Below are 142,799 nucleotides of genomic sequence, written 5' to 3'. Positions count from 1 at the left end.
TTCATTAGTACGTGGTACTGTAAATTTTAATTTAAAAACACATTTCTAATACTCCTGTTTTTAAGAGAGAAACCATGATCTAAATACTCTAGAATCTCAAAAACTGAAGAACAATAAAAACTAGAAAGCCATTTTATAAATATGATCATTTTGCCATTGGGGTTTTTCAGAGCTGACTTTAATTTTGAGGTCAGCAGTTTGGGAAAGGATTACATAATTCGATCTTATTTCCTCCTCTCATCCAAGAAAAGGATTTTCTTAGAGGAAGCAGGCAAAAATAAAAGTTTAGTCTTTTTTTTTTCAAGATATTAGTATGTCTGAGAGCTCCTCACATGCTCAGAAATCTCTGGTGAGCCTAGAGTCCTTCATATACTGCTTTTATGGTCAGCTGGGCACCTCTGTTCAGTCATCTCATTCTCAGTGCCAAAATTAAAGGCACTAATAAAACAAAAATGCTTCACAGATACTGATCTTTGCTGGACTCCTACTGGGAGGTGCTGACCTTGCAGAGTGAATTATTATTTCCCATTTAATGGCACATTTTACACTTCCTCTGAAAGAAGCTGATGACTCTCCAACTGACCTGTGTTATAAACCTCCGTGCTGCTAACCTTGACTGCTTGCCTTCAGCACTGTTTCATATTTTATTTTTATATGAAAAAGGTTGGAAAAAATTCTCTCCACTCAGTGTCATCCTGTGTGGTTTTTCTTTAAGCGAAAGGCAATGTTTCACTAGGGAAAAGGGGTTCTTTTCTTTGAGAATATGAAAATTTTTTTCCCACAGTGCTGCTGGACTGAGTTTTTACCTCAATTTTAACAACACATTCTGAAATCTTCCTACTAAAGAAGCACAATATCCAGTAAGGTGCTGGGGAGGGGACAGAGAGGGGGTACACACAGGTCAAAATGTATGTAGTTTCACTTAATTCTCATTCTGTTCATTTTTAAAACCACCTGGGTTTCAGTTGCCATTGGTACTGTTGAGCAGTCATTTACACACAATTCTGAGGGATTGCTTAGACTGGGATGGGAATTTGCAATGACTTGCCTAAGAAATAAAAATGTTGGTCCCTGGAGAAATTGCAGAGGAAAAAAAACCCGAAGAATGGCACAATTATAGGGAAAAGCATATTTCTTTTGTAGAAATTTCATTATGTCTCCTTAGGAGAAAAGTAAAGCAACCGTGTCTAAACTCAGTGCCATAAAATGATAGAACACCTTGCCCAAAAATCAATGCAGTAGCAACACCTGGGTTATTAGTTGCTTGCATCTGAATTGTGCAGTGAGGACCTGGATGGAAAATCCAGACAACTTTCTACTGTTCATCAAAAAGAGTGCCTCTGGCAGTAGCAAAAGAGCCCCTGTGACATTGAGTATCCTGGCAGCCTGCCTTGGAAATGAGAGCTCAGCTTGCAGTGAAAATGAATGAGGAGACTGGTGGATGGAAGAATGATTCACCCATTGTTCCATATTCAACAGCAAATTGTATGTTGTTTGTCGCTGATCGATAGTTATTTTGTTAATTTGCTCAGCTACTTTGAAAATAGGTGATATCTTCAGCTGTAGGTCGGCAGACCAGGGGGGTGGGGTTTAGAAACATCCATTTTCCCTCTTCCCACCCCAGCTTCATGACTGTAATAATGATTATTGTTCACCTGGGAAACTCTGTAGTGACAACTGCTACTAATGAATGTTTTGTGAGGAAGCTGTTACACATGTGAAATTATAACTCGTTCAGTTCATTTCTTGTGGGGCTTTTATGTAACTTTTCCTTCAAGAAGTTGAAAACAAAGACTTATCAGGCAGGAAGCTCACCGCAGTGATAACACCCGTCCTGTCCTTGCTTTATTGAGTCCGGTGACACACCTTTTTAGAGGCTGTTTGAGAGAAATGGGTAAGTCTTTCCTGGTGCCTGCTCGACTTGGAGAGGTCCAGAGGTGCACGTGCCAGGGAGCTTCAAACCAACTACTTCCAAAATGAGACATAAATACTGACTCAGATCATCTACCTGGGGCAGGAATTAAAACCCTGGGGCTTTAGTTTATCGGTCCTTAGGCATCAGACCAATGCAGTAATAACTCAAACAATCTCAGGCAGAACTTCAGTGCAGTGCAATGGGTTGGTTTTGTTTTTAAACTGAGATTAAAGTGTATTTTTGCTTTTTAAAGGTAGGTCAGTTCCAGAAGCCAGGTTGTAGCCTAGTCCCACAGACAGTTGTATCAGCCCATTAGTTAAAAGAGCAGCAATACCTTAAGCTGATATTGCAGACGCTTTCTACAGAGAAACCATGGCCTCTGGCTGCTTCAGAGACCTTGGGGCTGTCTTTTCCCTTTTCTGCTGCAGTGCTGTTGCTCAGTCCAATGCACACTCACATGGCCAGCACCCAGCAAACCAAAGGAAGCTGCTGCAACACTCCCAGCTAAACTCCAGGTGTAGAGTATCATAGGAGAGTCTCCTCCTTTCATTGCAACAAAGAATCAAAAAAACACATGGGGATGGGAGCATGTCTTTCTCTAAGGAAATGGTGAACACTCACAGAAAAAAGTTGTTGAGACCAGTGAGGTCTTGCTCCATGGAAAGGACTCCAAGGCACTACAGCACTGTAATGATAATTGTAAAGAGAATTTGACTGCCACAGAGTGTCTGTAATTGTCTCTTTTGGCAGCAACTTGAACAATTTACTCCTCTCCAATTTTCACCCCACAATTCTTTAAATTGCTTTTTCTTTATTTTACAGTACTGTGTTAAGAGGGAAGGGTAATTTCATATCCAATTCTTGTCTCAGCCCTTGACCCAGAAATAGCTGTAAGTACTGTCTGAGTAATGTGCCTGACATCCCAAGCCACTGTCTTTGTCACTGTTCCTGACAGCAAACCCTCTAAGGAGTGTAACACTACCAGCTTGTCTGGTCGTTCGCCTTATTTTCAAGCACAAATGCCCCTCCAGGCCCCTGTTACTGCGAACACACGGGCAACACCAAGCAAGCATATCTTCACGCATATGTCATGGTGTTGGATACCACCACGTCGGAAAAGAGATCATACAGTGGGAGGATCTTGGACCTCTTTTAGTGTGTGCTTTGGCCTCTTCTGTCCTAGGAGTTTCAGGGTGGGAAAGACCAAACATAATATCTTTTGTAGTCAAGATCCACTTGATATTTTTCTGTGATGTGGTTTCAGGCTCTCACCTTGGCTGTCAGATGCATCCTAGAGAGCTGCTGACACAGACAGAGATAGACACATCACTGCAGGTATGCGTTCCTGCATTACTGTGCCCCCTGCTCTAGGTGTGCCTGCTCAAGCGGGGGGATTTGACAAGATGATCTCCAGAGGTCCCTTCCAACTCCTACCATTCTGTGATTCTGTGATGGTGGATTCAGAAAGGAATGGGTCACACAGGAATAATACCTTATAAGAAAGCCTTTATGCCTTTATAAGGCCAAGCACACAATAGACAGGGTATCATAGACTTATAGAATCATAGAATGGTTTGGGTTGGAAGGGACCTTTAGAGGTCATCTAGTCCAACCCCCCTGCAGTAAGCAGGGACATCTTCAACTAGATCAGGTTGCTCAGAGCCCCGTCCAACCTGACCTTGAATGTTTCCAGGGATGGGGCATCTACCACCTCTCTGGACAACCTGTGTTTCACCACCCTCAGAGTAAACCGTTTTTTCCTTATATCCCATCTAAATCTACCCTCCTTTAGTTTAAAACCATTACCCCTTGTCCTGTCACAAGAGGCCTTGCTGAAGAGGTTGCCCCCATCCTTCCTATAGCCCCCCTTTAAGTACTGGAAGGCCACAATAAGGTCTCCCCACAGCCACCTTTTCTGCAGGTTGAACAACCCCAACTCTCTCAGCCTGTCCTCACAGGAGAGGTGCTCCAGCCCTCTGATCTTTTTTGTGGCCCTCCTCTGGACCTGCTCCAACAGGTCCATGTCCTTCTTGTGCTCGGGGCTCCAGAGCTGGATGCAGCACTCCAGGTGGGGTTTGGGGCTGCTCACCAGAACAGAGCAGAGGGGCAGAATCACCTCCCTCAGCCTGCTGGCCACACTTCTTTTCATGCAGCCCAGGATATGTTTGGCCTTCGGGGCTGCAAGCGCACATTGTTGGCTCATGTCCAGCTTTTCATCCACCAGTACCTACCCCCAAGTCCTTCTCTGCAGGACTGCTCTCAATCTCTTCGTCCCCCAGCCTGTATTGATACCGGGGGTTGCCCCGACCCAGGTGCAGGACCTTGCACTTGGCCTTGTTGAACCTCATGAAGTTCTCACAGGCCCACCTCTCCAGCTTGTCCAGGTCACTCTGGGTGACATCCCGTCCCTCAGGTGTGCCAGCTGCACCACTCAGCTTGGTGTCATCTGCAAACTTACTAAGGGTGCACTCGATCTCACTATGTCATTGATAAAGATATTAAATAGTACCAGTCCCAACACAGACCCCTGAGGGACACCACTCATCACCGGTCTCCATCTGGATGTTGAGCCATTGACCACTACCCTCTGGATGCGACCATCCTGCCAGTTCCTTATCCACCAAACAGTCCACCCATCAGAGCTGTATCTCTCCAGTTGAGAGAGAAGATGCTGTGGGGGACCATGTCAAAGGCCTTAGAGAAGTCCAGATAGATGACATCCATAGCTCTTCCCTTGTCCTCTGATGTAGTCACTCCATCATAGAAGGCCACTAGGTTGGTCAGGCAGGATTTGCCCTTGGTGAAGCCATGCTGGCTGCCTCAGATCACCTCCCTACCCTCCTTATGCCTTAGCAGAGCTTCTAGGAAGATCTGTTCCGTGATCTTCCCAGGCACAGAGGTGAGGCTGGCAGGACGGTGGTTCCCTGGGTCCTTTCTACCCTTTTTTATGATGGGCACAATGTTTCCCTTCTTCCACTCCCCAGGGACTTCACCTGACTGCCAAACTTTTGAAATATCTTGGAGAGTAGGGTGAGAAATTATTTCTGCCCCTGTATTTTCTCCTGCCTGTTCCTCCAGGAGCCTACCTGGCATGCCAGCCTGGCCAAGTAATTGATTCAACTGAGAGGATTGTTTAAGAAGAGCAGAGGTGAGGCAAGAGCTCTGGCCACCCTAACAACACTCCTACTAGGGATCCTGGTATGATAAATGTACCTGTGGCCTGCAAGCTGGCTCCATGTCTTTCAGGTTTTATACATAAAATGAGAGAGAACAGGAATAGTGCCATAGATTGCCAGGCTTTGTGTTTATTTAATCTGTGAGATGTCAGCAGAAAGAGACAGACTAATCACAGTGATTCCTCTAACTCAAAACCCACAAATAAGCCAAATCGTCATGATCAGTGTTGCTTCATTAAAAGGAATCGGTACAAATAAGTTTTACTGCAGATCGCCTTCTCATTTACATCCTTGCCACATACAGCCCGAGACCCAAGAAAAGTGCACAATAAATAAACATGGGGTTTTTTACTACCTTCTTAATAGCACTACCTCAGAAAGAAGGGTTAGAGATCTTTTTTAGTGAAAACAAGAAACAAAACTTAAGCCCATGTTCAAAAATGTGCCTTCTATACACTGACAGAAGAACCATTCATGGGAGGAAAGGTCCAGTTTTAACGCTTGGCGTGGTATATCACTGCTTTCACTGAACGTTTGCAATGCAGAATAAGGTGATGTGGGCTAGAGATGTCTTAGTATGCATTTCAGCCTCTTTTCGATTAATTTTAATTGAGTACAGACAATGTCATATTCTGACTCCCTTAGAAACTTTGTTTCTTTGTCTGATGCTTATGTTAATCCAGATGAGAAAGAGACCGTGTTACTTTGTGAGGAAGCAGAGGGGAAAGTACAGTGACAGAAGTTTTCCTCAGGTCTACATAACCATGAAGCGCAGTCGAACCCAGGGGCAGGATTCCTGCACCCCTCTCCAATCTTAGGCACCACCAGGTCCACCTGGAACTGGAAGTGCTGTGTGCACTTAGCCAGAAGCAGTAACCATTTGCTCTCTGACAGGAATATCACACAGTGACCAGGCTTCCTCTGGCCTCCCCCATGGAGGCTTGAAATAGGCATGGCCTTAAGGCCCACATACAGTGTTAAATGTTGCAGGTGACCACCCTCTCTTGCCAGTGCCATGGAAGGTCTGAAACCAAACCACCTACCAGAACCAGATGCCTTTTAATACCCCATCAGAGGCTCTCTTTGCAAATCCCAGTTCACAAAGTCCAGAGTAGAGAGCTCTGATACTAAAGGAGAGTAAAATTAATCTCTCTTTAATTAAAAATTTTTAGGCTGGTTGGAGAACTCAGAAATATTTCTTATGCTCTGAATATGGATGCTAGTTTCCAGTGTCTTTGCAGTAATTTTAACTTCAAGGCAATTTGAGAAGAAGCCATATGAAGGAAGATGGGGAACCAAAGAATTGGGCCAAATGAAATATATCCTCTCATTCTGGTGGCCTGGTGAGAGGTGTGAGGGACTGAAAGAGTTAATGTGTCAGGTATTGTTGTAAAGTGGGATGTAGTGAACTGCAGGCAGGGAATTGATGGACACAGGGCATGGTGGGCAGATTGCAGGATGCGCAGTCCCAGGTTCTGCCGAGGTCATACAAAGTTTATTTGAGGCTTACGACTGCCTGAAAGATGCCTCATGACCAACCCTCACAATGGCGCCTGCACAGAAGATCATGAAACTTCTGGAACAAGAACCATATAAACTCACGGGAGGCATAACTGAAGGCGGGGCTTCGACCATAAAAGAAACTACAAGGAGACTGGTGCACACCCACCACTAGAGGATCAACACATATGTCATCATCAGTGCTGGATGCAGGGGTTTCCTATCTTTCCCTCTCTCGCTTTTTCCTCCCTCTCTCATCTCTCTTTTCCTCTTCTTCTTCTTTTACAAATATTGTTAATAAGAAACCCCACCGTCAACACTTTTTCTTGTTTTAAAGTTCAAGTTGCCTTTTCAAGTTCAAGTTACTTCTGTGTTGAAATAAAATGTTTAGTTGATTGTTTGGTGTTGTTTCACCTTAATTTAGTCCGAGGGGATTATTAGATCCATGGTCGCTCTACCTCCTCCTCTCAGGTTGGGATGTGACAAGAGGCAGTGTTGAACTCTAAATAAAACAACCTCTGATCCTTCCTCAGAATATGGGATGCACAGTGAGGAAAGTGAGATATGAAGTGAATGCACTTAGCAGAAATCATTCGAGTAGCAATAAAATAAAATAAAATAAAGAGATAGGAAACATTCCTCAAAGAAACCGTGTTCTCTTGAAGGGCATAACACTTCAAGAAAACAATCATGCTAGAAACTGCTAGAAACTAGTTCTTATGGTAAATTAAAAACAGCATCAGGCTAGTTACAAAACAGCCTATTTACTAAAGGGCTTTATGTCAAAATTTCCCAGCCTGAGATGCTTAAAAAGAATCTATTTCTAAGGACCAAAAATTGCTCTCAGAAAATGAATGTAGACTTAAAGCTTAATTGTTAAATTCTAAGAGTAATTCCTTTAAGCTCTGTCAGGTCTTTGGTCATGCTTGCTCCTTTGTGGATACCTGAGAGAGCGAGAGAGAGCAGGTTCAAGGACTCACCCAAAAAGTGAACAGCATTTGGCCAGTGTCGATGCTTGTGAGTAATCCAGTCCTTGGAGGAGTGCAGACTGGATGATGAGACAGTCTGTTCTCTGCTGCTCAAGTTCACATAATTCCTTCACATGGAGCCCTCCCCAGGATGCCCAATATCCTTTTAAAAGCCAGCACTTGTTTAAAAAAGATCCATAAAAGGAGATGGTTAGAAGTAAAAAAAATGCAGATATGCAAAAGATTGCATAATGTCCTGCAGTAAGGAGCAAATAATCTGAGGAGAGTACTTGAATGGGAAATATAAAATATTAGTATTTTCAAGGCCATGAGGCATGGCATTACTTGTGAGTCAAGGGACTATTTCAGTATTGATGTATTAGGAAATCTGATGTGGGTGAGATTTTAAAGGCCATGAGGCCAGAGAGAGGAAACATGTACATTAATGTAGGTGAAAAGATCGACAGCACACACAAACAAGGCCTCAGAAAGGGATGTTGTGCGCAGAAGATTGATTTGGAAAGGAAGAAAAGCAGATTTGTGTTGCTAGATTTAGAGAGAACAAAAGAATGTATCAAGACTACATACTGTGCAAATCACTTTTGGAAACTAAGCAAGAGGCAAGGGGGAAAAAAGGAATGAACAACCTCTTCTCTGTTTCTCATCCTTACCATCTCTAACTAGAAGAATAAGGCAGTGTGAAAAGCTGGGGAGCTTTGAACATGGAAGACTGAAAGCAGGATTTGCCTTCCAATAGCAGGAGTGCAGGATTCACTGTAATAGTCCTAACAGAGCTTTAGATATTGTCAGATTGCAACTTGAATGATGGCTGAAGAGAGCTACAGCATACTGCAGAGGACTCGGCCTCCTCAAGATAAATGCTTTAACAGTTCCTTGGTTGAAAGTTTATACTTTGAACTCATCCAAGGGTATGCAAAGTCTGACATTAAGGACTGATGTGTGTGGGAGCAGTTGAATGTGATGAGAAATGTGCTTCTCCATCTTCTGCTCTGCACAAGGCATCAAAGATGAACTAGCTGAGGATGGCTCAGCAAGAGACTATGAGCTATTTTTAATGTTAATAATTCCTAAACTCTGTCTAGCCCTTGGAATCACTATTTCAGTTTTGATCTAGATTCTGCACAAGACCTCACATGAAGAAGCACAACATCATTTACAAAAATATATATTTCACACTAATTTATTCTACTGTCTTATGCTTTGGTTCCGTAGTTTTCCTTCTAATTAAATTTCACAGTAGTAATATAAGACAAAGACATAGCTAAGAATAAATACATTGATATCATTGATTGTTCTGAAAGAAGATTGATTGTCTTTTTATTTTTTAGTTAAAGGACATTACTTTTACAACAAAGTTAAGCTTCCCATCATGAAGATGTGATAATACAGAGCATTTCTGCATTGGAAGGAGAAATTTAATTACTAATATCGCAATGACACATCTCTCCACCTTATTTGCTTGCTCACTGGAAATTTCTTGCCTTTGCTTTTGTAAAATCAAAGGAAAAACTACTTCTGTCGATTGGGGTCGCTGGTTTCTAAAGGTAAAGGATAGGTATAGCCTGCTTAAGGGGGAGGGACAAGTTTCATATCAGAGAGCTGTCTCTGTCCAGTCAGTGCCCAGACATATCTCCATAAAGCTGCCTGTATGGAGGGGCTGCCTACAGTGCAGTCCTGATGCCCTCAGACCTACAAACACTTCCTCAGAGCCTGATCCAGAGCTTGCAGAAGTCAGAGGGCCAAATCGCCATCAAGTCCCAGGAGGCTTTAGATAAAGTCTTAAATAAAATGCGTAGACCACCTTATTAACTGGAAGCAAAGGGAAGAAGAAACAGCCAGGACAAGAAATCCCACCTGATTGTCTCTAGCTTCCTTCTTGTATTATCCTCAGAACTTCAAAGTCACAGCTATGGTTGACAGGAAAAATATCTAGTTTTGAAAGTCAACTCACAGAATATCAGATATCTGATATTATGACAGTCACAGGTTAGACTGATTTAAACAAGGCTACCTCTAAAAAAGCTTAAAATCATTGCAAAGTTTCTAACAATTTTACAGTATTTACACCCCAGTAGTGGCTTGCTGCAAGTGCTTAAGTACAACAGGAACCTTAAACACCCCCTTCCTTTGAACAAGTATAAAACAAATGATATTTTCTGAAAGGTGTTAAATTTTCCTTGCAGCCCATGATTTTACTTAGGACTTTTATCACTGCAGCAACCCATCTGCATGCAAAAATTTTCCATAAAATAAAAGCAAACAACAAATCCAGGGTTTCAGTGACTACATGCATTGGCATGAATGACTATAATCTGTGCAACTCGCTGGAGTAAGACAACTGGGGTAGGAGGACACACATTAGTTAATGCAGGGCAAGTTATTTGCATAATAAATTAGGGTCCAAATGCTATTGTTGTCAGTGTAATCACTTCATATAAAGCGCATTAACACACATAAAAGATATTTGCAATGATGAATGAAATGTCTTTCCCTCTTTTCTCCTCAATAAATTACAGAAAACCATAGTGACACACAGAAAGTGATAATGACAAGAAATTCTTAATTGTGGCAGCAAGATAAATACACAAACCAAAGCACACTGGAGACAATAACTATTAATCATCTTTAGTATTTCTAGACAAATCTTTACCATCTTCCCTTTGCAAATGGAAACTGTTTCAGTGATACTTACTGGTATAACATATCTGAACTGAAATTCGGAGATTGAAACTCATCCAGATTCTGGTAAACCTGAAAATCTTGTAATGTATGGAAAATGTTATCATTCTAAATCTCTCATAACATAAGGGTTGGGGCAGCTCCCCATCCACCCAGAATTTCCCATACTGTCAGGGGAATACTTTGTACAATTCAGAACATTTGCTGTATGCAGCAACAGCTGCATGACATTAATTTCTGGCACCCAGTTCCCCAAACATGCTTATTGCCATCTACTTTATATGGAGCATGTCTGAGCTCTGCTCAGGAGAGACTTACCTACATAGATGACTTTCCATATCATTTTCAGAAGTTCTCTTCATCCTGTATGCACACCAGCAGCTTGCTATCACTCAGAGTGATTGCTGTTTTCTGTTTTTCTAGCCTATATTTAATATCTCTGATAGACATTTACTTTAATTACTCCCACAGGCATCACACCATTTAACTGATCGCTATTAGTCTCCACTCTCTGCTGTCATCCTCTATTGATATTAAATTGTATTTTCTATTCACCAAGCCCTTCCCTATACCTGTTGTTATAGTCTTTCTGCTTTTCCATCTTAGTATGTTAAGGCAACTTCCTGATTTCCTACACTGCCTTACACCTCTTAAAGACTGAAATGAGAGTTAGGTACCTTATATCCAGTATCAACACGGATGTGATGGAAATCAACTCTCTCAGTCAAAAGCCAGTAGCAAGGTGCACACTTTAATCTTACCTGTACATATACATGGGGCAGGGATATGGGAGAGTTCAGAGGGTTAGGCTGCACATTTGCATTACCAAAACTCCTGCTAACTAGCACAATTTAGCACTGACTCCCCCCATCTTTGCAGGCAGAACAGGCTGGCCAGAGGATCGTGCAGAACAGCTTGCAGACACAAACCCCCACGGTCCCTGCAGTCCAATCTGGACTAGGAAGAACAGCAAAGCACAATATTGCCTGCAACAAATTACTTATTAATTTTTCCAGCCCATAAGACAGTGACATTTGGAGACCTTGACTTTGTGGCAACCTTGTGATTGACTAAAACAGGCCTTTAAGAACAAGGAAAAGGTGGTGGAGAGGGCAGAAGAGTAATATGGCATAAAACCATCTTCTTTTTCCTCTTTTACCCTCAATTTGCAGCAACACAATCCTCTACTGCATTTCAGAAACTAAAACTGTCAGACTAGCAGAGTCTTTGCCCATTTCTTACTCTCCCAGTCCCTATTCAAATATGTCTTTAAAAAATAAAACATCCCCCCAGTGACAATTACGACAAGAAAGTGAGCAGCAGCAGCCTGAAGAATTTTTAAAAAGGATCTACAGCCATGCTTAAGTCAAAACCTAAGCACGTAGTTGAGCTATTTCATTCCTTTTCTGGATCTCTCTGACACTGCACTGAGACCCAGGGCACTGGTAGTAGTGGCAGCAAGTAGCTGCAATGCAAAATGCTAAATCTAGTTCAGCTGACACCATCCAGATGTGGCAGTAACTTCTAACATACCATCTTGTAAACACATATGGTAAGAGTTGCCAGGGATGTTTTCGCTAACCACTTAAGAAAAAGATATGCACACAAATGTCCACTGAAAGTTCATTTTTACCTTAGTCTGTATTAGACGAGGTAAACAAGTTCTTTGCTGTCTCCTCATTTGTTCTGGTAATAGCAGGGAGGGTCTGGGGAACATGACACTATATGGATTCCAATCTCTCTTTCTGAGCTGGTTGTATGTTCAACCACTGTCCTGGTGGCTTTACTTTTTATGCGAAGGAGCACCACTGTGTCTGTTTAAAAAGGAGGCAGTAACTCATGGCCATTAGCTGGCACACAGACCAGACCTGGACAAACGGGATGAAATGGGGGGGAAAGCACTTTTGTTCCAGCTTGCCTGCAGTGGGACAGCAATACTAGAGTTGCCTCAGGAGCAAAACAAGGAATCAGGTCATAATGGGAGAATTTGTAATGATAGAAAGGTTTGGGTTAGAAGGAACCTTCAAAGATCATCTAGTCTAACCCCCTGCCATGGGCAGGAACATCTTTCACTAGATCAGGTTGCTCAAAGCCCCATCCAACCTGACTTCGAACACAATTCAGTCTCAGATCAGGAATAGGCAGAGAGATGTGTTTGTCCAGCACAACAGGCTGGTTCTATCTGCTCTACATTTTTCTGTAGAGCGGAAAACCACACAAACTCTTCCTACCAGAGGACATTTCAGAGGATGTTGCCTAAATTCTGAAAATATGCTATAGCACTGAAAGGATCTGTTGCCAAGAAAAAAAGATTGTATTTTGCCTTCTGCCTCTCACATAATTCAATATAATATGGGTGTCAAGAAACCTTTGCAAAGTCTGTAGCCCTATTATCTGAACTACCACATGCCTCTGCAAAAGACAAACTGTGAAGACCAGGTCCTCAACCAGCCACCCCCAGAGATGCAGCACAAGCCTGGTGGCCCATGGCAAATGGCCACACTTCCTAAAGGGACTTCAGATGGTGTCTTGACCCTGTGCTTGGGAGATACAGACATCTAACTTAATGCCATATGGGACATTTCTCTCCCTGTGGGATTTTCAGCCATTTTCCCTCTCCTGGGGTTAAATCGGGCAGAAGGGATCTGGCATCCCACTGTGGATGGCAGTCTTGGGCAGAAGGCAGTGCCAGGCTGGGTCTCAAATCTACCTGCCTGATTCAGCCCAAGGGTAAGCGTGGCAGCTTCCCAGCTGAGGGAGATCCTGCGTTTTCCCAGGAAGCAGGTCCACCTCATGTACATGCTGGTTGTGCTAACACAGCGCTGCTTCATGGCTTGGCACTTTTAAGGCCAGTGGAGGTCTTGCTTACAGCCCCACAAAGGCAGTCTGCTCAGCCTAGGAGGAACTTGAAGGCACACAAGTCCAGCCCGGTGGTATCCAAGCCAACCCTAAGCACAAAGTACCAGGTGAAATTCCCTGCACCAAGGGCCATCACAGGTATTTACACCCACAGGAAATTAGAAAGATCCAGGTAAAACTGCAAGTTGCTGTCTTTATCCTTGTGAATTAATTTCAGAGAAAGATGCATTTAGAAATATTAGAGGTGGCCATTTCTTTGCAGTTTTTAAGTCTGGATACCTTTTCACATAAGAAAGTGCAAAGACAAGGGACAGAATGAAAGCGCATTAAGTACTCACGGTATGTGCCACCCATGCCCACCTGTTCCAGAAGCTTGGGATGTGACAGCAGGTGACAATAAGGGGAGAGAAGCAGACAGAGAAGGCATCACCTCTTCCCTCCCACTGCTCCATAATATTTCTCTTTCTCTCCCTTTACTTCAACAATGCCCTTCAAACCCTGGTCCTGTGCCAGACTGCCAGCACCTGTCCCCTGCAGCAGGGAAGGACCTTTGCAGGGCATCATACCATGAACAGCATGGGAAGCTCTTGGCCCCCTTCTGCTGCTCCCAGTGCTGTCCCCTCCCTGCTGCAGCAAACTGCTGGCGTTGCCATGCCAGCAGTAGACATGGGAAGAGCATCAGTCTGAAATACGGGAAATAGAGACACAGAGGGAGCAGTGAGGGAACCATGCTGGTGAGCAATTTGCTGACAACAGCCAGGGGAAAAATAAGAAAAAGTTGGAGGTTAGTTGTGGTCACAGAACAATTTGGGTTGGAAGGGACCTTGGGAGCTCACATAGTCCAACTACACTCAAAGTGGAACAAATTTCAAAATCCAACCAAGTGGCTCAGGCCTTTGCACAACTGAATTTTCAAAATCTCCAAGGCCAGGGACTGCACAAGCTCTCTGGTCCACGTCCCAGGGCTGATATGTCAGCTGTTGTCAAACAGGAACCCAACTTTTCTGCAGAAATACCACCTAGCCAGTCAGTCCCTCGCCTGTGCCAATGCATGTTATTTTCTGCCCCAGGAGCGGGACTTTGCATTTGTCGTTGCTAAACTTGACCAGTTGCTGTTGGGCATATCTGCTCATGACCCCCTAACACCAGGGAACAAAGCAACTCAAGTAATGAAGTCAGGCAACCTAGCAGTAGCAAACGTTGTCTTTCCAAATTCGACTACTCTAAAAGTAATTTTCCTTCGACACCTGAAGGTAAGTCCTCCCCCTCCGAAAACATGAAAAGGATTCCTTCCCACTGATAGCATCACACCACTTCCCTGACCATCTCTCTTGGACACCTAGGCTGTGAGCTCAGTCTTTACCATATTCCAGGAAAATCAAAGATGCAATCCTGCAGGCAAGTCCCTCTGTCTCAGAGTCACTCTCAGACCACTGAGCTAACAGACCCAGCTGGGAGCCCCTCTCTACAAGCTGCTTCATTTCACAGCTAGAAAGAGAGCAAACATCCTTCTCAACCACCTGACTCCAAGCAGAGACAGAAGCATCACAAGAAAAACTACATTTCTGCATTTCTGTCTACACACACACCAGTACAGTGATCTTCCCCACAACACTATGCAGACCAGGAAGCTCCCCGGTGAGCTCAGAAGAGCGCAAGTCCCCATGCACATTGCTGCAGGTCCTCCCCCTCATCAGTGCTTAAACAGAAAACATCAAAACAAAGCAACTCCACAGAGCCCTCATGCCCATGCCCTTTCCTTCTGTCAGTTTTGAAATATGATGTGCTCTTTCTTCTAAAGCCTTTATTTCACAGCCACTCCAGAGCTCAAATGTGCTTCCTGGGGCCTCTTACTTGACCACCTCTGACTCTGATACAAAACAAAAGCTGGTTCAAGTACACCTGACCCTGAAAGGAACGAGCTGTCCAGTTAGCAAGTGTGTGTTGCACCTTGATTCTTAGCAACATGGAAATAGGGAAGATGGATATAGATCCAAAATAATGCACATATAAAATTGCAATGAGAAAACTTCCCATGCAATAGCCCTGTAGGCCTGAGCGTTTGCACAAGGTCCTCACAGTTCTGCTTTGTGTATTCCCATCACTAAGCAGCTCTTCATCTACCCCCTATCTACATTTCAAACCTGTGCCCAAGCCTCAGGAGGCAGCCCTTTCTCAAGGCAACCCTATCACAGCTCCACGGGACTAAGCCCTCCCTGCAAAGCATGGTCCACTTCTGTTTTCACCATATGCTATACTGTAGAAATACATAACAGGAGACGGGAGACCAAGCCCTTATGTCAAGAGCTTCTCAGAGCTCTTGACCCCAAATATTAATCATCTTATAGAAGTACACTCCGCCTATTTACTGCCCCTTGTATTGAAACCATGCCTCTGTCTCTGAGGGAGCACAGAAGAATACGCAGGACTGTAAATCCAGTTCTTGAGCTTAGTGACTACGAGTTGGGCACAGAAGAGTTTTAGGGGAATCTGACTTTCTGTGATTTGCCTGAGCCACAGAGAGCTGAGGCCATGGCTGTTGCCGGAAGAACAAATAACCCAACTCGAAAGCAGGTGTCTTCAGCCTTCTTGAAGCTCAGAGATACCTTGAGCTTTCCTGGATCAAATCATGCATCAGTCATAGCATGGACGGATGTGAGAGACCTGTGTTCAGGCTAGAGAAATGCACCCTGTATCAACAGCCAGGCCTGATTTGGACCCATCATGCAGGTGCAGTATAAATAGTGTCATTCTGCCCGGGAGATCCTTTATTTTCAACACGAACTACTGCTGGTTTCTCTTTGCATTGGCGTCAGCCTACCATTCTGTTTGTCAATCCATCACTAAAATACTGCCCCTTTGAACAAGTCTGCAATATGTCTGAGACAAGGATGAATTATCCTCAGCTCCAGACATTTTGTTCCTGTACCTCTCAAACCACTCTGAGTACATAAATTGGGAGAAAAGACCTTGACTAAATATCTGCACCTCTTGCATAGATAAATTGCTTTGTCTATTAAGAGCAGACTGCAGGATTAAAGGCTGAATACCTGGCAGATTCTTCCGAACTGCACATCTTCCTAAGTCCTCATCCTGCTTTGACATTTCCTACCATGCAATAGCTTTTCCAGAAGAGAGTAACTGGAATGCTGTTTGCTAACACAGCAATGTGTGTGTTGATGGTTTGTAATTCAGCTGTCACTACTTTAAAAAAGTGTATTATAAACATGTCAATACACTTGTAAAAACTAAGCAGAGATTAGGCAAAGCAAAAGCTTGGGAGGGGGTCAAATACCATCTTGTGCCATCCGGACCCTCAGTACACAGATCTGCAGTACACATCCATGGAAGAACCTTAAGCTGGGACAATCTCATCTCTCTCAGACATATTTCCTCCTACAAATCACATCGCTCATACAACATTTCTCCACGCAGCCAACTCACACGGAGTTTTCAGCATAGCTGAGGGATGGGACCTGCAGCTTAAGAGAGGACACATCTCAGTTTGCCTTTGCTGGTGAGGAACACACCTGTAGAACCAAACCCTATGTGAAAAACAGCTGCAGAGAAGGAGCCAGCTGCACTCGCACTACACAAACACAAAGAGCACATGCCTCAGAGAATGTACAAAACAAGGCAGAAGGAAACAGGGATACAGATGAGGGGAGCAAGCAGTCACCCAGCAGTGGGACAGGCACGCTGCTCCAGTATTTTCTAGGCAGCCCTGCAAAGGAAAGAAATAAGGGGGCAAGATAGTACATCCTATTAACCATACAGAAGATGAGGCAGAGAAGTTAACCAAACTCCATTTTCTGCAATTTGCAGAAATACAGACCCCAGTAACAAGGGAAATTTGTGGGCTGCACATTGAGACTCCTCCCAGATTGACATATAATGGGAAAAAACAGACTAAACAGCCAGTCCAAAAGCTTAAGCATAGCTTGTCACAGGGGAGAGTACTTGGGATTTTTCTGTATCAGCTTTTTATTTTCATGTTTGATAAACTAAGAATTTACTTAAAATGAAAGTGTAAAGTTTTTTTGTATTGTCTTTTGCACAGGGAAATGGCATTTTTTCCCCACATGCAGAATGTCTCTAAACACATCCACAATTTTTTTGTCACAGATTTCAGTAAAATCATGTTGGAAATTGTTGTGCACATAAAAATAAAGATCTTGACAAACTCCACTGAAGAGAGAGAAACAGTTCTGAAAAAACAAACACCAAACAGAAAATCAAAAAATCAGGCAAGCAGCAAACTTGAGACCTCTATTGCTCAGTAGAGAACTAAATATTCTCTTAGAATGACCATTTGGAAGCTTCACCAGAAATAGGTTCTCAAGTAGATTTTGATGCTTTGATCAAGGACTGACGTATTCAATCTATCAAGAATTGCTCCATCATATTAAAATTGTTGGAGAAGTTCCAAAACAGGGGAAATTGCCTTTCCCACTGCACTCTCCCCTATGCTGAGTTCATACAGCCTTAAGGAGCAGTGTATGAGCTCACCTTCTGCTCACTCTGCCAAGGCCAGTCCTTCAAGGTCTCTGAAGAGAAGCTGTGGTCCCCACACAGCTTTTCAGGGCTCTCAGTAAGCAAAGCAACTGAGTCGGTGCGTTGTCCCTTGCCATCTGCTGTCCTAAGTCCCTCCCTTAAGTTGAGCACTCCCAGGGAAATCCAGCCTCTCTGAGGTCTCGGGGAGTATTGCCATTGGCATCGCTGCACCAGGACATCAGTCTGAAGGACCTCTATGAAGTCAAGAGAAGTCCTCAGTGCTTTGCAGGTTTTCTTTTTTTGTCTGCCACTGGGAAAACAAATCACAAATTGTATGCCTAGCTTTAAGCACACAAATGCTCTGATGCATTTGTTTTGTCAAAGCAGGACAGTGCAACACATCAACAGACAGGCCTGTGATGCAGGATAAGGTGGGGTGGCCTGGTGGTTCCTGGAACATGAGGCTGGGAGCAAGAGGGACAGTGACCCCCAGAACAAACAGCCACCTCTGGTCACACCACCAGACATTTGCCTGCTAAGACCAGAGCTAAACTAAGAGTTGGATTTGGGCCAGATGAGGATTTGCCACCTCCCCACTCCCGGGTGCAATGGGGCATTCTGAGGATGACTGGGACATGGGGGAGGACTGCCGCGGGAGAGGCATTGGCATTCCCAGCACAGGTCATACCTGCATGGAGCTCTGCTTTCCCTTTATCTTCTGCACTGCAAATGAATAACCATTTAAGCACATTTGTTATTTAAATAAGGCCAAAAAAGGAACATTAGTATTATGAAAACCACTGCACCGTGAAACCTGTAACATTTAAATCCAACTCTTGACCTTAAAGAGTTTCAGCTCGTTACACTTCCAGGAGGTAAAATGGGGCAAGTGAGTACTGCGGAGGGCACCTGTGGTGGCACGTAATTCTGTGTTGTAATGAGCTCCTTGATAAACCTCTGCAATACATTTTATTAACATCTACCTGATGTCCTCCCTTGTCATTTTCTCCTTCACCATTTCATTCCTCTCTGAGCATCTGAACAGACTGCCTGACTTTAATCAAAGAAATATTTCATAATGTTTCCAGGCCTCGGAGGATGTCAGAATTCTTTTAACTCTTCTAATGTCTTTGAAGAGCTGACGTGCTCCTGGGCCCAGCCTCAGGCTCACAACCCTCAGAAACACTGGGAAAACCCTCTTTGGTAACAAGTTATGTACTGCATGCTCAACCCACACATCAGCGTTGCCCAGGCCAGCATTCCCCATGCCCAGAACCCCCTTCCAGAACCAGGACCAGCTAAGACCCACCACCTCTGGCCTGCCCGGGACAGGGAGAGCAACACTTTCTACTCTGGGTCAGGGTGAAACAGATGGGAAATGCTGCTGTGACTTAGCTAAAAGCAGCTGGCTGAAAGGACTACCTCACAGCAGGAATACCGATGGTATTGGAAGGCTGATAGCGAAGTATAACCCTTCCTCAGGCATCCCAGGTGCTTCACCATAGAACTGGTGAAAGAGGGAACCCGACCTCTTCATTTATGCAGCAGTCAAGAAATTATGTTAATCAGCCTCGGCAGTCAAGGAGTGCTTAATGCCATACCAGCCACTGCCTCGTGCTGCCTCCACTAGGGAAGCTGAAGGAAGCAGCAGAGCTTTGGGGGAGCCACAGGGCCTGAGAAAAGTAGTTCACTTTGTTACATGAAGTCCACATTCGACAGTTCAGGGTATATGTCCACTTGGTGCATTCGAGCCCTAGGTTAGAACACCACTTAACCCCATGCCCAGCTCAGAGCCAGCAGTTAATTCAGAAGCAGCACCTCTGTGCTCTCCCCAGTCAGAACAAGAGTATGTTCAGTAATTGAGCACTACCACATACCCGATTCCTAATTTGTCACACAAGATGTGACAGCAGCACTTTGGACTGTTTCAAGCAGTGTCCATGTTTCTTGCCAGCACATTGTATATCCTTACGGAAAATGCACCTACAGGCAAATGGAACAGCAGCTGCTCAGCAGGAATCTGGGCACCAACAAACGCGGAGCCATGCACATAAAGAGCTTAAGAAATGCTGTCCTCCTACACGAATGTGATCCATGGTAATCAGAAATAATAGGCAGCCCAATCTAGTGAGTTAATCACTGCACAGACACCCAACACAGGCTGTCCCTACCCTCTGTCACCAGTGACACACTGACACAGGGAGCCATTGGGCTAGCTCCAGTGCCACAGTCCACTGGGAATTGGGTGCGCTGCTGCACACAAACACAGCGTCCCGGTACTGAAGCTAGCTCAGGGGCCTCGATGCAAAACTGTGTCATGCAGGGTCCTTCTGAACACCAGGCCCCAGTGGGAAATGCAACTTCCTGGGAAGCATCCCAGGGGGAAGAGAGCACACTGGGGCACCCCTGCAGAACACAATGCACTTGTAATAACTAGTAGGCAGGTTTCTCGGCAGTATGTAACGCCAAGTAAAATAACAACTTGGGTCTCACAGCTGATATGCCATATTTCCTTAAGTTTTCTTAGCTTGAGTATATATTACTCAGTGTTGCCATTTACTCACGGTAACCATCATGAATAGCGCACTCCTGCATGTCTTCCAAGGGCCACCCCCTGCCCGTAGCATGTCCGCTGGCAGCAGAAGCAAGGACAAGCAAGCTCCCCTCTAGGTCAAAGGAGGAGGAGGAAAACAGGAAACAGCAAAACCAACGATTGGTAAGAGACAAAGGGGCAAAGGAGGAGCAAACAGCAGAGCCAGAGAACAGGTGGCAGCCCTACTGAATATCAAACACATGCAATCACTGCCCATGGGCTACGCTTTAGTGAATGGGAGCCTCCACACTCACCGCAAGAGCCACGGTTAGCCCCTCTTGCTCTGACAGTGTGGGGAAGCCCTGCTCCAAGCAAGGGCAGGGAGGAGGCAGTTGACTGGAGATGGGAAAAGAGCAGTTTGCTACTCTATAAATGTTTTAAGATTAAGCGGGTAGCCTGGTCCTGCAGTGCAGCTGGGGAATGGATCACATTGCCATCTCTGCCTAATAGTGAAGTTCACTTTACTCTTTGGACTCAGTTTCTGCTTCCCATCTTGGACTTGTGTGAATGAAGGCTTGGAGTGACAACTGCCTTCTCCTGCATACCTGCACACCCAGAGCGCTGTGTCAGTGAGTTGCTCCTGTGATAGAAACTGCACGATCGATAGTGAGTGTTAGTTCTTCACTTTCCAGCACCCTGCCTCCCCTGACGATACCAGGGCCTGCTCATATCACGAGGTCTTGATGGGCAAGATGTTATCAAGGAGAAAGGAAGGCTCCTCCTGCATACACTCACTACCTGTGCGGCATACCCAAAGAGCCAGAGTGCACATGCAGGGGAAGTCCAATGCTTCCCAGGTATGTGGTATTTACTGAACGTGTGCAAACCAACTCCTGAACATGCCCAAGAAGGCTCATCTGCCATGGACATGCCCCTCTGCCTCCCTGTGTCCCAAAGACATCAGCTAGGACAGGGCTGCTGCTACACGGACAACAAGTAGCTGAGGAATGAGATCTCCTTCCCCAAAGGCTCTTTGGAAGCAGATAGCGAGCAAGGCATAGGCCAGATGAATTGTGGCGGCAGCAAGCTCCTCTCTTACCACTGTTGTTCCCCTCAGATTTTCTCCATTATATGCCGGGGAGGGGGCATGGGGAGGGGATGGCAGACCCTGGGAGAAATGGTGAATGGTGACTAGAAACAGGCTGCAAGCACAGCAACCCCTTTAATCTGCAAGTCTGAGGTTGGCAGGAGTAGGCCAAGGACACACAGCTGTCCTCTGAGTCCCCATGATTCAGGATGGGCACCTCAGTTCAGATGCCATTAGTTACGGCAGCAGTGACCTGCCTATACCATAGATCTTGCTACAACTACAGGTGATGAATCAATGAAAAGTGCAGTGAAGGCACAGCCTAGCAGTACTGGTTTTCAGAGGCGGCAGCAGCCACCCACTGTGCAAAAGCCAGTCCATTATATTTTAATTCTAGAAATGCACTGCAGGTGGCATGCTCTTTTGATGGCACAGAGCTATTAAATAAATTGTGCTAGTCATTGCAGGCAGCAGCAGCAATGGCTGCTGTGAGTCAGCTAGCCCAGCATCAGTTCCCCTCTACTCCACTTCTTTGTTCTTCTGAAGTACAGTAAATAAAAATTGTTCCACCGCCAATATTTAGGGATTGAAACCACCCTGCAGAAAATTTGCATCAATGTTGCCCTCACGTTAATCTTTTTCCTGGTTTCTTCTTTTTTTTCCCAGGGGCAACTGAGCTGGCACCACACCATGGGCCTCAGTGCTGCAGGCACACAGCCCTGCGCTCACAGGAAGGCAGGTGATCAGCAGAGCTGGTCAGGGTATGGCAGCTGGGCAACCTCACATCTCAGAGGAGCTTCAAGCAACACTAGACCAATCTGGGGAGTGACAGCATGAATTGTGGGTGCTTGAGGGTTAAGGAAGAGAAAAAGGGCTGTGGTCCCACTGGCTTTCCAGTTCCCCTTGAAGAAATCATTAGTACCATGACCAAGAAAAGAGAGTAAATTCCAAGCTGAAAGAGATCTGTTACCCCGACAGACACACACAGAGAAAAAAAAAAAACAACCAAAAAAACAACTTTAGGCAGTTTTGACTTTTCAGATAAACTGCTCCGTGTGCCATTCATTCCCTCCTCCCTTACCCACAGTTTTATACAGCAAACAGCTTTACCCTTTCTGCCCAGAGCTCCATTCCAATTAGCTGTGGGCTGAAGGGAGGCCACTACTGCTACACCATCATAAACTGGTGTAAGAGAAGAAGGATCCAGGACCTTTGTCATTAAAAGCTCAACACTGGCCTTACTGATTTCCATGGCCAGTGTTTTCCCACTGAATCTTCTTTGCTGTAACTCACAAAAGTAAAATAAACGCTCTGCAGAGGTAGTATCTGAGTTTGGCAATTTTGTTGTTAATATATGCACACAGTGATAGTTACTGTTATTAACTAAATAAACGAGCTTTATTCTGCTATTTTAAAAGAGGTAATAGCCGCAACCTGCATTAAAAATAGCTTTCACACTGCAAAAAAACCAACCAAACAAAACACCACAGGTAGTGGAGGAAACACCACAGCCTACAACTTTTCTAGAACCACACACCAGTTTCCCTGATCATAATAACTCTTTTGAACCCTCACACAGTCCAGGGATCTGCATGCTGCTTCCAGCTCCCCTTCACAGAACACATGATAGTAACGGTGGAAAACAGGGCTGAGTTCTTGTGATTCCTTAGAGCCAGCTGGAAACACCACTGTATCAACACTTTCCCGTTTCTTTTTAGTGCCACCTTTCAGGTGCCAGGGAACCAGCAAATCCTGAGAGTGAAAGGAGGTTCGGTTAGTGTGAACAGGCAGTCTGGAGTCTGCGACTGGTTTTGCATCACAGCCTTCATCCTTCAAGTCATTAAGGAGTCGGTCAGAACATGCTGAGTTTTGTTTGTTGCTATCAGGCATTTGATCACTAAGCGGTCTCTGGGCCGAGCCAGTATTGATTTCCTCCTCGTCTTTACTACCATTCTTTTCCTTAAGGTATTTAGACTTCTGGTTTTTGTATTCTTGTTCCATTGCCCAGACATAAATGAGTGCCATTCCACCAGGTCTTAGAAGCCGAGCTAGTTCACGGATAGTAGCCAGTCTCCTCTCCTATAAAGGAAAAACAAAGTGCAAAGCTAGTACATAAACAGAAAGACAGGACAATGGAATGGCAGCAATTCCTCCTTACTGGCCCCTCCCCCAAAAAAGATACTATAAAAATCAGAGGAATTTTTCCCACTATTCATTTTCATTCCTAATATAGCCCATCACTATGTGCAAGCCAAGACATTTTCCTGAACACAATTCTCTGTCCATTTGAAAACAGCGCTGTGCTGACCAGGATTTCTTGGACATATCAGCCCAGCTGGAAATGACACACACCTCTTCAAGAAGGTTGTTCAATATCTAAAATCCCAGATTCAGATCTACCATACCTGAGGATACATACCCTAAGTTTTCAGCTGAAGCAATCAGATTTATAGCTTAAACACAGGTCCTCTGACCACCCGAACAAAGATCTGTCAGCCTCCTCCAAAACAGACTTCTTCCTACTTTTTATATTGCATTTGGAAACATTCCCTTAGGCCCCACCTCAGATTATGGCTCCATTGTCTAGGAGCTTGATAGAATCGCAGAGTTCCTGCCAGGAGAACCTTACACAGCCCAGAGATACAGCAGACTAGCAAGTACTTCCCTGTTGTTCTTTGCAGATGGACAATGAAGGCATAAAGAAAAAAAACCCTGAGATCTGCTGAATATCTGAGTCAATCTCTCTTGACTCCCAAAGCAGAGCCCCCTTCTTCAGTGTCATTAATTGTAAGCAGACAGAAATGAAACACAAACACCTAGATCAAAGTGCCAGGAGAAGCTACGGCATCTGACAAGCAGAGGCAGAATATGAAGAGAAAGTTTAAGAAACAGCAGCAGCACAACAGCTTAACTCTGCTCTGACAACTGTTTACACTAAGTGCAAACCTTCTGTTCCCCCCCTCCCGCCGGGTTCTATTCTCCCCTTTCGCTTCCATGAGCCCAAACTAGCAGTTTTTTCTCATATTAGTAGCTCTGCACAGCAATACAACAGTACAGTGTAGCACAGAGAGGGGTGACTTACCGCTGTTGAGAAATGGTGGATTACAGCAATAGAGATGCAGGCGTCACAAGAACCACTGCGGATTGGCACCGACAGAGCATCACAGACAAAAGCCTGGAAATTTTTTTCCCCACAAATATCCACCAGGTTTTTGCTGCGATCACAGCCAACCTATAACAGAAAGTGTACAGTAGTAGAGCCATCACAGTCTCCTACTGAGGTAACACATTTTATTTTAAAATAAAAATGAGAGCGAATGTGAGCAAATAGCCTTAAGTAAGAGGAATATATGGTTCCCAGGTATAGACAAAAAATGAAAAACAAAAAACAAACAAAACCACAAAAAAAAGGTGCTTACTTAAAACAAGATGGCAGACTGGATATCAGGCAGTTCATTATAGCACCCTGATTTTGAACCAGCTTAAGGCAGAACAGGTTTCAACCTAACTGTTCCTCAGACTGGCTATTAAGGTATCTTTAAACCAGTAAAATGAGAGATGACCTATCCTCAGTATTTTCTTTTCCTTTTGCCATTTGTTGCCTGAATTTTCAAGCAGCCAAATACTGAACTCATGAAAGCTGAATGTACAAGTGTAAACGACAAACTGGTGCCCTTGGTGGCATCACTGAAGTATTTTGCACAGCTTCACTAATCACCCAGGTTTCGTCATTTCAGCAAGTGCTCAGGTACAGTCCTCTTCAACCTCAGTATCACAAGCCACAAAAATTTAAGCGCAACATCATTTTCCAAGGTTCTGGACAGTCCAAATGAAGTGACCCCTAGGAACCATTTTAGAACACCTCATAAAAAGTTTCTTCCCCCACCTGGAACTTTGCCCAGTGTCCAGGTCAATGAAGGTAAGAAAAAGCATCTAAAAGAGGTTTTACACATGCTTGCATAAAAACAATAAATCCAAACTGATCAAGACCCTTCTAAAAGAACAGAGTGAGGCATGCATCACCCTCATTTCATGTCTGCCCCACACATTGAATACTCAAAGCAAAGCCCTGCTATCAAGTCGTATCTCATACTCAGCCTGCATGAGAATATTGAATTTATTTTGTTTTCAGTGATCAGCAACAAGTAGGTAGCAGAGAACAGATTCAGAATCCCAAATAATTACTGCTGACAGTGTTTATTGCATTTGACACAGAAAGAATACTTAACCATCCTTGATGCAAGAGTAGCAAACAACTTGCTCTAGTTAATCAACCCAGCAGAGACAACAGTACTGCTAAAGTTAAAAATCTCTTTTGCAATAAAGGAAAATCAAAGAAAATACATTTATTTGCCATCATAACTTTTCATTTTACCCGTTCAAATCATTTCAGCTTTCAGTCTACCATCACAGTTTTGCAGAAAACTAGGACTCTGTTCCAGTCATATGTCCTGAAAGCTTCCAGGTGAGCTGCTTGCTTAGTCAGATCCCTGACTTCTGATTCAAAGTAAATGAAACAGTTGTGAAAATGCCAACCTGACAACCCAAGATAATCCTCCACAAAACTAGTGCTATGAATAGGTACATATTGTCCTGCCAATTAGCTCTAAACAGACCTGAAGAGATCAGGCCTAGCGTTACTTTCTTCCCATTTATTCCTTGGCCTCATCTCCACATTTACTGAAGCACTGAGTGAACACTGTTATTTATGAATAAAAAAAGGAAACTCTTGTTTTCTCGAGAGTAAACATAAATCCCCATCATTTCACAATGGAAGCCGACTGAAGTGTCTTTAAATTACTCTCATCGTGGAATGGATTTAGCTGACAACCTGCATGTTAGAGATTCCACGCCTCATTACTGGGGCCTTCAACTATTTTTGCAATTAAGACATTAGCATGTGGTATTTAATAAAACTCAAAGAATGAAATTCACTGCTGGCAGAAGGAAGGGGGAAGAATACTTGCAGCTTCCACTGACAACAAGCTTTCCCAGAAAGAATTGTTTTGGCCTTGCATGGCTATAGTAAAAACGGGCTGGATAATGGAACTCAATCCTCCCCTCCCAAAATGACCTTGAAAAGGACACATTATATGTTGATGAAATCCACTGAACTGAGAATGAGAACAAAGGCATGACTGCCAGAATGTGAAGTCCTCATTTGCATCTAAATTATGTCAAATAATTATGAAGTCACGCTTACTTGTATTGCCATACTTTTTAAAGTGAATCTCCATCCAAAGCAAAAAGATTCTGTTTTGCAATGAAAACTGAGACCTTGAACCGGATCACTTTGAATGCACAGCTGCTCTAAAACAGGTATGTTAGGCTACAACTTTCAGTTGTCTTAAATGTAAACATTGTAATAAGTGCTACATATATATGCGTAAATGCTGAACACAGGGAGTCGCTACAGATATGCCTGGTGCTGGAGCTAAGCAAATTTAGCATCCTTACTAGAATTATCTCTACAAGATATTTTAGAAGAATTACAATCACCACATTCCTGCATTTGCTACTTTACAGGAAATATGCATTCATTAAAAAACAAAATACATTTGTTTCAGTCTCTTAGAAAACAATAAGCTAGCAAAAGGCAGCTAGCTTCCGTGGTGCAATGCCAGCTTACAGGAGAAAATGAGCCTATCTGTGATTTTTATGAGCAAAGAAAACATTTACCGCAAGGGGCAGAGACCCCAAACTCAACTTTTCCCAATTCTTTTACTAACTTATTTTTACATTCTGAAGCATGAGGAAGCTTTGATGCAATGAAGCTTCATTTATAGGAAACGGTTCAAAGGAATGCTTTAATTTAGAACAGGTTTATTTTTCTCTCTCTATTAAAGATGTAATCAAAACATTTAAAAAAATTTCAAAATACCTGGAATGCTTTAATTTTTGCCAGTTTATATCTCTAATTCTGATGCTTAGCACATGATACTGTCTTTGCTGACAGCTCTTCTAGAAGAGTGGAGAAAGGCAGACAAATTGCTATTAATTCAGCATCCAAAACCAAGAGAATCTAGTACATGTCTGGGTGAGACACGTTGTATACATTTTTAAGATTTCCTAATTTCTTACTATCTGGGATTCTTCTCAATCATTTCTTATAGGTATTTTCCCAGTTTTCCAAAGCAAATTCCTTGCTCAAACCTCCCGATTTCTCATATACATCTCAAATAGCATGGCTGACTATTCAGCTGAATCCACCTCTTAGAAAGTTGCTCCACACCTTTTAGTATTTCCCCAAAGGAGGTCGGCTTCTCAGGTTTCTCAGACTTTATTCCAGGCAGCCATTCATTTCCGCAGCCATTCCACATCCCTGCCTTTTCAGCAGGTACCTCCACCCCTCTCTTCACTGCTTTTTGTGATGTGGACAATGGCTCACAGGAGCGCCAGAGTAGCCACTGATACCTATGTACTGCGCCTCAGAGTTCACTTAATTTTTAACAGGACTTCAGGCACTGATTTTCATTGTATCTGAATAAACACTAACTGCATCCAACTCTTGTTTTAAGCCAGGAAATCTGTGTTAGTATGGGGGCCTCTAACTCCACAACTAGAACCCCAAACACAAAACTTATGAAAGAGGCAAAAGCACATTGTCATTCTTGCTTACAGCACCCTCTCTTTAGGGTGCAATGGGTAATGCAAACTTTTAGACTAACTGAAGTATCAAAAAAGACTAAGATGAAAGAGGATAAGGGAAGGGAGAAACAAATTTAACAGCTGTGATTTGTCTGAGTTTGCAGCAGCTCTGGAGCAGCTTCCTGGGAATGGGATAACACAGGCAGATATCCCATCCCACTCCTTTGCATTCCCAGGCACCTCCACCGTTTCAGCCAGGAGTAGCTAAACTAAGTTTTATAAAATCCATTTAATGCAGTGGTTTAGAATAGATCATTCGCGGGCAAAAGACACTGAATAAATAGCTTGCTTTGTAATGGTGCTGCAAATCTGCAAGAGATAAATCCTCTTGCAAACTTAACTAAAGATAGGTAAAGACAGGTCAATGTTGCTCACCATTATATATTTTCTTTCTATGTTATCTCATTATAACTAACACTGCTTGGTAGAATTAGTTCATTTAAGTATGTGGAAACCTGATTGATTTGGCACATTAGAAACTGATGAAGAAAACGACATTTAATTCTGAAAACCAGCCACCAAATGGAATTATGTGACTCCCTGGAGAAACACCTCAGCTATAACTGATAGCATGAGAGCCTCAAGGAACAAAATTACATTCCAGCAAATACACACATACATAGGAAAAGAGACACCAGCACAGCCACAGCAAGACAAGTCTCCCTGCTCTGGTTGGTCTGAATCAGGCCTTTAGCATTCCTTTCACGTAGTGTTTTGGTTTTCCATTGCGTACAGTCAGGGTGTCTGTGGAAACAAAGTGCTACGTCTAAAATGTGAAGTTCATTTCTCAATGACAAAGCATCAGAATCAGCATTCACTCTTGTTTTGTGTTGCTGTTGCCCAATTCCCTCTCAGCTCTTCTCACCCCCTATCTCCCATCATTTTAATCATTCCTACTTATTGAGTGAAAAGGGCAGGAAAGGTTTCTCTGCCTCACCCTCCCATCACTAAAATACAGTGAACTGGCTCCAAATACACTTCTACAAGTTACTTTTGTCCTTACTGCTTTTACCCACTACTAAGTCCTTCAGACAGGAATCTGTTCCTAACCAACATGGACCCAGTGTAACTAAAACCCACCTACCATTATACAATGATACCACAGTAAATCTTCACCCTCTCTCTTCCCCACACCCTGGCAAAAATCAAACTTTTACACAGTTCCAGCAGATCCTCGTTTGGGACTGTAATGCAGAACACAGAGATGCACATCTCGAAGCAAAATGCTGTCTGTCTCACAAAGTCACGCAAAATACAAGCAACATTACCGATTACCTTTGAATGACAAGCACTACAGAAATAGGAACGTCTCCGTAAGAGCAAAAGCATTTGGGCTCCTACATTGCCATAATTTTTCTTCCTACTATCAGTATTCTGGCAAGGAGAGTAATTTCTTTACATATAAAGGAAAAATATCTACCCAATGGCATTTTTCAGTTGTTGGTTACTGGACTTCCCACCAGTTTAAGTTCAATTAAAACTGTACACCACAAAATTGAAAGGCTTCAGTGTGTTTCACTCACACCCTAGCTCTGCGAGGATGCTGAACATTCCTGTGGGGATCTGGGAGACAGAGCTACAGCTAATACAAATTGATAAGATACATTGCAATAGTATCAACTGGCTCTGGAATGAAACCCTTGTGGTGATGGGGGAATGGGTAAGGCTGAAACATAGCACTCTGTAAAAATAAAAGCCCTGCTTACAGGTATGAATATTAAGCTTGAAAGCACTTAAATATAAATTGTTAAAATAAGTCCCCCAAAAAAGGCTGGGTGGGGAGGGGATTGTGGAAGAAAATAAAGAAAAACCCAAGCAAAAAAAAAAAAGGCAAAAAACCACCGCACACCTAAAACCACTTCTCTCTTTTGCATTCATTCGAACAATAAAAAAGCTGGGCAAGACAGAAAATGTAATCTGAAATTTTATTAAATTCAATCTTTCTCCAGTCTTTGTCTTAACTACATCAGATTTGGATTCCATCTCTCGCTCAAACATTCTTAATCTGAATTTGTTTGTCATGAAATTGCTGCTCTCTCACTGTGTCAGAATAATGCAGCCATTACAGCACTGTCATTTTCATTGAGTGTAGCTGGACTCGTGCATTTCATTGTCACACAACCATAATGAAGTAGATAAGGCTATATGTAATCATCCAAAGAAACTGAAGTAAATAAAATAGCACAGGCTACAGTTGAGACATTTTCAGACAGTGCCTGAAGATTAAAACCATCAACAGAGCTACCTTAGCTTTGATCTCTCATTAGTGCTGCTACTTAAAGCACATCTAAAAATGTACGGTAACCTTTACAGCACATCACTTCAGAAAGTGTTTTCCTCAGGTTTTCAGTATTTCTGAGTCAAAACACACCAAGCTACATGGCTGTACTGACAGTACTCTGCTCAATCCTTAAATAACTCCTAATTTCACAGCATTGCTTTACTGCTTCTTTCCCAACAGTACTAGGCTAAGAGCTCCAGTGCACTGTCCATAAAAACTTACTGAGAGACACAGCAACTGCTGTGAAGGAAAGGCTGCAGCAATTTATTAAGTTTCTGCCTGGATTTTATGCCCCCAAGTCAAAAGGAGTAAATGAGGGAGGAAAGGAAACTTATGCCCTGCATCTAGAGGGCACTCTCCTTATCCCAATAATATACCTGACACACAAAGCATATTCTTTAACCCTTCGCCCTTGGATCCATGGCCAACCTGAGGTAAATGGAAGTAACCCAATATGAGAAACAGCCTTGTATAATCAGATCTTTCTGTTGAGTCCAAATAAGAACCCAGAAGGACAACAAAAAGTGGACTGCTCCTTTCTCCCTCAGATAAAAGGAATGGTTGAACAGGCTGATTCATCCAACACAGTCACCATACCAAGGAGATGGGCTACCGGTAATAATACTGATACATCCCTTACACTTGCTCTACAGTACTTCCTGTAGAACAGTACTGCAAGGGAATAGAGGTAAAAACCCCATTAAGGAATATACGAGTACTGACTTCCCATTAAGGGATACACAAGTACTGATTTCCCACAAATCAGAATCCATAAAATAAAGAACTGACCTCAGTCACTCCCACAGTCACAAAAATAGCGAGTATTTAAAGTAGTACCTTGCTTCAAATAATAGCCATTACCAGTTGCTTTAGAGGAAGATGTACAAAAAGTCATCAGGACAGTTAGCCCTCTAAAAAGCTGACCATAAGAAAAATGTCTTGCTAAGTCCTGTCTGCTGGCACTTTCCTTCAGGTCCAAGAAGGGTTTGTATGAACTACAAACTAACTGACCTTATGTCTCTTAGAAGAATTTAACCCAATCGCTCACTATGACTGCTCCTCAACGCTTGGCTTTCTGGCATTTTGTGACAGGAAGGTCCATCCAATAAATGGCACCAAATGTGCCCGAAGTATTTTGTCTCCTCAGCAGAAAACATATTGCTGAAGTTTAACATGCTCTCAAACCATCATGTCCCCTTGGATCATCTCACTGTCCTCGCTAGCAGCAACTACTCATATCCGTGCTAGGTGATCTAAGTGACACGCACTGATAACCCTTCATCAGTACTACTGAATGACATCCAGCAGTCCTACCTTCCTTTCCTTCATCTCCAAACCAGTGCAACACCACAGCATTCCTCTCACCTACGATAATTTAGTTCTCTTAGTCTTTTTGAGATACCTTGTAAAAAGTTGGTGGTTTTTTTAATATTTTAAAAAATATTTTTTTTCTTTAGTTTTAATTAAACAAAAAAAAAGAAAACAAACCACCACCGTATACACCAGTTTTTCTTTAACCACAATTTGGCTGACATATAAAAATAAATACAGTAGAAAGAAGGAGTCACATCCATCCTCCTGAGACTCTGTGCTAGCTTGCAGATGAAAATAAGCAAAGACAAAGTCTAGAGTTTAGCTCCAACCAAGAAGAACTAGTTGTCACCAGTAGAAAATAAAACGTCAAGGGAAACCAGCTGCATGAAGCAATTCGCAGATTCTGTTTTTCAACTGTCTCAACTGTTTCATTAAAAGCTTCCTCCCTTTCACTGTCATTTTTCACATTTTGTGTTTCTCCTGCAGGCAACATATGAAATGAGGTAATGCCTGAAGTAACAGGAGAGGGACTGGCTTTCATTTGACTGCCAGTAGATAGGTGAGATAGGTGATCTTTCTTTCCCTTCGTTGGTTAACTGTGGGCTAGAGAAAACAGGCTGGTGCTGGCAATTTCTCAACATGGCATCCTGCAGAGTTTTTGCCTTAGAAGCCTTCCACAACCCTACAGAACGGCAATTTACCAAATTCATTCTAGGACCCAGTGACCTGCACGGTACCCTCAAACTTTTCTCCTCTCTGGTTACGTTTGCTGACTTTTCCTACAGGAGTCAGGAGTGAAAGACTGAAATATACTGATCATTAATAATTATTTTCAGGCTACTGCAGTCAGGCATAAACATGCCTACTTATAAATCATTTGATTTTGTTCTAGCTTATAAGAACAGTAATGGTAATAAATCCATTACAAATACAGACAAGGCTGTAAATAACAACTTATGTTTTATAGCTGAATATAAATAGCAGGACAGAAACTCCTGAAACAGACAAACAATTCTGACTTTCATTATTAATAATTAATGTTTTGCCTTACATAGAAGTTTTCAAGTCTGATGGATTTCAAAGTGTTTCACAGTACAAACACATGAAAGAATCAGACAATTCTGGAACAGGGGAGAGCAGATAGCATAATGCACACCTCTCAGAGATTTCTTTTGAGTAAAAACAACTGGAAGTTTCACCCTTGCAAACAAGTCTTTGAAATATTTGAAAAAAAAAACCAACAACAAAAAAAACAACAAAACCACCTAACTCTTGGTTCATGTTTGTATGGGCTTCATGTCTCCCTGGTAGGAAGAGGAAGCAGTAAAACTGGCCTAAGTACAGAGTGTGAGATAGGGAAGGTGATGAAAACACCAGCAAGAATGATGTCAGAACCATCTAAAAGTAAAGAGAAGGGAGTGAGAGACCAGAAACCTGTGCTGAAGTTGAGACTCCCCCATGAATTTTATGTTGGCATATTTACTGGGCCTATGCACAGAGCCAGAGGTGAGACAGCCAAACATGACATCATTCACAAATGAGCCATGCCACCAGGCCAAAAGGGAAGTGAAAAGAATATGAAGATTTCAGGGACATTGCATCCCCCAGCCAAGTGAAAAACTTGTTGGAAGCATTCAATCTGCCCAACTATTTTCCCTTTTACTAAGCTTATGCAACAAAAAAAAAGGCTAAAGTATCCATTACAATTTTTCAAGCCACTGCACCCAGTACTTGGGTTTTTTTATTAATATATTTTGACTTGCAAAGCAAAAGTGGCTTTGAAAAAAGAAAAGGGTAATAACGCACATAGCGAATGGATGTACAAACCTAACACAATTGGTAATTGATCTTGGATCAGGAAATAGCTTTCTGTTCTTGGCACTCTTCCCACAGCTGAAGCTCCAACATGCTACAACTGCCTGATGGAATAAACACTAGTACCAGTGAAAACAAATTACAGTAGCTACTACTTACCATGTACAAATCCTCGTTAATGCCTAGATATTTCCCATTACCACAACCAACATCAGCCACTATTGACCCTTTTGGTAGTGACCTGAGAAACTCCACAATTCGGGGCCATGGGCTATGCCTGGTACTGCTGAAATGTGTGGCAATTTCTTCATACACCTTGTGTACATATTCCTGCTCCAGCACTGAGGCCTCCATCTCATTGTGGGGAAATGAAGGTTGTACCTGTCTTTGCTGTCCTTTCTGGCTGTCACAGACAGATGGGTAAACTAGATACAGCAACAGATACACAAAGAATAAGATTTTTTTAAAAGTCATTCCTTGTTGGTTACACTTATTTAGCAAAATAAAATTAAAAGTGAAATATTAAAATGCAAAAAATGCTTCATCCCTCCTTTACCTTTTAAAAACTTAAATGAAGGTCAAACTGCAGAAGTGTTTGATGACCTTAAAACAAGCAACCTGCCCACATGTACCAGAGACTGCTTGCAGTGATCACTCACCCTGCTATGTTAACGAGGTTTACGTTTTCAAAATTGAGACAGTGCCCCTAATATCAAAGATCATGACATCACTGCAATTCAGCCTCCGAAATTCTGTTCTGAGGGCACAAATGGTCTTCAATTCCATGTAATTGTTGAGCCACATACCTATTATTACTTGTACTGCCTTAAGGTACTTACACAGTTCTGTCACTGCACATCTCACTGCTTCTCCTTCCCTAATGTACTTATTTTCACAAAATTACAGTCCCCTTCAAATAAATAAATCAACAAAAACTGATGGGAGCCTGAAGAATAGTAGCTACTTCTATTCTGGTACATTATTCCAGCACCTGATGTCCCAATGAAATGCAAGATTCCAGATTACTTGCCTGGCTCTAGAGCAATCCAGATGCCTTCCTGTACAGAGAAACTACAGCAGCCAAATGGATGCAACCAATTCAAGCCCTACAGTATGCCTAACCCAGAGGACTACGAGGCTACCAGGTTGGCTACCGGGACTGCCAAAACTACCCAAAGGGATAAACGCGTTTGATAAAAAAAAATGCTTACATATTGGTGATAAATAACAATTTTGACTTGAAGATCACCTCAAGACACTTACTGCAATTGCAAGGGCTTCTCCTCACTTTCCTGAATGTAAATGATGTCCTTGTTTCCCTTCGGTTTAGAGTTAAATCTCCAACATCAGCAGTGATTGTTCCAACTTTCTGCCCAAGCTCAGATGCTTGAATGACATCATATTTTCGGGGTGTAATCCTAAAACAAAGTAAAACAAAATAAAAGAATAATTTGCATCAGAAAAAAACCCCAATTTATCTTTGTAAGAAGGCACTTGTTAAATACTGTGACAAGTGTGATTACAACACGCTATTTAAGGTACTGCTGCTTCTCAGTTTTCAACTTACTCAATATCAGAGGAAAAAAAGGTGCTGACACATAAACTAATGACATTAAAGTCATTAATTAAAGTGTTAATTAATTGCAAGTAATTACATTCCCCCCTTCCTTCCATAAAGTTTGATTGTTTGTTTTTCTATAACTTTATCTGAGATATATTTGTTAAAGATAAAATATGGGCATAAAAGCATAGCATTGGCTGAGCCCTACATTAGCAGACTGAAGTTTCATATTACAAACGGGCCTCTCCAATGAATTCTGCTTTGCATAAGAATTACTTTTCCATTTATTGACAACAGAAGATCCAAAGAAGTAGCATTACTAAAATGCCTAAAGGGAGAAACTCTGCTGTAGATCATCTTTCCTGGCCAAAATCTATCTATCAATCAAGCAAACTGGGAGCAGAGCTTCTTAAGCTACTTCTGGATTTGGCACTGATCTTAATAGAAAAAGAAGTTTCTTTGCAAGGACAAAAATCATAAAATGAAAGTGATTTGGAACTTTTTTGGGGTTAGAAATGTTTCAAATAATTGTATGAAGAGATTTAGCTATGAAAAAGTACCAAACCCAGGAATTTTTAATAGCTCTACAAATGGATCTCTCAAAGTTGAGAAGAGGAAAATGAGGAAGTAAAATGCAAAACACAACATGAGGGAAGAGAAACAGCTGCACCCACATGTGGCTTCCCAACAACTGCACGCGGGAAAAAGTAGATACTCTCAGAAAAAAATGGAAACTATTCGGGGAAATAGCTCAGCACTTCAAAAGCTGTTACTGTCACACTGAAACACTTCCTGAACTTACGTTATCAAGTAGATTAATGCAGAAACTTCCTCAAGGAAAAAAAATCCTCTAAGGAATTGTCCTCTCAGTGAAGCCCCTTCAGAGCTGCTGACTTCGAAGTACTTGACTCCCTGCAGGACAAACTCTTGGTATAAAACTGACTTCCATATTGGTTGGCGGAGTTTAACCCTCATTGGTTAAGCCAGAAGGGGGGAAAAAGTGCTTACATCTTCTAATAAAACAGAGCATTCAGTCTCATCTCAAATTTCTATTGAAACTTTTTTGCAGGTCACATGAAACCGTTGACCAGTGCCTGTACTTAACCAAGAAGAATGATCTGAATGCTGAGAAGGCAGCCTGCAGTCTGATCAGCATTCCCATACTTTGCTGTATGCCATCTTTCCTACCACAGGGAAGCTGATCTCTGAGTCACAGGGAAAAAGAGGGCAGGTCGTTTCTGTCTGGAAATCAGGAAGCAGCACATTGATGCTCCATCTAGATGTTGCAAAAAGGAGACATGGTGCAGCCCCAAAGGCAGTCATGGAAAGGATGGGATCTAATAAAGAGCAATCTTGTTCACAGCAGATAATGAAGCTATGATGAAATCATCAGCTGAAGATAAGCAAGACTCCCTGGACAGGAGAACTTCAAATCCGGGGTTTGCAGATTTTCTATTTGATTTTCTTTTGTACCTGCAGCAATAAGCTAAGCATAGCAGCTAATATTTTCAGAAATAAGTCTTCTTTTTCAAGATTCTAGTTTCAACCTACATAACTTCCTTTTGCCTATACTACAAGCACGAACTGCAGACAAAGGCTGGGCTAAAAACAGGCTTCCCAATGTCAGAAATAATATGTTGCACATCTTGCTTGGCACAGATTTGTTCTACTACTGTAGTGTCAGGAATGGTGCTTTGCCAGGTTACCCAACCAAAAATGAACCTCATCAGAAAAAGACCTCACAAATGAACCTCACCAGAAAAGCCATAATTTTGCTTTCACCTATGAGACAGAAAAAGCACAAATCTTTTGCTCTCCTTGATGACACTGTATAGTTTGTTTCTCTTTCAGACAGAACCGAACAAAGAACATTTTCCCGTGCACTTCGATTAACAGGGTCAAAATGAAGTCTCTCATTGCCCTGGCATCTAAATATACACTCTGAAAACACTTCCAAAATAATTCCAAAATTGAACATTTTGCTCTCTAATTTGACTTCTGAGGAGTAGATAAAAGGCATCACAAGTGATCTCAAATACATTCTGACATTATGTATGCAAGTGAATTAACTACACTTGCTCACTGAATGATTAATCTTGCTGATTACAATAGTATGCTTCACTAGCATGATGGAAAGCTTACTCCAGCTGAGTATCCTGACCCACTATTGCTTTTAAAAATAAATGGAAAAACTATATTTAGGGAAGGTGGACAAGCACTGGGACAGGAATAACGTATGCATGAGTAGACAGATCTGGGATCTTCATTTTAAGTGTAGTTTATGTCATTTGTTCTCAAAAGACAACCATCACTTGAAAGTACAAGTGAGTTAAGTAACAATCTCTTTCCAGTTCTGAGTAGGCAGGTACATTGCCCCAACCTGAATGCCTGCTGGCAAGTACTGCAAGTGACCTGCGTGCATCCTTCCCTCTCCTGGCAGTTTGGCTGCCCAGGGCCAACTTGGAAAAAGCAGTGCTGCTGACCTTGGAGAAAGCTGTCATGAACACAGCCAGAAGCCTGAGCAAGGACCTTGCCTCCTTCCCCTGGGAGCTCCTTTTAAACGAAGGCTGTCTCACTGGGCCTTGCCCAAGCTACACATAGCCCCCAATGCATCCCCAGCTGTATTTGTGCATGGCCACTGATCCAGGCCTAGACCCACAGGCTGGCATCCTAACCTGGCCTCAGCCCAGTCCCACGGAGCTGCCTGATCCCCAGGGTTGGGGGCTCCCCAGGCCAGCAGCATCACTGACAAGGAAACCGCACAGTGTCCTCAGACTTGTAGATAACCTTTCCAAAAGGCAAATGAAAGTGTTTGACAGGATAGAACAAGAAGCTTATAATGCTGGTATCAGTGTTCAGTCTTGTATACCAAAAAACAAAGGACTTCACTGCCCTGGGCTTCTATAATGATGCACGTCAGGAGTACAAGGTGCTTTTTACAACTATTTAATTTAATGAAGGAATATACAAGTGTTATAAGTGCTCTATAAAAATGAACAATGTAAAGGTCATTGGGGAGTTCATGTTCACCCTTCTTCATAATACAAATTAATCAGTAAAATTAAAAGGCAGAAAATCTTCTGCCAATAAAAAGATTTGATGTTTGATTTACACAGAACATAATTAGTGTCTCCAGTTGACTGCTGTAACCAGTGATGGCTTGGGTCAAACAAAGGAAGAAACATTTACCATGGACATTTCTGTCCAATATGAGGGTTTCCAATATGAGGGTTTCCACATTCTCTTGAAGAAATGCACTACTTTCACTCTCAAAGCTCGCCAAGGTTTAGCCTTTTCACCAATTTCAGCGCTCCTATTGTATCTCCCAGTGGTGCATCATTTAAAAAGCATGTATTTAAACTCTACAATAAGCGAAGCCTCAAGACGTATTTCAAGAACTCTTTCCCAGGATCACCCTCTTAAACCAGCCCTTCTCTAAAGCCTTTGGCATATGTGATCCAATGGGAAAAGCTGTGGGCTGAAAGAGAGAAAGGAAATGGTGAAGCTAATTGCACTACAATCAACTCCTTGCCAGCTCAGAGTCATTGAGGACTTTCACACCGCAGATGTGAGAGTGATTTCTGAGCAAAACTTCACTTGTGACAGCAGCAGGAAACTGCAGCTCAGGGACCAGCAATTAGCTTTCTAAAATCCCACTTTTTTCAATTTAACCTGAGCAGCATCTAAGCAGAGGACTGGATTTGTATAACAGTTATAAAACTTGACTTGATTTCTTTCAGAGCAATTTTAAATACAGAATGTCATTAACAAAGCAAACAAACAACATATATTATTCTTCTGTTATCAGCAATGTAGGGACTCTTGCACATACCCATGTGTCCACAGGTATCTGGATTCTCCAGCCATCACCAATAAACTGCATCGGGGCAGCATAATTGCCACTGTGTGGCCGTCAGGGTGTTTGAAATCCATCACAATCTAAAAAGAAACAAAACCAGCCACAACGAATGAGCATGACTTACAGAGCTTCACATACATGCCAGGCACTCTGAAGTCTTAGCTTTGTTTGCCTTTTCAATCCATTCATCAGAATATCACCACAACACAGCTACATATTTCCTAGGCATGCAAGAGCCTCTAAGCCTCTGTCTTTAAGATTTCTCCCTTTCAGCACTACGTTCAAAAATCTCAGGCAAATATATGGGTATATATAGATAATCAAAATACAAGAAATATATGTATATATATTCTTTTCACAGTAATAGCTTTCTTTGTGAGAACACAGTAGCACCATTTAATCTCTGTGTGTACCTCAGAGGTAGAAAAGGATTACTACCCTTCAAATAACGGCAACTGCATAAGGGGATGAGAGGGCTCATTTGCTGTAACTCAGGCATCTGAAAGTTAGGTACCTGGGCTAAGGCAGTCAGCTACTGGCTTTTGTGAAGACAAGCATCTCCACAGAGTGATTCGTCCTAGTCTAAAATGTAGAGCTAAGAGATGTGGAATGACCCTGTGCCCTCTGGAAATGCCTCTCCATTCACAGCGGATTAAGCTGAGACAATTACCTCAGAGTAGATACGTAACATTTAGATAACCAGTATTACGTGAAAGAAATAATTTCCAACCTGCCCACATTCTTGGAGGTTTGCAGCACAACAAGCACATGCAGTCTCCCAAGATCCTCACTAACATGCCAACTACCAGACCATCCTTTTATTATTTGCCACCTGTCTTCTAACCATGGCAATATATTGAGGTAACGCTTTCAGCTTTATTCCAATTTCACAGCCCAGATGGCAGTGCTACATTTTGCTTCTGCTTGGGCTAGGAATGTTATCCTTTTACACTTCCCAAACGAGAGAAACTCTTGCTGTGGAAAATAAGCAGCAGGTCATTTAAGCAAGCCAAATGAGTTACAGAAGACCTACCAAAAAAGAAAAGTGGTCAAAAACTATTCAAGTCAGCAGTTCCAGCTACACTCATGAATTAGCACCATGAAAATGCTGCCACCTGATTTGTAACCTACTAAGTGTGCAATTTAAAAGCAGAGTTACTACAGTATGCCAGATCGAAACAAATTAAGCAGTTCTGCTTCTGCATACAGATGCATTTAACAAAGAGAAAACAGTGGTACAATAATCAGCCATTCAGCACAAAAAAACGACAAGACAGAGACTGAATAAGCAAGGCTTAAATGCTACAAATTACCACTTACAACATTTACTATTTAATGTTGCGCACACTGGAGCAAACTACAGTGGCATTTACATTTTTACAAAAAAAATTATTTACGGTCTAGTACCACCCACATAGAATGACACAGCTTCTGTTGAGCTATCCAAATTTATGGTAAGAAATGAGCAGGGTGACAAACAGTAGGGGTGAAAGGGGAAGAGAGATATGGGGGAACATGAATAAAGCCTATCTATATAAGCTCTGATTAATGATTATGACACACTTCAATAGCTACAAAAATAGATGAATGGCAGCCACCTGCTCATATACTCCTTCTCTTGCACGTAGCAGTTTCTTCTAAGTATCCTCAAAGAAGCATAGGGTGAAGAAGAAAACACAGTGGCTTCATAGATCTGATGGAGAGGCTGTCCCGTAAAGCATGACTAGGTGCAAACCTCGGTAAAAAGATGTAGCTCTCTGACACGGCAAAGAAACCAGAGGATGACTGATCAGGACCAGCAAGTGAAGAAAAGAAAGGCATGAAAAGAAAGTAAGTGGGGAGTGAAGTGGTCAGATGAAATAGGCAGGATGGTATCTCAGGCTGTCTTTTGCTCACTGCTGTTGGGGTACAGGTGTGAGGGGACAAGATAGAGACTGGGTTCTTCAGAAGTATGGCAGAATAAACTGAACATGACACTGTCCAGATTCCTTCCTGGAGGCTCAGTTACCCCACTCTCCCTCTTTCTGTGTCAGCAATAGCTAAAAAGACCTGTTCTTGCAGATGATGTTCAAGTACAGTACTTTCTCCAAGAGTCAATGATTGCCAGCTCTATGGGGTCTCCTACACTTCAGTTCCCATCTCCCTCCAGGCCCTAGAAGACAACCTCATTCCCTTTCACTTCTCTGTGCACCAGGCTGGGGGACTCTATATGAAGCAGTGGGAAACAGTTCCTCCAGCTCCCTGCCTTCTCTGCTGCAGTACCTCATGCATCTCCAGTTCCTTTTTCCCCACCAACTGCATGGCCCCCAGAGTCTCTTCGCAGAAGATGCTCCTCAAACCCTGTCCTGTTAACAACTGTGCATCCAAAATAGCAGCAGTCCAGAGCATTCTGTAACAGACAGCACGCTGGGAATGAGAGGCCACAAAACTATCCCTGGTAGCTGGATTTTCAGACAGAAGCGGCAGGAAAATAGCAGACTGTAGAAGAGGAGAGCATGTCCTCCTGGCTGAATTTCAGCTATGCTAAGCCAACAAGAAAGATGTGAAACAAATTTCTGATGGTGCAAAATTTGAGGCTGAAAAGCAGATTACCTATTGTATGTAACAGCTGCCTGGTCTAGTCCTCACTAGCACATGATCCCAGCTCTGTCCCTGCCCCCTCCTTTTCTGTGAAGGAAAAGCTTCTATGTTATCATCTCATGTTGTGTGGCTGCTCCCCTTCTAAATGAAAATCATCCTTATAACAAGCAGTCATGATTTGGGCAGAAAAATATAAATAAAGGATTAATTAACTTGCAAATGGGCAATGACATTAAACAATTAGCAGTAATTGGAAGAGTCAAAAATCCAAATCCAAAACTGACTTTTGATTACGAAGCAGACGGGGATCCTCAGCTAGGATATATTAAAGTTTTGCACTCTTTCTATTAACAATAGATTTGACATTGCAATTCAAAGACTTAAATTTAAGTAACTCACTGAACATCTGAAGAAAGTTAGTGCAATTCCTATGCTTCATTTATCTAAAATAACTGCACCTGAACACTTAAAAAACCAAGCAACTGTATTTCTTTAATTCTTTGTCTACAGTAAAGAACATTTAACCCAGAAGAGTTTTTTGAAGAACTCCGTTCCTATCTCTGAAAAGCCTATTACTTACTAAAGGAGATAACATTCCCACACTCCTATATGTATCTTTATCCTGGCAGAACATTCTAAATTGTCACTGTCACACACACACACACACACACACACACACAAAAGATTAACGCATTTGGTCCTCTTTTTAATTTACTAAGGACTCACAATCAATAAAGCAACTCTGCCGCTGCCGAATCAATCTGCTTCATGACAGCTTTGCTCCACAGGAGCTATTTCCAATTACTATTTTCGTTTTTACCTATTTTCTTTTTTCTCTTAGGTGGCAGAGTCAATAAAGATCAAATTTCCAGCTAGCCCATGGCGCATCATCCAGGGATTAAATTCAAAAATAAAAATAGCTGATACTTTGATCTTATACAACTTTTACCGTCTTTCTTTGCATTATGGAAAAAGTGTGTCTCTATATATACAGCAAAAAACTTGAAAGAAATAAACATCTAATAATACCTACTTGTGGATTTAAATATGTTGTCGTGATGCCAGGTTATTTGAGAGAGTGCTCATGACACAGGAGCATACAAAGCAGTAAACAGCTTTCAAGGATGGCTAAACATCAAAGCAAAATGACACCTACATCATGAACATTGCTCCTGTGGCATAAAATACAGCAAAACACAAAAACCAGAAAAGAATCCAGCTTAAAAGAAAAAGCTAGGAAAGTATGGGGTTTTGTAACTCCTCAGAGAACGAGAAGTCTGCACCACCTTCCAGTGCAGTGGTACTGCACTTCATGAAAGACCACGAGGATGGAGGTGACTGACTGGTCTATTAAATAAGTAACAATGCAAAGACAAGACAGAAATAATGCAAGGGGACTATAAGGACAACATCAATAAGGATTTCACAGCTACAGCATGGAACGACAACATCATTTTTCTAAGCTTTGTCTCTGAGGCAATTTGTATTTGATGTTAATAGACTCCCTTAGACTAAACATACTCTAGAGCTAAAAAACAGTGCAAGGTAGAATGGTTCTCAAGTCTCTGATGTTATTTACTGAATTTTCCGAGAGCAAAGGCACATTATCAGCCTATGTAGCAGTTTCCCACATGTAAAACAGATGAAAAAGAATGTCTACTTCAAAGACAGCTTGGAGATTTAAAGCCCACATATGGAGCTTGAACAACACAGTGAGGCTCTATGCAGAGACAAGAGCCTGCTGGCTTACACAGAACACAGGCAATCAATCAGTAATACACACTGCCTTTCACTGCAAAAACATGCTAAATTCCAAAATTTGGAATTCACAAAAATGCTGAATTTTCAGGGAAAAAAGAATGGGATTATCTTATCTGAATAAACCATGTCATACGAAATTTATCTTAAGTAACCTATGCTGATATTTACATCTATATCATGGTCTCTAGCCATACTACAGAAAATGAGTGCAATGTTGGCAATCGTGATGAAATATTTCAGTACTGCCTACCTCAAAAATCTCTCAACACATGCACAGGCCTCTCCCATATCAGATTTATGCCAAGCATACCATCTTTTGCTAAGCCTGCTTATCTACTTAGGCACCATGCTGATGCTAATTAGATGCTTAATATACCTACTAGGTTTTCTTTCTTCAAAAACTGTATTCAACTTTCCATCTATGCAATGCATTACTATCTTCCTGAATTTTCTGTGTCGTTTTAAGTATCTATATATTTCTTCCTCTTAGCTGAAGTCTAGCACAGGAATGTTTAAAAATTATTTCAATATACAGACCGTACTTAATTCTTCTCTCTCTGAGGTCTCACCTTATTATGATTTTCTTGATAACTCCATGAAGAGTGTATCCACGGAACAGCATGCTAGTATCTCTCCTAGCTATTATGTATGCCATTGACTCCATGATACAAATTCTCTTGTTTGTACTCTTTACAAAATTCAGGTAGCGCACAAGAAGAGGAAAACTGCAATTTCCAAGCTAACTCCTGTTGGATGGAGGAGCTTCCAATCTTCTGCAGGCCTCGTCACAGCTAGCTCTAATATACACCACTCTCCTTTTGTACCCAGGGATGCATTTCTTGAGGTTGACCAAATCCAAGTTATTAGAAGTGTTTCAGCCAGCACAACACTGAGCAGGAGAGCTGAGATATGCCATTAAATGCTCTACTGTGCCTCGTCGGTGATCGTTGCCACTGAAGAATAACTGCAGTGCTAAAATTCAGCTACTCTGGGTACACCTACATTGCTGAACAAAAGATGATACAAAATGTTAATAAATGCCTACAGATTTCAAAATAGCCTTCGTAACTAATCCCCCAAAGCTCTAATGCCAGAGTTATGTGCACACCACCTCTTCAGAGGCCACGTGGGCCACCAGCACTCACCCCTCTCCTGGCAATGGGGGCTCCCCTACTTGTACATCTGTCTTGTGAGTTGTGGGTGCTCCCCATGCACACTCCAGTGACAAAGGCCCCCCAGGCTCACAAAGAGGCACTCTGGGTGTGTGTCTCCACTGCAGCACTCCATGCTATCACCCCACCAGCTGGACATCAGTTCTTTGTGGTGTCTAACAGGGTGGCTGTTCTGCCCAGCCTCAGCAGAGGCTGGGATGTTGGTGGGACTTCTGGCAGCGTCACACCAACTTTTGACTGCTCCTGTTCCCACCCCAAGGTCTCTCCCTGCTGTTCCCAATTTTTACGCTTCACTCACACGACCTCTCAGGCTGACTCTTCTTTGTTTCAAAAACCTCTTTGTAAATACAGGGTGACTGTTTAACCTTGCTGATAGAACATAGACTAAAAGAGGAACACAACAAACCTGATCCATTAAAAACTACCCATCAAATATGCCAATTTCTACTAACTCTAAAAGTACCAAGTTTCTTTTGTATGTCAGGACATTTCCTGGGGCCTTTGCACCTTTCCAGATCATTACCTGTGCTAAAACTCAGTGTTGAATATTAGACTCTTACATAAAAGACTTTCAATCCCTACAGTAAAAGGCAATAGTTGCGTTACCACTGGTTCCCTCTGTCACCACAGGTATAAATTTTTCCTTTCCGGAAAATGCTGTCTAACCCCAGCATATGACCTTGATGCTGCCCTTTTGTGCATCCAGAGACAAAGACTCAAGCAAGTTCTCAACACATCCAATTTATTCAATTTCGTTAACATTCCATTTTCATCCTTTAATAAATAGCCTCCCTAGCTCTTAGCTTAAAGTCTTTTAGGACACAGAAAGCAAGAGGCTAATGCTGTTAGTCTTAATTTAATTTCTTTTATTGACTTAGCCTGCTCTGCAGTATTTTCCATTCTTTCAGTCATACATCTTCCCTCACATCCACGGGTGCTACTACACTGACATACAGGGAACTGCATCCACCTATACCAGGGCAGAATGTACCCCAAATGTATGAAATCACTCATTTTCCTTCCCAAAGGAAAGGAAATTTCCAAGATTTATATCACTTGCTCTCTAATGGGGTACAGTTCAATGGAAGAGCACAGGAGGACTCTTATACATCCTTATCCTAGGGGTCTCCAGCCATCACAAGAAAGCAGTTCTGCATTGTCAAATACATCTTCTCAGACTTGCACTTAATGTACTACTCTGTTCTGAAAGTAAATAATCCTTATTTACACGTTTAATGCTGTACCAAATGTCTACCAAGAAACTACTGTACAAGTCTTTACAACACAGACTCAGCTGTTCTGTAACAAGTACAACTTTATATGCACACATGATGACATTTACAGGTGTCTGGTGTGCACATCTGTGTACGTGGTGCTGTGGCATATCTGTAATTCTTTCACACATTAAGAACTTGCAAGTTCTCAAGATATTTCCAATATCTAAGTAGAAAAGGAAACACTTCAGGGTTCAAACAGAGCATATCACCTTTTTAAATGACTGATCATTTACAAATATCTGTGGAAACACACTATAAACAGCAATTCCCATGTTACCAAGGTTGCAAATACATGTAGCAGGATTCTCTTCACCCATGCCACCCTACCCGTACATTTATCATCCTGTCATCGACCCTTACAACCTTTAACTGCGTTTTCCAGAACAGAAGCAGTGTAAGGGACTGTGAATAAGGCCCCCACATAACATAAATAACAATTGATACAGGACAAACCAGCCCTTGGCTGAGTAATACTGCCAAACGTGGAATAACACCTAGAGTAACAAGACTCATTTCCAGGAAACAGGACCTGTAATACTTAAATTCAGGGTGGTACACTCATACCATGTACTAGTGTGCCACCACAGTGGTACAATAGTTCAAATCCTTACAGGTTCTGGGTATTTCAAGGCATGGGTAAAACAGGCTGCATGTTCATCATCCTGTATAACGGAAAACTCTCTTCCGTCACTCTCCACAATCATCAGGGTTGTTCATCAGACCTTACTGTCTTCTGCAGGTCTCAGCTTTCTGCTTGAAATGCTGTAGTACAGGAATGCAAGCTAACTGTATATCATAGGGTGGGAATAGGCATTCAGTTCAAGATTAAGACATCTATGTTTGCGCATAGATTTTTAAAAATTCTGTTAGGTAACTGAAACCTGAAACCAGACACTAGCTGTCTAGTTCAGTGTGAGCTCAATCATCCCCTAGGCAGGAATGACTCAATCCCCATTGATTACAGAGCTCAGGCATGTACCGCACACGTACATACCTACTTGTAAACGCTAAAATATAAGTGTCTTAATCCTGGACTGAATACCACTAACAACAAGTTATTAAATTAGGCACCCAAGTACGGATTCATCAGATGCCTCAACTCTGTTTAAAACAGTCCTGTCTTAATTAAAACCTCTTTCTGCACTATTATCACTATAATCTTGCTCCCTACATACTGAGAAAGTAGCATGGAAATAGTCCAGTGCTGAATATCTGTAATTCAAAAGGATGAAATTATGAGTTTACTCAGCCTGAGTTTGAAATAAAGTTCACCTAGCCCTTTTCACAACTCCATTGAACAAATGTGCCAGATACTATTACAATAACAGAGAATTACCAGAATACAGGACATGCAAACTGTGCCTTACCGAACTAATTCTTGCATCATACTTCACAAGAGCTGACAAGACACAGATTTTAATCTATTGCTATAGAAACTACCATATGGCTTGTTTCTTAATCCTCTATGTCTTCACTGTAAAAGGGAAATCTACAAAGGAACAAAGATCTGAGCATGAATTTAAAGAAATGGCTTAAAGACATAAAGAAAAGTCATTCCTTAGCAGTCAAAAGCATATAACTCTCAAAAAAAAGACCCAAAACCAAAAAACCAAAAGCCATCTTTTTGGTTAATGATGTCTCCTAGGGCCTTTCAGTATCATTCAAAACACAGCATGACACAGAAAGATTTCTTTAAAATTCATTTGAAGAAAACTGTTTTATCAATTTACACAATTGCTATGTTTTATCCCACGGAAGTACCACACATCTGAAATCTACATATTATTTTAAAGCAGGTAAAACAATCAAAAAGGAAAAACACATTTTCATGTTTTGATAGGTGGTATTCCAACACTGCAGATTTTCATCACAAGCAATGTCATCTCTTTCTTCTGTCATTCCCTTCATCTGCTTCATTAGCCCAATGAGTGTCTTCATATAATGCAGCTGTAAGTTATAAAAAAGGGCTCTACCAGGGCTTCAGCATCTGGCCCTGAATTTACAATGGTTTGCATGAACATGCGCTGCAGAGAGATGTACACAGTAACAGATGAGGATGAGGAACAAGAACACCTCAAAAGTAACTGTAAAGTGTCCAGTTTTCCCTGCTTTCAGCTGCACCATCAACCTTGGTTCCTTCCAACCATTATTCTGCTGCCCCAGCAAACAGACCAGAGCTTCACCTGCATTGCCCCTGCACTGCACCAAGAGGCTGGCTGCCTACTTGCTTCTCTGGAAAGAGCATACACCTCTCCCTTCCTTGATTCAGAATCCTTTTGTCAAGCGTATCAGCACCACAGGTTTGACAGCTCCGGCTCCAGCACACTTTTAACTGCTCTAAATTTCAGTTCCTCAATGAAAATTTCCAGTGTCAACTCTACTGAAACAAGAGGTCTGTGGAGAAACTCTGAAACATTCATGTAGCTGGAAAGAAAAACAGAAAGGAAACAGTGCAGTATGCAAAATGCTCAGATTTGTAAAGATAGTATAAATGCAGGCAGACTGCAAAGCCCATTTGCCGCACTTACTGGTATTATAAGAAGTCCAATTCAAAGCCAAGACAGACAATACGCCACAGCAGGAGTTTAATTTGTTAAGCCTGTTTTTTCGCTTATGGACTACTTGTGATTATTATTATTGACTGACTACTTGTCATTTCTACATGAAATTTGCCAGTCTTAAAATAGGCTCCTATGACAATAGAGATGACATCACTGGCTAATGAAATTAGATTTCTTTATTGAATTCCAGAACTGAAGTATGGCTGAAATGTAACAGCTAAATATAACGACTTTTTAATGCCCCAGAGTTCAGCCTGCTTGCTGTTAATTTGTGGCAGACACCAGGATTCCATTTCATACATCAAGTACTGATCATCTAAAAATAACATGGGGAACAGAAATAACTTCTTCTGATAAACCTCTTGCAGGATTAAGAAGTCTTTAAAAAAAGTTAGTAACTACTCAAACAACAATACAGAGGTTTCTATTAAAAAAGTACTGAACTATATTTCAAGAATCACAATCCAAAACCTGAATCAAAAATCATTCCAGTTGTAAAAATATTAATTAAAATGTAAATTTAAATGCCCTGTTAGTTTTCTTCTAGTCAGTGGTTACATTTTTCACAGGAATAAATAGGACTTTCATATTTAAAGAGCTAATTCATCCCAGCACCGCTGAAAAGTAGTTCATGTATCATAGTGAAGGGTACATGGGGGGAATGAAGTGGAACAAGACAAAAAAAAAGTTTTAGTTTAAAAAGAGCAATATTGTGCATCATAATCTAATTTTTCTTTCAAAGATTTTTATCTATCTACCTATTTCCTATCACATGAAAACCAATTAGAAATCTCTAGCAATAGCAAGAGTTTGTTTCCACTGAAAAATTCAATATCTGCATTGTGTGTCACAGTAAAGCCGTAACAGCCAGACGTCTGAGAATTGGAAATGAGATGATGCTGCCTCAGCATACAAAACAAGGACACTACAGAAACAGCAAATAGCCTGGAGACAACAGGTTCTGTTAAAACAGAATCAAATTGGTAAAGAAATTATGCAGAAGCTTTCCTTCATTATTTAGCAGCTATGACCACAGTCAGAAAACCGTAAGCCCTACTGCAGACTTCAAACATTTTAGGAAGTGTGTAGGATTTTGGCATGACTGTGAGAAAACTAACTGGAACTATATGACATCTTTCATAGCATCTCTATGTATTTTTCCACATGATACTGACTGGATTTAATTTTCAAATTACTCCTAATTGCAGTTTCTTTTGGCTCTCTTTCCACATTCACCTCAGGTGCACTGCTGATGCAACTGCACCAAGGAGTTCAGGAGACAAGAGCATTCTTCCAACATGCCCTTCTCAACACTGACGACTCAAAGAAAAACAGGATGCCGAAACAAGCAACCAACTGACTGGGAAGAAAACAAAGTGATAGAAACCAGGAGGAGCTGCAGTTCTGCCTTCCCTCTCAGCAGTGAAAATAATGGACCATGTGCAAAAAAACATAAAACTGCTACACAGAATGGAGTAGGGCAACTTCCAACTCCAGCAGACCCAGGAGAAATATCTCGGCAAGTCACAGCATATTCTGCAGATCAGAGATCCCACACCAATCAAACTACAGGCTGCCCACCCTTTCTTTCTTCCTCAGCACTGAAGTAGGATTCTAGTCAATTTAGGACTCACTAGGCCTTACATAGTGGGGAACAGCTTTATGGAAAGGCACGGTAGACGACAAGTTTCCTTCTGTGGAGAAGAAGGAAGGCTGGTATGAATCCAACAAAAGGGAGACAGGAGACAAAGCTTTGCAGAGCTGTTTGCCCAGTAGCGGTCCACCAGTAGTAAATGCCAGACCTTGGAGACTCACCACAGGGACAACTCCTACAAAGAGGTACCTGGAAACTAATGTCTCCCCAAGATTAAAGGGGAGAAAAAAACCAAAGAATATTTTTACATATAAAATTTTAAAATACAGGCTCTGTCATAGCTTATCTTTGATTTTGTTCCTCCCAAGTAGCTGAGGAGGTAGCAGAGAAGGCAAGATCTCCATGCTGCTGCCTCGTTTCTCAACAAACCACTGCCAAACAGCTTCTAGAGAAGTAACACGAGTAACATTGTTCTGGGGGCAATTCTGTCCAAATGCTCTTCTGGTAGCATCTCAGTGCAAATCAAGACTGGTTAGCAGATTCCTACAGCACCTGAGGAAACAATGCTTGTCTGCATTAGTTTATTATTAGGTATTGCAGGATAGGTTCCCTCTGAACAATTTATATGAAAGCTGAGTTTTCAAGATCCTTTCAAAGGTTAAAATAACTGATCGGGCAGAGACATCAGCAGAACACATTGATATCTGTTAACAGAATCCTGTGTGCAAACAGGGAAGAGAGATCCAGAGCAGAAACATAAACTCAGAACAGTATGTTTGCTGAATATGCACCTTTCCCAAAGAAGACACTATGATTACTATAAATATTCCCACAGAGGGCTGCAGGCTTTGTTGCTTATCTCAGAGGGCACAAGTCTATGCTCAATTATGTCAACAGAAAGTTCTCCCTTGATTTTGATGGGGTTTTTTTCTGATCCAAGCTCAATGACAGTACATTATGGTATGACATGGACAGAAAGAAACACACAGGACATATTTATACAGAGTAAATGCAAACAGGAGGCACAGATTTATGAAGCCTGATGCATTTAACTTTTGCTCAGGACAACTTTCACATGGAAAAGCTTTTCAGTGGTTTTCAAAAATGAAATACCACTTTAAATGAAACACACCAACTAAATTTGGGATACAATTATAAATACGGTCCCTCTGGGTTTCCAGCTAACTGATACAGAAACCACTGTAAATCAAAGTTCTTCAGGAACCGATAAAGCCCATGACTGTAAGAAGGCTACAGCTCACGAAACCCGTTTTACAGGTCTGAAAAGCACACTATTAAATTTCAGGAATTCCATCAGACTCACTTGAAAAAACTTGTGAACTCAGCATTAGGTTGTAGTGATTAAAATTCATGTCTTCCATTTGAGTCAAGACACATTTTGGTTCTGCCAATCCAATCTCTTTTTAAATATTGATCACTATTACTACTACTTCACCTGCTACAATTATGCTGCCAGCATGGACAGAGAGAAAACTTTGGTATAGTCACTACCAGAGTAATTCCTTAAACAGGTAAGATGCTTTCTGCCTTCCCTTAAAAGAAAAATAAATCAATGTAAATATAAGGAGTAAATTAAACTGAACCAGCAACTAACCAAGATAAGCAAAATAAGAGCAGGACCACAAAGTTAACACAACGATATCCAGTGCTTGCCTACCTTGTTAAAGCTCACACAAGACATTAAACAGGTTCTAACTGTCAAAGGCTAGTACAATCTAGACTTTTTAAAGGCTTCTGATAAAATCTCTCATGCAGTTGTTACAGAAACAGCTGCTGCTATAGCAGCTACAGATTAGAAGTAGATCAACATGTAAGAAGCAAAAGTGCAGGGAAAAATGGTCAATTAACAGCCTGAGAGATGAATAGCAGCGGTGTACCTCATTCTATCAGTTCTAGGATGACCATGGGTCATATTTCAAAAGATACGGTGGAGTTTTCCTCTGTAACATCGCTCTGTTTTCAAGGCTTAAGAGAGTCACAGCTTTTCTTTATAGATCAAAGCACTTAATATCTACAGGCCGACATGATGAATAACTGTTCAGATGAACAGAATTTAGGCAGAGGTCAAGGACGATCCACATGCAGACCCACTGTTTAACCTTGAGCCACAAATTTTACTCAAAACCCTGAAGCTTGTTCGCAGACATTCGGTCAGGAGCCTAGCCAGAGCATCACAGCAGTTCTCAGTGTTTCTACCAGCCTTCTGCCAGGCCAAGGCACAGGGTTAGGAAGCAGAGTAAGGCACTCAAGGAAAAGCAGAAGCTAAGAAGAGAATGACAAGCCTGGGCTTCCACATCAGGGCTAGATATCAAGAAAATGGGACAGAACAACATTAATTGTAGGATGGTGCCAACACAACACACCCTTCAGGAAAACTATGACTGTGCTTCACCCTCTGGCAGAGGGAAGTGGGTGTCCCACAGCGGTCTTGGACAGAATGAGGCAAAGCTGATGAGGAGGGAGTGCAGGGTGCTGCTAGCTGTTTATTATCTCCAGCCAGGAAAGGAAAATTCTTTTATGGATTGGACACACTCATAGCACTACTTAGCTCATTATAGAAATGCTACCTCTATTTCTAAAATTCTAATGAATCAAGGCTTACATAACAGCATATAAAATGGCAAATTAGGAAAAGTGGAAAACCAGAAGTCTCAATATTGATCAAGCTTCTGCTGCAAACCTGAAAAACGAAGTTTGACACAGGCTTTAACTAGGATTTTTTGAGACAGCTGCAAACTTGCCCAGGCTCCTAAGATGAAATACTATAAATTTACGTATCTTTAGGGACACCAAATGGAGGCACTGAAAATAACACCTAACTCAAATAAAAACAGAAAATTCTCAGCAGAAAGGGCTGTTAACTGTTTCGCAGTACTTTGTTCAAATTCATTGACACAGGACATATGGTTTGCCATTAAGCTTAATAAAAATCACTCTGAAGTAAATTCACCCCACTGCTTTTTTTTCTACGACAACTTCTGAATTAAAGAAAGTTGTGTTCAATAACACAACATTGAGACTGATATTCATTAATATTTTCAGGGCATCAACTCCTATAAAGAAAGGGTGAATGTGGTGATTTATAAAATGCCATCACAAGCCCACAAATCCAAGTGACATTCTGGAAATCTCACTTTATTCCACAGTTTCCCAGGAGATGCCAAAGAAACAGGTCAAAACCAGAGAAGTGACTAGCCTGACACTCTCACTTTTCCTGAAGTATTACAGGACAAGACACATCACACATCTCACTGCTTTGCCCTCAAACTACTTAGTGGCTTTTATAAGCTAAGCAGAAGTACAAAGTAAGAGTGAGATCTTCCACCTTCAAATCAAGTTTAATCTGTCTTGTAAACTCCCCAAAACACAACCTATTACACCAACTAGAACAAAACTGAGCCACTTGGTTTCTCAGTGCCTCTTGACAAAGCTGTTCCACATAACTGGGATAGGAAAGAGAATCTCACACCTACATCTCCACTTCATTTCATACAAGCTTAATACAAGATTGCTGTAGGTTATCTGATGCAAGACAAATACAGTGTTTTGAAGAATCATGCCCTTATCTTCTTTTCAAGATTGATTGTTCATACTTAAAATGAACATATGCACCAATAACTATTCCTTTTTTCAACATAAACCAAGGCTGCAGAAACAAATTAGACTTGCAAGGATTCCTCTACAAAATAGTACAAAGTGCTTTGTAACTGGATAAACTCATTTGCCACTGAGGAAAAGACTGAGTCTCAATAATGTGATTTAGGCTGCAAGGTATCACTGAATATGGGAGTGGCCCAAAGTGCAGCTGTCACTAGTGGTGTACCCTAGGGCTTGATGCTGGGGCTAACACTGCTTAACATCTTCATTAATGACCTGGATGATGGGGTAGAGAACACCCTCAGCAAGCTTACAGACAATACAAAACTGAAGGAGTGGCTGATATACCAGATGGTTGTTCCACCATTCGCAGGAACCCGGACAGGCTGGAGAACTGGTGCCAACAGGAACCTCATTAATTTCAATGCATGGAAGTGCAAGTCCTGCACCTGGTCAGAAATAACCCCATGCATCACTGAACACTGGGGGCTGATCAGCTAGAAAGCGTCTTTGCCAAAAAGGACCTTGGGGTCCTGGTGGACAAGAGGTTGAACATGAGCCACCAATGTGCTCTTGCAGAGAAAAGGCCAGCGGCCTCCTGGGTTACATTAGGAAGAGCACTGCCAGCAGGTCAAGAGAGGTAATCCTTCCTCTCTGCTCAGCACTGGTGAGGACGTATCTAGAGTACTGTATCCAGTACTGGGACTGGACTTCCCATTACATGAAAGATACGGACTTAACTGGAGCAGGTCCAGCACAGGGCCATGAAGATGATTAAGGAGTATCTTTATATGAGGAGACGCTAAAAGAGCTAGGACTGATCAGTTTGGAGAAGAGATGTCTCAGGCTCAGATAAAATGGCTCTTATCGATGTGTATAAATACTTGATGGGAAGGAATGAAGAAGAGGGTGCCAGACTCTTCTTAGTAGCCTCCACCAACAGGATGAGGCAATGGGCACAATTTAAAACCCATGTAATTCTATCTGAACACAAGAAAAAGGGAATTTTTTTTACTGCAAGGGAAGTCAAACACTGGAACAGGTTACCCAGAGGGGTTCTGGAGTTTCCATTTGCAGAGATATTGGAAACGCAACCGGACAGTCTTGGACAACCTGCTTTAGCTGACCCTGCTTGAGCAGGGGCCTTGGACTAGATGACCTCAGGAGGTCCCTTCCAACCTAAACAATTCTGTGGTTCTGTGAAGATGATAAAAGTTTGAGAGCTGATAGCTAAGGCACTAGGCTAGGAAAGCACTTGTATTAAGTCTCCTGCTCTGCCATAGACAACTTTATGAATAAGCTAAACCATATATTTTAGCTACTAGTTACTAGAATCTGCCTAACTCAGATCCCGGAAGGACAAGCATACAGTTGAAAGAAAAGCTCCTTCCATGACTTAGTACAAGAATAAACTATATGAGGCATTCTGCTTTCTTTTCTTACTCTGAAATGTCTGGTTAGCGAACTTCTAAAATAGCATACAGAACCAGTTGGGCTGCAAGGTTATTTCTTTATGGCTCTTTTTATTTAAATGTGTGCACTTACTGTTGAGAATAAAGAAAGGACAAGATACATGATTTTGTTTATGTGTATTTACTGTTACATTGCGGCCTAATTTATTCAGGTAAAAAAAGAAAGTCACATAACAGGTAAGAAGAGAGAGAAGAACCACATTTGGAGTACTGTGTCCAGTTTTGGGCCACCCAGTTTAAGAAGGACACGGAACCACTTGAGCAAGTCCAGCGGAGAGCTACCAAGATAATCGGGGACTGGAGCATCTCCCTCATGAGGAAAGGCCAAGAGACCTGGGTTTGTTCAGCCTGGAGAAGAGAAGACTGAGGGGGAATTTCATCAATACCTATAAATATCTAAAGGGTGGGTGTCAGGATGATGGGACTAGGCTCTTTTCAATAGTGCCCATTGCCCCTTGTCCTGTCATTGGGCACAAGTTGGAACACAGGAAGTTCCAGCCAAACCTGAGAAAACACTTCTTTCCTGTGAGGGTGCCAGAGGAGTGGAACAGGCTGCCCAGGGAGGCTGTGGAGTCTCCTTCCCTGGAGACATTCAAACCCCACCTGGATGCGGTCCTGTGCCCCCTGCTCTAGGTGTCCCTGCTGAAGCAGGGGGGTTGGACGAGATGATCTCTAGAGGTACCTTCCAACCCCTACCATTCTGTGACATATACTGAAGTTGCTGCTGTATATCCAACTATTTATTATCACAGTGTATAAATTTTCTACATGGTAAGCTTTAGTAGGAATACAGTAGGGGGATTCACTCCTAAAATGGCTAACTCACATATTACTGCAACTGATATTTACATTTTAAAATCAGATTAAGAGCTCAGTGCACAAAAACACACTAAAGAAATCATAAAAAGTTGTAAAAGTACCAGAAATAAAAGCCATTATATAATTTCAGCATTTCATGGGCCACTGGATTGTTTTACTACATGTGTACTTTGTCTGCACCTGAAAAGTGCATTAATGGCCCATTAGGAAAAGGCACTGAAACTTGGGGGCTATCTAACAGACTGTATCCAATTCCTATGCCTGAAATATCTAGAAATGGCCCAAGTCTGGCTGTTTCCGATTGAAATGTACACATTCCAATTTTTAACAGCATCAAAATGCTCCAGACAGTCCACTTCCCAGAAAGGTCTGTATTTCTCAGGTGATTAAAATCACTCTGCTTTTGGCCATCTCTGAGACCATCACAAAGGTGTGCTGTAATACAATCATCTAGAAATGCACTGCCTCTGGTGCCTCATCAAGGAAGTAACAGAACATCTGTGCCAGAGTTGGCATTTTAATTAAATGGAAAGGGTAAGAAATCCTAGGGCTGCAGACTGAGGTAGAACATGTGAAATTACAGCACCAATATAGTTTTTACAAAATAAAGTAACTTTTTTTTTATTTACAAGATCAACATAGGAACAGCTGGAAGTTGGGGTCATCTACTGCTGCTGTGCTGCTCTGAATACTCACCATGTATTAGAAAGATTAAACTTAGAATGGATAAACTGCACAGAAGATCAATTAGACCACTTTTGCCAGAGAAACTGTATGAAAGAAATGGACATTCCCATGTGCTACCTAGCATGGGGTGTTGGTACTGTTAAAGACAACATTTCAGTTGAACAGAGAGGAACACACTATCTCTGAGACAAGGCTAAGTGCAGAAGCCACACAAGGAAGTAGCCCCTAGATTGGGAGATTCTAAAACAAAAGTAGCAAGAACTCTACTGCCACTGTGCACAACTAATCCCAGATGTTCCTAACTCAAGTGGATGCTTTTGTGAGTGGTGGACAAATACATCCATGGTCAGGCTGAGAGGACTAGCAATACTAAAATCCCTTTTCAAGCAACCAAGAACACAGATGTGTCACTGCCACACATGTAAACAAAAATGCTATCTTTCCTTAGACTCTTCCCTAGTCCTAGGAGCTCCACAGTACTACACAACTTGCAAGAAGAAGTCAATGCCAGAGCCCAGACTAAAGATTCAAAAAACGTCAGTGCTCAGAACATCCAGCCATGCTCCTCTCTCTCCTAAAGAGTAGGGCAAACCTAAAGCAATAATCAAAGTTGTTGTTTTGTAACAGGAGAACGCTATCAGTAATACAGGTACAACTCCATAAGCACACATATCCGTGTCATCTACACACCGCTGCCAGAAAAAACAAGTAGCAGATTAGATCATTCTCATACAGCATTCATAGCTTTTCAACAGAAAGATTCAAAAGTCAAACCCTTATTACCCACTGCAATAACCTGTTCTTAGTCTTGTTAAGCTTCTAGTTACCAGTACCACGAGAACACACAGCAATACATGTAACTCCCCTGTCACAAAAAGCCCAAGACAGCAATGGAAGCGGGCCTTGCAGATATGTAGAATGCGCTCTCAAGAAATGTATAGGAAAGATGGGAAGGCCAAGTAGCAAAGACCTGCTGCAGTAGTGCTTAAGGCAGAGAAAGTAACACTAAATTTTTAAAACATGGGTGGGCACAGATGCAGCAGATGAATCCAAACAGAGCAAAAGTAAAGACACTCATTAGAGCACTGAGACTATATCATATGGACTGTTTTCAGCCTACTCTTGATATGTTACATGACTTCATGCTAGTCCACTGTCCTTCCATTTCCCTTCCCACTCTTTGTCTACATCATGTGCATACGTTGGAAGCTCACTGGATCAGAGCCTACCTCTGCCTGTACCACGACTAGCTCAGTAGGGTTCAGACTCTGACTGGCCCTTCTACAGGTAATACACCTACATTAGCCTACTGTAAATGTACTGAATATAAAAATAATGGGAGGCTTATACAGGCCAGAGGGAACAGGGGATGACAAGAAAAAAGTGGAAGTAGAAACATAAACAGGAGTGATATGCTTTCTAAGATGAATACAAAATGAAGGAAGGTCGATGGAGAACTGGATCCAGTTCTGGATCTGGACACTAAGATTTAAAAATAGGGTATCACTGATATCACTGGCAAATCTTCTAGTGACAATATCTCATTGCAGTTACTTGTTTTAATTACCATATCACATTACCTCACATGCATTATATTAAATTCAGAAGAGTGTGAACAGACACTATGGAAAATCAAATTAACTTCTATTAAACAATATAAAAATGGAAGTTCTCAGTAAAGCATCTTCAAAACACATACAAACATTAAGTTTACCTGAGCTCCTAAACTGAGAGAGATTATTTCATCCTCAAAAGCAGAATGTGTATCAATATGAGGAGGAATTCCTGCATAAGAATAAAACAAAAAAGTCAGTACAATAATCATAGAGTGGTATCTCTGTTAGCAAGCTCTATTTCCATGGATGCCCATACAGAAAACTGGGATGTATGGTTTAACAAACAAAAATTATCATAAAGGAGGCAATTACCTTCCAAAAGAATTCAGGACAATTGTCTGATTTATACGCCCTGATTAGATGCATACAGTTAACACAAACATCCTGTATAATCAGTGGTAATATCTAGAAGACAATTCAGAGCACCCAAAGGCCTCACTCACCCTCTGAAGACTCCAAATCCTCTCTTTGCTGCAGCGGGCACCTGAAATCACTATGCTCTCCTCTTAGGCAGCTTAGCACTTAGCACTAACAGTTATGCTGCGTTAGGGGATTTTGAACCTTAGTTCATCCATGATCATGTATTTCTCCCTCACTTTCTTCACAGAGAAGGAGTCATCCCCAATACTCCCTCTGTTGCTAAGCAAATTACTCTGCTAAGGGTCTCAGCTTAGAATTCGGACCTACTACCTACCTGTCAAACCCTGTCTCTGCTTTGCAGTTCCCAGAAGTCCACACACCATTGCTAGGCTAACCCCTGGGTAGTACATCGGTTGGTGTGTGTATATGAGTAACCACACATAGTTGAGAACTGCCAAAGGGACTGCAATTTTTTAAAATTTTTTTTTCAGATCTGCTAATTGGAAAGAAACTGCTGTTTCCCACAGCCCGTGCCACACATTTTAACACCAAGTGCTGAAACAGCAGCATACATGCCACAGCAAGGTCTCACCGCATGGTGGGGAACTGTAGTCAGCAGTGGAGCAAGGCCAGCAGACAGCTCAGGAGAACTGCAGCTATGCCTTCCTTTGACACCATAGCAGGCCCAGACAGAGTAACTCCCATGTGATCCAAATGAAAACAAAATTTGCATATTTAAAGCTCTACCCACATCCATTTTGGGCACTATCAAATTTCAGAGCTGAAAACATTTTTTCCTAACAGTGTCAGCCAGCCCTATAAGGTATACTTATTACATGCCAGATTTTACCTCCAGATGTAAATATTCTGAATTCCATTAGTTTCAGTGAAAGCAATACAAGTGTTTTACGAGGCCAATATTTAATGACAGAAAATCAGCAAGACTTGAAAACCAAGGACATATATCTGTGTTTGCTCATAACTTTGCCTCAGTATGAAGAACTGAAACTGTGCCTTCAGATGCACACTAAAGCCAGTGCAATTCACTGTGCAACAGAACATCAACTGCTGTCTTCAGCATCACCCAGACAATTCAGTCAAGACCACACTGACCTACCTATCTGCTGTCCATACTCCATACATGTAGCACATAGCAAGAGACAGTCACCTAAGCATTTGAAAGTGGATGGTAACTTTCAAGTAAATATCTACAACTTTAAACATTATTAGTTAGGACCCTGAATGAAAAAAGTGCCCTCAGAAAGAAATTCATGTAAATGCAGCCCCTACAGCTTAGATACCCAAAGTCATCAGTCACTTTTTTAAATCTCAAGTGTAATTTCCAATGACAATCTGGCTTGGAACACAGATACTAAAGTTATTAATCTGACTGCACTCTGTGTCCATTCATACCCTAACAATTTGCAATTAAGAAAGGGTATTTTGCTTTGGATTTTTTTTGTTTTGTTTTTTTTAAAAAAACCTGCTTCTGTTCTTGACAGAAATTTACAATCCTAACTAATCTCCCCCGTTGTCCCAGCCAGAAGTACATGACTGGATCAATTTAACAGGTTGTCAGATACATAAAAAAATAGGATCAGCTTTTCAGACCTATGTTTGGCAGACACTGTATTAGCTGTCAGACATTAATTCTGAAAGAAAAGCTGTTGTCCTTTCTTCCTAAGGACAAATGAGATATCCACTCTAGAAAGGAAGCCAGATACTTTGCCTTGATGATTGACCTTAGCAAAAAGCACAGCACGTGATTTATTCCCTAGAGGTGTAATTAAAAGCAAATTTCTCTTCAGATGTCTCCAGTTTGGGAAAGATTAGAGAAATAGAATAATTTCTCATTCCTCAGATAAGGTAACACTCCCTGCATCATACTTAAGAGTCCATATATCATATATACTAACATTATATCATATGTACTAACAGCAAGAGCTGTTTCCTGGAGACCATAGGCGCAGTACAGGGAGCAAGAAGTGTCTGGAGTGAAAAAATGCACTTAAATACAAACCCAAATATGACTATATAGTCCTGTATCTTTTTATGTTTGGCTTCCATGCTATGGCCTTGGACTCTGAAACAACATAAATTACCATAATAGTATCAAGAAATGTAGTTCTAAACACAAGCTCACAGATTCAGAGACCAGTATGAAGACTTTAGTTTTGATTCAAAGCATTCCTGGTCACAGAGAAAATACACTAAGAAGATGCTTAAATCCTGTCCCCACACCATATCACATTTAGATGCTATTCCCTTCTGATTTTCAGTTAAGTAGTACTTGTTTGGCTGAGATAGTTATTTTCTTCATAGTAGCTTGTATGGTGTTACATTTTGGATTTGTGATGAAAACAGTGTTGAGAACACAGGGATGTTTTAGTTATTGCTGAACAGTGCTTACACAGTATCTAGGTCCCTTCTGGTTCTCTTGCTTCCCTGCCTCATCAGGGTATCAGGAATCAGCTGAGGGTACACAAGGAGTTGGGAGGGGAAGAGGGGACACAGTTGAGACAGCTGACCCCAGCTGACCAAAGGAATATTCCACACCATATGATGCCATGCTCATCAATAAAACTATAGGGGGAGTTTACCAGGGATGCCATTGCTCAGGGACTGGCTGGGCATCAGTCAGCTGGTAGTGAGCAATTCTTTGGGGCTTTTTTTGCATCAGTTGTTTTTTCTGTGGTTTGTTTCCTTTCCTTTTTTTTTTTTTTAACTTATTAAACTCTTCATCTTAGCCCATTAGTTTTCTCAGTTTTATCCTTCTGATTCTCTCCCCCATCGCAATGAGGGGGAGTGAACAAGCAGCTGTGTAGTGCTTAGATGCCTACCAGGCTTAAATCCCAATGTAAGGTATAGAGCTCAAAATTTTTAAAGGACAAATAAACTTACCTTGACCAGGTTCATACTGATTTACAGTCAGCTGATCAGGTTTATGTTTGATATACCCCTGCTTCAAGCAATTCTCCAAGAATAGGTCACAAATTTCAGGTAGACCTAGTTATAGAGAAAAAAAACGTAAGCAAAACAAGATAACCCTCTACATTATTATCCTTTCTTTTTACAATAAATATAATAACTGGACAAAAGACACAGAAACAGTTTCATAAATGCAGAAGTCCATCTAATAACAATCACTCTGCGTTTGCTGTAACATGCACGTATCAGAATTGGGGCCTGACCGGCAAGTCTGATGTATTTATAACATCTCACAATTAGAAAGGCCATTCCTTCAAAGCCTCCGCATTCAGAAGCGGATCAGGTCCACTCCTTACAAATGCGAACTGCACTATCTGAACACATATAAAAGCATATCAAATCAGAAGCAGTTTCCGTCAACTACAGTAAAAAAGTTGCAGTCAAGAGGCAAAATTATTATGCAGAAAGCTCTCTTAAAAAAATTATCCCCTAAAAAATTCTGTTGCTGAATTACATTAAATATCACTAAAAAATCTGCTGAAGTTAAACTGGTTTTGAAACAGGAAAGAAAGTTACAGTCCTTCACTGGATCTTTGGTTTGCTATTTCACCTGAGGATTTCAGTGTAAAATTCTGTTGTGGGTAGCACCCACAAACATGTTAGTAACAGCCCTTTCATGAATCTATTGATTTTTATTTTTTAGTTGTTCTCCCCCAATGAAGCGTTTATGCTTTTCTCACACATAAAATATTCTAGCTGTGAGACTAGAAAACAGCTCAAAAAGCAATGCTTTTATGATTGTATATCTTCACTGTTAAAACTGCAATGTAACCAGAATCCCTCTGCTGGAAGCTACATCCACCCCAGTACACAGGCATCACCTCAAATTCCTATAAAACGAGATGTTTAACTCCCCTATTTTACTATTTTTAAATCCAAGACTATAAGATGACTCACAGCTCTTGAGTCCAACTAAGAATTATTCAAACCTTTTCAAAATTGCTTTCACTCCAAAGGAAAAATTTATTTTGGTGTGCACCCAGCAAGCTTCAGCTAGTCAAGATATATATACACAGCAATATAAATCACAATTCCCAAATAAGTGAATATGTAACTTGTAACACAATTGTTTTATGAAACAAAAGCTAAAAAAAGAATGACAATTACAATCACAAAGGCCTCAAAGGGCAGCAACCGCTGGCAGCAGGTGGTTGGAAAACAAGCTTCAAGTACTCACAATAATTTGGAATGGATCCCATTCAAAATCACTGTTCAGTGTGCGCTTAAGATACAATGAAGGCTCTCCTTTTATTAGAATATCACCTCTCCTTTAATTAGAATTCTACATCCATATCTCAGTGAGGCTTAAAGGCTTTATATAATGGTTCAAATATCAGTGAGAAATAAGTATGATTTAATAGGGAAGTTCTCACCTCCAGGTAAAGGTTTGTCTTTATCAACATTGTTGTTATCATAGCAAAACTCATATCCAAAATGTTTTACTCTTCTATGCTTTAAAGTTTTCTGGGCTGTAACAACACACAAGATTAAAGTGAGATTAGACTACATAAAACAGTATAGGCAGTTTGCTATGCTCCCCTATTCCATCTGACCTGTTAAACCTAAACATTCTTTAATTAACAGTTGAAACAATGTGTTTGGCCCTTGTTCTTCATGGCACACTGCTACCTTACTACCTTTTGTATTTGCATCAAGCATCACATTAACTGCTTCCTGAAGTCAAAGTGATGGTGGTTTTGTGCATGCAAGAAGTAGAGAGTACCAATTTTCTTGAGCCACGCTTAATGCATCTTTATTCTTGCCCTGATCTCTGAACTTGCAATTGGTCAATATCCTATGGATACAGCAGGATCCTTCACTTTCATCAATTACCAAATTACATGTTAGGTCTATATATATACACACACCCCTAACATTAGGTCAATGCAACCCTTTGTGTTGTTGCAAGGAACAAAATTTACATGGCAACCTTGAAGTGAATTCCAAGAACAATTAATTTATAAAGACATTTAACTCCACAGAGCTCAAGTGAAAGCACAAAAGCATGCGGAATGTGTGTCTGGTTGACTTCTTTTTGATTTAAGAGAAGCACGGCTCCTCAGTTGGACGTCAAATTGCAAGGGTAACCTTCACAGAACAGTCTTGTACTTGGCATATGACACCTGGAAAAGACTTCAGTTGTTTCTGGATGCAGGAATACTATTCAAGCAAAACCATACCAGAGTATCAATTCAGACCACTTGTCCCCAGGAGCTTACCACTTACAATAAGACCCAATTTCTAAAATATTAAGAACAAATACACAATGATTTCAAACAATACATTTACCAAGATGTAGACTTCTTGTAAACTGAAACTGTACATAAAACCAGCAAAAAAGTATGGAAGATCTGGATTTCTATGGTTTTTCCCACCATTTTGGGTATCTTCATATCCTATCCAGTCAATACTTTCCAACATCCTCCTTTCTTCCTCTGGAGAAATAATCTTTTCAATGATCATTAGGCCTGGAGGCAAGCTTGTAGGAACAGCATTCTGCCATAAAACTGGAGTGTACAGAAAAAGAGAATATTGTCACTGTTTAGAGAAAATAAAACCATGTGTTCCCTATAGGGATATTTACTATGTACAAAAATATACTATGGCTGTGGAAATATTCACTTTAGTGATACAATGAAGCTCATCATCTTATTTGGAGAATGAATGATCCCTTTTTGGCATGACAAAACAGGATAAGGCCTGTTTTGCTCATGCAAAGCACTTTCTCAAAATTTTACTGCATAAGACCAACAAGACTCCACATTATTCAAACACAAAATACTTGTGATTTTCCTGTCAAAATAATGGTAAAAATAATTTCCTGATAACTTCATTTAAAACCTTTTAGAACTTTGGTGATTTGGTAAATCACCAGATTGATATCTCAATCTGTCACCTGATTGATATCTCTGGATATTCATCCAGAGAAGCAATCTGTAATCAAATATGGAGGAATATAATGCAATACCTAGGTGAAAACAAAATGTTGGCGATGTAAGGACATTCAGTTTGCTATCCTAATAGCTTAAAAAAAACCCTATTTGCTGGCAGAATGTCCAGACCAACACAAGTAAGCCTTTTCACTAGATGCTATAAAAGCTCATAAAAGAAGCAACAGTTCTTGTACTAAATAGCTGTCCTGGTTTTGGCTTGTAGTCAGCCATAAAAAATCTTGGAGACAAGGGGGGAGAGGGGAAAAAAAAAAGGGGCAGCCAAATATCTTATTGTGCCTATTTTCCTTGTTAGAGTTGAGATGGATTGCAAGGCTAACATCACACAAGAAATCCAATGAACTGTCCAGAGATCTCCTGGGTCTCAATTTAGCTTCTTAATCACAAAACCTTCATGTGCAGTATTAAATGCAAAAATCTTCACGTGCAGTATTAAATGGTCTGGAAACTACCTAAATCCTTTTTCCTTTTGCTGCCACATAAAGGAATTCAAATTAGAGTATCCTATCACGAAATACAAGGAGCAAAGATTATTTTATGTTCTGAATCTTAGATTGTGTCTTTCATTCTCTGCGTCTACTTACAAAGACTAGTACACTTTTAGCTATATTTACAGCCTAGGAATTAAAAGCAGAGGGAAGCAGTATGCTGGAAGTTGGATATATAGGAAAGCAGAAAAGTTATACCTTTTTCCACAAAATTAATATATAGAACAATGTTTTGGCCACAGTCTTCCAGTGTTACTTCTTTTCCATTAAGGGCACCAAAGGCTTTCTTGCCTTCTTCTGTTGTCCCATACTTCACAAATGAATATGGTTTATTCGGTGGCATTAAGAGTGTTTCCACCAATCCATGTTCTCCTACTATCCTGAGCAGTTGGTGTCTACTCATCCCATTACCAAGACCAGCATTGGCAATAACCAAGCTCTAATTGAAGAGGAATTTAACAAAAAAAAGAATGAAAAAAAAGAGAGAGAATATGTGATTACTGTTGGTTCGTTTAAAACTAACACTCTACGAAGAGAGCAGCTCTGTAAAGAAAAATTAAGTAAGCCCATGAGGGCTCTTTTATGTATTCCACACAAGATACCTACATTTCAATGAGCTTGGCATATGAGGCTAAGGCAACAGTTGTTTGCTCAGCACATATTCTGGCAGAAGAGCTTGCAACCTGTATCAGAGACCCCTCCTCAATTAACATGTGTAGTTACTATCCCAATAGCACTTAAGCTTCAAACTGGCATACGTGCATCAAATATACTGCAGGCAGACAATGACCTTGGCAGGCATAATTTTGGTGGTTTCTAAAATGGAATTTTTCCAGAGACCTGCTACCACTAACAAAAACAAACAGAAAAACTTTTGAAGACTCTGAGACTTTTTTTTTTAAAGAAAGGTTTTCTTTGCCAAGGAATCTCTCCAAGCATAGAGAGATTGATATTCCCAGTCCCTCCTCATGTCCCCCATACGTCACATTCACCAAAAAAAAGCAGCAGCATCTAGAAATAGAGCATCTAGTTTTGCTCCAGCACTCTTACCTGAAAATTCTCCCTCTTGTTTCTATAAACAAAAGGGATTTACATCCCATCCTCAGGTAATACAGATTACTTCATGCACAATGCCTAATTGCTTCATTCTACGATTTCACAGTGATTTATGTCCAAAACTATCAAGGAATACGCAGTTTATGAGGACTGTTGCTGGTTTGCCCAATATTGGAAGAATCAGCTAAACAGAACTTTTCAAAGGACTATTATCCAAAAAAATATCCTCTGAAAATACACAGGTCTTTTCAAAATAAATTAACAAGTTCTTTTGACATCTAAATTGCTATATGTCATAACTGGATGTTCAATCTAATCATGGCAGTTGAAAGAAATTTAAGTCCCTTTTTAAGGCCAAATGAGGATGCAGTCTTGAAGTTTTGATTGAACTTCAGTGACTCCAAACAGCTAGCAACAATTTTTTCAGACTGACTCCATGTAACACCTTTCCATAAAGCTTTCAGACAATCTTTTCCTTGAAGTCTATAAATGTTCTGTGCCCTTTTCTGAAGGCAGCTGGTAAAATGTTCAATTGTTTCAAATGATAACATTTCACTTCTCTAAAAGACAGAAAATCAGGTTTAAAACTGAAGAGAAGGATTATTAAAAAAAAATTTTATATAGTGAGCATGCCTGAGGTATGGCTGTGGTTACGCCTATTGCAATGGCTCTGTTAACACCTGTTCTTAGCACTGCATCAGGCTGTTCATTACCGAGCACATTTTTCAAAGGTTAATTATAATAATTATTATTGTTATTTTCTCAAATGTTATTAATGGGGAGGCCTATGTGTGTAGAGGAAACGCAGAGACTCAAACCAGTGCTTTCAGTAGCTGTAGGCACTTCATCTACAAAAACTATCTCAACACAACAGCAGCATGTACAGCAACTGATCATGCCCTCCTGACTGAGCAGTTTCAACATAAGCAGACTCTTGAACAAAGCCTGAAAGCATTTTCTGTATTCTTGACAGAAGTTTACTACTAGCACAATGATTTTGTTTCGTACATCACTTATTCAAATGTCCTGTCATCTATGAGGATCTTGCTGGACCTAAAAACTACTCTTTGGATAGATTAGATGGATAATTTAGTATCTGGGGCAGTGTTGAGGGAAACAAGTCCTGGGTAATGGACCCATTTCCAAGGAACACTAGAAAAAACACAGTCCCTTCTCCAAAGAGCTTATAATATACACAAGATTGCTGGGTCATTTTAGCATATGCCCACGTGGTATGAAATCTGTGTGAAGAGTAAGCCCAATTTTGTTACAAAAAAGTATAAAGATCTAGCCAGTGTTTCCATACTTGCATGGGAAGAATTACAGGATCAAGATGAACAAGGCTAGAGTAAATGATACAACTCTACAGTGTTTCAAGCGATTAGCATCCCTCCACAACTGACAAAGGGAAATTGTAAAGTCTGTCTCTAACTCCTTCCCTTTCTGTCTGCAAGTTCCTGTCACTTGCCTTTTACTGTGCCAGTATCTGCAAGGTCACCCTCTGATCTGCTGTAGCTCTCTACTGTGGCAGAAAACTACAGATCAAAAAGTTGAGTAGTTTTCTTTTAGGTTAGGGAATAAAGTGGCTTTTGGAAAGTTCATCAAGCATCATAAGAAAGCCTAATTCCCTCCTATCTTGTTTCCTTTTATGCAAGGGAATAGAAAGTTGTCCCTTCTTCAATAGCTGTAAGTCAGTCAATGAGTTCAACTCCCACAGAACGACAGTCGAAATCAATTTAGGTGAAAAAAACAACATGGAAAAGATTTCTAAGACGGACATGTTTTTAACAGGGAGTTTAAATGAGAAAAATCATACTTGATAAAGTATAGAGGAAAGAAAGACGCAAAAGCTAAAAGCCAGAGAAAATAAATCACACAGAATGAGAAGAAAAGTTTATCTACTTCAAGAAGGTAACATTCCCAATGCTTCCTTGTCCTCCCCACCCCATGGAACTACTGTTTCAGACTTAAAAAAAAAAAAAAAAAAAAGGAAAAAAAGAAAAACCACCACAACAACAAAAAATGCAAACAAACAAACAAAAAGCCCCAAACTTATCCAAAGGCCATCAAAGTCTCTGCAAAGACATTAAATTGCTGAAGTGCAGTTCTGCTTTGAAATCAAAGCAGCATCGAAGACCCTCAATCTTAGGAAGCGCATTTTGGAGAACTGCATTTCAGACAAAGCATATGTGAGAACAGAACACCAATAAGTAGCATTTTCACACTACCAACAAAATCAGAACTGCCAGTCACCTGTGTGGCATGGGAGACGCACTCAATGCCCTCATGCTTCATCAATGTATGCTGAGCTCTGACCTGCTTCCTCAATACCTTCTTCTTCATTTTACAGACTTTCAAATGACCTTTGCTGGTTTTAACTTCCATGCCGGTGATCTGGGAAGCAGAAGTAACAACACATAGTAAGTGTCACGCTTGAAAAATACTTCAGTCTGCTCTAAAGAAATAGCCTCCCCATCTCATATGTCAGCTCTAGTATAGGAATAGGACTTTCAATAATTCCAGATGTTATTTATTAATTGGGGCTGACAAAACTGAGTCTGCAATGTACATTCTTCCACAGTCAACAGCACAGTTTTCCCCATCACTGAAGTTTGGTTATTAAACTCTCTTTTAAGTGGATCCCTCCCTAAAAATAAATAAAGCTTTAAAGACTCCATGATGCTAGATTTCACTTTCCAGTTTTTCTCTTCTTCACTTCTTTATTCACAATATCACTATCTCCATTTGCAGTTTTTAAACTCCTTGTCCCTCCTGTTTTCACATAATAGTTTCCCTTAATTTGCTCTCCAGAGAAGAACAAGAGGAAAAAAATACACGTGCAGCTTCCATGAGATTTGTATTGTTTTAGCTTCTAAGTTATTCATGCCTCACTGAATGCTTGAGTTGGAGATGAACTGTTCCCATTTGGCTCTGTTTTCCTAATTACCAATTTCAAGTGAATATGACATTTGGCAAAAATTGCTTTTTCTGAGAGTAGAAAAATAATGTGTTCAACACTTAGATGTCCAAGAACTAGCAACCAAGATGCTCCACAGCTCATTTAGCACATCTCCCAAGGCCAAACTTTGTACAAATCACATTCCTCTCATGAGAGGGAAGGGAAAACCGCATACATATACTAATTATTGAATTTAGTGGCAATAGAGCATTTACCTACCAGTGAGTTGCTTAAGGGTCACTGGCCTTCTCCAGGTTTGTTGCATCTTTTGCCACTTCTGATCTACCGCTATATTGAGATCATATGATACCTTCCTACGTCCCTCTGACAATACTTTCTTTCCTTTTCTCCCCTCCCACTTCCTTCAAACCCAAGGGAAGAGTCCAAACCTCACCTAAGACTATAATAAAGCTCCCAGACATTGATATGGCTAGACTTTGACTTTCTCTTTTTCTCTCCCGATAGTACAATCCCTTATCCATATTTTAGAGATTTCTTGTCTTCTTTCCCCAAAATCCTCCTAACACTACAGGTGGACAATCCAACTGCAGTTTTCTGTCCTTTTCCATTCTTTTATTATCACTGACCTGGTAACAACCCTTCCACCTCATCTTCTCTTCACCTCAAAAAATGTAGTTTTTTTTAAGAAAAGACAAAAAAACAACTATGCCAATCACCACTGTGTTTTCTTATTTAAATGTGTCAACTGCTTCAACAGTTGGTCATCCACTTGTATACCTTCTAGTTTGGAAGACTGCATAGCTGCTTCCCAATACCTACACTGCAGGCACGTTCATAATAATATGAAAATGTACCACAGGAAAATTGTAAAGGTAAAAAAAAAGAATTTCATATTAGTATTTGATGCAACTTTGTATTGAATGACTTAGCAAATGTCTTCTTCTAAACAAATGCCATTATGCTAGTAAAATTGTTATTAAAGTATTAGAGTTGCATAGGATCTGTAAGTGTGTATTCCTGGTGACTGCTGCAGTATTACCATCATCACCATGCACAAGTCTTAACTGCACTGAAAGAGAAAAATCTTTAAAGGGAATCAGAATGACAAAAGCACCCAGTAGAAATAATAGATTCTAATCCCCAGAAAAGGAGCAGAATAAATGCTGCCAAAGACGACTCGGTCTTTTGCCACTCCTTACCATTTGTTTGTTCTTCCTCCCACCCCTGCTCTTCCACTTTCAAACCCGATTTTATAGCAGTCTCAAATGAACTAAAACACTTGTCAAAGAAAATTATTGGCAACAACAATTTCAAGCCAACTGAGAAAGTTACTGGCATGATAGCCTCCAACAGTTCTATCCTGAAAGAGTTGCAGATGCCTGTGACCAAGTTTGAGATGGTGCGTGCATGGCCGTAACAGTTTGAATCCCGACCTCCTGGCCAAACAGCATTTTTTTTCCCTCACATATCCTGGCCACATAAAGATCATGTTTACATCTGAGCCTGACATAAAAACCCTAATAAATTACTCGGCACCAAGATCCATCCTACCACCACTAGACTCTTGTGAGTTCCTAGGGTCCCTTACTCAGAGCTAGTTCAAGCATAGCCATGCTAACATGTAATGGAGGCAAAACATAGGAGAAGGAAATCTCACCAAACTAAAAGAGCAGTTTCAGAAAAAGGAAGAGACTACTGAAATAATTATTTCATGTGACTTCAGAAACATAAAGTGTAGAGACTGAAAAGATCAATGGGTTATAGAGCCAATCTTCCTTTCTGTAAAATTATTTTTTATTACAGATTTGTTAGCAACTGTCTTCCATTTCCCTTCAATACAACAGTGCTCTCTAAGGGCTTTCTGCATATTTTTATACTCTGCTTTTCTCCCTTCGCTTCCCAAGTTTCTCAGTACTTTCTCAAATAATAGTTTTCCCTTCTTGATGGCAGACCTGCACAGAGTCTGCAGTTTACTCTTTGACAAAACCACACTTGCTTCTAAAGACAAATAGTTCAAAATAGTTTCCTGATGGAGATGAAGTGAAGAATTCTCAAACTAGGGTTAAACACACAGAAAGCAATGGTCCTGTGGTCCCGTTAACCTTCACTAGCTAAATAGTGATCAAGAAATCTCAAACTTGCTTAGACAAAAAAAACCACAGTGAGACACCAAAGAAACCCAACAAAAGGTAAATGCAAGCAAAGGTACCTGGGGGGGGGGGGGGGGGGAAGAACACCCTCATGAAAAGAAGCATGAGAAGTTTACATTAAGTACATTCTCCTAAGTGCATCTAATGGGTTACCCTTACCAGGATTCATTTGATTTGCAGGCTTGTTCAGCAAGCTTACCATGACCAAGCTGTCCAACTAACAGATTTGGTTCAAAAGGCTTGACCTGCCCAACTTTATTTGCCATACAGAGGTGAACAGAGGCCAACAGCTTTACAGACTGCCCATCTGCAGGTCTTCCAGGGAGGGGGACAAACAGTCCCAAACGACTTCACAAGAAAGTATAGGAGAAGCACATCTTTGATTTGGTGAGGTGGGGTTACAGGAGGAGAATAAAAGTATGGGGTGGGTTTACTCTTTGGAACCATGCAAATCTGGTTCAGAAGTAAAAGCATGGAGGCTACATACATCACCATACCAGTCAGACCATTGGCACACAGCCTCTGCAGAACAGACACAGCCAGTAGAAACTGGTATCAAACTGAACTTCAGTTTGAAGTTCAGCCTTCTGAGGCCCAGGCCTCTCCCATAAATCTACACCTCTGTGGACTGGAAGATTCCATCTGATCTCAGAGGAAAGCAGCTCTGGCTTTAGTCAGGCCTTTAGTCAGGTCCTCACAAACTCACACATTCTCCAGGCAGAAGCCAAAAGGTCATGGCCCAATATTTGGCAAACTAGAACAGAAACTGAAATTTAAAGAATACTTTCCACCCTTTCCTAACCTCTAACTAAACAACAGAACAAGGGACAGACAAGGTGTGACTCAGCTGCCGAAACAACAGCATTTAAAACTGGCAGATGCCCTACCCCACACTGCTTGGCCATTCACCCGCTGCTCAAGAAGCCTAAGACATTCCCTACATGCTGTGTCATGCTTGCCAACATTACCCAGATGCCTCCGGCCCCTGAAGGCATCTCAAACAGCGTTACCTGCATTTCGGAGACAGCAGAACCTTCCCTTGGTCTGTCTGAACAGTGCCTAAACTCGCCGCCTCGTCCGTTGTATCATTACCAGAGGCTGAGTTCTGCCAGCATGGAAACCAACAGTCTGCCTTGATTTCTGAGTTAAACCACACTCAACTGTATAGAAGTGGAAGATTTTATCTGGTAGCATCTCACACCCACTTTACGAAGGCCAACATGACTACAGAAGAGAAAGCTTGCAGTAGTAGGTGATTCGTTGCTGTTATCATCTCCTTTCACAACTATTAAAGAGTCGCTCCTGCAAACACACTGAAACAGTCTCCCCTTGCAATGCTAGCTCATCACACAACTGACCTGAAATTACTATAAAGGTTATTGTAAAGCTTTAATGTAATGGGGGAACCTTATTTGCTGTAGAAGCCACTTCCGAAAATGAAAGTGCACCGTTACTGAAGCGGAGCCAAACGGCAGCTGTCAGCAGAGGGAGCACCGCGCTCACTTACGAAGTTTGGCAGTTCATTATTCAGCTTTGCCTTGGTTTTGTGCCGCAGAAGCGCACACATAAATGTATACAGACATTGCGTACACACAGACATCAAAACTCGTGGAAAAAAAAAATAAAATTCAGGAGCTCTGGTGGGCAGATTTAAGAGTTTGGCATTGGTCAAATATACCAGAAGGCGCCGGTACGTTCCTGCGGTTATCCCCACCGCATCTCTGCCAGGGACAGCCAGCACTTAAACCTCCCATCGACAACCCTCAAATTCATAGGCTCTGGGCACTTGTTGAAAATGGTAAAGATAACAGGAATAAGAACAGGTACGTGCGCATGCTGTTCTGCCCTGAATAAACACGGCGCGGGGGGAAGGGGGGTGTGTGTCAAAGCTGTGAGGCAGACGCAGGGGTTGACTTGGCCTTGCCCGCCGTCACACCACCTCGCCCTGACAGGGCCAAGGCCACGACGCCACGGGCTCGGCTCCCCCGCACACGGAGGAAAGGAAAGGCGGCAGGGGCCGCCCGCGCTCCCGGCACCCCCGCGGCGCCCCGCACGCTCCCCCTCCCCCAGGCAGCGGCCGGGCGGGGCGGGTGCTGCAGCCCCGGGCCCGGCGGACGCGGCACGTTACCTGGCTGGAGGCGGCCATGTTGGGGCGGGCAGGCAGCCCGCCTGCGCCGCGCCGTCATGGCGGCGCCCCGCCCCTGGCCCGCCCCGGATGGGTCACGGCTGCCGTGCGGGCGGGAAGTGTCTGCTGCGAGACAAAACATCTGCACTATCATGACGGGGTGAAGAAGGGAAAAGTTTTCAGACATGAACCGGTGTTCTGCGCCAGGATTTCCTGAGTGACTGGTGGGTCCGAGGCCTGTCCTCGCAGCGCTGAGGGGAACTTCGTGGTGTAATGGCGGCGGGTAAGGCGGAAGACGGCTGTCTTCGGTCTCCTGCCTTGGACACACGCTTATTGCGGTTTTTCCATAGCCTCGTTTCTGCTTACCCAAATGCTACCCGGCTTCACCTGCCTGCAGGCCCTCCCCGTCCTGCCTTTTCTCTCCCAAGTAAAGCCTGCTTCTTGTTCTCCTTCCCATCAAAAGTTTTCTTCTAAGTCCACAACAGAGGTAAAGCAACGTTTGAACTCCTGCTTCAGCCCCATACCTGGGTCCACTCCTTCACTGAGGGCAATTCAGGGCAGAGCCTCCTCCAACACAGGGGTTCTCGAAACAGCCACATCCACACAGCAGATTGAAGACATCTTCCCCCAGGCTGAGGCGCCCAGCTGAAGAGACCATCACCTAGGCAGGCCATCATCACAGCAGCACTGATCCCATTACCTTTGGTGCATCCTGCACTGGGGTTGGAGGAAGACAAAACCATGCCGATGCAGCCAAGGCCACATGAAGGCCAACCCTCTGGTTGTACATACATATTTCCTCCTACCACTCTTCAGCTCGCTAGCAATCCCACAAAGGCTGCTTAGTAAACCTGTGTTCTTGAGCAACCTGTGCCTTGCTAAAAGGAAGCATCTCCAAAGCTTGCCAGCTCTCTGCACGAGAAAGCGATCCCTTAAATCAGAGAGAGAGTGTGTAAATCCCCCTTCATCTTTTTCTGCCATCATAGACTAACTGAGCTTCATACTATGCCCCTGTACTAACACAGCATTTTCCCCCTTCCTTATCCAAAATACTGAAGTTCAGCATTACCTACTTTGTCTTTACCTGGCAAATATTTTACATCTCCCTGTAGCTTATTACCTAAAACCAGTCTTTTTTTTTTTTTCCTCTTTTTAAATACGAAGCTGATTGTTTTTTTTCTTCCCTCAACCTCCTCTGGGTATTTAACCTTTCTCAAGATCAATTAGGTGTGGGGTTCCCAGGTGGGTAGTATGTATGGTGACTGATGAGCCTTTAGAGCTGTAGTCAGAACCCAGCTCCTCAGCGTTGTCCCAGATTTACACTCTGGGGGAGCGTACCCATGCTGTTAGGTAGTGCTGTGCTTGCCTAGAAGAAAAAATTTTTTTGTCTTTTCCTTAGATCGTATAACGTGCCCTCCACCAGGAACACAGCTATCCCATGCACAGGTGGTACAAGGGCAATAAAGATGTGAGGTTGATGGGGCATATCCACCAGCCTGTGAAGGTAATCAGAAAGGTGGCACCGATTCTGTCCTTCCACCACAAGTGTGTGGCATTATATCACTCTCCATCTTCGGCCTACACAGTAGGTAGTAAGGAATTGTGATAGCACAAATCTTTTGCTTAAGTTTTTGCATATGTACAGGGTGAATATTAACTGCCTACCTAGTAAGAGTATAGCAGGGAGCTTGTTAACCTTTGCAAACACTAAGTATTAGCATTATCCGGTCTTTTTGTAAGCCAGAATAAATGGGGGGAAAGAATAACCAGGCAATGTCAACAGCTGCTGTCTCTATTAAAATATTTTCTGAGGCCCTCAGCCCTGGAAACCACCAAACCTGAACACTACTGAAAGGATGATCCTAATGAAATCAGTTTGTAATTAATTACCAATGTGTTCTGACAAGTGGAAAATACCTGCCCAAAGGTGGTTTCTGGTAAGTGTCCATGCTCCAGTTCAAAGCCCTGGTAATGTGGGCTCTCCATTCTTCTGCTTTGCTCTCCATGTGTGGTTTATCCTCCTGGGATGCATTGTTAGTAGATAAGAAGTTCGTGGAATGTTACATCTTGGAGCACAAACCAAGAGGTTCTGGCAGCTGCCTGACCCTGTGTTCGCTTGTCAGTGTGTTTATTCTGCTTTATTATTGTGAAAATTGCTCTCTGGGAGAGAGAACAGACTCACAGCATATTTTTTTTCTTTAAATATCTCTGCATGATTAACATTGGTCAAGAATTTGTGATGCATATTGCAATAACATTTCCTTTGCAAAGGCATAAAGATTTTACTTCTATAAACAACATTCTTACATATGAAAATTCACCAATTAAAAGGAAGACAGTTAAAGCCTGGTTGTGGGGTTTTTAATACAAGTTTATTTTGGTCAAACCAGAATGGTTATTCCCTTTAAAATGTAAGGCCCAAAGCACTCTACAGTTCCTTCTCATGCAAGATAACACGGGTACAGACTCCTCCTACAGATATCACGTGCTTATTGACCACAAATAAAACTACATCTCCATGTGGTTAACAACATTGTCGCTGACTAACCCACAAAATAGTTAACAGAAGTGGGGATTCAAATACATTTACATTTGATGTTAATATAATCACTGATAAAAAGTGCTTTGGGAAAAATATTAATATTTCTAAAAAATTCTTATAATGATAGTATTTTGGTTTTAAAATTCAGGAAATATTCTAGTTTGAAATTAAGTTTTCATAGTTCTCATAGGCAAAAAAAAAAAAAATAATGGCCCTGGCTCTATTTTTTTAATTGATAACCAGGAAATATATTTTCTAAAGCAGAACATCATGCCCCCATTTACTCATGGGTGAGAAATAAAATGCTGCTGACCTTTCCCAGGAGCAAATTACAATACTCACTAGGCTGTTAGCTCTTTTATTGTTGCCACATTCCTAGGAAGAGTCAAGACATTTGTCTATTCCTTCTAATTACCCACCCACTTCATATGATGGTAAGTAAACGCTTCTGTTTCCTTCAAAAAAAAATAGAGGTTACTGGTCTGTAGGCGAAAAGACAATGGTACTCCCTTTTATACCAATGCAAGCCAAGCTGTGCTTTAGCCTAATGTGATCACACTGGATTTCCATCACTTTCAAACCCAATTAAAAGAAAATCACAGGAAGGTAGTAGGATTTGCTGTATCAAATTTCTTAATTTAAGAAGCTGCAGTTTAAGAATCATGACAAATAGGATATATTTCAGGATAGCAGTTTGTTACAGAAATAAGAAAAAACCTCTTAGCATAGAATTCGGCTAAAAATTACCCATGACTAGAACTGTAGAGGAGTACCGTAGTAAACGATGAGACACAAGATTAATTGTTTTAGGATAGCATTCATGTGGTAGCTAAGGACTTTGACAAATATCTGTTGACCTGAATTCAAAATGTGCTACTGCTGCTGCTTGCAATAGTAAGATTCACCATAACAAACCCATGCAATGCCAAAGGCTTATATTTTTCAGGAAGATAGCAAGGCTTGCTCTGTGCTGCATGTCATTTTGATTCTGCATTTGCGCTGTTCAATGCTAGATTTTATATTTCTTTCTGAAAAAGAAAAACAGCCTTAAAAAAACCTTGCAATTGCATAAGACCGAAAAGGGGCATGAGCAATCTAGGCCCTGGCAAAATCAATGGGAGCTGTGCCAGTTATTACAATTAAGGCAGGTTTTATCCTTATTTTCAAATACTAGCAAACAAAAATGTTTTATTCTCAAGAGACTTAAAACATCAAGTAATATCAGTATGCTTTCTGATTTCTAAGCTTTAGGCTACATGCTCTTGATACCTCCAAGCTTTTTTCCACAAACATAAGGCTTCGGACTACATTTTTTTTCCCTTTCCTTTAATAAAAGCTCAAAATTTCCTGAAATCTCTAGACTCAGGGCACCAGAACTTTAAAAGATGCATTATAAATAGCATAAATCTCATTACAAAATTGTAAGATTTGGCAACACTGGTTTTGTGGCACAAATGCATGATTATTGGCAGGATCACTTCCATTGTTACCAGGTACAATCCTTTTGTGAAGAAAGTTTCTTCGGCACAACAACACAACTTTTTCTGAGCAGGCAGATTTCAGTTCTGTGCTGGGACAGCTACATATCTTGAGCACTTCTGCTATGCCATGAGATTACATTAATGCAATATAAGCATGTTTTATCAGAGCGGGGAGGAACAGTTTTAACTTCTGTTGTCAGATACAGTGCAAAGGTGTGCCTACGTTGTTGGATCACCATTAATATCTCACTAGAACTGGGAGCACAATTCTGTAGGCTTCAATAAACAGATCTTTGATCCCTTCCTGCAGAGTCCTCAGAAAATTATTCCTGTGAACTTTCAGGAACAAGACAGAAATTTCTGTAGTTATGATGTGCATGCCACACGTGAAGACCTTTCGTTGTCGGTACTGCCAGCCCAAACCTCCAGCTCTTGCAAGGTTCCTACAATACGGGCACACAGATGTCAACAAACAGATATTTTCACCATTTGATTAAGGAAGAATCTAAGAGATGTAAATTCCCTAGGCACAATTACTGGAAAGCATAATATCCATGAAGATCCACTAAAAGCTCCCGATGCAGCTCCTGATATGCTGTCTCCTGCCAGCTGTTTTCTGCTCACATAAAACCTCTCAATGAATGGTCCCCAGCCTTCAAAGTCCCACATGCACCAATTCCAGGCAAATCATACATTGCAGGCAATCATTTTGTCTTCAGGTTTAATTTCTAAATTTTCTCTGGCCATAAGCAACCTTGGAGACTTAGAGCTTTAAATCTTTACAAAGCCGTGCCTTGTCTGCTGTAAGAATACTACTGACATTTCCACGCTGTAGAGCAAGGGGCCTCCTGCAGTTAGGAGCAATGGGCCACTGTCAGGTTCTCATCAAGCTCTATGCACTTCTATCATCACACTTTTATTTGAAACTACAATAAAACTACAATACTACATGGTAGGCCCACAGACCATCTACCAGAGGCTTGGAGATTATTAAATCCATAAATCACTGCTGGAAACACTTTTCTTAAGAAAAAATCCTGAATCATCTGTTGGTTCTCTGAGGAACAGGAACTGCTGCTTTCACTGTCCGGGTGACTCTTTCTCTGCAGTTCAGGCAAAGTCTAGGGAAGATCTTGTGGCAGTTTAGTACGCTTTCCAGGGTGACAGGAAAGTAATAGGAAGTACTGGAAGAACAATACAAAATATTGATTTCTCTCCAAATCACTGAACCCATCAACACATGGTTTAGTTTAGCCTTGAAAGCAATGTTGTTAGAAAGATTCAGACAAAATATTTCTGTTTTCTCTGGCACAAAGGCTGAAAAATGTCATCTCTTCCTCAAAGCCTGCATATACTTTACATTCTCTTCTTGCTCTTTATGCCTGCTTTCCATGATGAGGCAGGAAATATTTTTTTTTTTTTTAATTACTGATTGAATTATATTATTCTCTTCTGGCCCTACTGTCAAAATCTTACACTAACCTGGCAAAACCCAGTTCTGTCGCAAGCAATTAGGATTTGGTAGGCGTTCAGAAAGCAATGCGTCCCTACACAGGGATCCTCCCCGATATCTACACTAGACAAGCAGTCTGCCTTCCTGCATATCCTTGAAACCATAATTTCTTCACAGTTATCCTTCAGGACATTAAAGTATCATAAGGGCAATCATGGAATATCAGGCAGTGAATTTGTCTACTTCATAAATCAATACATTTTTAAGGCTACAGTGCTTGCAGTCCAGACAATCTGCAAAGTTAATTTTTAAAGATGTAGTATTGTTTACGTACAGAGAACTAAATATTGCATTTCCATCATAAGTTAGATCCTCAGTGCCTCCAGTGAGACAATATTGCAATGTATTCCTTAGACTGGGACTCTATCCTTTCAGCCCATTTTAGGCATCATCTCAGGAGGTGTCATTAGCTGTTGCTCATGCAATAGATTCACCTTCTTTGGAAGAAGAATAGCTGTGCATCTATAAGTTAAAACTTTCTACATGAAAACATGGTAAGTTTCTTGGGTGACCCCACTTGCTGCTCTTGTAATACAGTTTTCTTTGACTTCTCTGAATCTGTACGCATACTCAACACATCTGAAAAATAGAAGTTGTAAGTTTTTCAACTGAATAGGCAAAAAAAAGAGATGCATCCGAACTTAGTGGAAATTTTATTACAAGCACCATTTCTCCGTGGCTCCGTTTGCCAATCTGCATGGTATTTACATAAATATTTACCCAAGTCACCAAGGGTTGTGAATCTTCATGAATCATTGTTTGTGTAACACACTGTAATCCTTGAATGAAACATAGCATATGCATTCAGAGTATGGATCTGATTAATGGCAGAGGATAATAGAAAAGAATAGATAAAAATGATCACTTTTTTTTCCCCCTTGTTCAAAATTGATTTCAGATAAATTCTCTAATACAAATGCAAATCTCTTTTTCACACAGACATAGTATGGTTTGTACACAACTTAGTGAAGAAGATTAGGACACCGTCTGATGCTCATCAGCATATGCAAGTTTGTTCACTTTTATTAAGATTAAAAAGCAGGCATTGTTTGCATATAGTATTTGAAATTCATGTCTACGTCACTTTACTCTTTCTATATAGAAATATCAAACAGAATTTTAAAAATTAAAACGTTATAACATTAAATGCTCTTAATTCATACGTAGACAAAGTCCTTTCTGGCAAAATTCTTTGCTTCAAGAGATGGGTAACTAAATGAGCATACCGGCTGCTTCACTTTGCTGTCATCTCTCAACGGCTATGTGAGTGAGCCTGACACAATTGATCTCTCATATTATCATCATCTACATGCTTTTGTTATTGTCTCCTGTGTTAAACTTTACGGTGGTGTCAGTCAAAGGAAAATGAGTGAAATGAAGTGTGACACTCTAAATGAACAAAATAACCAGGAGAGAAGTTTAAGAAAGGACCATATACGTTGTGTACAGACTGCTTTAGTCGCTGTAATATCAGTGCACGAGAGCCATGTAGTACACCATCTTGTGTACTATGAAATCATTGTGATACTTTGAATAGATATAGCAGGAAAATATTTTTTAATTTGGGGATTCAGATTTCTTAAGCAAACAAAATTATAAACGTTAGAGATTGGAAATGTATTTTGCCACCCCATCCTTCTCTTCACTGCAACAGGATGGTTCTTTATAACACACTTCTATAGTGTTCTGCAGCTCAATAATAGGAATGCATTTTGCAGGGGAGGATATGTGCAGGGAAGTCCCCATACATAGGGCACCCTCCTAGGAATGGAATCGGCACCTACTTGAATGTGCATGGAGACCAAACAGGGGAGTCCCTGACTGCATCACATAACTCAGGATCACGGTTACTACGTGAGCACTGCTTGGAACAGGGAGGAATGAACTAGAAACTCCAGATCCCACCCAGTAAATCAGTGTGGATGTACATGATTATGCAGAGTTAAAAGGAAGGGCTCATACGTATGTTGTGCAGTATCAAACACAGAACAGAGATGAGAGGTCGTGCTAGCCTATGAGTATCCTCAGATGAGAGGCTCCAAAAGTGCAATAATTCTTACATATAAGCAAATCTACAGATGTTTAAGAACTCTTTCTAGATTCACATGGATCCCCAAGAGGGCCTGTTTCTGTATCTATCTTTTTTTTTCTTATTTATTAGAAGTAAACTATAAAGCTCCAGGCAGATATATAAAAGTTTCTGGCTATGGTAACATAGAAGACATGTACTGGGGGCACCTCTCCAGCTGCATTCGTAGTGCAGTCCAGCAGCTGGAAATTGATTTACTATAGACACCTTTCAGTACAGAGCTCGCAATAGTTAACATACCTGTCACATGATTCCTGCTCCCACTAGCAGCCTCCAAGACTCCGGATTCCTCGTCTGCAATGACCCTCACGGAAATTTTTTTCAGCAAGTAACTTACACCCCAAATGCATGTGTGCAGAACGGTGATAAGCTGTGCTCAGACAAATGCTGTGCTCCCATCTGCACTTCTACCTGAGTGTCCCGTTTACCTGGACCATATAGCACCTCCCAGAAGATTTAGCCTGATGCTTGCTTGATGACATCCTACCCGAAGGTAATCTGAGCTTGATTATTCTTTGAACATCTTGACAAAAGCTGTAGTTAGCATCAGACTAATTACATCATTCTTTTGTCATCTGCTTACTACTGGCTTTGGAAAGCCTATATTTCACCACACACCAGTGTTTGGTCATTTCATACAGAGGTCTAACACTAAGATCCTGTACAGTTTCATATAAACATATAGGTTCCAAATGACGAAAGGTGTGATGCCTTTTCCTATGGAGTGAGGGCAGATAGCTGTTTAAACTAAAATCAGACTTCATGTGTTCCAGTAGGCAAGAGTACTAGGAGAAAGGTATAGCTTTTTTAATGCAAAGCTTTTCCCCACAAGCAAAAATATTTCATCAGCTCACTCCAAGTAATAACGAAACACAGCAGCTGGTCTTGCAGTACTTAATCCACTATTTTTCCTTTGCTATCACAAGTATCATACTTACCAGTATGCTTCCATTATGGCTATTTTCTTTTAAATGCACAGCATTGTCACTAGTTGCCTAATGTATTATGGTCTCTTAAATCACACCTGGGTTAATAGATCCTGGAGATAAAAGCTAAGGAATAAATAAAAAAAAAATTTTAAACTTCTAACTTACTCACAGGTCTCAGGAAAAGCAGCCTAAAGGCAAGGGTGTGGTTTATCACACCCTGATAATGCCCAGCTGGCAAAAAGGTCCCCTGTTGCCCAGGGCAGGTGAGGAGGATTGAGAGAAGCCTGAGAAGGTTTTAATTTGTGCTGAGAGTAGCTTGTCTTATCCTGAGTGCAGTGTAACCAGGTTGATGATCTGGACTATAGATTTTGCAAACTCAGGTAAGAAAGTTCCTTATGTAAGTTGGTGGGTCTTGGTTTTATTTCTTCCTTATCTCTCCTTACTACAACTTTTAAGACTATTCTAGGAGTACTAGGATTGTTTGGTAAAGTGTATTCCTTCTCTTGTTTGCTTTATGTAAAAAAATACTAGTATAGCTAAACTTTTTTTTCACCATCTGTATTGTCACAAAATGAAAAATGTTATTTGTTAAAAAGAAAACAAAATAATACTATGAAAACATAAATTAAAATGTAACTCCTTATGGTGCATTTAATGATGCATGGGTGGCACGTCTTCTGAGAAAAGTGCTTGATGGTGTCAAAACACATTAGGTTCTTCCCAAGGGCACAGCATGTGTACTCTTTATCAATCATGTCCTTATCAGTAAATTGTGCAACAAGAGCTTCCACCCAAAATAATGAGGGACTTGAGCTTTTGATTTTTCACCAATATCTGAGTTAGGCATGTTGCTATCTGCTGTTTTTTGCTGCTTCTGTCACCTTCTTTCCAACACCGAATTAGTCATGCAGGTGACCTTGCTGGTTTTCATTGTGCGCAGCAGGCTGTATGAGCTATTGCTGGAAAAGTGTGACATTGCTCAACTAGTGGGGTCCTGTATCTATTTTTTCTAACATGTTTTTCACTGCTGTGTCTAAATACAGGCTGTATTTCTGTTGTAACACGCAATTTCCTTCATTTGCCATAAGTAAAAAATAATTATGCTGTTAAAAGGGAAGTACAGCATAATAAAATGTTCTCTAACTGCTTATAATCAAAAGAGCTGGGAGCTTTTTAATCCAGGCTCCTGTTAGCTTTAAAATGCTGTTTTCCCTCAACTTTCCATAAAAACAATGATGCTGAACATAGGAGGCATAGTAATCTGGGTAACTTCATCCCAAGATATTGAGTGAATGAGTATAATGAACTGCAACTTGATAACAAGGGACTTGCAGATATCCAGTCAGGTCTGAGATGGCACTGCATGACTGCAGTGTAGCTAGGTTCTACTGCTCAATTCCAGAGAACAGGCAGGAGGCCCCCTGGAAACTCCAAACCCATTGGTCTGATCCCCTACATTTGCTATAACAGTAAGGGACTAGAGTCAATGAGCCTTTCCAGCTTATTTTTCAAATTCTTCCACACTTGTGGACAGGAGTATGGCATTGGGGAAAGTCAGGCTATTTCTGTAACGTGGACCTGGCTTTTCATGCTCATGATGCGTCTTGCAGAATGTTGTGGTTTAGCCCCAGTCAGTGACCAAGCACCTCATAGCTGCTTGCTCACCCCCCCCCTCCCCCCTGCCCCCACTGGTGGGATGGGGGAGAGAATCTGAAGAGCAAAAGTGAGAAAACTCCTAAGCTGAGATAAGAACAGTTTAATAATTGAAATAATAATAACAAATTGTAATGAAAAGGAAAACAGAGAGAAGCAAAACACAGGAACAACAAGTGATGCAACTGCTCACCATCTGCAAAATAGTGCCCAATGCGTCCCCAAGCAGTGATCGCTGGCCACAGGCCAACTCCCACCATGCTGAGCATGATGTCATATGGTATGGAATATCCCTCTGGCCTGTTTGGATCAGCTGCCTCGGCTGTGCCCCCTCCTTGCTTCTGGCAGAGTGTGGGAAGCTGGAAAAGTCCTTGACTAGTGTAAGCACTAATTAGCAAGGACTAAAACATTGGTGTGCTATCAACACCAGTCCCATCCTAAATCTAAAACAGAGCACTATGCCAGCTACTGGGAAGAAAATTAACTTATCCCAGCTGAAACCAGGACACAATTATGAATTAATTGTCTCACAAAGCTCTGTTCCCAAACTTATTTTGGGAAGCATTACTGAACTCTGCTCTTGAAGTCCCTGAAAAGTTCCTCAATACTGGGTTTAATCTGTTAGGAGATGTAGGGACTTGCAGTGGTGGTTCCAACCAAGTGATAGAGCAGTCCCCGGCAGGCTCAGGAGCTGAGGGTAAGGATCTGTGTGTGTGAGAAGGGTGAATTCGTTAGGGTATAGAAATTAGAAAGACTGTCATAATGCAGGAGCCAGGAGAAAGAACTAGTCTTCTAGTTGCAGTGATGCATGGAATTAAGCTTGAAACCTAATTTCACTGTGCAAAACATGAGGCAAAAAGGAGATGCAGTAGTAAAGCTGCAGTCTGATACCCATCATTTAGTGGGTTCCTTTGAGCATCAGACCTTGGCCGTAGCAGAGGCTGCTGAGGCCCAGCCCTGCCATTCAGTCAGCCCTGCAGATCACAGCAACTGCCAGCCAGGTGTGTCGGGCACGCTGGTGTCAAGAGGTGGAAGAGGGACTTCATAGCTCTAGCTAGGAGGATGAAGGAGCAGCCTGCTTTGCCTTGAGTGTGAGATAGGAACACCATTTCCTAGTCATTAAATGTTTAACTTGGTGAACCTTGTGTTTTTACCGTACTCCTTGAATATGACAGTTGATTATGGGATCAAAATGACTGAAAAAGGAGATTCGGAAGAAATTAAATCATGTCCCTTTAACAGGCATGCAGAAAGCTATTTTCAGGTTAGGCATAGAAAACACTTTTGAAAATCCTAATTAACCTCTTTTCCAAGGACATCTAAAACCCAAGACTATTGGGCATTGTGGGGATGCCAGTGTGGCCTGACAACCTGCTTACAGCTTCAAAGGAACACCTGGACAGATGCATGCAGCAGTAGGGACGAACAGAAACACAGACTGTGCCCACTGGCAGCAGTTACAGCACTGGGCAGTGATTCTGTGGCTGCTTCAGACAACAGGCATTATTCTCTTGGAGGGGAGAGTCATGTAAATAGACTGGCATGCCTGTGATCCTGATGAGCACATTTTAAACTTTGAAGATTAAAAGCCTTCAGTATATGCTGCCGGGGAAGAAGGGCCGCGGGTCTCCTTGGTGGGTGGGATGGGATACTGAGGCAGGACGCTGCCTCGCTGACACCGCCCCAGCTGGCCGAGACCGTACCTCTACCCCTGTGGCCGGGCTTCCCTTCAGCGCAGACAGGTATCGCCTTTCCTCGGCAGGCGCGGGGAGGAAAGCATTTTGGGACCAGGGAAGGTCGAAAAGGGAGGAGAGGTGCAGCACCGGGGACCGCTGGCCCCTTCCCCGGGCCGGGATCGGGCCCCGCCGCAGCCTCCCCCCCCGCGCTCGCCAGTAGGCGGCACCGCCACCCGCCTTCCTCCTCCTCCTCCTCACCTTCGCCGAGTGACCCAGATCGCGGCGGCAGCACCGCACCCGCCCGGCGAGGAGGGAGCGCCCGGGACGGCGGCTTGGCTGCGCCGCGCCGCGCCGCGGGGATGTAGCGGCGGGGAGCGGTGAGTGCGCGGCGGCGGCGGCGGCGGGCCCGGGGGTCGCCTAGCGACGGGAGGCGGCTCCGGGCATCGCATCGCAGCCCCTGCGCTGCCCGCCCCCCTCCGCCCGGCCGTGGGAGCGAAGTTTTACCCCTGTGAATGCGGGACTCCCCCTTGGAAGACCTTGCGGCGTAAGGAAATTGGGGGGACGCTGGGTGGGTTGCGCGTTTTCTGTTGTTGATTTTTTAATTTATTTTTTTTTAACGCCTGTGTAGCCGGCGCGGGGGCGGCTGGCGGAGGCCGGCGCTGGGCGGCAGCCAGGTGCCCGGCTCTGCGGCTCCGCAGTGGGCTCCGCGCCTGCCCCTCGGCCCGCCCTGCCCGGGGCCGCCGGCCGCGCTCGCCCCGCCGCGCAGGTCCGCGGGCTCCGCTTACACCGACGTGTGCGCACGGTAATGGTGATCTGTCTTCTTTCTTTATTCATGGCACTCTCTTCTTCCCTGCCTCCCATTCATCCCCCCCGCATGGTCATTGTGTATTGAAGTTACACTCGCTCCTGAGTTAACTCTGGGATCGGTGTCTGTAGCCTCTTATGTTTCTCTTTGTCCTCACCGTTTCTGCTTTTCTTACCGGTTCCATGAAAATAGCTAAAGCAGCGTATGTCAGAATGGGGGCGGGAGGGGGGCGAAGAACAGCACCTTTGCCCCAATTCAGTCAACTCAACAGCGAGATCACAAGAAGCTGGTTTTTTATGACAAAGACGTTTGAAAAAATGGAGCCATTTTAGAAACGGAAAGAAATTTATTTTGTGGCTTGCGTGCTTACTTAATTCAGGTTTTCTTTCTTCTCTCTTCTGCCCCTGCCCCCTGCTATCCTAATTTATCGTAAAATGAAGTAGAATAGAAGAAATGACATCTCTTAAATCCTGCATCATCCCTATGTGCTACAGCAAGCTTACTCTTTGCCTTCTGTTTCTAACATTTTGTTATGCATTTTTAAAGAACATTATTTTGTACTGGTAAATCCTTGAATAGTTGAAGCAGTCGAGTGTGCTTGTGATAAGAACTTCTTGTCTCCCTCAGATGAGAATAGCAAAAGCCTTGTTATGTGCAGTAATTTGGTAGGTATTGCATACTTATATCTATGTAGCATATTTAGCAAAGCGCAAGTACAGAGACTTACTGATTTGAAGGAGAGCCTGCTTTTCTCTGACTTTCTTAAAAAATATGGACCACTGTGTTTCCAAACTGAACAGGTGGAGTTACATCTAGACATATCTTTTGACTTGTTCAATTCTCATAATTTGCGTGTCATTTTAAGCATTATTTCAAGTAAAACTAGTACAAAACCACATTGCTGTAACAGTCGGCTTATCACCAAGCCTAATAGATGCTCGGAGACAGGAAGCCTATGGCTTTCAGGAGTGAAATCATGTGACAGCATCAGATGCTGGATGTATCACTCTAGACAGAAAACTGGCAGAAAATACTTCCAGGAAAGGACTAAGTGATGGAAAAATCATGAAACAGAAAACATTTGTTAACTTTCCTGCTGGTTCACTTGATATACAGTAAAATGTGTTCTGCTAGTGTAAAAACCTGCTAGGGGTAAGCACATAACTAAAGTGTCTATGAATCCTTTGCCTGCTCAGCTCTTGTGATGCTGTCGCATGGCTAATAAAACCCTGTCTCATTAGCTGTGCTGACACTTGTGAACCCAAGAATTTCCTCCGATCAAACATCTTTCTGTTGCCTTTGCCAGAGAATTACAGCCCCTTGAGCTATGCTGTACTTAAGCAGGGAAGCTTCAGGGCTATGGTGCATTAGGTGGTTATTTTGTTATCTCTCATCTCCCCTGTGCAAACAGAGTCTTGCTGCTGCTTGCCGTGGTGGAAGCAGAGAAAATACTGTTGCACAAATGTTGGTGAGCGTAGGACTCCAGACTGCTGCCAGTATTTAAAGCGTCTTGTATTTTAAAGCTGTCCGGAGAATTTGTACTTACAGTTAAGCTGTGATCAGCTGTAACCAATGTTAACAAAAATTCTGTTTAGTTGTACGGACAGGGCATAAGTGCTCTACAGAGCCAGGCAGGCTTTATTTTTCCCAAGGGGTCATTTGAAGTGTTAGGACAAAATTGCAAGACGAGCAAGCTTGGACTGCCTGGAGATCAAATCTTGTTGGATTTAATGCCCTTTGGCTCAGACTTCTTTTAACGAACATCTGCTCAGCCGCCTTGATTGGAAACTTGTTTTATTTGACATTCTTTTGAAATCTTTTGCTCAGTCATATAGGCCAAAAGACTGCATATCAAATATGTTACCCTCCTTGAAAGCAAGCTTTGGGAAGGAGGCAAGAAGAGTAAACTCCAGGGTAGGGTTTGCTGGAATACTGAGAAGGAAGCCAGAGATTCCAGTCAGGAAAGAAGGATAAAGTAAGGAAAAATAAAATTAAAAATGAGACTGATGTAAAGAAATGTGGAGAATGGTTGTGGTAGTGCAGGACTGAGGCTATGATTCGGGCTTGCATCCTCAGCGGCTGTATAACATGATATGAGCTCAGTCACATAACTGATCTCGAGTGATGCCCTGTGCTGCACCACAGGATTTGCCAAGCCTGAGCCTGAAGTGGAAGCACTAGTTCCTGCCAGGTGGTGGGAAGAGTAGTCTGACAGCAGAGGCTGCAGGAGCAGCTTCCTGAGTTGCTTCTCAGTGGTACATGGGACTGCATGAGCACTCCTGCTTTGCCTTAAAAAAAAAAAAAAGTATTTTAGTGGTAAACTGACCTGTTTGACTTTGCCTTGAAACAAATTATGGGTATGTTTACGCTAGTGTTTTGGCTTGCCTCCAGCCTGAGTATCCAACACATCATCTGAAGACCTTCTCCAGTTGCCTTGTTGTGGAGCAATCTTGCTGCAAGAGACCTGAACTCTCCCAATGAAACTAAACCAGGAGTCCTGTGCTGGGACCATTCCCAGTCAGTTACTGAGTCTTGCACGAAAGATATTGGTTTCTTAAAAGTACCTCTTGGCTGTAACCACGTGAGCAGTTCTCATCCACTTTCGTATGAAACCAATTAAGAGCCCCACACCAAGTTTGTTAGCTTCAAACATTTCTGGCAGTTCATTCTGGGTGGTATGTCCCACTCCCCTGCAGAATAGTAGCAAACACCTCTCGGCTTTCTGTTACAGATGAAAAGGCCCTTCAAGAAGAGAAGTTTCCAGCACATATGGTAGGTGTAGTACCTGAGTGGAACCAAGTGGTTGGGTGTGATGTTTTACACGTGTCCCAGTATGTCTGCAGATCCTCAGGCTGAGCACTCCATCCTGGTTCAGCCAGCTACAGTCACAGATGTACAAAGGAGCCTGGAGAATAGGAGAAATATAATTGGTGAAAAGACTGGAATCGAAGACAATGAGTAGATTGAGCAGGTGAAATTGCAGCTTGTTAGAGTGGATTTAGGAGGTACAGGATACTGTGGTCCTCATGAGCATATCTATAGGAAACTGCATACCTGTCAGCTCTCCCCTCCCCAATGGTGTTGTACCTAGAATTACTTCAAAGGCATTTTTAGGTCTTAATATAAATGTCTACACTGTTTTTAGCTGAGGTAGAGAGTGTGGTTTTTTTGAAGCAAATGTCCCAGTTGTCCCTGCCTTTTTGTTCTTCAACTCACTTTGCGGACTAGTCTTCAAGCACCTGAGAATAAATGGGAGGAACCATTTTGGGGAGCACACCAGTTGCAACCTGGCATTCAGTCCCAGTGGAGCTACTCCAGCATCTGTATTGGGTGTTTTGTTTAAAAACAGCCTTCCCTGTTCTGTATAGTTTTAAATGCTTGGCACCATTTTTTTTCCTTGGCAGAGCCACATCTCTTGGTCTGTGCTATGCACTGGTGTAGCTGTAGCTCCTGTTTGGTATGTATTTTGCGTCTCCAAGGGAGGATGCTCCAGTAGAGAGGTTAAGGGACAGGACCAAATCCAATAAAACCAGTTATGTGAGTTCCTGTGTCCTGTATCATCTGCTCACAGTTAACTGAAGGTGTGTAAGGAAGAAAGGCAGTTTCTCTAACAAATACTTATTTAGGGCTCTGTATGACTGGCTATCAATTTCACAAACATGGAAGTTATTCCTTAGCATATACACCAGCTGCCACACAAGCCCATGTTCTGTGCCTGAGTCTGAGTCTCCCAAAAGTGAACTGGTAAGTTTCCTAATGCCAAAATTGTGATGCTACTGGGACCAGCATGTTGAGGAAGGGCTCCTGTGGCCAATTCCAGATTGCACTGATAACAAATAGATGATTTGCCACTGATTTTTTTCTTTTTTTTTTTTAGTAGTCTTATTTATATATTTAAACCCAAAAATAAATCCTTACCTTTCGTCATCCTCAAGGATGCTTCAGGTATTTAGACTTGTCCATGGTGTAGCAACAACTTCTTACTGCACTGATAATATTTGCACAGTTGGGTGGGTGTGCAGGTGATGGGAATTGGGCATCTTAGTACAAAGGAGTCCTGTGGTCATGGAAACTGTGGTCCTCTTCCATAGCTCATGGTAGGCAGTTATAAGAGCAAGTCTCTTATTCCCTCTCCCACTCTGCTTTCACAAACCATATCAACATTGGCTTGGGTACATGCCATCAAACAGGTTGTGCCTCTAAAACACTAAGATCAATGTGGGATTTGTTAAATTCGGGCTTGCGAGACCTTCGTGCTGTTAGTGTTAAGGAAGCCTGAGGAGAACAGATGAATCGAAGGAGGAAAAGAGGCGTTATTGCTGAACCAGTTAAGGAAAGGAGAGGAGAGATGATGGTCCCAGAGGAAGATATGGAAAACAGGACAACCCTTGGGCACAACTTAAGAAAAGGCCATGCAATCTGCCCCAACTATTTGGTGGAGGACCACAACAATATCTCCAAGGATCTGAGATACTCATGTTCTTATTTGAACCTTGTTTTGTCTGACCACCTATTGTTGTTTTTATATAACATCTTTGGAGCATTCAGGCACCAATGTGCAAGCAACATGCCCTAGAACTGCTGGATCGAGGCTTCCCTTTGGAAAGGAAAAATGTTTTGGCATTTTTCTTACACTACAAGCTGTTTTAGCTGGAGTGGCTTTTCTTCCCAAGCCCCCTTATTTATTGTGTTGTAGGGATTATTTGAAACTTTGGGGTATATTTTTCTTTCAGAGGGGGAGTTGAATGGTGCAGCATGAGCAAGGAAGTAGTCTTGCTCTTGTGCATCTTGAACATCAGGTTAACATCATATGCAAACCAAGCAATTCAGGACTAGATCTAATGCATGAAAGCCAGCCAGCCAACAAAAACAACAAAACCCCACTGAATCTAGAGGAAAAATTTGCTCTGCATGTTGTGCTAGAACATATAGGTTACCGTCTCAAGGATGAGATCATTCCATGTTACCAGGAAACTTGTTTTATTTATTTTCTTTTAGAAGTTTTTCTACCTCTCACCTTACACTTACGAGGTAAAGGGTGGGGCTATAAAAAAAATGTATGCCCCACTAATCTAAGTAGAAAGAGATGCTGAAGGAAGATGACTTTGTGTTACGTTGTGTTAAGAATAAGTATGTTATGGCAATGCTGTCAATCATGCTGTCCTAGTTTGTATTCTTCCTGGCTCTGCTTTGTTCTTCCTGCTTGGTAATGGTGTTGCAGGAACAGTTTCCGATGGTCTTCATGTCTGTTCTTTCTGTTATCTTCCCCTGTTGTCTTCTCCCCTCTTTCCAATTTTCTGCTATCAAATCTTTGCCAGCATCCTTTTCTATCTGAGACTGGGCACTGAAAGAAAGCAAACACCCAGTAGGACCAAGCAGGACGTGGCAGAGGGAAGGAGAGCACTGTGGCACCTCACACTTCCCTTGCCACTGACTTTTTTCCTACTTGGTTGAGAAAGGGCATCTTGTGCAATTACCACATAAGGACAGTTCCTGGGCCATGCCTGAAAGTGTTTCATAAATCCTGCTTACCAGCTGGTATAACGTTATTGACCTCCAAATCATTCTTTCCATCTTTACCTTTTGCCGATCTTCATCGCCTTTTCCTTCGTCATGTTAGAGAGGTGTTTGTGTTACTGTATCCCTCCTTGCTATGAATGCCCCTGTCACCAAACTCCATCCTAGCTTTTTCTCTCTGCTGCTTATAGAAGCAGTGCTTGATTTTTGGTGCTCCTTGGAGTTAGCTTAAGCTACAGAAGAGTGAAGTGGACCTTAATACCGTCACTTTTTTACAGCTGTTCACAACCCTTGTTACTAGAAATGTAAATTTGCTAAGATATTTGTGACGCTTCCAAGTTGAAGAGTCAGTTGGTAGCTGATGGTACGTAGGCCTGTCTGAACAACACATTTGGGAAGATGCCCTTAATGTGTCACTTTAGGATGTTGTTTTGTTTTTTTAATGTGTTGCCATTCAAAAATTTTCCCTAAAGAAGGGCTTGGATCTGTTTCAACCAAAGCATGGCATCTGCAATATTTATTGCAGAAACTTAAGAAAACTTTCTGGTTTCCTTGGGCAAATAGATTATTTCTTCCACTTCTCCTCACCTCAGACTCTGGTAAAACCAGAGTAATCTACCCTGCACATGTTGTTCTGGGCAGCATGTGCATAACCAGAGCTTCCAGCAAGGTCATGTGCCTGGAGCTGTCCTGGTTTCCTGCCTTCTGGGATGAAGAACATCTCACTGAGCAGCAAACAGATGAAATAGTAGGCCATGAAGTTTGGGAAAAAAAAAAAAGTGGGATTTTAAATTCTCTTGTCTGCAGATTAAGTATGTTGCTCACTTATTGTGGTCCCTCTGCGGATTGCAGGACCGAAGGCAGCTAACAGCTGGTGCATAACACTTGCTCTAGGATGCTCATGGTTTCACAAATGTGGTGCTTCATGACATAATCTAACTGGATTACTGCAGGGGAGGTCATTCCTGAATCCTGTCTTAGGGAACAGTGCATCTGTAAAATTACAGAAGGACATGCAGAAACTCTCATGTACCCTCCTCTTGCATGTCTGTCTTGGAGAGCTCTGTGGAAAAGTTGTTGCTTGCATGCCAAAGTAATCTGGATGCAGTGATAGGAAAACTGAGCACCACATGGAGTAAGAATTGTGTCTGACCTTCACCAAGTTCCTGGGTAAATAAATTGCTTTATGCTCCTCTAGCCTAGAAACTTTGTCTGGCCTTTGTCCTGACATCTCTACTGTCCTTGTCTCTTTTTTTTTTTTTTTAAACAAAATAAATAAATATGGGAGTCCTTAGTTCTACACCTTTTGGGCTGAGGTGAGGTTGTATTGATTGGACAGCTGAATTAACTCTACCTGGTACAAACAAATGCAACAGATGTTGGAAAGGTAGGGGAAAGGACAGAGCAAGCATCTCTGGTGTAATTCTACTGTTGTTGCAGATCTGCGTGCAACCCATTGATAGTATGAAGTTTATTCCCTACAAACTACTGTGTGTTAGAAATTGGTAGGGCTCTAAAGCAAATCTAGACTTCCGTTAATTTTGGTGGCAAGTGAATACTTGTACCCTTCTTTCATCTAGGCAATGAGATGGAAACCAAGAAGGAAAGTTAAAAGAGCATCAGTCATTCACTTTTGGAAATAGCAATTTGTTGGGTTTTTTTTCCATGGAGCCTCTGCAGCAATTAGTCTGGGAGCTAACCACGCAGCCTCTTTGGATTTTATGCATCCAGTCTTGTAGGATTTATTCTAAACTTGAAGTAATGTTGCTACAAAGTGTAATGTTTTATTTAGAACAGAATTCCTTACAGTACAAGCTCTTGTATGGTGTGTCTGGAAACAGAGCAAGTAGGCCAGAAACATTGCACTGCAAGCCATGTAGGCAACACATGAGCCACCCAGATGATGCTGCTGTTCTCCTGGGTGAACTCATCAGTGATCAAGTGAAAGTTCATGAGAAGTGGCTAAAAATGATGCCTTTTTATAATGCATGAAGGGATGGGGCGGAAGCTGCTATAAGTTGAAGGCTGTTTTCAAGCATGAGACTTCATTTTTAGCTGATACATCATCCACTCCAGCCTCTTCTGGATAAAATACACTTTCCTTACTAAGTAAAGTAGACTTGTTAAGGATGGAAACATTGGAGATGGAGACAACATGTGGATACTTCAATTCCTGTTGAAGTTAAGCATCTGATTACATTTCTAGAAGTTTACCGTACTTGGGGTGTGGAGAGCTTCCTCTGTTTTTCAACTTTGCGTTTAATATCAGAAATAGAACGTACCCAGTGAAGAATTCACCAGTGACCTGAAGTGACTTCATATAATTTTGCCCTCAACATCTTTCAACATTGTAATAGAGCAGAGCTAATAGAAACTTGTAAAAGTAGATTATTGCCACAGTTCTGAAATATGTACATTTCTTTTGTTGAATTTTTGGGCTTTAGTTCACTTTAACAAGTCAGATACAGAACCATAGCTTTTTTCTTTTAAAGGGCAGAGATCAACAATGAACTGTGGAGATGCTTCTACTGTACTGAGTTTTGGTTTGATGTTAACTTTATCAAACTATGGGTTATCACTGAGTGAAAGTCTACTGAGGAATTGCTGTGTGTAGGCTGACCTAGGTGGTGTTAGAGGTAACTTGCCATGTGAGATATGACAGTAAGTTTTCTTGAACCCAAATGCAGTCCTTAGTGACTGTCTCTTACAGGTATTTTAAGACCTCTTGATGCTTCCTTGTTTCTGTCTTTTATCTGTGATGCTACTTACTGTTTCAAAGAGGCAGTAATGGACTGAAGTGTTAAGTTAGGAGTACAGAATTAGAGACTTTCAAAGCACTGTTCTGTGGCTTGGGGGAAGGGGGGGTTTGTGCTCTCCCACCCCTGACCTCTGCTGTGATTTTAAGCTTTTATTCAGGGCTCTTTTTCTATTGCATAATTGAGTTGTATATGCTCCTGCTTACAGGATCTCTTCAGACAGGACTAAAATTCAGTGAATTTTGACTTCATGTCTAGCCTTTCCCTCACTGTACTACTGACATTTTATGTTTCTGTATTTCAATGTGTGATGGAGATTAAGAGAGGAAAAAATCTTATTACCTGTGGCAGTGTGACTGAAGTCAAGTCTTGCTTATTAACTTCATCAATCAAGTGTGACATTTTGTGCCAAGACTTTCTTCGAAGGGATGCTTGAAGTTGAATACAGCCTTGTCTTGGGCACACAGGAATCAAAATACTCCTCTGTACTGAGATGGGAAACTGAGCTAACACAAAATAGGCATCCACTGTTGATCTTTGAGGTGGGTCCTGCCAGCGGCTGCATTTGTTGGTGTCAGGCAAAGCCGCTCCTGAGCTAACACAAAGTGCTTCTGAACTCCATGGAACTGGAGTTTGAGGTGACCTGTTCCTGGGAGCCTTTTCAGCAACAGGGCTGTTTCCCAGGATATCTTCTGAGTGGGAGAGGTCTACGCACTGTTCTTGCTGTAACATTCAAAGACCTCTAAATGACTATGCTGTAACTGAGATGGTTAAAGATCCTCTGTTTTTACTGGGTTTTAATATACATTTTAAAGTGATTATAATTCTACCTTTGAGCATGAATGCAAGTTGGAAGGTGCAAGTAGGTATGTGTCTATTCCATGGGATAGCCTGATAAACAATACTTGCTGAGAACTGGAATGGTTTGACCAACCTTGAGTCCTAGAGTCATTGGGGTTTTATTTGGGGTTTTGTGTGTTATATTGATACTGGCAGGATTCTTGTAGCCTCTTATTCTTGAATTGTAAGTCCCTTAAAATGGCTTGTTTATGGTCAGATTGAATGGTGGAGGCTTTCAGGTGGGAGCCGTGGGGAGAGATGAGGTAGAGGGAATAATCTTGTTCCATCTTCAAGCTAAGCTTGTTTTGTGGCAAACACTGCAAATTATACAGGGTGTTAGTGAGAAGTTAGTAGCTCTTAAACTAATAAAATAATAAGGACTTTGGCACTCTGTCTGTTGTACAGAGTATGTGGTATTGCTGATGATATCTGAGATCTCCCCATAAGAGTGGCTGTGGGGGAAGCAGAGAATCAAAGGCTGGAAGTGGCCTCAGAGAGTTTCCAGCCCAACCTCCTGGTCACAGCAGGGTCAGCTCTGAGGTCAGCCTTCTCAGGACTTCATTCATTTGGGGCTTGAAACATTAAAGGACGGAGACTGCACAACCTCTCTAGTCAACCTCTGCCACTATCTGACTGTCCTTTTGAGAAAAAAATTTGCCCTATGTCTAGGCTGAATTATCTCCTCTTTAAGTTTATGCCTGTTTTTTACCTTGTTGTGAAGAGTCCATCTAAGACTTCTGATGACCTCTTTGCAGATCCTGGAGGTGCTGTTAGGTCCCCCCAAAGCTGTCCCTGCCCCAGGCTGAACAAACCCATCTCCCCCAGCCTCTCCCTCATCATCTCAGCGGCCTCTGCTTAACTCTCTCCAGTTTATTGGTGTCTTTTGTGTATTGCTGCAGCCCAAACCTAGACAGTGTCTAAATGTGATCCAAAGAGTGCTGAGCAGAGGAAGATAATCCTTTCCCTCAATCTACTTAATGGCTCTGCTTGCGTTCAGGCAGCCCACGGTGGTGTTGTCTGTCTTTGCATACTGCTGGCTCGTGGCCAGCTTGCTATCCACCAGGACCTCAAGGGACATTTCATAACGTGTACCAGCTATTCTTCCCCTTTTTAAATCTAGTTATTGCACATTGGTGTTCAGGATAGTGAAGCAGTAACATTTCCATCAGAAAAAAAAAAACAAATATACAATAGCAAGACAATTTTTGTGACATAAGGCTCAAGAATGTTGTCCTTCACAAATAAATACATGTAGGCTTTTGAGGCAAGTGAGGGATAGGTGGCAACACAGGATGATACTGGAAAGAAAAGTTGCAACCTGAAATCAACATCATGATGGTAGTTGGTGGCATTCAGCTCAGAAGAACCTACTTTGAAATTGTAACAACTAAACCTAAAAATAAATTATTTTTTTTCCCTCTGTGCTCAAGATGACTGAAGCAATTACTGCCTTCTATTTCAAACATGTCCTTCTTTTTTTATTGAGGAGGAAAGTTTGGATGAATGGTAATCTAATGATCCACATAAAGTCTTATATTCAGCCTGCTCATCTTAACAGTTCTGATGATTTGTCTCTTCAGCACAGCTATTATTTCTTTAGAATATAAACCTTCTAAAAATATTTGCAATATGCCAGGTGAGTCATTAGCTTGCAAGACAAACGTTGTGAAGAAAACTAGCTTGGTTTTATATTTTACTCTGCAAATATGGTGATTTATATTAAATAATACAGCTGAGGGAAAAAGTTGTATCTGTAGCTTTCTTGAAGACAAAGAAAACCCTCAGCTTCAGATAAAGAAGTGACTTTTTAAGGCTTACTCTTCACTTCATGTAGCCTCCAGCAACTGTTAACCTTTCAAATTGATGCATGTTTTCTTATATTACTTACAAGATCATAAAAAGCCACAAAAATCCAAATACTTAATGTTTATTTAAGGAATGCTTCATTTATATTTTGAGAGACATCTTGCAATACTATTGTGGTTCTATGCGTTTGTAGTAGTGCTGGCTCTCTTCCAAGAAAAGTTGCAGTTAGTTTTAGGAGGAGAAACTGCTGTCTGGTTTAAGATAAACTGGATGAAACAATTGGCAGTGTATGGGTGTGTTGTAGGAGGGAGGAGGAGGTTGATTTGTGGAAGTGGTGTGGTATGGGATAAAATTCTGCAAGCTGAGAAACTCAAGCGTATGGGAGATCCAAACTGCATCCTTCCTCTGTCATTCTCACTCTAGAGCCTTAGAACATGAGTGTCCTCATGCCAAAGAGCAAACTTTAAACATTGGGCCAAGAGGTTTTCCGTGGTGGCTCTGTGGTGTTGGTGTAAGCTACTTCAAGGGAATTAATGAAAGATAGATAACAAAGTCAAACCTACTTGTCTTTAGGCTTACTCTAGTTGCATGACTTAAAGTTAGAAAAGGCTGAAAAGCTGTCTACAAAAGGAGAAGAGGGGAAGTATCTTTTAGGTTCCGCAGTGAGAAAATATGAGTGTGCATAGCTTAAAGCTAGAACATTTTCTTAGGCTGCAGAAGAACACAGCTGCAAGTTCAGGAGAGTGAAACTACGTTACAGCACAAACTCAGGCTCTCAGAGTGGTGGGTAGGTAGGGTGGCCAGTGGGCTGCTCCCCACTGGGTACCTGCTGGCTCTGGGCATCCTTCTACAAGTCTGGCACTTTCTGACAAAAATGATTCATTATTATGATTATCTGTCACTTGTATAAATCTTTTTTCTCATATGTGTCTTCCTTTCCCACAAGTGGACCCTGAAAGCCCTCCTGCAGACACTCAGCTTGCTGAGGAAGCTCTTTCTTTAAGAAAACAGGAGGCTGCAAATCAGGTCTCTCTCCCCAACCACAAATGCTGTTTTGTCCGAAGCGATTGACTGAAACTTTCCAGGCAAGCTCTGCTCTGAGGTGGTGTAAATGTCATCCAAAGCTATAGCTGCTCCTCCTCTTCACTGAGATGCTGTAACAACTTTACTGGAAATAAAATGGAGTACTAGTTTATTTTGTATAGGATTTTGTTTCTTCTTTCACTTAAAAGAAATCTATTACATTTTGAGAGGAAAAGAGGTTGGCAGAAATTAGGTCTTGTGGCTCTGCAGGTTTATGAATAGTTGAACTTAGCTGAGAATTGTGGTAAAAATATTTTTAAAGAGTTTAAGTACAGAGTTTTTTTCACAGAAAATCTTTACTGAACTCCCCTAGAGGATCACTTATGGAGGTATATGGAATTGGGGAACACTGCCTTCCAGTCCTACTTGTTTGAAGATGACTGTAAATTCTTACCTCCTGATATGGCTTCCCAGTCTAGCCTGGATGGCAATAGCTTAATGCCATGTGTATGTGCATGTTCACATAAGTGAATTGTTGCAAGAATTGCAGAGCACGACAATATTTTCTATCCCTGTACCTAGCAGATGACAGCATTTACAGAACCTGTCTGCCAGACAAACTTTTTACCTTATGAACCAAGACAGCAGCATAGGCTTTTTGTACTTGTGTCTGTGCTGGAAGTCTTGCCTCTAGGTCTTGAAAACCTTCTTGGTAGAGTCAGGTGGAACTTGATCGCTTTTTGCTCCTGTGGAGGAAACTGCATTTGAGGCCATAGTCTTTCTATTAACCTGGTTAATGGCTGGGTCTGTGCTCTAGGGGACTAGCTTGTTGAAGCCTGCAGGGTGAACCATTCCTCCCCATGCTGGAGGGCTTTAATGCTGACTTTTGTGGCATCAGGACTTCAGCTCTATAGTTTTTCTGGTGAATTTGCTCCCCTGCCCCCTTTTAATTAAAAGGAAGAGAGCAAGGAGAATTATTCGTGTAATTTCAAGGATGGTCTTTTAAAGAGATGCAAAACTGTTACTTTTAACCACTTGTCATACTGTTTGTATCAGTTATGTTTTTTCTTTGCAACCAGCGACCTTCCTTTGAATTTAGCTTTCTTGGTAGAAGGTGGGGTTTATAAACAGCAATGTTGACTTCTCAAAATACAATTTTTGAAACAGTATAATTTTTAATGAGCATTCAAAATGAATTTATAATTGGCTGTAGCTAGTAACTGTTCTTGAAGGGAAGACTATCTTGAAGTTCCTACCATGCCACACTTGGATGAGCCCATTCTCGAGTTCAGGCAAGTGGAACTTCTCTTCCCTTTAAAGCAGTAGTAAAGAAACAGCATCATTTTCAGCAAGGACCTTGATCAGAATCAAGAAGGAGCTGACCTCAGAGGCTGAGGCCAGCACACACATTTAGAGGGGGTTGATTTGACAGCTCCTGGCACTTCTGGCGTGTTCCTTACACTGCTGCCCTTATGGGTCAAATATTGTGGTGAAGCTTCCTTTGTTCAAGTTGATGCTAAAAAGCTGAGACTCAGCTGTAAGAATCTTTCACAAACTGTATCTTTTAAACAGCAAATTATTAGACTGGAGAAGGGGAGCAGGTTACATCCCCTCCAGTTTTTGCCTATCTCCTGTGCTTGCTGTCATCGAAGACCTATCAAAAGCTGTAGCAGGAAGTGTCAGGAGCCTGCCTATTGTGTTCATTAATGAACCAGAGTTTGATGTTAGCATCCCTCTGCCCTTGCAAGCAGGTGTCACTGCAGCCAGCAACAATTACAGCTGTATTCAGGGGACAGAAACATGATTCAGCCAGTCAAAAACAATATAAATGAATGAAGCTTTCACAGTTCAGGGATTATATATTTTTAGCAAGCTGTATGTGATGTAATCCAACAAGATAGCTGCATTTTTCTGAACTTAAATGGTTGTTCTGTTCCTGTCAGAAGGCAACAGCATACTAAAAAACTTGCAAGTTATGAAAGGGAAAGAATATAAGAACAAGGTAGGATAAGAAGATTTTTATCCCATCAGTGCTGTTAGGTCCTGCAAAAGAAAACAGATTTGAGAGTCTCTAGATTTATAACTTTGTGACAAAAGAGGCCAGACTTTGAAGGGCTTGAGGTAACTTTCAGCATGCTGTATGCAGCGCTAATGAAAAATGGTCTCCTAAATGATTTAACAGCACAGTTTTCAGTCAGGCCTGCCTTTATGTGTAGTTTGTACTAGTACAGAGCTTGAAAGTGTGGTCTTTTCCCTTTGAGTCTTGGATTAAGCTGTCCCAGTAGCAGACATGCAACAGTAGTCTGTTTTCTGGCAGCAAGTAAAGATGTTGTGTTGCCTTTTACAGGATATGGAGTACAGTAATCGGAGAAGTCTGCCTCGCTTATTTATATATCACTTGTGTGTGAATACTCCATTTTAGAAAGCTGAAGAGGTGGCGACTAGGGAGAGTCTGCAGTACACAGCAGGGTTATATTTATGATGTTTCTTCCTGAATTCTTCCCTGTTCTTCTCCTCTACTGGAACTAAATGGTAATCATAATGAAAATTAGTGGTAGGACACCAGATCTCAGAATGGATGGGGAATCTGGTCAACTGTATCTATTTTAAGATGGCACATGTATCATTTAATAAAGTTGGTCACAAGGAAGGTTGATTACCTGACATCTCCTGTAGTGAATTAAATCAGGACCCCGTAGTAGCTCTTTGATTACATGCTACTTTTACCCAAGGTCTCCAAGTGCTGTTGCAAATTCTGGGGAATAGAGGGCTTTTAACAGCACAGCGAGCCAAATGTCTCTTGAAACTGCCACTTGGAAGCTGCTGTGAACTAGATAGGTGTTTGAAGAACACAAGAAGTGTTCGAATTGTCTAGATTTTTCTTCAAGTCTTCTCACTGAATTCTGTACTCTTATTCAAATTTTCGACTTTCTGAAAAGACATGGATAGTATAGTCTGGTCAAAGTATGTGCTAAGGCTGACGAGTGTGAACAAATTGTTTTTTCCTTTTGCTTTTATTGCACGTCATATGTAAGACATGAGATTTCTTAACATCTTTCCCATGTATTTCCATAGATGTTTGTTTCTAGAGCAATTTAGAGAACTGAAGTACCACTTCTTTTTCTCTGTTGGTAAATACATCTCAATTCTGTTTTTACAGCACTGATATTGTTTGCAAAGAAGAGGTCATCAGTGATCGATAGACTACACCTCCAGCAACACAAACCAAATCGTCACCATGAAGCACTTCCTGAGGTAACAGCTCTGAATTTTTTCAAAAGTGCTAAGTTATTCTAACTACTTCTGTGCCGCAGTGCATTCAGTGGTTTAGCTGTTACTAGTAGCACAGAAGGTTTAAACTAGTTTATACTAAATTGCTTTCTGTTCACCTAGATTTCACTATTTAATTAAAGCTGTTTTAATTTAAAATTTCCTTTCCAGTTCTTTATAGAAGCAAAGAAGGTGGGAACTGTCTTATGGGATTGGAGCAGTGATGCACCAAATCAGTAGTGCCTGATATGTCTGGGGAGAAGAGCAGGAACAGTGCTTGAAAAATGTTGAGTTTTTCATTCCCATTCTTGTCTGCTGTCTGGATTATTGAAGTGTTAGTTGTGAAAGCGGAGAAGGGGAGGCACTTGGTGAAGATGTGCAAATGTTTTTGAAGCCTATTGCACTCAGTTTGGGGAAAAATGTCTGTTACTTGCTCCTGTGTATGACTTGCAGTTGTTTCTCTACAAACCAGAGGTAGTACAGGGGATTTGCAGACACCAGCTGTAGGTGCAAAAGCCCATGTTGTCTTTGTTCTGTAGTCAGTGGAGGGAGTTGAGCACTCCTAGAAATTAAGAGATCAAGAGCTTAATTTGTGTATAAACCAAAGAAATCCTATTCTGTCTGGGTGGGAGAAAACTTTTCAAGAGGACTGAAACATATGCTTCTGTATAGAGCATCTGTCACTATTTTTCTCTTTTTCAACTGTTTGTAGAGAGGAATCTTATACACTATGGATATCGGCATCATTACCTGTAGGCTGATCATCTGTAATGATTTTGCAGCCAAGCCAGCCTTGGCTTAAGTATTTCTGTGGAATGTTTGTGTCTGTTTTGTCAGGTGTCCTGCCAGCTGCAAAAGGACTCTGTAAGCAGGACACACACAGGTTAAAAGTATAAAGCAAGTATTTATTTGCTAACACCTGTAAAACACAGCTAAGATTTAATGAGCTGTTAGGCTAAGCATTAATGTACTCACCACCCCGATACACACTAGTCAGGAGGGAAAGGATTTGCCCCTGTAGCTCTGTGGTACTGATCCTGGATGGTCCCAAGTCTTCTGCCAACTCCATTGATACTGGTCCAGTGACCTGATGGTTAACAACTAGCCTTGCTAACGTCCCTGCAGTGTTTTTTCCTCTTACAATTTTGTAACATCCCATGTTGGAGCCTTCCTTCTTGGATCGTGCTAACAATTTCCACCTCACAAGTCCTACCTCTATAGTTTTTAGCTTTCTTTCTCTGTACAGACTTGTTCAGCAGCCTAGCCCAAGGTCACAAATTGGTGCCATATGGGATCTGGGCTGTGAACCCCACATAAATGGGACTCTACTATCCTGTGGGTGGGGTGTGAGCCTCCAGCTGGGGTCACAGAGGGTGTTGTGGCTTGCCCCCTTAATGACCCGGTATCTTTTGAGCATAATGTAATATTGCTCCTTTCTGATGGAGAAGCTGAGCTGCTGACAACTACTAAGCTGCCAGCTCTTCCCTGACTACAGTAAACGCTTTGCTTCTCTCTTTAAACTGCCTGTTCTGCCCTCCTTTGGCTGTCCTGGCACCTTGGTGTTTTTAGGATGTTGGAGAAAGCATGCTGTTTGGAATACTTGGGTTCCTGAAGCTGTCTTGAAGAAACCACCTCCTACTTTTTTTCATGGTGTTTCTAAAGTGAGTAAAACCTTAAAGATTTGAGAAGTCCTGATGGTGTTAGCTTCTCTTAAGTAGCCAAGATAGATAATCTGAAAAGTAATTGCTTATCAAAATAGCACAATTCAGTACTACTTTATGGAAAGTCCAGTATTCCAAATGCTGAACAGAAGGTCAGATTAAAGGGGGTGGGTAGAATACAGAGCACCTTAAATAGCAAAACACTGTTGAAATAGGAAAGCTATTGTTTACTTACAAGCATAGGGATTTTCTTATTTTATGTTAAACCTTTGACGTTAACTTATATGAGTACTCTACTCCTTTATATTTTGTAATATAGAAGAAATATAGGGAGATTAAAAAAGAAACTCGTGCCATCCTCCAAGAAAAGCTCTTACTGGGGATGGTGAGTTCTGTTGTTTGTGTAGTGGTTGCTGGTTTGTGCGATAAGGAATAAGGCAGTCTTTGCACAAGACAAGGATATTAAGCCTTCCAGCTTGGAAATCAGCTGGAAAATAAACAAGTTAAACACTAGGGGACAAAATATATGTTGTCCATTACAAGTAAGAGCAGCTACCCACAAGCTTGCTGAAAGCATCCTTACCTGTTTGTGAAGATCAAATGCAGGGCTGACTGTGGTGTACTGGTGGCAAGAACTGCTCAGTGGCACAGTATTTTCCTCATTGCACAGCATGCAGCAGACACTGGACTAGCTGATGCTGATAGATTATGTCTGTGTTTAGAACCAAACTGCAAGTCATCCTGTTGACTGCAACACAGAAAATGCCATAAACAGATGGAGAGAGGAGCAGGGCTTTCATCTGTAAAATTAAGATAACCTCTGTGAGTAGTGATAGTAGTCTACGTGCAGTAACTTCATGCAGCAGATGCTCACCTGGAGACCCAAGGAGTGCTTTCAACAGTGGCTTTCAAATCCAGCATGTTGTAAGAGAAGACTTGCCTGTAGGTAGATGCCACTCAGCTCTGAGTTAGATTTGTGTATTGGAGGCATACTGTAGTCTCTGCTGCTACTATCAAAGGGCAAGTCTGCATATGCTGCATCAGGGCCCTCTGATCCAGGGCTACTGGAGTTTGTCTTCTAAACATGATACTGCAGAAGCGAGTACAGATAATGAGAAATTAGTGTAACTTGCATGCTGCTTTTGCAGTGCCTACTATTCCTCAGTTGGACCATTGATGTAGCTTGTTATAATCGGCTTTACATGTCCTCTCTCTATTTTGACAAACTGATATTAAATACAAAATAGACTGAATTGCTTTTTTTCCCCTCAGTCTTCCACTTAAGATGGCCTGTTTAGTCTTAAACCACTCTGTAGGTAGTGAGGTGAAATGACTGCTCTGGAAATCAAGTCCAACCCCCTTGCTCAAAGCAGGGTCAGCTACAGCAGGTTGCTCAGGGCTGTGTTCTCACATTTTGAACCTCTCCAAGGATGGAGAGGCTGCAGCTTCTCTGAACATTCTGATTTTTTGATGACCCTTACAATTTAAAAACAGTAACAAAACAAACGAAACAATACCCTTCTGTTTAAATGTAATCCCTGCATTTCTGTCTGTACCCATTGCCTCTTGTCCCATCTGTGGGTACCACTGAGAAAAGTCTGGCTTGATCTTCTTTACTACCCTCGCTGGTTATTACCCCCTCATTACAGGAAGGACATGGACCTGTTGGAGCGGGTCCAGAGGAGGGCCACAAAAATGATCAGAGGGCTGGAGCACCTCTCCTGTGAGGACAGGCTGAGAGAGTTGGGATTGTTCAGCCTGTAGAAAAGAAGGGTCTACGGAGACCTTCTTGTGGCCTTCCAGTACTTAAAGGGGGCTTATAAGAAAGATGGGGACAGACTTTTTAGTAGGGCCTGTTGTGACAGGACAAGGGGTAATGGTTTTAAACTAAAGGAGGGTAGATTTAGATGGGATATAAGGAAGAAGTTTTTTTACAATAAGGGTGGTGAAGCACTGGCACAGGTTACCCAGAGAGGTGGTAGATGCCCCATCCCTGGAAACATTCAAGGTCAGGTTTGACAGAGCTCTGAGCAACCTGATCTAGTTGAAGATGTCCCTGCTCACTGCAGGGGGTCAGACTAGAAGACCTTTACAAATCCCTTCCATCCCAAACTATTCTATGATTCTTTGATTTATGCACATAGATAAGATCCCTTTGAGCCCCTAGCTCTTAGTCTGTCCTTCCATAACAGGTGCTCCAGTCCCTTAATCACCTTCATGGCCTTTTGTTCACTTCTCTCCAGTATGTCCATGTTTCTCTAGTACTGTGGAGCCCAGCCCTGAACCACAGCACTCCAGATGTATCTCACCAGGGCTGAGTATAGAGTACAATCAGTATGATCTACAAAAATATATGGACATTTAAGGGCCTTGCATGAAAGGCAATGGAAAAGGTGAAACTTTGAACATCAATGGCTCTTCTACAATTGAAGCAATTGTTTAGTTTTGTACGAGTAACATTTTTATATCCCCATATTTAAAGGAGTAAGATGTTTGCTGATATTTAGAACAATAGACTAGTTTGCAATATCCCTTAAAAACTTGTGGCATAATGTTTTATTGCTTTTGATGTGTGTGTTTACTTGAGGTGTGGGATGGGTGGTTTGGGGATTATTTTTTTTGTAATTCGTTTGTGTGTGGTTTTCCTCTTTAAGATGTACTTTGAAAGGTAGTCTTACCTGTTGCAAAATGGCTCAGCTCTGAAGTAACCTATCCTCACTAACAGTCACTATCTCTACTTTAACTGGAAAGTGAAATTGCCATTGTAGAAGTAACTTTAAAAAGTGTCTCATAGTACATTTGTAACACTGAGTTCAGCCGTTGAATGAGGTGATAATTAAAAAGATATGAGAAGATGCATGTTGTGGTGCCATGTAGTAAGACTGCTTTTAATAAACTGAAGTACTATAGCATTTGAACAAATGCAAAACTTCAGAGTAAATCCCGAAGTGAATCGGTTGCTTTTGTGGTCTCATTTCTCAGTCTGAATTATTTCCTCTATTCCTGCCTTTCCCAGGACTGTATTGAACATCTGAATATTAAAGAAAGGGGCTGTGCTTACACAAACAGTGGCTACTTTAACATCTAGATCTTTTATAATATAATTTTTTAGACTGGGGAATCCTTAATGTAACAGAAGTTCGTCTCTGGCTTTTCATCTACCTGCTTTCAACAGCTGCTGCCTTCCAGTGGAAGGAGATGATTTTTTAAACACAGTTCTGTACTTGGAATAACTTTAAATTCCTAAATGTAGGGGAGTGCTGTTGACCAGTAAACTACAGGACTCCTATGTTCATATCTCTAATCCAAGGCGATGTCTGAAAAAAAAAAAAAGCTGTTCTAAGTTTCTTTTCTTTCTCAGCTTTCTCTGATATGAATTATTCTTAAAGTCTGAAATATTACCTATGAAATAGTAAAACTGTTTCTCAGTGAAATACTTAATCTTTCGGTGCTTTCTTTTTTGTAAAGGGGTTTTGAGTAGTCTGTCAGTGACACTTCCACTTTGACTGTAACTCATATTAAACATCTGAAATAATAACAACTTGGAGAAACAACTGTAGCAGACACTTAAGATTTTTCAGTAAATCCTAGAAACTTGACACCTTCTCTTGATCTACCGCAAAACAGTCTGTAAGCACTAGCAGATTTTAAGCATAAGTTCTGTCTTACTGGAGTCACATCAGATAAAACGAAAATCAAGTCAGCAAAAAGCAAGAGGGGGAAGTGTGGAAAGCTGCTGTTAAAAACTACTCTTGTGTCTGTCTTAGTTGCCACAGTGACTTGCTTTCATGTCTAAATGGAGAGGTAAGGTGGATTTCAGTTTTCAAGTCTGCAAAGGCGCAGACTGAAAAAACATTTCTTGTGTTCTAAAGGAGCTAATAAATAATACGTTTGCCCATGGCAAAAACGGTGACTGGTACGTTACTACTTCTGTTAACCTTGTATGCAAACTCTGAGTTATACAAATAAACCAAAGATAGTGAGGCTAATCAGGTCCATTAGTTAATTGGATACATTAGTAGTATCACTTGCTTACCCACCTATTTGGACAGTTTGTCATCCATAACTAATGCATGTCTCCTTGACTTCTCAAACTGTAATCAGAAATCTCAGGAAGGAAATTATGTGTAACACTTTCCTCTCTGAGCTGAGTATGTCCTTCAGGAAAAACAGTTGTGTAAGTCTTTCCTATCCATAGGACCTATACCAGGACAGACAGGAAAGAAATTGATGTGTAAGTAGATTCAGTGACCTTTATTTCATTCTTTTAAACTACTGAGTTTAATGGGGGAGTTGTTGGGTCCCAATTTTAAGTCCAGTCACTAGCATTGGGTATTTAGTTGAAGTTTTCATTTTACCCAAAGTACTTGATCTGTCTGTTACTAGCTCTGAAAATACTATGGTTCTGAAATTACCGGGGGGAGGGAATAAGCACCTCCTGTTTTATTAGTTTCAAAAATATTGCACAGTAATTAATCTTTACTTCCATTTATGTCACTGAAATAGTGCATGTTGCATTGTACCTACATCTCGCTACTTAGGCTAACATATCTCACACAGGAAAGATCTCACAGAAATATTAGACAACTTTGGAAACCTTTGCTCAATTTTGCTCCTGCCTGTTTATCATTGAGAAGGCTGGCTAGAGCCAGTGACCTTTAAATAAAAAAACAGACTTCATGGAAATGTGATGTCATACTTTCATTGGAGAGAGATGTAAATTCTGATAACCATCACATGTGCCATTCCCATCACACTGACTCACATCAATTGGGCTAGTCAAGGGCAAATCTTGAGACACCTGGTTGAGAACCACCTCTAGCCTTCCCTTTGCAGTGTCAGGATGCGAAATGGCATGCTGAGTTCTCCCTGCTTCTTGCTGCTGTGTGCTTTCTTACCCCAGGCAGAGCAGCACATGCTGTGGAGAAGTGCTGTGACTGCAGCGGTGATATTCTTACTTTGCTCCTTTTGGCTCTAAATTTCTCTGTCTTGCAACTAGCTTAACAATTACAGAACCCCTTTTCTTCATCCGCTCCCTCATGGAAGAGAGCTTTCCAGAATCTCTGCTGAGCCCTATTATTGCTGCTTGGTTGCTTGCTTGGTTTTGCAGCATTCCTGATAGTCCTTGCAAGGTGCTAACTGCTTAATTCTTGGTGGAAGCTGTTCTTAGCAGAAGATTACAACAGAGGAGTGACATAGAGCAGACAAGGTATGAAAGGTAAAAGTAGAAAAGCAAGGAAGAAGGAGAGGTGAAATAGATTAATATACTAGCCCTTAACTGATGTTTGCTAATTATACAGAAGAAAATGTTACATTTCTGTGGCATTTCAGGCTATTGTGGTAGCTTTAAGTACTGGATAACATTCTGTATGTCTCTTCCAGACATGCAAGAAAATGCTCATTTCAGAATGTCTTGTTTTGAATTTTTTTTCTGGAATCCAAGTAACAAGTAAATTTTTCTGTAGTATTGACTTCAGAGTTTAGTGACCCTTTCTGTGAGTCAAGTTGGCAGAACTATGCTGAGTTGTGTTGGTGTTGCTCGGGAGCTAACAGGTAGCTTCTGATGTCCAAGTGATTGGCATCAGTGACTGTGAATGTGTAACCCTGACTTCTCATGGGAGCCCTGCTGCATGTTTCCACTCATACACCATCCTTGGCAAGGGAACTGCCTGTTGATTGGGCCTGTGCGTATCAGCATCTTATTATGCAGATTTTTCTTTGGTTTACCTGAATAAATGTTCATATGAACTTTTGTAATGCACTTTGCATGTACAAACACAAATCTGTAGGTGTGTACAGCTGTACGTAATACAGGAGGAGGAGAAGGAGCTTGTATTGGGAAGGGAAATGGAGTGCAAGTCTCTGAGGAACGCTGTCATTTCTGTAATATTTCTGCTCTTAAAGCACACCTCAGGATCTGACATATCGCTGTACACGACTACACAAACTGCTAGTGAAGCACACTATTTTCTGTGCTGAGAAAACCTTCAAAGGCAAGCAAGAAAAAAAAATGCAGAAGAGACTGAGTGGAGAGGAGGTTTGGAATTAGACTAAAACAAACTGGAAGCTAATGCCATTGTGTCGTAGTCGGACGCATGGCTCGTGCTACACTTCCGTGTGGGTTCTTGTTCATGGTACTGTGTTTTGTTTTATAGCTGCCAATGTCTCCACTTTGCTTACATGAACATTTATTTTAGCATAGCAGCTAAAATAAATCATGTCTTACTTAATCACTAGCGTGCTTTTATTACAGGACTTCTGCAAGCAAGCATTCCCTCTTACAAAAAAAAACCCTCTTGAAACCAAACTTGTGTTACTTTTTAAGCCGTTCGCGTTGCAAACAGAACATTTTAACTGTTTTAAGCTTGAGATGGCTGAGTAGTAGAAAACTGAATGTATCCACAAAGGCTAACTTTCTTTTATAAGCTACCTGGTCAAAACTAGTGTTTGTCTACTTTATTAGTAATAGCTAAGTATATTTTAGTGAGTCACAGGTGTAGTGTTTGCATGCTGTAGTGACACTTCTTTTTAAGTGGATGCATTTTTACTAGTTACTGTTCGTGCAAACAATAGCCAAAGCAAAACTTCAGTGGGGAAGGCATTGCAACTATGGAAGATCACAGCTCTATACCTTTTGGAGTTTTCAAATCAAAGGAAAAAGTCTGCCATTGAGTCTAAAGGCAGCAACATATAATTCAAATACACCTAGCAACATTGTTCTCTCTCTTTTTCCTTCCCTCCCTACCCTGTCTCCCCCCCCACCCCCCCGAAACGTATTCACATCACCCAATACAGTAAGAAACAAGGTTTTGAGTAATTAAATGGATTGTGAGGTTTCAGCTCTGGAGGCAATTAAATGTAGGTATGAACTTTCTTAAAGGAGTTGTGGGGTTTTTTGTGGGAGCTGCCCTGCTCATTAGAGGGAAATCTTCTCACGTGGGCTGTTAACAGTAAGTTAAGCAGGTCTTTCATCCTTTCTTTCCATATAAATGAGATCTCTGGGTAGTGAGTTGCTCTAATAGAGACCTAACCTTTGGAAACAAAGCAGTCCAAAAGAAAGGAAGCTTAACTTCCAACTACAAATGTATGGTGGAAACCCAGCCAGAACCTTGTTTTACTACGCTTCACCTTCCAGTTTGGCATTCATCTCTTGTATTTATTTCTCTGGAACTTCAGCCTGAGTACAGAGCTGGGCTGTCTTAAGGATGGCTATAGGTTGTGTGTTTGGATTCTTCAGTGATGGTGAACTAGTCAAATCTGTGAAGACTGATATCAAATGCTCACTGGAGAACCAAAATGCTCAGCGTTAACCTCTGGATTTCAAGCCACTATTCAAGGTTGCACTTGAAGGCATTAGTGGACTTCATGTGAGATTGACTCTTTAACTGAGTCTACACTTCTGACTGTTGGAAACTTAAAGAATGGCTGCTTGGCTGATGATGGACTTGCCTCCTGATAACTGGTCTTGTTCTTAATACTGAAGATCATCACCTGCTGTGAAGTATGTATGAACTTCTCACAATAGTGTGTTCTGGCAAGTCTTGGTAGGGGATGACACTGAAATATTTCAGTGTCAGCAGCTGAAACTTCTTTGCTTGTCTGAAACTTGATTCCAGTGTGGGAGTGATTCCGCATTCTTCAGGTTTCACTATGTATCAAAAAATAGAGGCTTCCTGTTGCATAAAGACAAGGCAGTTGCCTGCATGCAGGTGTTTGGGAGCATTAACAGCCTTTAAAGCATCCTCTTTATCTTCACACTTTCAGTTAATTCAGTTAAATACTAGTGTGGATGCTCTCCATTTATATCTAAAATGGCTTTAGTTTCCTTAGCTTAATCCTTCTTCAAAGGGGATTAAGCAGAAGTGAACATAAAGCAGATTAAACTCCTGTGTGGACATAACATGAGTTAACTTATCTTCCCTTCCTTGAATGTCCTTCTATACCATGCCCTTCAGGATGTTTTAGGAAGTGATGGAGCTCTTCAAGCTTTTTATTAAAACTGTAACTGATTTGAGTATCTGGAATTCAGTATTTCAGAATAACCAGCACACTCCATTGAAAAGGATGATACAGAGTCTCCTGGCAAATAACTGTCCTTTGAAAGCATCAACAGCATGTGGAGGAGATAATGGGCTAGTGATGAGTATGCATACGCACAGGCTTAGAACATAATGGACTGAATTATTTTTGACTATTTAATGGCAACTAGCATATCAAAGCTGAACTGATGTTTTCCCATAATATAAAAATATAATCACAGAGAGGTTGAGGTTGGAAGAGACCCCTGGAGGTCATCTAGTCTAACAACCCTACTCTAGCAGGGCCACCTAGAGCCAGTCACACAGGACCATAGCCAGATGGCAATTTTCCCATTGTCAGGTCTTTGCAATTTGCCTTTTCTGAGATGTGCTTCTGAACCCATGGGCCCTGGGTGGATCCTGCTCGACCTTGAGTCCAGGTGCACACCGTGGGGGTTGACAGTTGGGTGACATGGCAGGATCTGTACCTTCATAGCTATAGAAACAAGAAAGCTAAATTGTGTCCAAATGAGTTGTAGCCCATGAAATCTGTTTTTGGGGTGCGTTATGTAATTATGGTAGTGGTGTGTGGGCTTCAGTAGCAGCTGCAATGCTAACAAACTTTAAAATAGAGCGTTTCTCATGTATGCAGCCTTTTCCAGGATAGTTCAGGCTGGGAGGGACCTTAGCAGGCCTCTGGTCCAACCTTCTGCTCATAGCAGGTAGCTCTGAGGTCAGACCAGGTTGCTCAGGGCTGTACCCAGTCAGGGCTTAAAAAAGGCTCTGAGAAAGGGGACTGCACAGCCTCTCTGGGCAACCTGTGCCACTACCTGACTGTCCTCATGGGGGGAAAAGCTCCCTGTATCTAGGCTGAGCCTGTTAGTTTCAGCCTATGACTGCCATCCCTTTCTTCCTGCCCTGCACCACTCTGAAGAGCCCAGCTCTGTCTCCTCTGCGATCTTCCCACAGGCACTGGGGGTGCTGTTAGGTCCCCCTGAAAACATCTCTGCTCCAGGTTGAACAAGCCCAGCTCTCCCAGCCTTTCCTCATAGTGTCTGTGCTCCAGCCCTACCATCTCAGGAGCTTCTGCTGAAGTACATTCAGTTTGTCAAAGTCTGTCTGGTATCACTGGGGCTCAAAACTGGATGCGGTATCAAAATAAAGGCTTCTTTGGCTTACTGTCAGTTCTGGACTTTGAGAAATTGTGCCACATCCGTGCTTTGTAACAGCCAATCTTGGGGAGAACTGGCAGTCCTCAGGACAGGTTCTTAAACATCTTCTCTCCTGAAGGGGGCAAGTTTTGTTTTCCTTAATGATCACTCTTAGGGACCTGACATGAGTAGTGATTCATATTTGTCAGGAATATCAGCCACTCTGCTTGGAGCAGCTGGTGCAGAGACAAAGCTAAGCCTGGGTGTAGTGGCTCCCTGGATCCTCAGTAGCTATGATAACAGGGTGAGCTGTGCTCCCTTCTCATGTAGTCCTGCTTCCCCAAAGCATTAGTAAAAACTATATGGCCCTTTTATTTTAAGGGGACAAGCAGTTTTCTAGAAATACTCTCTTGAGGACTCTGGAGTTGACTTATTCTGTACTTCCAGTTCTGGTGCTTTGTGCGTGGTTTTTTTTTTTTGGTCAACTAAGACTAAAAAGCATGATTTAATACTTACCAGTATAAGTGTTTGCTGTGTGAATGCCACTTTGCTTAAGGGCACCTTTAAAGCATTGGGAATTTGGGGTGAGGAAGTAACTTCTGTTTGGGTGGTCACCTTTTTTCAATAAACTCTGCTTAAGACTCTTATTTTCAGGTTTATTCTTTTGTCAGGATGTTTGTCCAGGTATGCCTGTACTTCTACTGCAAATGTTTGTGGCGCTGCCTGAAATTCGTGGTCAGGAAACTAACAGGTCGATGTGAATTGCAAAGGATCTGTTACAGTACCAAACCTGGAGCTGCCAGAACTATGAAAATAGGTAACTGCAAAGTACTTAGTTCTGCATGCTTTTGTACCTTTCTGCATGTGCTAAAAATAGCTTGACTTCATTCTGATAAATAAATAGTAAAATGAATCCAATATAAACTTAACTTGTCTGACATGTTGCTTTCAAATACTGTTCTCTTACAGAGGCATCACTGAAAGGTTCAAAAAGTAAGGTGAGTGAAAGATCCCATCATTCGCCTTTTCTATTGTGTCCTGTGCAGTTGGTTTGTTCAGTCTGCTGTTTGATTACCCCCCAAAAATAACTTCCAGGTTTGATATAATTTTACATTAAAACAGTCTTCTACCGAAGAGGGTATTGTGGCTACAATAGCTGGTGATCTTGCAAAGTCAGGGGGACTGTCCTGTGCCCCAGGGACAGGCACACTGTGGTACTGATGGAATCAAGGGGGCAACAAACTGTGGTGGAGATGACAAGGGTGATGTGTTGTAATTTTGGGGTTTCTTGGTTTCATTCCTCATCCTGTCTTAGAATTTCTGTAATCTGCAGCCAGTCACCTACACACTTTCCACCTTAGTGTTGTGGTTTTTTTTTTGGTCTGGAAAGCAGGGACAAAAGAGGCTGAAGGCAGCAGTACCTAGATAGCCAAGACAACTTTGTTCTCTGCTTTACCTTTAAATATGTTTATGGAGAAGAGTCTCTGTCACTTCATCCTTTCACTGTAGCACTGGTTGTGATATCCTAAATTCTCCTCACAAAGCACTTGTGTATATGTTAAACAGCATCACTCAGCCATTCATTTCTCTTTGGCATGAAAATCACTGATGTTGAAAAGCTTACCTCGGCATTACCAAAAACGGTGTCACATAGCTCATAGTTCAAGCATGGTGCTTCCAAACATACTTCTAGCACAAACAGAAAGGCGGAATCTTATTTAAAAGCCTGGATTTAAGCAACTGTGTAGTTTTGAGACAAAGCACTAGAAAGTTCAACCTCTTAATTTTTTTTGAAAGCATGTTGATTTTTTTTGGATACTGAACTTCCAGGAGAAAAGAAAAATGTTTTACTGTGTTACTGCAACATGCTGGGAGAGGGGGTGTCCAATGAAGGCTAGCTGTTCCACGGATGGTCTGAAGCTCCTTCTTGATCAAAGGCGTCAGTGCAGATCATCTTCACTGGCAGCTGCAACAGAAATGTGATAGACTGGCTACAAGGGCATGGCAAAGCAATTCAAGGCTAATGCTCTGAAACCAGTCAGTAGGGTTAAAAGACTGAAAAGGTGTGTACGTATATTGAGTTGGGTCTTCTGGGTTCTTAATCTAGAAGGTTTTGGGTATCAAATTTACCATTGTTAACTCCTATTGAATAACAGCTTCCATAAGAATTAACATGTGTTTTAAAACCTCTTTTTAGCGGCTGCAAACTTCAGTAAGTGTCCACCCTGATGCTATTGAAAAAACTATAGATGACATCATGGAGCTGAAAAGGATTAATCCAGATATAAATCCACAGTAAGTTCATGGTTTCCTTAAAAAATGTGGGAATTATTGATTTTTTTCAGTGCTTAGGTCCATGGAGAACTGGTTCTCCATAGCTATTGTGGCACACAATTTGAAGATGAATTCTGTCTCTCAGCATAAAACTCTAACTTAAGCTTTGCTGTCAAAAAGCTGATGGAAAAATGAATGATCTTTTATGATGACTGTAACAAGGAAGTCCTGAGTCTCTTTACCTAGTTGCTTCCTGAATCATGCTGTCTTAGTATATTGTTGATGCATTGATCCACTTCCCCAGGGATAAAATACGACTGAGGCAGGTGGTCCTGGCAGTGACAGTGATGGCTTTTAGCCAGGCTCTGTGCAGTCTTTTGAGTACGGAAGAATCATCCTGTTAGAACTGATATAAACGGTATACTGGTTTATATTTTAAAACTGTCTTTAATTATCCAAACACAAATTTTAATGATACAACATAGCTGATATTCTTTTAATGCTACAAGATGTCAGTGGTAAGAAGAGACTGACATTAATGACAAATCATTAAATTTACAAGCATGTATTTCAAGAACAAGTGATAACACTGTTGTGGTTGCCTTAACTCTCAGCCCCTATCTTAAGGCACAAGATGGTCTTCCCACTTTAGGAGTTGGTGGGAGAAATGTTGAGGATTGTATTATTCAGGTGATCAGTTCACTCCTCTTCCCAAACTTGAAATTTATGTACATAATCCAAAATGGGCATCTATAAATTGATACCCACTTTTCTTTAAGCGGTCAGCAGCGTCAACAGGTAAGGTGGTGCCAAGGTCTTGGTGCAACAACAAAACCCCAGATCTTAGTTGGAAAAGACAATATTTTTTTGTCTCGTTACAGGAATGGCCCCTCCCCAGCCTACCCCCCAGTGAAAAGGACAGTAACTGGGTAGTCTTAAAATGAGGCTTCACTGATCATAAAGGAAATAGAGCACATTGGGTGTCTCTCTAACTTGAGAGACAACTGTTGTGGACATGACTGCTGTCCACTGGACTGAAAAAATGGCAACCCAACCATTGAAGAAGGCAAGAAAATAGGGGTAACAAAACACAGAAAATATTTCATTCTCATAGGTGAGAATCCCTATGAAGTTTTTCTGGGAGTGGGCCCAGAGCTTTTCCAGGGATGTCACTTCACAGGACCTTGCCCATATGACCCCCTACCTTCTCCCCTCTGCCAATTTGGTGAAATATGTCTTTTAAACAGTGAGAAAATAAGGGCCTGGGATGTGCAAGCTGGTGCCACATAAATAGAAATGCACCCTGCCCCTAACTTGCTCCTTAAATTAATCATAGTCCTGCTCAACTTCAAGCATCTGCACTGAAAATTTATATGTGCACTGTTCATTTTATACTAAATTTTTCTGCAGAAACTTCAACAAAAGCAGGTCAGCTATTTCTTTAGACAGGATTAATGAAAATCCATTGGCTTGCCTACTCTTGAACACAAAAATCCCTGTATCCAAACCATCTTGTTCAGAAGCTCTGACCTTCCCTTGCATAGTAGAGACTTGAAATCTCCTGGGGTAAGGACAAGGGGCCATGTGTCATGCTATATGTGTTTCTGCAAATCTGTAAGCAGTCATTTTTGTTACTGTAGCATCTTTGCAGATCTGAACTAGCACCCCAGGGGTGTTTGCACAGAGCTGTTCTTGAATGCTGTGGGCTGCCGTGACCTGAAGAGAGGGAGGCCCTTTATCAATGCCTCTGAGATAACAGTGTGTATGTGTCGTGGTGGGAGCAAGCAGATTGAATAACCAGGTGGTGACCCATGCAGTCTACGCTAACTGCAGTAGCAGTCCATGAAATACTCCCAGTTTGGGACTCACCTCTGTCTCATGGAGTACCTGGAGCTGCGTGAGGTGGGGTGTAAGCCCAGGCAGGTTGCTCCTGTACTCTGAGAGCTGCCACCCCCAGCACAGGGGTGGCAGGGAGGAGGCAGGGGGCATCAGCAGCTCACCCCTGCACTCTGCTTGGTGCTGCTGGGGCAAGGAGGACAGGAAAAAGCAGAGGGGGGAAACTAGTCCTGTCCCGCCTTGAATAACATTGCACAAAGCATTTGGCTTTAGATAAAGTGCAAGTATGGCTTGCTTTGTGTATATTGTGCAGCTTGGAACTTAAAAATGTATTTAATTTTTCTATTATAAAATTGCTCTGCTTTGCCACTGCTTGTGGTGTCCTGCTTTAAACTATTTTGAGGTTATTGAATAGATAAAAATATTATGGCTGAGGCTTAGTGATGCACTACAACAATTCAAATGCAGTCTTGTCAGGCTTTCTTTGAAATGCAGCCTTTCTGTAAAACTGTAGGGTATAGCAAATGAAGTGTGTGGGTTTGGTTATTTTTTTAAATAAAAAAATTAAAACCCACAACCCACCCAAACATACAAACCAAAGCAACAAACCCAGCAAAAGAATCCAATAAATAGTAAAGGAGGGAAAACACTGCATAGGTTATTCCGGAAGGGTTACAGCCACAAATAGCATGAAACTGCAGCAAGAGAAATGGCCTAATGATGACATCTCTGATTCCGTAGATTAATCTCAAAAGATAAGCAGTAAAAATCCTTCTGCTCAGAAAACTTAACAGTATTATGGAATAAACAATGTTTCAGCATATCAGATGAGAGATGAGGAACCTGTGCAGCTTAATATCGGTGCAGTCTGTGTTCCACAGAGGAATGAGGATATGGATCTAACTGTGCCCTGCAAATTCATACTAGGCATTCAGATAATTTCAGACATTATTAAAAATTAAAGTGTTTATTCCCATACATAATTACATATTCTTATGAGCATGGCAGTTTTGTGCTGCATAACTTGTATGGAATATTATAAAATCTTAACTTAAAACTAAATAAGTCTTTGTAATTTAAAGCCTTGGAAGCCATGTATGTGGTGGGGTTTTGGGGTTTGGTTTGGTTTTGGGTTTTGTTTTTTTTTCCACAATGCACCAGGAAATGTAAAAAGGAAACAAAAAATCTGCATTATAATGAAAGGAGAAGCCATTATGATGATTCCTAACACGAGACTGAAAAAAATGCTGCCTAGAGGCAGATCTTTGAACTGTATTACTTCTGGGTTTTGGCTTCTTTATGCGAGCTTTTGTGGCATTGAAGCAAGATGATTATTTTTAGCTTTTTGCTGAGTTTCCCCCCTTCCCCCTTCACCCCCCCCATCCTTTAAGTTCACATCTCTAGTCTCAGGGCATTGTTTGAGAAGCTGCCACTTGAATGAGGGGAAAGATTCAGCAATGCGCTTGTAGCAGGCATTCAGTGCTGCTGTGTATAGTTAGAATGAGATTTCAATGTGTGAAAATTCACCGTTCAGATTTCTAAAAAATCCTAAATTTTATTATCTAAGGAAGGCACTAAATAAGACTGAGTTTCACAAGGCCTCATTTCATTTAATATTGATCTTTTGGATATTCTCCCATTGTAATTAAAGTGTTAGACTATCAATTCATTGATGTAACATTATTCTTGTGAATTAAATGAATGTGCACGTGGTAGTGCTGTTTCATGGCTGCATATGATTGAGTTAAATTATGTTGCTTCTTTCTCCCACTCAGGCTGGGAGTATCTCTTCAGGCGTGCCTGCTGCAGATTGTGGGATACAGAAATCTGATTGCAGAGGTTGAAAAGCTGCGCAGAGAGCCATATGATTCAGAGAATCCACAACATGAGGAAATGCTTCTGAAGGTAGGTGCTTAAGAGATACTTAGAGGGCATCCTTTATTCATCAGCTCCAAATGGCCTGGTTTGTAAACCTCTTTAAAGCATTGAGAGGTATCGACGCTTTCCTCCATCATGTACCTGTTGTAAGATAAGGCTATACAGCATATTAATTTAGTCTGTGTGTAACACTTGCGAAGCAAGGACCTTGTTCCCTGGTTGATGAGTTTGTGTTCCTTGGCTGGACTAAGTCTAGGCACTGGCTACCCAGCTTTTACTGTAGATACAGCTACTTTTCCAGAGCTCATAGCACAGAGCTGTTATGTCCTACTTCAGTACACCTTTCTTCAACATCAGAAGGGTATTTTTCTCTCTTAACCAGAATAAATATGTGTTGTTTTTTTTTCTTTAATCTCTTGTATTTTTGAAGCTGCTCTCTGTGTATCCCAATGGCAAATCTCTAGCTTTCATTGTGTGGGATGGAAGGCAGGGATATGATGACTTACATGTTTATATTTGCCCAGTATATTTTTCAAATGAAAACAAAATTAAACCATTCTTTAAATAATACATGCACAATGATGAAAGTCATACCAATTGGGTTTTACATCCTACTTCATGCTTTTAGGAAAGCCCTGCACGAGAGCAGATAATAAAAGGTGTTTTTTCAGGAAGATGATCTTGAAGCAATAAGCAGAGGGAGCGCTAGAGAGCTCTTACATTAGAAAGGAATTGAGAGAATAAAAGGGGTGAAAAATAGTCTGATAGGATCAGAAGAAATGCAGGGACTAGCTGTTTCTGACATAGCTGGTGCAAGATGCTTCAGAGAAATGGCAAGTTACAATGAGCTTATCTACAAGCAAAATGCCTTCTTACAGAAGTTTCAGATGTCTTATGAAAACACCTGTTTCATTTTTTTATTATTTTAAACAAAATATTGAAAACTTAAACACTTCCTTTGCTTCTGTCCCCATCCAACTTTGTTGTTTGGGATTTTTACAGCATGTGATGACGAAGCTGTCTTCCACGCTGCAGTTTGCAGTGTAGTGCCTTACACAAGTTAAAGGTGGGAGCTTCTGGAAATGTTACCTTAGTTACCTGGACTTCTAGGCACTTCCAAAAATCCCAGTAGGCATCTTATGTAAGCATTTAAGGATGCAAATAACTATTTCTAAAAAATGCCTTAAATGGTCAGCATGTTCCTGTAGGTGTCTGGAAGGCTGTCTTTAGGGTTGGCTCCTTGCTGGGAGATGGGAGTCTCCTTGAGGAGTCATCAAAACCCAGATCTGCCCCTGAAGGAGTGCTCTACTCACCAGGGAGGATGGGGCAGAGGGACTCCTCCTATTCAAGTCCTGACCCTGTGCAGCCAAAAGTACAAATTTCTTGGTAGTAGTGTGAGCCACACTGATTGACCCAATGAGGAAGCCTGTGTCTTGGAGGTGGGAGACTCAGGTGCCAGCCTACAGTGTTGGTCTCTGAAAATCCTAGATACCTGGCTGCAGGTTTAAGGACAGCCTTTGGCTCCAGAAAAGCATTCCTAAATACACTGGGCATCTACACTGCCCAGAGAGCAAGAAGCTGGGTCTGAGAATGGGATCACAGGTGAGAAGCACTGAGGAGCTGGCTGTGGCCTTCATGGCCACACAGCCTGTGAGGGCCAGGTCCTGGTTCTTAGATGCTCCTGAGAGTCATGTCAGCAATGATGTGTAGTCACGTAAGTGCTTTAGAAACATAACTGCAGAATAGAAACTGGGTGTTTGTCTGAGGGGAGATTAAGCAGTTCAGCTTATGCTGTAAAATTCGTAGTGTTGAAGACAGTATCAGTTTCACCATTTGCCTCCAGTGTAACCTGTGTGTTAGCACTTGTTCACAGCAGGTGTTTTGCTTTTACAAATTCTGCAAATTTTGCAATGTCAAATGGAAATATGTCCAAGGGTTTAATTTGGTTTCCAACCCATGCTTGGAAAGAATAGGCTAGTTAGTTTTCATTCCTTCTAGATATTCTGCTCAGTGATCTCTGCAGTGGGTAATTCAAGTACTTAATATCTATCACTTATTCGTGTTTACCAGGAGGGCATTTTATGAAAGAGAGAAAACTTAACTTAATGTGATTGAACTAATGAATAATACTGTATTTACTGTCAATGGATGAACAAGAAAGATAGCAAATATGATTTAAACACTGATGCTTTTCACAGTCATATCAAGTGAAATCATTAAAGTTTTAACCTAACACACTTCATTTTAAATGCAGTTAGAAATTACATTAATTTTAGCAATTCTGGGTTTTTTATTTGGGAAATGTGCATACAAGTCTTGGGTAGGCTTTGTATAAGTGCATTTCTTGAGGCCCTACTCACCAACCCATGGCTTATGGAGAACATTGATTTCTTAATATACTTTGGAAAGGGTGAGTTTGTGATATGGCACATGAAGTATGTGGAAAGGTGCGTATTTGTCAGACACATCAATTTAGGCTGCTTTTAGGTGCCTAGCAACATGATATTTAGGCACTGAAGTTGCTGGACCAGTGCAGCTGAGGGGTTTTATTCCAGCTGAGGATCTGGCTTGTTAAATCACTTTGTCTTTTTTTTTTTTTGAGAGAGATCAATGAATGATTCACCCCTTAGTTAAATATGAAGATGGCACGTGCTATTCTTGTATGGATTTTTTTTTTATGTTCTCCAATTTGCTTTTCAGCACTGTGGTAGCCAAGTCAGCACTCTTGATTTATAACCCTTCCAGAGACTTGCAAAAGATGCTGGAAAAAAGATTGCCAAAGAGCCTCAGGGACCTGAGGGCTGATTGCCTGCTGCTCTATCGGTGATTTACAACCAAATTCCAGCCCACTCCTGTCTCTGTACTTACGGAGGCAGATGCTAGTTTGATGCACAAAGCATGAACAAAACAAATTCTTGTGCAAGACGTAACAGCAGCTACCGCTAAGGTCTGAAGGGCTGAAACGTCTGCAATATGTAGAGTTGCTTAGGGTTCCGCCCCCCACCCAGGAATTTAATTTGATTTTATGTTTGGGTTGCTGGGATAGCAATGCAGTGATGTTACATCAGAACATCATGGTTTAAAAGAAGAAAAAGCCATAATAATGTGTGGAAGTTTAATTATGTTTTACCTGTAATCTTCCTAGTTGTGGAAATGCTTGAAGCCCAATTTGCCACTGAAAGCTAGGATTTCGAAGCAGTGGTGTGAAATTGGTTTCCAAGGTGACGATCCTAAAACAGACTTCAGAGGGATGGGTCTCCTGGGCTTATATAACTTGGTGTAAGTATGTTCCTCTGTAGATGGGTTTATGTGTGTGTGAAGTAATGAAAAGCAGTGTTACTTGCAGATTTTTAGCAATATGGGAATAACTTATAAAAGTGTTAGGGGCTTCATATAAAAAACTGAAAGAATTCATTTGCTAACTCAAATTTTGGAGGGTTTCCCTTCTCGAAGGGGTCTCCTTTCTTTCGGTATTCCTAATTCAACACAGTAATACACTTGCTAAACCCTTTTTTCAGTTTCTCTGTGACACAGGAAGTTAACATTCTCTTCCCACATTAAAGAAACTGTAAAGTCTATCTTCACCAATAGCTAGATCTCCTTAAAAAAATGCTCTGGAAGTGGGTAGGTGGGAGGGTTATGTTACTGCTCGGTTTTCTTGTTTGGGAATTTCATGCTGAATTCTTAGGCAAAACACTTGAAATGCAGACGCTGATGGCAGTCTTCTGTAGTTGGACTACTTCTTCAATTTCTGTCCATATTCAAAATTAAGCAGTGAGTTTACGTCACTTTTCCCTTCCACCTCACACACACCAGGTGTTGGTACTATATCTGGTGGGTAATTTGGACATTGATCAATACCTGTTACTTCCTCCAGCCCTTGTATCTACTGCAGGTAGTTACAGAACTTGGAAACATTTGGTAAAATAAATTCTCTCTATGAGGGGAAAAAGGGTGTGTATGGACAGCTGAGTATGACTTAAGATGCTTTTTTTTGTTGTGTTTCTTTAACAATTCACCCTAAACATATATATATATGCAGGTATTTTGCCGAATGGGACACTGAGATAGCTCAGCAAGTTCTCTCTGATTCTCTTCAGCCTAAATACAGGTAATGCTTGAGACCAGAAAAAATAACTTGAGAGCACACTGTGCTGGCTGGTGTTTGGGGAGGGGCCTGGTTTGTTGGGGTTGTTTGGTTTGGTTTGGGGTTTTCTTGTTTTGCTTGGGTATTGCTACATGCTGTCTGTTTTCAAGTACTGATCCTGAAAACTGATCCAGTCCAAGAGGCAAACTTGTATACTGAATCTTAGAAATAGTTAAATTTAGTGTTAAATGTTTTCACTTATAATTTCAAGTGATTTTGTATTTTTATTTACCTTTTAATTCTTTTGTCTTTTCATAATGAAGGGAAGTCACTAAGAAGGAAATAAGGTATTTTTTTTTTCTTTTCTCTTAGTTTTATGAGACCCTACATGTAAATAAAGATCTAGCCATACTGCAATTTGGCGTGTTATAAACTGAAAGTCTTTCTTACAACACCAAGAGATCCATATTCCGTTCTCTAAAGTTAACTCAAATGTAGCTGATGGTGCAGGACTGGGTACATCTGAGCATGCTTATATATAAAGAATGAAATTAACCTTGCTTGATGCAACTAAAGCACTGTATTTCAGACCTTTTTAGTACCAAGCTTAACAAACAAATTTTGGGTCACCTTTACCTGTAGGAAAAAAGTCCAAGCAGTGCCTCTATGGTCACAACAGCTGCGACTGACTTGAAAATCAAAAGTAGTCTAGGCCAAGGACTTGTTAGTACCACTTTAGAGTCCCTTCATTTATAGTCACATACTCTGTCTGCCTTGACTAATGATGGGTCTAACCTGGCTAGTCCATTGTCCCAGCTGTGGAGAGATCAGGTACCTTCAAGTGGCAAAAAACTGTGTTGTGAATGACTTGTGAATAGGAGATTTATTCCATAATTATTGGGCGGGGAGATGCCTCTTAGCCAGTTACATAGTAATCAGTTGACTTAAAATATAATTTTTTTTTTATTCTGCCACTAATGTTAGATATCCATATAGCAGGTTCACATCTGAATCCTGTGAAGTCTTTGATCTCCTCAGTATTTTGTGGTTAAGTTCCCAATGGCAATTCTGTGACAAAAAAGCGCTTGGAACACATTAGTGTTCTTCATTTACATGTTTGATTACCAATGGCCATCTTGGGGTACTGTGCGAGCATGTGCAATTTCTATCCCTTGAAAGAGCATTCAGCAGAAGATAAATGTTGCTTGTGGTGCCGTGGTGTTCTTCCTGGTGTGGTTGCTTAGCAGCCATGCTGATTTCTAATGTGATAGTGATCAATGTAATTTCTATTTCTGTTGAACTGTATTGCTTGTCCACATCCTATATATGCCACCTTTATTATTCAATGGTTGCTTGGGGTTTTTTAACTGATGTTATGCCACAGCCTACAAAGATGGTTAAGATTTTAGGGAATGAATGAAGACTGATGTATTCCCGAATGCTAAGCCATTTAGGAGGTGAAGTTTTGTCCTCACGCATGCTGCCTCGTAACACTCGGGTCAGGATGGGTATGGACCCACTAGCATTTTTAATACTTAATGGCAACAACTTTAAAATACTGTATTTACATGAAATTTAGGGGATTGTTTTTAGTGTAATAGATACTTATTATAGTCCAAGAACAACGCTTTCACACATAGCTGTCTACAACCTGGGATCTAAAGCTTACAAATTCTGATCTGCCTTACCAAGGCAAAACTTCCACAGGCATGTCTAAGTTTAGCCCACTGGTTAGGGTCAGTTCCATGCCTGCTTTTAGCTGGTGATAAATGCACCCAATGGTTTTTGCTAAACTTGTTCTATCTGAGCAGATTAAAACCTGGTTAGTGGGATATTGGCTGACTGGCTGCATCACACAGCTCTTTTAAAAGAAAATATTGTTAAATAGCAGAAATTTAGTCTAAAATCAATCTGTCCCCTAACTAATTTTGTTTTAAGGGTGGAACCTGTGTCCTTGAAAAGGTCTGCATTATTTTGCTAAATAACAGGAAATACCATTCCTTATTTTTGGCCGTTGAGTAGTTTCTAATTTGCCGGACACTAAAACTTTCTATTGGAGTATTTGTCATGTTTGCTGCCTCAGATGAATCATGCCTCCAGTGATGAGTGTCACATATATCTTTGAAAAGACAAAAGGCTAAAACCGTTTTTGATTAGTTAAAAGAAATGTAATATTTTCAACTTTTTGTATAGCCTAGATTTAATTGAAGTGGATCAACTGTGGCCAGTATAGAAAATAACCGGCTCTTACCTGATGAGAGTCTTGACATAGGTCCATACTTCATAATGATGAGACAAGTTTATCAGCAAAACTATACAGCCAGTTATCCATTTCAAGTCCTTTTATACCAATCCATTCAGTCAGAAGTGGAGTTAAATGCGATTAGCCAGATCAATGGAGGTAAAATACCATGTTCAGTCAATGTTATAATATAAAAAAAAATGAAAGAAAATATTTGTCATTTAGTAATGCATGACAATATCTGGATTTTAATTTTTGTTTTGTGTCCCTCAGCCAATTCAGCAAAGCTGAATGGGAGAAGAAAAAGTTTGATAAGGCAATAGGGTAAGTTTAAAGATCTTTGTAAAGCTGCCACAAACACAACAGTTAACAATGATGCTGTATATATGAGGGGGTAAAAGGTGTTTCCTGGTTACTTTTTAAAGGAAAACTCAGTGTCCATACTAACATGTACTGTCTTAACCACACCTTGATCTTGATCAAAAATTACGTGAAAAACAGTTTGAAGTAAGAATTAAGAAAAATAACACTAAAATGTAGCAAGGAGAAGCTTTCTTTGTATGCTATGAATAGTGCAGTGATGAATATCTGTTTTATTCTTCTTAACACATAATGTGATCAAGTCTCCCTTCTTACTGTCAGAGCCAGATTCTGATCTGCTTTCAGGAAGCAGATCCTGAATCTGCTTTCCTGTTATAACAGAAAATCTCGCTATTATTTCTTCCCTTTCTCCTTCAGGAGTGGGTTTGGTGTAGCTGCATTATTCATGAGTATGGAACTGGATGTTCCTTCTGAGTGTATCTGAAAATCTGTAGTAAAATATTTTAATGCCCATATTTCGTTTTCCTGTGAAGCTTGCCATTAGGCCTTACATTGCAGTTAACTTCTGGACCTTTAATTATTGTATTTTCCTCCTGAAATATATCAAAGATTAAAGAAAAAGAAAGTAGTTTCGTTTCCTTGACACAGATAATCGGAAAAAATACCCAGGACAGTCTACAGAAGACAGCTGTGTTTAAAGGAGGAAAAAAAGAAAAATCACTGACCAACTAAAGAACTTTGCTTTTATCACTAAATGTCAGTGTGGGACATCATCTGTTTTCTTGGGAGATAGTCACTACCAGAAATGTCAAGTTCTTTATGCAACAGGCTCACAAATTAAGAAGTATCTTCCAATTTCTGAGTTCTGTTCTGCCTAAATACATTTTCCTTGTTGATCTTGATCTCTTTGCAGGATGGGGTTTGTTTAATAAGTCTGATTTTTTTCTTATTTCTGTTTCCAGCATGCTATGATTTAGGTTTTTGCCTGTTTTCCAGCCTGTGTATCTAGTTCTCTGTTAGGAAGAAATTGGAGGTGACTCAGCTGGATCTTTTTTCACAGGCTTTTCAGCCATATGAGTGTCTTTATAGGACTGATTGTTGAAACCTGATGTTCCTAACTGTGGGTAATGAATTCCAGTGGGGCAGTTGGGTTAAAATAGCAAATGATGTGTCATCCTGCAGACACAGCCACCGTGTGGAGTGCTTGCCTTGTGTCAGAGGCAAGCACGGGGGTGCCTGGGCTTGTTCTTATTCCGTAGGAATGGATCTGTGCTGCTCCACTGAAAATGCTGGCACAGTGATGAAACTCCTGTTTTCACTGTGAGCATATGTTTCACAAGGGAAACACTGCCATTAGAGTGTACAAAGCAAGCAGGATAAATGCTTTTCTTGTTTTCTACCCCCACCGCCCTGGAAGCTCGGAAAGGAGAGATTTAGTACCACTCAGTAGCACACAAAATTGTCAGTGTCATCAGTGTTTCTTAGAGTGTGCTGAAAGAAGACAAACTCTTAACAAATATTGCTGCTTCTTTTTATTACAGCTATTCTTTTGCTATCGTGGGCATTAACATAACAGACCTCGCGTACAACCTGCTTGTGAGTGGAGCTCTGAAGACCCATTTCTACAATGTTGCTCCAGAAGCACCAACACTAACTCACTTTCAGCAGACCTTCTGTAAGTGGCAGGGGAGAGGGAAATCCATAATTTGTACTCCTGCTAACACTTTTGTACTGCCCATACTTAAAAAAAAAAAAGAAAAGAAAAAAATCTGCTGACACAGCACAGAAACTATCACACCTGCCTAGTCTTCCTCTCCTGTCTTTAGGATGGATGGATTCAGTTCTTTAGTTGTGATGGAATGCCACTACCAAACCAAGGGGTAAAACAAACAAATCAAACAAAAAAAACCCAAACAACAAAAAAAACCAGCAAGTGCCTGAACAAGTGACCTTCCTATCTTCTTAGACTGTCTTTAAATAATAAGAAACTACAGGTACTTTAGAAAGTGTCTGGAGGTGGCTTACCCATAAATCCAACTGTCTTAAGATATTAACACTTATATTCAAGTGTTGCCCTCTGCCCTTCAATAGAATTGTTCTCCTTCAAAATAATGCTTTCCCAGCCCTTTCCCCTGTATTTGAGCATCCCTTCTACAGCACAGACCTGCTGTGCATCTTTGCACAGTGGGGACAACACTTCTAATACTTTTCAGTGTATAGGCAAGAAACTGATAAGAAGTCTGGATGCACTGTTTTCCACATTTATGACAATTGCAAATGTTTTGCTCAGGTATTTTTTAACTTTGGCTGTTCAGGTAGCAGATTTTTTGCTTTGTAGCTATAACATTTTCTTATTCCTTAACTGGATAAATGGGAAATAGTGTTCTATGCATCTCTCTCATTAAATACTATAGGGTTTTCAGAACAAGATGGTATTTAGTAAGACTCATTCACCCAAAATCTTATGTGGGCATATATCACACTGTAGCAGAGCACTCCCTTCAGCGATGGTTTCTGGGTTGCTGCTGTAGATAGGCTGGCTGGTGGGAACTCTGGGCAGTTTAGCTGCTAAGCTTTTGTCTTTGGTGATGGTTGGCTTGATAAACAAAGATAAGTATTTACCTAAATATCCAATTATGCATCTTTAAGTCATCTTTTCATTGGAAGGGTTACTCTGTCTTTTCGCCACATTGCTGATGTGCACGTGGCCTTGTGAATGTACATCTACTATGATTGGTTTGGCTCCCATATCTTAGGGGGGGACCAACTTTCTAGATGTCTGCTAGAAATACAATACAGCAGAGAGGAGGCAGTCTAGGATGTTCCTGGAATGTGTGGGAGATATCAACTGTGTCAGGAAGTTAAGTGAGCTGAGTAGGAAAAGGTGCTCCACTGAACCCCAGGGCTCAGTGTTGGGGCCAGCTCTGTTTAATACCTTTATCAATGATCTGGATGAGGGGATCAAGTGCACCCTCAGTACATTTACAGACAACACCAAGTTGGGTTGGAGTGTTGATCTGCTTGAGGATAGGAAGGCTCTGCAGAGGGACCTGGACAGGCTGGATTGATGGACTGAGGCCAATTGTATGAAGTTCAACAAGGCTCAGTGCCGAGTCCTGCAGTTGGTTTACAACAACCCCATGCAACGCTACAGGCTTGGGGAGGAGTGGCTAGAGAGCTGCCTGGCAGAAAAGGACCTGAGGGTTTTGGTCAACAGCTGGCTGAACGTGAGCCAGCAGTGTGCTCAGGTGGCCAAGAAGGCCAATGTCATCCTGGCTTGTGTATCAGCAATAGTGTGGCCAGCAGGAGCAGGGAGGTGATCGTGCCCCTGTACTCGGCACTGGTGAGGCTGCACCTCCAATAGTATGTTAAGTTTTGAGCCACTCACTACAAGAAGGACATTGAGGTGCTGGAGTGTGTCCAGAGAAGTGCAGTGAAGCTGGTGAAGGGTCTAGAGAACAAGTCTTATGAGGAGCAGCTGAGGGAGCTGGGGTTGTTTAGCCTGGAGAAGAGGAGGCTGAGGGGAGACCTTATTGCTCTCTACAACAGCTTGAAAGGAGGTTGTAGCCAGGTGGGTGTTGGTCTCTTTTTTTTTTTTTTCCAAGTAACAAGTGATAGGACAAGAAGAAATGACCTGAAGTTGCATCAGGGGAGGTTTAGATTGGATATTTAAAAAAATCTCTTTACTGAAAGATTTGTCAAGCATTGGAAAAGGCTGTCCAAGGAAGTGGTTGAGTCACCATCCCTGGAGGTCTTTAAAAGACAGGTAGATGATGTGCTTAGGGACACGGTTTAATGGTAGACTTGGTAGTGTTAGGTTGACAGCTGGACTTGATGATCCTAAAGGTCTTTTCCAACCTAAATGATGGTGTGATTCTGTATCCTGTTCTTGGTTCTGGTTTCTTGCCAGGCTAAAATCCCCACCACTGTGAATTTGGGGGAGGAAGCAACATGTTTTAGTACAGTTACACTGTCCTGTTGCCACTGCCAAAGTCTTGGCTGCAGGAAGGAGGGACTGTTCTGCTGTCAAAGCCTGGGGCTGTGCCCCTGGACCAGTGTGTTGTCTGACCAGCGTGGCCAGTCCATCATGACAACACTGGAGGGAGAGCTGATTTTTGACAGCTCTTCGCTCTTCAGCCCATGCATATATGAGTTACAAAGCAGGATAAAACTTGCGTGGGTCTCTGGTGTAATAATGGGCCAGTAAAGGTGGTGGATGTTCCTACATGCTGTGCTTGCCATCCTAGGAAAGGCTTGAGGTTATCAAATGGACTTTATTGTAGAGGAAGCATCAACAGACAAACTTTCCTGGAGCAAGGATGATCCATCCAGAGATTAACTGTTTGAGTCTGACAAATCCCTGCTCTTATGCTCTTGCAGTTTCTCTCCTCACCCCACCACAGTCATCCTAGGTTTACTTCAAACTTTCTTCAAACCCAGACATGGTTAGTCTGCATGAAATGCCTACAGGCTGCCTGACTGAACTGGAGAGTCAAAATAGCCTTGCCTAGCCAGCAGCCTTGCTGGTAGAGAACACAGTGGTTCTACCTCCTACATGCTGATCCACCACATCACCTCATCTGCACCGTTCTGCTCCCTCAGGGAGCATTTGGCCCACTGCTGTTGGCCTCTGTTACCTTCTCTGACTGTACTAGCAATGCATGACACTGCATTGCTCAATGGCATGCTCAACATAGTCGCTGCTGAAGTACAGAAGGTACCTCTTAGAAATGTCTTAAACCTTCACCCCCAAAGTCTAACAGTGTTTTACATTTTAGATAGGTTGTGTGGTTTTTTTTTTTTTCCCCCAAAGGGTTTTTACTGAGCTTTTCTTTGAAAGTAACTTCTCTTGGAATGAAACAGCCTATGGCTGTTGAAATATATGAAAGAGACTGAAGATGTACTTAAAGTACCTGTTGAATGAAGTTCTCGATGATGGGGGAAAAAGATGCAAATATACTTTGAAATTTAAGCTACAAATATGTGTGTTGTAATTGTTACATAATAGAATAAATGTATAAAACAATTAGGCCTTTTTTTACCGCAAGTGCCCTCACTTTCTGGAATACAGAAAACTTCCTTGCACATTTTGCTGTGTTAGGATGAAAGATTATACTTTTTTAATGGTTCATCTTCTGTGGAAGTTGAGATCAAGAGATAGGGTCCAGGTCACTGAAGTTATAGTGCTGGATGTAACGTTTTTCCTGTCAGTGAAACTATTTGAGTTGAAGGATGGCACAGAACTGAGAGCGTAAAGGCCTTCATCAGAGCCTGTACATTAAATCCACTTTGGAATCAAGTTTCTTCCTATAACAGGAATGTCTTACCAAAGCTAGTGGTTCTGCACATCACCTTATCATTCATCCTTTCAGGATCATAGGCATAAACGTTAAACAACATTTTCGGCAGGGTTAATGCACACACAAGGTAAAATTGTGCATGAGGAGGAAGTGGTGGTAATACAGAAAGACAAGATGGTAGCTGTTATGTTACCTACAAGTATGCTCTTTTTTAGTGGAGAGGAAGCAATGTTCCCATGAGGAATTATCTGTGAGGCAGAACTTGAATATAAACAAAAGGCTGGTGGAGCAGCATCTTCCCCCTATTCATTAGTTTAATGTTCTAGTTGATGTATCCATACGTCAAGACAACTAGTGACTTCTATTTATTGTGAGAAGTTTTGCCAATGTAAAATATTAATCAAATTTTGGGTTTGTCCAAAATGGGTTTAGTCTTGTCCCTGCGTAGTGCTGTGAGGTGTCAGACCTTAGTGACCAGGATTCTCTGTATAAATCATAACTGCTAATTGCAGGTATCTTTCTAATTTTGTATGTGGTCTTTACATACTGTATTTATCTCTTCTACTTCTCCTTTTTTATTATTTTGTAGGTTACTTAATGCATGAGTTCCACAAATTCTGGATTGAAGAGGATCCACTGGACATAATGGAGTTCAATCGTATCAGAGAGAAATTTCACAAGCGAATCTTGAAACAGCTCCAGAACCCGGAGATGGCTCTGTGCCCTCATTTTGCTGCATCAGAAAGTTTAATCAATATGTAGTTACTCACTTGATTTTATTTGGAAACACTGTCTCACTCTTGTGTTAAATCACTGTTTAGACCATCACTAGCATACTGAATGACCATGGCGATTGTATGCATGTTTTTGGTGCAGTATACATCTATTTTTGTCACATGTACTAGAACCCCTTATGCTTCTCTCATTGGGAATTTCTCATTTTAAACTGGCGCTCATATTGTAGCATTATGCAGTGTTACATTCTGAAATGATGTCCAGGTATCAGAGTTTTTCTATTTTTTTAGACTTTCATCATAATTTAACATTGACAGTTGAATTGTATTTCTCTAGCTGTGTTTTGTATATGTGGAATAAGTAGCTGAATCTTGTATTGTGAAAGCTTTTTAACTTCTTGGTATGTTTTAAGGTAACTACTGGCATTTCAAGCAAAACTTATAAAATTTGTGTTTGGACCTTGTCTAGAAGATAACGTATGTAATTTAATCTGATGCAGGCAAACACATTAAAGTTCAATTTTCTCCATGCAGCCATATATGCTTAATGCAGAATTAATGAGGCTTATGAGATACAAGTTTCAGTGAGAAGAGTTTATGCAGAATTACAAACAGACTCCACAGCTGCATGAATACCAAATGGTCTGGTGATGCTAGTGCACTCACAGTGAACTGCAAACACACAACTGCTGGATACTGGCAGGGGCCAAAAATTATATGATCAGGCTGTTGTCACCAACACTGCCATGCTGAAGCATGGTCTAAATTTGTGCACATTCCTTTCAATATACAGGGGTTAGTATTTTGTGTCACATGTTGGAAAGCAACATTGTTTGGTCACATTGTGCTTGGTGAATTCAGGGGAGCAAAAATCTTTTTTTTTTTTTTAACTACTGAAAATGTTGCTTTGGTTATCAGTTCAGTTCCTAAGAACTGGAAGAAACAATTAGAAGGTTTAGAGTAAAACCACTTGAGTTTCCCAGACTACTTATAAAAAAGTTTAAAATGGCATACTGCCTTTTTTCTAAAAACATGAATGAGTGAAAGTGTCTGACACTAAGATTGTGTAGTATATTGAACAGCATCTACCATGGCATTTCATACCCATGGTATTTTTTACCTTCTAAGCAATCAATTTTAGTATTAAATGTGTAAATCACTTGCATATGGAGATTAAATTGAGTAGTGTCCAACTACTTGTGAATTATATGAATAAATTATATGTCATTCTAAACTGAAGCACTGTGGGTTTTATTTTTGAGATGTGCAGTAATACAGATGAAATCTATTTGACTTTTGAAAGGGGACGTAGCAGCTTTGCGGTATTTCCCTAGTCTGAAGAGTGACCTGAACTTCCTCGGATCAGGTTCTTTATACCATTTCTAGTTACAGCTTGGGCCATCACTTTGTAAGTGAAAAATAAAGCAATGGGAGTGGTTAAAGTTCTTGGGAAACTCCTTGGATTTAAGCCCTCTCATTTCTTTGCTAAAATGTAAGATGGGGTAAGGACTTCTCTGTAGGCCTGGAAACTTGCACTTGTCATGGAGTTAATCAGCAAAGCTCTGGGGTGTTGCAATAATTAATCTCCAACGCATTTGGAAATATGGAACTAGAAAAACTAACTATTGCATATTTTGCATGAATATACAAGGAATAAAAAAATGCACGTTTAACTTATTACCACTGATTTTGGAAAGCGGTCATTTATAATCATTAGATATCAAGGACTTCTTTGCATCACTCTTGAAGCTTCTAAAATAAGTTTCTAGCAACATTATTAATTGTTTCAAATCTTAGACTCTTACTTTCTTTTCCTGCCCTCCTCTGACTTAAATACCTTCTGCAATTTTTTAGGCTGCCCTGGTTTATGTTTGATACTCTGCACTGGAGTTCATGGAATTGGGGGGAGGGAGGCACAAAGACCCCTGCTCCCTTCTTACTCAGTTGTTCTGCCTTGTCTCAAAGTGCCACCTTCAAATAAAATCAGAAAATGTCATCTGGCTCCATGTCACATTGTGTGACTATAATCGAGCTGCTTTGAGTGATTGTTTTTCCTGTCTTGCAGGGACATGTATTTAATGAAGCTAAGTGTGAAATTCCTTCTCCTCTGGAGCCCCTGAATGCTGTGCCTACAGATCTTATCATCCTGCCCACTCGAGCTTCGGCTTTGGCCTGTGACATCCTTGTTCTCAAATCCTTGTCAAACCTGGGGCAGAGAATGTCCCTGGTGACTGCCAAACTGTCTGTGTGCTGCTGAGGGAGGATCTCTCTGGCACCGCCTTCCCTCCTCCCCAGGAATAGCCTCTTACCATGATGCAAACCTAAACTTTTCCTTATAAATTTTAACTTTTTTTTTGTCACTGATACATCTCCAAACTGACCTGTAAGGACCTGGATGCTGCTTTCCCTAGGGAGGAGAAAATAAAAGAAACAGCAAAGAAAGAAGTATAAAAAAGTTGTTTCAAGAAGGTAGAATCAATATTTATACGTACTGCAGGGTGCAGATTTTGGTTTAATTAAGACCAGAGAAGATTTAGGTGGATCTTCTGAAAAACTTTCCACAGCCTCATGGTTCACCTGCACTTCACCTGGCATCTCCTCTCCTGGAGGGTCCCGTGAAGCCGGCCAGATGCCTGCTGCTGAGAAAACATCATCCCTGGCCCTGCATGGCATGGGCAGCAGGTGCTGCCTGCCCAGACCATAAAGCTCTGGCACCTTTCTTTTTTAACAGGTATTTTTCTCAGGCAAATAACTTACATTGGCAGGGCGATGCAATGCAGGTGTTTTAAAAAGACATGGCCATGTTTTAACACTAAGCTGCTAATTTACTTTATAAAATACAAGATAGTGTACCGATGCTATACAGAAAATGTCTTGCTTTGCGCGGGCAGATGAAAATATAACTGATGAAAACATGATATTGACAGGTTGTATGCTATTTTAAATGCAGAAATATTTACCTTGATCTGCTTAAAGCCAGAAAAAAAGGCCATGTAGTGTTGTGGTTCTTTAATTCTGTATGCGATATTATACGAGGGTGGCCTGTATTTCTCCATGTTACAGATTCAGCCAATTCCCATAGCACAGCACTTCCTTACCCTGGCTAATGTGAATTTAAATTGTTGCCAGGGCTCCTTCAGCAACGTAGGTGGGCACTGATTTGTCTTCAGTAACCTCCGTGCTCTGCCAGCCTCTGTGGAGCTGGGGCTGTGAGCACCAGCAGGGTCTGCGCCTGGGGTTTGATTACAGCCGGGAGGAGAGTGAGTGCTGCTCTGGCTTCCTGTCACTTTTTGCCTTGTGGCTTTTTTCTTCCTTTAGGGAAGGGAGAATTATTTTAGATGAGGTTCATGCAGGCTCTTTTGGAAGGTACTTTTTCAAATGCTGGTGTTGTTTCTATGTACTATTTTTAGAAGCAAATAAATTCCATCTTATCTATAAAGTTTGTTTTGGAGAATTGTATCTCCTGGCTGTTTCCCAGAGCAGCATTGAAGCTGGACTGGAAAGTTTCCTGTCATGTAGAGGGTAAAGGGGATTAATCCATTGTCTTCATTAATGGAAGAACAATCTTTAAAAACACTTGCACCCACTGTGTGGTCTGTGCTGTGTGCCCTGTGGCGCACAGCTGGGTGGCGATGGCTTAGCAGCGATGGCTGAAGCACTTTGCTGCAAGCAGAGAATTTTCAGAATGTTCGCAGTTGAAGTAAGTGCTGTTAGATGGAGCACGGATGCATATGAATAGAGTGCTGATGTTCAAATTAATGAACCCAGATCTGCCGCTGCTGACCCGAAGAATCAGCGGTAGCACCATGCACACATTGGTTTCCTTTTATGCAGTTGGTATCGTTATTTCCTTCTTAATCCTGCCCTTCTTGGGCCGTGTTTAGCTTTCAACATTTCATTTGCTGAACTGTCCATTTCTGTCATAATGTGAACTGAGGTTTTTGACCCTTCCACAGGGGCAACAAGCATTGCAGGGTTGTCCACTAGTGGGGTCTTGCAGGTTGGAGTCATTCCTGCATGAGCTCTAAAGGAAACCTTAGTCTGCAGCTCTGCCACTTGGATGGATCTCACTGAGGTAGGAATCAGTTACAGCCTGAAACAGTAACCATGTGCAATTCTATAAATGCAAAGTTCATGTGCTTGACAAGTACTGTTGGGAAATAGGGGCGCTCTGTATATAGTGCTAGGAAATACGGGAGCTCTGTATATACTTCCCTCTGTCCCCCAGCTGGCCCTTGACAAGCTTGACATCATCAACATATGAATCCATTTTGGCATCACAGAGACTCCTCTATGAATGACTATCACGATCTCTGATTTTTTGGAGAACAGTTCTACTTTGAATCTTGGTAATGACCCTGGTTTTCACCTCTGATTCCTCACTTGGAATTTGGTCCAATGTGGGCTGGAATTTTGCATTAATGAATCCTCCAGGCTATACTGAAAACCAGTGTGGTTCTCCTCTGTACGCTTGCATCTGCAGCATGGTGCAGCTAAAAATCACATGAATTATTAAAATAGATGTTTTGCAGAAAACAATCCTGAAACAGATAAGAAAATGAATTATTCATTGCTTTCCTTAGTTTGTGACAGTGCAGGTTTTCTGTAAGACTTGCCAAAGATTAGACAGGAGTCTTCCTACAAGATCACATAGGAATACAGCAGGATTGGCTTTGTGCTTTCCCCTGCAAGCAGCTCACACAGAAATCAGGTCATTACTTATTCTAGAAAAGGAAATTGTTCTTCTCTGTATAGAACTATAATTAGAGAAAAGATTTAGCTCTAAAACCTCCAAACACAAACTTGGTACAGCAGCTTAGATCAAAATGAACTATGGGAAAGGGCAGAGGGTTTATTACTCATGTTCCTATGTTCCTTGACCTGGGCTCCACTGTACAGAAGGACTGTAAGAACATGTAACTAAAGGTTCCCCAAAGAGCTCACAGCCTTAAACAAGAGAGGTGACTAAGACAGGGGAGCATGGGGTCAACACCTTTCAGCACAGCTGGCAGCTCAGAAAAGCACAGCAGCACCAGAGGAGCTGGAGAAAGGGACGCAAGGAAGCTTGTGTCCTTTGGTCCTAGCCTTCACGGATTCACAAGGGGAAAGTCCTGCCTAACAAATTTTATTTCCTTCTATGACAAGGTCACCCACCTAGCTGACCAAGGAAAGCCAGTCAATGTGACCTTTTTGGATTTCAGTAAAGCTTTCGACAGTGTCTCTCACAGTCTCCTCCTGGACAAAATGTCCAGCATACAGCTGAATAAACACATAACGCAGCAGGTGAGCAATTGGCTGATGGGTCGGGCTCAAAGGGTTATAGTAAATGGGATTACATTGGGCTGGTGGCCAGTAACTAGTGGGGTTCCACAGGGATCCATCTTGGGGCCGGTACTCTTTAATCTCTTCATTAATGACTTGGATGCAGGACTTGAAAGAACACTAATTAAGTTTGCTGATGACACAAAATTGGGAGGAGCTGTTGACACTCTGAGGGCAGAGAAGCTCTGCAGAGGGATCTGGACAGGCTGGAGAGCTGGGCAGTCACCAACCGTATGAAGTTTAACAAGAGCAAGTGCCGGATTTTGCGCCTGGGGCACGGCAACCCTGGATGTACATACAGACTGGGGAACGAGAGGCTGGAGAGCAGCTCTGCAGAGAGGGACCTGGGGGTTCTGGTTGACGGCACGTTGAACATGAGCCAACAGAGTGCCCTGGCAGCCAAGAGGGCCAGCTGTGCCCTGGGGTGCATCAAGCACTGCATTGCAGCCGGTCGAGGGAGGGGATTGTCCCGCTCTGCTCTGCACTGGTGCAGCCTCACCTCGAGTGCTGTGCGCAGTTCTGGGCGCCACAGTACATTAAGGATATAAAGCTACTAGAGAGTGTCCAGAGGATGGCCATGAAGATGGTGAAAGGTTTAGAGGGGCAGCTGTGGGACGAGTGGGTAATGTCACTTGGTTTGTTCAGCCTGGAGAAGAGGAGACCGAGGGCAGATGTCATCGTGGTCTACAGCTTCCTCACAAGGGGAGGAGGAGGGGCAGGTGCTGATCTCTTCTCTCTGGTGACCAATGACAGGACCCGAGGGAGTGGCAGGAAGATGTGCCAGGGGAGGGTTAGGTTGGATATTAGGAAAAGGTTCTTCACCCAGAGGGTGGTGGAGCACTGGAACAGGCTCCCAGGGAGGCAGGCACGGCGCCGAGCCTGATGCTATCCAAGAAGCACTTGGACAATGCCCTCAGAGACCTGGTGTGAATTTTGGGGTTGTCCTGCGCAGGAGGACAGGACAGGAGTTGGCCTTGATGATCCTGTATGTCCCTTCTAACTCAGGACATTCTATGATTATATGATTCTAAGCTTGTATGTTTATGGACGTTTTTTCCCAGTTGCAAGGGCAGTCAAGGAAGGAACATGGAGATGACTGTAAGAAACCTAACCAAAGGACAACAGGGCATGGCACTGTGACGTGATAGAAATGATGACAGACATATTCCTGGTGGATACAACATGGCTGAGAAGGTTCTTGGAAGAAAAATATGGTCTGATGTGAGAGCGTGCATGTCAAAGGGGGGTTTCATACAGATGCTGGTGTGATAAATATGGGGTTGGTGCAGCTGGCACAGAGAGCTTGGCAATGGTTGTGTGCCAAGGTCCTGAATGGGTCTGAGCATGACAACACTGCATGGTCCAGGGCCTGAGAACATAAGGACAACTTTGGGGCAAATTTTACTTCTGGGGATGGATAAGAAAGGCTGTGCTTCTCAAGAGAGGCCCATCAGTAAGTATCAACAAGATGTAGACATAGCCTAGACATAAAACCCTAAAGAGGGGTTAGGGACAAACGTGGAGCCCTTGGTCATGGTCCAGAGACAAGGTGGGAGTATTCTCCAGAGCTGGAAAGAGATTTGTAGGTACATCAGGCTTAAGTGGGGAGAGTTGTTAGGAAATGGTGAACAACGTGGACTGTAATATGGACATCAGGATAAACGTCTGGAGCAGAGAGAGCTTTGTGACTCATCGATAGAGCGAGAACTGCCAAAATTGTGCTTGCAAAGATTAAACAAGGAGAAAATGTTGAAGCAGAAACAACAAATAGACTGAAGGCAGAAACCTGTGGAGGTAGAAAGAATCCTCCACAGGACTTATGGCAGTAATGATCAGAAAGGTGGGAGGCAGGAGAGAACAGCCTCAGAAACTAAGGGGAGACCAAATTTGAGAAAACAGCCATGGTCATCAGCGTCAAAGGCATTTGACAGCTGAGTGCTCCTTCTTTTCCCCGGTAATATTCTCTATTCTGAGCAGATTCCTTTTAATTCATGCAGCAAAGCACTTGTGCAGTGCCCATCTCACCACAGACCAATCAGCAGTGTGTACACCCAGCAAAAAGAGTACCAAAATCTTCAAAAGCAGTAAATCAGCTCAGCCTCTAGCTTTTGTCACCTGCCCTTGTCAAACCAAGGCACCCTTCTGGCAAGACTCATTAAGCAAGCATTACCCAAGCACACGAGTCCTCCTTGCCTGCTCAAAGGCAGATGTGAGTTTTGCTGAGTTGAAGACTGACTCCTGGGAACAAATCAGTCTTCTTGAGTCATCTCAGCCCTAGCCGATGGGAATGACACATGTTCTGCACCTCATGACACAGACCTCTCAGGCTGATCCAGCTTATGAAACCTGCCTGCTCACCCCAGTGAAGCTGTCCCTGCTTGACGTGCTGGATGGGGGAAGGCCAAAGTGGCAGGATGCAGAGGGCATGAGGATGTGCCACCTCTCTTTGATAGGAGTATTTGTGATGCTGATTTGGCTCTGGGTGGCCTCATATGTTCCTTTAAGGTGTTGTGCCAAAGCCATCATCTGCCTTTTCACTTTCTCCGAGTTCCCCATGCACATTGGTTGGCTGGTTTGAATTTAAGCACACTGAGATACAGTTTGCCTTGAGTTTTCCTGTCTCTGTCCCTACTGCCCCTTCAGCTTCTCTCCCTTTCACCCTTTGTCACACACATTTGGCAGAGAACCATTTTGCAGAGGATGTGAGTGTCACACATCAGTAGCTCTGTGGCCAAAAAAGAGCAGAAAAAGAGGTCTGAGCAGGTTCCAGCTGACCTGGTGAGCCCCCTCCACCCACACTGCCCTGGTCCAGCTTGCAGGGGGCCACTGTGACAGCAGGGCTAGGAGGGTTGCTCTAAGCTTGGCCGTCTCAAGGTTGCTGCCTCCAACTGTTTTGCCCCTTTCATGAGGGTTATGGGAAAGGAGCATGGGGAACAGAGAGCTTCTCTAGCTCAACTGCTAATATAGTGCCTGGGGTTGTTCTGCCCCTAAAGCACCCTCAAACTCCCACCAGGCTCCCTCCAGAGAGAATCAGCTTCTTCTATCTTGCAGGATAGAATTTATTTTATTTTTTTGTCCATGCCTGAGACAACCCTTGGTTAGTGTATGTTGCACCTGTCCGCTGTGAAGCGGTGCAAATTTACACCAGCTCCAAATCTGGCCAGAAGAGATGAATCCAGCAACAACAAAGACCCTGAGCCCCAGCAAGGAGCTATAATCCCAGCATGATGCTCTTCTTTCATTTGCTGGATAAAAAGGCAGGTCTGAGGGAGATGTGAACATCAACCATCTACTGAGTGGGTCAGAAAGTCTTTCCTGATCAGTGGTATGAATGCCCTTGTATTTAAATCTAGACTCAACATTCATAACCTGGGAGACTACTTGAAAAGCCAGTCAGTAGCTTTCCTCTCATGTAGAAATAGCAGTGCTTTTGGAGCACTAGACTAATTTCTAATTCCAACAGAGATCCAAAAGCTACAGAGAGGTTGTGCAGTGCATTTGGGAACCTGCAGCAGTTCAAGTCTCCCCATCTCACTGAGAAAAAGGGGGAGAAGAAAGTATTAAACTAATATTTTCATGGCAGCTTAGAAAACTTAGAAAAAAAGAGGAAAAAGCCAGAGAGGGAGATGTTTGAGATGAAGCAAAAGGCTACTGTAAATACTCGGTATTGACTTGCTGTGTCAGCTCTCCTCTATTAGCCACATTTGATCAGAACAGCAGTTATATCTCAGTTATGCAGTTATATATCAGTTATATGCTTAAGTAATGCCTGCCTTAACATTTCTGCCCACTCCCTCTTTTCTCTAGCCTCGGGTGTGTGCTCTCCCACCTCCCTGGTCTATCACATTGTTCAGTGCCTCATTTCAAGCAAGCACATTTTATTTGCATTTGAAGCCTACAGACTGGGTTTGTAATAGGTTCCAGAAACCACCGTTCAGTGGTGGACTTGGCATTGTTAAGTTTACAGTTGGACTTGATGATCTTAAAGGTCTTTTCCAACCTAAAAAATTCTATGATTCTGTAAGTCATTTTGGAGTTCTCTGAACTGCAAGTCATAGAGAGAGATGCTGGCACTCCTATGTTTTATTCTATATTCTTAATTTGCACCTATAAATGCAAATTAAACATTGCTGTCTAGCAACAGTATCTTTCATGATCCTCTTAAATTTATCATGAATGTCTATAATCACTGCCTATAAGTGTCAAACATAATAGTAATTAATTTCTATGCCATAGTTAGATTCAAGTGCTTTTCAGGCACAGCAATGACAGCTCCTAGACATTTGAATGACGGAGTTAGAGACTCTCTTCTGCTCAGAGAGAATTGCCTTTGAGGTAGAGCACTGTGGGAGGCAGTACAGCCTGTGCCATTTGGGTTAGATCATCTGTGAAGCTACTGAAAATGTAATTAATAGTATAACACTAATATCAAATGCCTAAACTTCAGAGAGTGAGATAAGTACATAGCAAAAAAGTTTATAAGATCTATCTAAAAAAAAAGTGAGTCTGAAAAACCCAGAGGCAGCTGGGAGCTGCAGAGTGAGGCTTTGCCTTGCATAGGCAGTGGGGCTTCTGCATCCTTCTTGTATTCAGTCAGGAGTTAATTCCAGGATACCTCAGCTCACTGCTCTTAGGATCAAAGCAGTTGTAATAAATTCATTTTCTCCATATTAAATTACCTGTAACAAACACTGAGATGGGAAAAAATGTTGTGTTCTGGAGAGCACATTTTTCTTAACAAGCCCACATAATATCAATACATCTCAGCAAGCTGCTGTTGTATGGCTGGTACCCAATAGCCATGTGCCAGCCAGGACAAGTAACACTTTGCACATCAGAAGGAATTCAGTTTCACAAAATCCTGATAGATAGACAAATAACCACTACTTATCATATTTGGGGGAAATGAGGTGCAATGGAAAGTAAATTAGGTTTTAATTATGCTACTGCATGAGAGAGACCTGAATCCTTCCTCATTTCAACCATGAGAAATCCTTCTCCAAGTAGGATCCCCTTTGGGAATGAAATATCTTGTTGTGGCTGTTAACAGCCAGTTCTGTGACATGGCTGAAGTTTGTATACTCAATACACATACCAAGTGTGGAAGACATTGTCTTGTCTTGCATGAAGTTATCACGTTATCGTCTGCAGCACTTGAAATCTGAACATTAAGTGGCTTCTAAATGTAGAAAGTGAGATCCCCCAGGCAGAAAGGGCAGATTCCTCTGCCTAACGCGTGGTACATTTTTCAGTTACTCACAATAATGAGCTAACCATCGTGCCAATGCCGCCTTTGATATTGTCTTCTTGCCTATTTCTTTCACCTGCATTCTACCTGCACAAACTAAAGTTTCGTTCCCTCTTCAAAACTTTGCTTCTTACAAGGCCCCCATAACCTAGTCTTCACTGTTGATGTTTGTACAATAAATTTGAGGTCATAAGGGGAAAAACACAGAAGACAACCTTAAAGCCATGAGCACCAATATTTTAAGAACAGCATCACATTAATTGCTTTCCAGTTGACCCCCCCCGGAGTTATAGCCAAGGTACCTTCTGGGTAAAAGGTAGCTTCTGTGGTAAAAGCAATAGCTTTCTCATCTTGTGCGAAAGCAAACCCCGGAGGTTTTGGACCGCCCCCGTTCCCTCTCGCGCCGCGGCTGCAGCACCCTGGACAGCGCCCGGCCGGGCCAGCGGGCCCCAAGGCAACGGCGGACGCTCTCTCCCAGTTCCCTCGTGTTCTTCCTTCCACCCCTGTGCTTCAGCCCCCTGCTGCTAGTTGACTTCTGGAACAATAGTAGTGAGCATGCTTCTTAACTTTCTGCAAGAAATCTCTGTTAATCAAATTAGGTTAATTATACTTGAGTTTCTGGTGGAAATCAGAGTTTGGCAATCACGTTGAGGCTGTGCCCCTTTGGGGATTTGGAACTGTATTGGGAGATTTTCACTCAGTCTGCCTGTCAGAGGTCAAGGAGCATCTAGAAAATGCTTTCAGTCATATGGTTTAGTTTTGGATAGTCCTGTGAGGAGCAGGGGGCTGGACTCAGTGATCCCTATGGGTCCCCTTCCAACTTGAGATATTCTATGATTCTGTTCCATGATTCTATGTCATGTTGCCTGGATAGGTGCCAGCTGTTGTGAATGACCTCACCTTGGAGAAAGACTGCCAAGGATCCTGCACCCCAAGGCCTGAGAGAGCCCAAAGAGGCTGCAGCAGCCTGGAGGAAATACAACTTCTGTAGCACTTGTCTTCCCTGAGGCAAGCATTTTCCATTCTGGGAAACACTGCTCTAAGTCACCTAAACACTTTCTAAATTCCATAAAAAGTGCAGAATATCCTATTCACATACTCATTAGTTCTCATAAGCAAATTGCAGCAACATTCTATCAGCATTTTCTCCCTTGTAAAATATCCTCCCCTTCATTGAGCTGGGCTGAGGAGTTTGTGACCTCTTAACACTGAAAGAAGGGTAACCTTTGGTATTTGCTTTCATGGAAGCTCCCCAAGAGATAGTATCCTTATCCGAGCTAGGACAGCCATTATAAACTATTTCTGATGGACGTTTGAACCCATTCTTAAAAACCAATGACAGCATCTCTTGATATTGGTAGCCCCATATAACATTGTAGAATAGTATTCAACTGTACACTCTTTTAGTTAGACTAAGAAAACTGCTCTGAAATCTCCTTTGCCTATTACTTTGTGTGCATGATAAATAGTTTATGGCTTTCTTCTTTGCTGCTATGTTGTATATATTGGAAGGTTGTTAATGATATCTCTTAACAATTTTCTCTTGCTTGACCTGTCCCCAGTCGCAATGAGAAGCCCAATGCCTGCTGCTGAGGCTGCCACCAGCTGTTTTCTTTCAGAACACCTTGTAGTTCTGAGTTTTAGAGTTCAGTTTTACTCTGTGAAATGCCTTTCTTCATTTTATATGTCCTTATTATGTTTGCTATTTATTTGATGGACTGAGCAAGTGTAGTCAGTGCATATGCCATTATTTGTTACTGCTCATATCCTTTCTTCAGTCACCTTTCTTTTCAAGTTAAAGAGACCTAGTCTGCTTAATTTCTTCTCAAGCCCAAGTTGTCACAATGATTTTATTATTTTATTGCTCATCTCTGCAATTTTTCCAACAGTGACCATGGAGCTGATATGTTCGAAGTCTCTGC

The 142,799-nt window shown here is 41.7% G+C and overlaps 2 protein-coding genes across 7 annotated transcripts; one reads left to right on the top strand and one right to left on the bottom strand.

Annotated features, from left to right (window-relative positions):
- Window positions 1-22,606: 22,606 nt before the first annotated feature.
- ALKBH8 (alkB homolog 8, tRNA methyltransferase) lies at window positions 22,607-72,980 on the bottom strand. 2 transcript variants are annotated; one of them, XM_064441264.1, is made up of 12 exons: window positions 72,909-72,980; window positions 67,964-68,104; window positions 64,853-65,093; window positions 63,591-63,722; window positions 62,589-62,684; window positions 61,129-61,233; window positions 57,966-58,036; window positions 38,684-38,790; window positions 34,554-34,708; window positions 33,450-33,715; window positions 24,315-24,464; window positions 22,607-23,311 (listed from the first exon to the last, which is right to left on the bottom strand). In XM_064441264.1, the coding sequence occupies exons 1-12, from the start codon at window positions 72,924-72,926 to the stop codon at window positions 22,745-22,747; spliced, it is 2,049 nt and encodes a 682-aa protein (XP_064297334.1). In that variant the 5' UTR covers window positions 72,927-72,980; the 3' UTR covers window positions 22,607-22,744. The 2 variants fall into 2 exon arrangements, with proteins under 2 accessions (XP_064297334.1, XP_064297336.1); XM_064441266.1 differs by lacking the exon at window positions 62,589-62,684.
- A 12,081-nt stretch (window positions 72,981-85,061) lies between these two features.
- On the top strand, window positions 85,062-131,546 carry ELMOD1 (ELMO domain containing 1). 5 transcript variants are annotated; one of them, XM_064441260.1, is made up of 12 exons: window positions 85,062-85,165; window positions 100,696-100,790; window positions 112,307-112,452; window positions 112,605-112,633; window positions 113,833-113,930; window positions 117,521-117,650; window positions 120,769-120,902; window positions 121,666-121,734; window positions 122,034-122,057; window positions 124,226-124,276; window positions 125,815-125,948; window positions 130,163-131,546. In XM_064441260.1, the coding sequence occupies exons 2-12, from the start codon at window positions 100,774-100,776 to the stop codon at window positions 130,333-130,335; spliced, it is 1,005 nt and encodes a 334-aa protein (XP_064297330.1). In that variant the 5' UTR covers window positions 85,062-85,165; window positions 100,696-100,773; the 3' UTR covers window positions 130,336-131,546. The 5 variants fall into 5 exon arrangements, with proteins under 5 accessions (XP_064297330.1, XP_064297329.1, XP_064297333.1 ...); XM_064441259.1 differs by lacking the exon at window positions 85,062-85,165 and adding an exon at window positions 85,191-85,332; XM_064441261.1 differs by lacking the exon at window positions 85,062-85,165 and adding an exon at window positions 85,326-85,356.
- The last annotated feature ends 11,253 nt before the right edge of the window (window positions 131,547-142,799 follow it).

Source organism: Phalacrocorax carbo, chromosome 1 (genome assembly GCF_963921805.1).
Source record: "Phalacrocorax carbo chromosome 1, bPhaCar2.1, whole genome shotgun sequence".
Taxonomy (NCBI): domain Eukaryota; kingdom Metazoa; phylum Chordata; class Aves; order Suliformes; family Phalacrocoracidae; genus Phalacrocorax; species Phalacrocorax carbo.
Note: the sequence above shows the minus strand (reverse complement) of the source record. Positions and strands in the feature narration are given on the sequence as shown.

What these genes read in the sequence shown, in the direction of transcription:
- ELMOD1 (XM_064441260.1), top strand. An exon ending in TGAAAGGTTCAAAAAGTAAG is followed by an intron (nt 112,634 to 113,832) that starts GTGAGTGAAAGA and finishes ACCTCTTTTTAG; the next exon opens with CGGCTGCAAACTTCAGTAAG. An exon ending in TCTCTTCAGCCTAAATACAG is followed by an intron (nt 121,735 to 122,033) that starts GTAATGCTTGAG and finishes TTCATAATGAAG; the next exon opens with GGAAGTCACTAAGAAGGAAA.
- ALKBH8 (XM_064441264.1), bottom strand. An exon ending in TATTAATTTTGTGGAAAAAG is followed by an intron (nt 63,723 to 64,852) that starts GTATAACTTTTC and finishes TGTACACTCCAG; the next exon opens with TTTTATGGCAGAATGCTGTT. An exon ending in AGACAAACCTTTACCTGGAG is followed by an intron (nt 61,234 to 62,588) that starts GTGAGAACTTCC and finishes CTCTATAACTAG; the next exon opens with GTCTACCTGAAATTTGTGAC.